Consider the following 121896-nt stretch of genomic DNA (forward strand, 5'->3'; position numbering starts at 1 on the left):
TGTCTTACATTGAGAACATCCTTGAGGTTTGCCCGTGTTTTTGGCCGCAACAATCCTTTTGGTTTCCTCCTGGTCTCCATGACGGATCTCTTGTACACCATCACAGCCATCTGTAAAACCAAAGACTGCCTGCTGACTGTGCTCATTATGGATAGGGATAAGTGAACTACCAAATTCATTGTCCACTTCTTTAAGGTCACATAAAATGGACATCATCACCTGAATGGAACAGTTTTCAGGATCACAAATGACTTATTTCAATGATTTTTTTCTAACTTTTATCAAATTATTCTATCTTTAAAAAAGCATTTTATTTAAGCAAATAAATTGTTTTTCTGACTCAATTTAATTTTTTACATGAAGAAAAGTCAGTTAGGACCAGGAGCTAAACATGATGTTTTAAATTTTGTCTATGTTTACACCACCGATAGACGAGTGGAACATTTCCCTATTTCACAACAAAAGACTGTAGGGTCTTATTGCTGCTTGACCAGCATCCTACAGGGGAGGTTGTGTCCACATGAACTTAAAATAACCTAAATATGTCCACTGGAATTCATAAAGGAATACATAAGGAATAGACATGATGAGGGCAAAGATTGACATACCTTGACTGTTGCCTCCCTGAATGCAATCTCAGACTCCGGAGTCTCCTGGGAACTACTGAGTCCCTCCAGCTTACTCAGCTCATTGATCTTGGCCAGTCCACGTCGGGCAAAGCCCTGCAACAATCACCATGCAGCCCTCAATATAAGGAACTTGACTCAACTTGACTCATGTTGACATGAAAACCTAATTGCACCAGACAAAACCAGGTTGCACCCTAGTCCCATAAATTCCAAAGTTGAAATGTGCACATAATCAGCATAATGATGCCAAGCCCCCCAAAAGCATGGCAAATTACACATAACACAGTGATTAGTGATGTAGTATGGTAAATAAAGCTTAGAGGTACTGAGTGTGTTCAAAGATCAATGTTGTGTTGAAGGGATCAAGTAAGGGTTACACAAAAAATGCATAGATTATGACATGCACTTGGTGCATGTGGACAAAAATATTAAGGTGCATTTTACAATAACCGGTTGCACTGGTGCATGTTTTATATAGCTTAATCGAGCCATGCCATGCATCTCATAGACATGCCTATTGCAGATATTCTGTGAGATATCACATTGATAACCTTCATCTATGTTGCATGTTCTGATGTAGAATTTGATAGAAATCTTATCCCTACAGGGCTACATTCACTCCAAGGAAGGACCTTTTACTTATTGCACATGAATATATTTTCATAAACAAAAACAAGGTTCCCAGGCAATTTCACTTTGACTGATTAGAACTATTGGCCACCAACCTCTGCATGTTGTCCTGCCTTGCAGTCATAGTAGCACTGACACACAGCAGTGTAGAGGGTGGTGCGCCAGGGGAGGTACTTGACAGCCAGGAGTGGTACAGAGGTTTCCATACACATGCTGGCCCACAGCAGGAACTCGAGGACCTGCACAAACACAGTACGCATCACCAAGATCAGAGATCCTATATTTTCAAATTGTTCTATTTATCACCACTGCTTGTTTACATAGTTGCATTAGGCATTTAACTACAAGATAGACACTATTTACCCATAACTCACACTTCTTATATGAATCTCGAGACAGTAGGGTGATCTAATATTATTATAATCAATGCCATATCATCATTGAACACTTATTTAGTTTTGTCTCAAGCATCACATACAGGTATACATTGTGTGAAAATCAACATGAAAAGTTTAAGAACAACCTACAAGCATTCGAATAGGTTCATCTAGACTTTCCCAGGATTATTTATGTCAATGTTTCTAGACCTAGGGTCATCTATAATAACCAAATTTGGTATTTACAATTTCCCAGTTGAATAAAGCATGTGTGTGGCAGCAAATGATTGTAGCACTGGTAAAATGTTGAGTGCTGTCGTCGGCAGCTGGTAATTTAGTGCTCTTCGTCTTTGCGTATAAATGATTCGTTGAAGAAGTACTGGATTGGGTCAGTTTCCAGAAGGATAACTGTAAGAGTGATCTTCTTGTCAAGTGTGGATTTGATACCCAGCTATACACTGATTTTCCTGCCAGCTTCCAACACTACTCTGGATTAAAAAACGACAGTAACACATATTTCTTATGCTGCTCCCACATATTTGATTTCTTGTATTGCCTATCATTGTAAACCTATTCTGTGTGTTTGATGATGGCCTCTGTGGTCTAGTGGTTGAGCGTATGTCTGGAGAACGGAAGGTCTGGTGGTTCAATCTCAAGGGTGTCATACGAAAAGATTTTAAAAGATGGTTCTTGGAAATTTCAGCCTTAATTGTATATGTATACACTTATCCTATCTCACACTATGCATATCTTCTTTCTTCTTCGATCCTATGTGGAAATGTGCTTGACCCCTGTTGTCAGTTTTTAAAACAAAAACATTGGCCCAAACACACCCCAGAATCTCTATGGTTACGACCAACAACCGGATCAATAAGGTACTTCTAAATGGAAACCTTCCATACTTTGACCATGTGCCATTCCCTTTCTTTGAGCTGTCCGGCTAAGGGAACTGAGATGCAGGGATGATCAGGTGGATATATCGCATGTGAGAAAGGATAAATAATTAAATTTAGTAAAATCTAAATATTTTTTACATTTGTATACTTATCCTGCATTACTCCGTATTGCATTTACTGCTGTCTTTGACAGAGAGACGAACTGTGTGAGATCCAGCTGCTGAAGAAAGTTGTCCCAACCAGCCCAGGAGGCAGCGCCCTCTCACAGTCGGCACGTGACCCGGAAGTCATGACGTCACACCAAAAGACATAACTGCTTTAAACAAAACATCTGAAACTTCGTGGGGAGGTAGCGTAGCGAAAGGGAGGGCACTTAGACTTCGTAATGCAGGATAACTATACAAATGTAAAAAATATTTAGATTTTACTAAATTTTTTAACTTATCCTGCATTACTCCGTATTGCATCTTTATCAGACGGCATGGCCGGTGGGCATACCTGCAGATGTGAACCATATTAAACCCTCATCAAGGTCCGATGAATCCGCACCGCATACAAGTGATGACCGGAACATCTACGACCATTCCTGTCTTCAGGAAACAAGAGTCGATGCAAAAACGAAATGCCCGAATAGGTAACCGAAATACAATTAGGCGTGTAGCCAAAATATATAACTTACCGAAGAGCGAAAGCGAAACGCAGTAGAGCCCTCTAATCTGAGGCGATAAACACCAGAGAGTTCGACGGGCCCCACTCGGAATCGAAGAATCAGCGGCGTCGGCGGCAAAATCTACGACCAATGCTAAGAGCGAATGCGAAACGCAGGAGAGCCCTCTAGGCTGGAGGCAAGGAACACCGGTGAGGTCGACGGGCACCGCTCAGGTATCAGAGAAGCAGCAGCGTTGGCGTTGGCGTTGGCGCCGGTGTCCACATCTACTACCATTCCTGTCGTCAGGAAACGAGAGTTGATGCAAAAAGTAAAACCCGGATAGGTGACAGCAATAGAATGAGTCGGGTAACCCAAAACTAAAACTGACCTAAGAGCGAATGCGGAACGCAAGAGAGCCGTCTCGTCTGGGGTGATAAACACCCGCTCAGGGTATCGGAGAATCAGTGGAGTCGGAGATAGATGACCTGTTGGGCTACAACCAGGGACCAAAACTGTGAATGCCGGCGACAACTTTCAAGGCTACATCACGGAAGTAATGGTTGGTGAAGGCGGTGTCCAATCGCCACGAACAGGCTTCCCTGAACGACTGGATGGAACAATATACCGTGAAGAAGCAGTGTAAATACGATCGCCCTGATCTCATTTTATTTCAGGTGATAGCCTTTGGGGGGAGGGTCAAATCCGGCGGCTCATAAGCTTTAAGGATGACCGCCCGGAGCCACAGGGAAAAGCATTCCGGCTGACCAACGACTGCGACGAAGGGGAGACCGGCAGAAAAAGGTGTTTCCTAGACTTGCGGCAGTCTTTAGATCGTAGAATAACCTTCAGTGCCCTTACTGGGCATAATGACGCTCATCCTCATCCTCGGCACCCACACTGGACGAGGGGGGAGGGGACAAGGAATGATCTATCAGGCTGTCCTGGGAGTTGAGTCTTTACGCTGACGTCCCAGTACGGTCCATGATGAACGGCGCCCTGGGTACCGCATTCGAACCGGGCACGGGAGACATCGAGGGCGTGCTGTATATGGACTCGAGCGGCAGTAGTCAAAACCAGTAGAAACACCCGTCTTCTACATAAGGTCGTAGAAGGAAGACGAGGGGAGTGGTTCGAAGGGCGTTGAAGACCACATTCAGATCCAACGCAGGCGGTCCGAACTTGGCCTTCAGGTCTTCAAGACTGAACGAGCGCAGCCAGGCCCGTAGGTCGGGAATTTTTCGTCTTTCTCCGATCGTCCGGGATGGCCAGAACGGAGTAGATCGCGACCAGGTATGTGGGGGTGGAAAGCCCTTCAACCGACGGGTGCTACGCAAGTACAGAAGGAACTGATCCAGGATCTGCGGTGACGCTGTCATCGGATCCTGGTGTTTGTCAGAACAAAATGCCTGGAACAAGCATCATTTATCAGCATACAGTCCCCCTGTAGATGGACGGTGGGCTGAAGCAATAGCCTCGGTCGCTCTAGCCGAATAGCCCTTGGCTTTCTGCAGGTGTGTCAGGCGTGCAGACGATAACATGCGGGTATGAGGGTGTGGCAACAGACCGTGTGGATGGAGCAGAAGGTTGGACCGCACCGGAAGTTCCAGGGGTTGTCTCTGGCTATGTTTCGGAGGTCGATAAGTGGTCGTAGATGCAGTTGACCTCGTGAGGTAAGAGCTTGCTCTGGAATCAGGATACACAGGAGCAGTTGCCATTGTCAGAGCTGGAACGGTTGTTTGAGTGCCAATGGAACATACCGTTTAATCTTCATCCAATGATCTTGAGGAACAAACATCATGGCTTGTTGATTGCTGAAGAGAGCCACGATGAATTGGAGTGATTGGGTTGGAATGACCTCATACTTGTCAACGATAATCAACCCACCAAGCTGCTGTAGAGGACGTGTGAAGTTGAGCTGTTGACAAAGGATATCGGTTCCTGTGTGCGCTTGATTGTAGGATTGTAGGTAATGACAGCCTTGGAGAATAAACAAAATGGTGGCGCTCCCGTTGGATGGGGATGTGCAGATAAGCATCTTTTAGGACGAGGCTGACCATGATATCGCCAGGATGAATGAGCATGCCAAGGAGCATGTTTTATGTCATGCGAAAGTGAGGCGGAACTTCCAAATACTTTGCATTGAAAAATTTCAAATAGAAGACCAGCAATAGCTTTTGATTGTCTTTTCTTGAAACAAAGAAAATTGGTGAATAAAACCTGGAGGTAACGGGAAGTGGGCAGAGGCATTCTATGGCATTCCAGGGCTGTCACTGTAAGAATGAACAGTTGGCGGATGACAAAGCGGGGAGTGAACATAGTCAGCATTAGATTGGTAGTCTGAAAACTCTGGAGGGTATGAGTACCCCAGTCTCTGGTAGTATGGATCCCAATGGTAAAGATAACTATTTAGCTCTGAAGGCGTTGAACTGTGGATTATCCCAAAAGTTGAAGTTCCCACATTGATGTTGGTAGTCTATCATGGGGGACCAATCCCGGTAACAGGAAGAACTTTCTGTGTGCAAGGGAGCTGAGTAGTGGTCAGCTGAAGTCAAATTGGATTGCTCTCTGCTGATCGTCTAGTGGGAGAACGAAGATCCTTAAAACTGATCCCGGGCCAAGATCACTGATCCCTATCGTTGAATACTGATCATCGGTCCTGCGTATCCTTGTGAGTATCTCGTCTGTTAGTCATGGCACGAACAACCAAACTGTCATTCCTCACACGATCTGTTACAGGAGCGGAGTGTGCTGGATCCAGCAAAGGGATCTTGAAGAAGAGTGTTCGATCGTTTGAACAGAAGTGTTGATGGGAGCAGTCGTCGAACTTGAGGGCAGAGTAGACTTGGGATCAGGGATAAGAATGGATCGAAAATCACCTTGGGGTGGAGACTGAGGAGGGGTTGAACAGTGAGGGTTGGAGATGTTGTCCCTAAGGAAACTGTCTGAGGCAATGTCGTCAGTACTTGATAAGGTAGGCTCCCCTGAACAAACTGCCAATGCGGATGTAGATTTTTTGGACAACTTCTAAGTAGAATCCTTTGCTTTAGATTGATGGTCCAACAATCGTCTACAACATCGTTGGATGTAAAGCAAAACGGCCGCCTAAGGCAGAGAATGGCATTCTGCACAGCGTGAGTCCAGCGTACACTGACCCTGGAAGTCATAACACAGACTGTGGGGATCCGATGTAGTGTATATGTTTCTACACTTGGAATACAATGGCCTTTGTTTGTCTTTTTTGCCCATGGTTGAGATAGTCTTACTCCACAAGCAAAACATGAAGACAAACAATATATTCTCTAGGTTGTCAAACATGTTCACACACAGTGAGTGAGTGAGTTTGGTTTTATGGCGCTTTTAGCAATATTCCAGCAATATCACTGCAGGGGATGCCAGAAACTGGCTTAACACATTGTACCCATGTTGGGAATCGAATCCAAGTCTTCAGTGTGACGAGCGAACGCTATAACCACGAGCCTACCCACACCCCTCCACACACAGTGATGATGAGAAAGAAAATGAGATGGGAGAGAGATGCACATGGTCAAAGCGTGGAAGGCTACCGTGCACAAGAGCACAACATTGACCCAGATGTTGGTCATAACCATGGAGATGATGGGGTGTGTTCAGGCAAATGTTTTTGTTTTAGAAGCTGGAAACAGGGTTCAAGAAAGAAGATGTACATAGTATGAGATAGGATAAGTTTGTCGTTATAATGCCTGGCGCTCTGCATTAAGAGGTTAAAACAAGGACTGGTCAGCTCGAGGTCAGTATACTGTGTCTGAGGGGTGTATTCATGTAAAACTGCGGTATGGTATCTCAGTGGGCTAGCACCTTAAATCGCCATTAGTCTGGGCTACTACAAGCAGACAGACACATACACACACAGACATAAACACATACACATGCACGTCGCTACATAAATACTCCACCTGTGTGTTTGATTATGATTTATTGATAATTCATTGATCTTGTGTTGTCATTTACTGATTTCACAATCTAGTTCTGTACAAACAGATTTCTGGGTAAATGTTTGTGTTTCAGTTTTGAAATCAATTCATAATAGTGGACATTTGAATACCTGACTTTAACAGCAAATACCTCAATTATGATGTTCTAATATGATTGCAAATACTTAATATGGTACATACTTTATAATATCAAGAAGAAAGTCCTGGATAAATCACAGTGAACATACCCTTGCTGAATGTCCCAGTGACATCAGGTGTCTTGACATGCTGTATATGTGCACTGTGCCTGAAACATTGGACAACTTTAGCACCATCTTAAACCGGTGGAGCATTGTATTACTTCCTTACACTTATCTTTCATTACTCTGAGTTCAATAAGTGACGGACACACTCTTTTGACTGAAAGACCAACATATATTTCATTATTGCTATTTGAATTTGTGTCATATTTCCGATCTCATTAAAATCAGATCCTAGCTAGTTCTTGCTACCGCTAAACAAAGATATGAGGACATCTCATTAAGGGAACCTTTCATCTGACGAATCAGAGCGTTGTTTGCCAAGTCATAAAAGTGACGGTCGGATCTAATTATGCAACCTCGAAAAAACGACAGTTATGGGCTTTATGACTGAATCCATATAATCTAGGTCATCTATTAACCATTCCAGAATGTTCTTTTGTTCTGTTTTCAAATAATTAATCGAGGAGTTGTCAAAATATGTTTTGAAGCCTAGTTTTAAACTAGTGCCATAAATCACGAGAAAGCTGCATTCTGATTGGCTAAAGTCGGCTTCTTGACATTCATTCCATTGGTCGATCAAGTTTGAGAAAGGTTGGTCTGACGTGACCTGTAGTGGGATTTCCTCAGATCTTTGTTAAGCTGTAGCAAGAACTAAGAACTGATCTAAATGAGAATGGTCATATATCATGATTTCAAATCTAAGTACCACAAACATCACTCAAATTGTTCTTGTACCTTGTTTTCCAGTGATCTATGCAATGGACAGTACGTATTAAAGCTATTGGTCTGCCTGGCAGTTATATCCCACACTTTGTACATACCATTATAAACAAGCCAACAGAGGGACTCTTTGGGAAGGACGACTTGCATGACAAGCCTGAGAAAAATTAGGATCTGCACACAGCGGTCCACAGACTGTTTGTTCTGCAGCTTTGGGTCAGATAGCTTCACTACCTGGTACATGCTGATACTTTTCCCCATCAGGGCTCGGAACTGAATACACAAAGAAAATTCTGGTTGATTTCATACATGATGACCATAAAGATTTGCAATAAAAATATCTTTTTGCGAAGAGGACAGTAATGATTTCTTTCCCAATTTCGCAATTGTCATGATGATATGATGAACACATACACAGATTGAACAGAAAACATGCCTCAACAAAACTGATGATAGTGTGATAGATACTAATACATGTATTTTCGGGAATGTTGTTCTGCACATAATTATAACAAAAACTTAGACAAAAACGGAAACGAAATACAACATGTACATATTGTTTAGTATCAATGTGCCAATGAAAAGAAAGAGAAATTAATTCATCTTGAAACTAAAAAATGCCACACTCACTGTCAGTCCAGCATTTTCTCCGTCAAAACCATTAGGGAAGAAATTGTTTCGGAACATGTCTACATTGGTGATCTCCTCCACATTGACATCCCCAAAGGCCTGTAGGTACCTTTCATAACACTGCCACAGAGCCAGCTTGTACTCCTGTACCAAAAACACCAAGGCTTGACACCAACACACGCAGTTTAACAAACCTTATCACCCTTCAAAATGACTGTATTTACCTTTTCGAAGGAAAACACAAAAAGGATTATCATGATAGGAAATTGTCCACAATTATCTTGTTATAACAGGTGACTAAAATGAAAAACATCTGGTCATAAAATTTGTGAATGAGGTATCCTGCTTGGGTGTACTATGAAATGATTTATTAAATCTCAGCTTGAATCCTCCTATCTGATCTTGAAGGTATCATCCACAAGAATATTTCTCAATTTCATTCACATTCCATGCCTAAACAAGTGTAGTAGGGCGTGGTGTCATCCCACAGATGTCATCCTTACCTTGTCAGCTTGCTGACGGGGTTAACCTCTTTGGTCATGGGGACAAGGCGTCCGACCTCAGATAAGAAGGTCCGTGGTTCGAGTCCCATCACGGGACTGGGACATTTTATGGCCGCTATATTGGCGCCCTACGGCAAGATGACAAGGTAAGGATGACTCCACACCCTGCTACACAAGTTACATATGATTTGAGAAAATGAAATATTTATACAAAATGATAATAAAAATATGTGAAAGTATTCAGATAATTTACCTTGATGGTGACTAGAAAATCTCCCATTTCAAGTAATTTCTTCTGATAGTAAACTGTGGGAAGACGGGCCTCATACTTGTTCCACAGTTCAAATAAGGTATCGGCACTGGAAAAAATGTAAATAAAAATGTATTGATCAACAAAACATTGTGTGGTGTAATGTTTTCATGTATGTTTATAATTCTCTCTTCTACAGTTTTTTTAGTAGAGCACATAGTTACATGTAGAGTTCATAGTTTACGGTAGTAGGATATCTAGAATGCATAGGTTTAGAGAAAAACAAACTGAATCTATCATAACAATGTATGGCAAATAAATTTTTGAATGACTATGAATTCTAAAGATTTTAGAACCGGAATAAAAATATGGCTGCTTGTATAGTTCATAAGCTTGTATAGTTCATAAGCTTGTCTGGAAAAAGGAATGACATGCTCATAGATCATCAGAAATAAGAAAATAGGGAACAATTGGCTATATTTTAAATTTAGATTTGTAGAATTTGAGAAATGATAACGTTGAGATGATCATACATGCATATTAAAGGGACAAATATTTAGAATCTTACGGTCTTGAATATGATTCTTCTTCCGGTTTCTTGTAGCCAGGGCCAGCTCTCTTTTTCATATATCCTGCAAACTTTTTGAATTCTTGATCAAGTGCTTGAAACACTGGATTCGGTTTATCCTTGCTGTAAAAAGAACTTGGTTGTCCTTTATTTGAGCTTGACACAGCTGCACTTTTTAGAACAGCAGCCATGATGCCCAGTTAAGTATATAATAGAACTGCAATGGTAATATCTGCCTTCTTTCTTCTTATCTATGACCACGCATGTCATCAACAACTCTCAAGCGTCGGCCATACTTCAACAACGCCGTTGCCAGTGGTTTCTACTAAGGGAAGTAACTCTCATCGAGCACCTGTCAACAGGTTCTCCCGTCAGTGAGCGCGACAATAATTTGCGCACAATCTTTATCTCGAGATTGAAACCAGACTAGTGGAATCTGTCTAACCCTGGGGTCATGACAAAATGACACAGCGAAAGCAGGGATATGGGTGGGTACGGTGTCAGACACCCAGTTTGTCCATCTTGCAATCACCCTGAATCCATTGCTCACTTGTTACTGGATTGCCAAGACCACGTCCCAGCCCGGGCTCGGTTAAAACAAGAATTGCAGTTAGATCCGCTTTGTGTCCTAGATCTCCAAAAGCCGGGAGATGCAATAGCGAAGGCCCAACTTACTCTATTTCTGAGAGATGGACAGCATCTCGAACGTATATAAACAGAGCAGCCAAAGACAAAAATGAAATTATATCAATATACGAAAATAGAAATCATATCAATACAAAAACAGAAATTCGGTGAATACCAAACTCGTAATAGATATGTGTACCCTACTCACACACATGAGTCCCAAAGAGGGACAGGTCAGCCGAAATTGCTAAGGCAGAAGGTGCGCTCTTAAACACTTAAGCAACAACAACAGCAGATTAGATACCAAACCATGGCCGGAGCTGCATTACGCAAAGTTGAGTACGCCACATCCACAAGAGGAACACAACAGGTATTGTTAGAAGGGTGGATTGGATCTTATCACAGCAAGATTACTAGTTCAACGACTACATAGTAGCCAACTGGATCGACGATGATGCCAGATTTCGGATACCGATGTGGAACCATCATGGTACCCAAGACCTAAGGACCAACAATAATCTGGAAGGGTTCCACTATCAGCTGAACAAGTCTCTTCCTCAAGGACAACCCAAAGTATATAAAGCAATAATACATCAAGAAAAAACACTGATTTGTATAAATGTTGTTTTCGTTTTTACCAGTTGTCAGACAGCTGTTGACGACAGAACTAGTCTATTCGGATTTAAGGTAATATATCACACACATGACGTGCCCTCAACCATAAAAGTTGTTGTTTGAACTTACCTCACAAATGGGGTGTCTGACACATGGGATGTCTGACACATGGGATGTCTGACACATGGGAGATGACCATTTACGGAAAAAAATGTTGCATGTCCTTCCGTCTACGGTGTTGTCAAAACAAAGTTATGCACTAGTGATTGGAGTTATGAGCTGACCCCTACATAGTAGGCCATCCCGTGTGGGGTAAAATGAAGAAGAATAAGAGAGAGTGAAGTATATGTGTTATATACAAAGACCAAATAGGACATATCATAATATAATCACCAAGTAATACTCCAAATGTCTAACATTTCAGCAAACTATTTCAGAGAAATAAATTGTTTTGTACTGCAGCAGCAGATGAACAAGCACTATGATATCAATTTATTTCTGAAAAATAACATATAAGAAACCTAACACCAAGTAATGTTCAACAGTTCAACCAAGTTTAACTAAATGTCCTGCAGCATCTAGGAATTCATCTAGGAAGGGGACTTCACGCCTCCCTCGATAAAGTGGTATTTCAGTCTCTGTAAACAGGTTTCCTTGTAAAGTCTCTTGCGAGGAGGTCTGGCAACGTGCAGAAAACGGACAAGTTTGTTCCCTTCAGCTTTTCCTATATCCTGGGTGCCGTTGTACAAAACAGCCTTAGCGCTACGATGGCGTAAGTCTATGTTAAGGTTTGGGAGTTACGATCACCTTAGCGCTAAGATTGCTTTGTACAGCAGCACCCTGTTGCATAAGGGCAAAGAGGTTGAGCCCAGAGGACTGCCTTGTTGACAGATGAGTGTCTGTCCTTGATGCTTTTGTGTTGCTGTGATTCCGTACAGCATGTGGGAAGCGGCAGTCATCATCGACCCAATTGTGGACGAGTAGTCGTTGAAGAGAATAGCCCGTTGGATGTCGGGTGTGTGGTCCGTGGCATTCATCCACCCATCTCGTACTTGGCGGAGAGCTAGGGACGTCAGGGCATCAGCACGACGGACCCATTGGTTGACTTCGGGGTTGGCATGGTAGAGGTTCACCATATCTAGTCTCTGCACCTTCCCTCAGCAATATTCCAGCTTTATGACGGCGGTCTGTAAAAAATCGAGTCTGGACCAGACAGTCCAGTTATTGACATCATGAGCATAGACCTACGCAAGTTGGATATGTTGACATGCATCAACCAAGTCAGCGAACCCGACCACCCGATCCCGTTAGTCGCTTTTACGACAAGCATGGGTTGTTGAAGACCCATTCTAACCCGGATCTTCACGGGTCACCTGCGGCTGAAGTGGACGGACGGTCTCTTACCAAAGTATTCAGTATCTCAAATAACCTCGGAGGCACGGGTGGCCTAGTCGTCTAAGGCGCCGCAAATCGCTGTAAGGTGTTGCGTCCCTTGGGCACGCCAGAAACTATACTGAACAACAAAAGTTCTTGAATAAGATTTAATGCAAAAGTATGTTTTTTACCTAATCTTAAACAATTTCTGTTTGCAACAGATAAAAGACTCCTGTAAGTGTTCAAATGGTTTGATTTGCCATACTGACTACAGAAAATGCGTGATTTCATAAAGAAAACATGAACATGCCAAAATGTCAGTTTACAAATTAATAGTGTATCCACCCCTGGTTGCGATGCAAGCAACACATCTTCGTCTCATGGAATGGACCAGTCCTGTGGGATATCTGTCCATATCTGCTGGAGCATGCTTCGAAGTTCCTTGAGAGTCTGTGGAACACGTGGTTGACGTTGAAGACGCCGAACCATCTCATTCCACATGTGCTCGATTGGTGAGAGATCAGGGGAGCGAGCCGGCCAGGGGATGACATTCACGTTGTTTCGGTGAAGAGAATCCTGGACAAGTAGAGCAATATGAGGCCGGGCGTTGTCATGTTGAAAGGTAATGCCTGGGCCATGACGACGCAAAAACGGTAGAACAACAGGGCCGATGATCTCGTCGCGGTAGCGCTGTCCATTGAGATTTCCCTCTGCCACTATCAAACGGATCCTCTGTCTTGCTGTAATCCCACCCCATACCATAACGCTGCCGCCCCCGAACCGATCTTCTTCCATGACAATGATTAACGTAACGTTCACCTCGACGTCGGTACACTCGAATCCGTCCATCGCTGTGGCTGAGGTGAAAACTAGACTCGTCAGTGAATAGAACTTGTCCCCACTGCATGGCCGTCCAGCGTAGACGCTGTCTGCATCACTGTAGACGTGCTTGACGGTGGTTTCCTGTCAAAATGGGACGTCTGGTGGGTCTTCTGGCGACAATCCCTGCACATCTGAGGCGACGACGTACGGTTTGTAAAGATATTCGTCGAAGGCCAGGGATGCTTCTTGCAGTCACTGTTGCTGGCTGGAATCGATTTCGTAGGTGTGTTGTTCGAATCCAGTTGTCTTGTCGATTATTGGTTACGCTTGGCCTGCCACTCCGAGGATGGTCTCTGACTGGTGTTTCTGTGGACGTTAAATTGTCTTGCAACATCACGTTGACTCGATCCTGCTTCAAGCATACCAATGGTTCGCCGACGCTCATTTTCGGACAGGCGTGGCATTTCGTGATGTTTATTAATTGCGTAATTTTGTTGTTTTTCTGGTTGTTGTCAGCACGATGCTGAACAATGCATATGGAATCCCGTAAACGCACATGTTTTTATACCCATTCTTGGGTAGTGAAATGCATGGGGCTTGCATAAAAGTCAACTTTTGCATGGAATGCATGCTTTTCTGTAGCAGTTGCGTTTTTGTGACTTGATTCATTACATGTACTACAATATTGAAAACCAAACTTTACTTGTTTGAAAAATACACTAAAATATTGTTGTCACAGGAACTTTTGTTGTTGAGTATATGATTGTGGGTTCGAATCACGGTTCACCCCGATCATGTTAGGTTTGTCAGCACCATACCTGTGCTCGTGGGTTTCGCCAAAGTAGTAAACGTCTAAGACCTGCATCACGCTGGGCTTTCCACTCACCTTAAGCTGAAACGCCGTGAAATAACCGGAATACTGTTCAAAGCGGTGTATAATCCAACTCACTCACTCAAACAATCTCACGTAGGTTTCACGGCATTGATTGCGAAGGGGGCAGAATGTCAACTGCGTCATCTTGCTTCCTTGCTTCCCATGAGGCCAGGCTTAGCTAGTTCTTCAGTGCATATGGCCTGGACGGCTGTTGATTCAAGAACATGGCTATGGACGGGTCTTCTGATGGCTGGCTGTGTGGAGTCAGGTTTCTAATGAAGTCGCCAACTAATACCCCGTTCACACGCACAACATTTGCTAACGTAAGTAAATTACACATGTGTAACTATACATACATGCGTATGTGTAAATGTACTATGCGTTCACATGAAAAGCATCTCAGGTGTGTAAATAAAGTATGTAAATTGTGTAAGGCACACATGTTCATCAGTCTGTTCACGACTTTCAACACAAAACAGGTTGTTTTCCAATCAAAGTTGAATGAGAAGAGAGTTACTTCACCAAAGATTTTCGCGTGAAGCAACATGTGTTTGATTTAATTTGTACACCGTCCGCTCAACTCTGTATATACGCATAAAAGTTGGCAACTGTTGACAATTTGTTTGGTGTTGGCAAAATAACAGCTATGAATTAGATCATCATCTTACGTTGACATAAACATTCACCTTGTAACATATAGGCTACACACAGTGCAAATTTACATTTGCATTTGCACCTGCTCCAGACATGATGCAAATCTGCTCCTGGTGTAAATATACACACATGAGTAAACGCGTTCACATGACCAGTATACTCACGTATGTATTTCTACACACATATGCACATATACACACATGTAGCAGGTTAGGGTGGTGCAAATCTCACAGTTAAGACCAACGCCTGCTGGGAGTGAGTCGTGACCAAGAAGCTACAAGTTTATTTTCCATACCAATATTTACCCTGTAACATGATTGAACAAATAATAAATAGTTATACTCATTAAAACATTGCACTTATCACCGTTATTGATATAATAATTAAAATGCATTCACCACATTATTATATGATGTTTTCCATATTACTTCAACTGCATCAATGCACTTTTATATACAAGATGTATATTATACATACATGAAATATAAACAATAAATAACTAAATTACTATGCCTACCGAATGTATGGCACTCAGGTGATAGTAGGCCAAATCACTTGTCACTCAGATTTATCTATAAATAACATACACATGTCATTCTAACTTAAATATAAATATCATAAAATAATATACATAGTAATCTACTGCCATATTAATTCAATCTAAACCTACTACCAACATTATCTCAAATAGAATGTCATAGATAAACCTACATAAATATACACATTACCTGTCCTGTAATTTGCTCATAATTATACACAACACACATTGCTCATGGCAAACAATATGGCGGACACAAATACTTATATCCGTCGCCTTTATCATAAAAACATATTATAGTACATTACACATCAGAGAATCATAAACATGAATGGTGTGTTTATTATCGTTACTGTACTTATGACATAAATTACATTCATACACTCAAATCACACAAGTATATCTACACTAAAATAATGTTTACATTATACATGCTGTACTAAAACAAATATTACATCCTACATAATGTTTATAATCTAGTATTAAAACTAACCTTTGGAGATGTATAGTGAAGATGAAGCTGTGAAAGTCCTTGTCACAATACGTGTCAAAATATGAGTCTCATGTCGTGACTGTCCAGAGAAAGCTGTATATAGTAGACTGACTTTGTGCTTGTATTAGTATAGAAGCTTGCCCTCTAAAAGCAAGACAAAAGAATACTCTCGCCCCTCACGATAAACAAAAGAACTTACCAGCCCAAGTTCAGCTTGGAGCAATCAGGCTGGAAACTTGTACCGTACAATGTCATACCTTGTTGCACATGTTAATCAGGTAATTAACCCCTATCATGAAAATGGACTTGTCTTATTATAGACAAAAGAAATGACTCAATATGCTTGATACCCTCTTTTACTTTATTTCATTCAACATTTTAATTTATCCATCCCTTAAATCCATTGTTTTAACATATTCGCCACTTAGAGTTCAGTTAAAGTTAATATCACAGTTCACATCACAGTTCACATCGAGGTTGTCACACTGACACAACCTTAATCCATCTTCAGAAGTTTGCCAACAGCATCCAAGAACTGGAGTGGTGTCTTGACACCCTGGGACAGCTGATCCTTCAGTCTGGAAAGTCGATTGTCAATCTCCTTGTACACACGCTTTCTTGCTGGTGGAACTGCACCTACGAGCGTAGGTCTAACTGAGATAGCTTGGTCTTCTCAGATTTCTCAATCTTCTTGATGATCTCGATGAACCTGTAGAGATTAGGATGACGATGATTCAGTGATGCATTGAGGCGACTGTGGAAACCCTCCAGGTTGTTGGTACTTGGGCCGAATGTCTGGTGATGGTTTCACAGCGAAAGAGGGAATCTGGCTTCATAATCCACCCAGTTTGTGACTATGTAGTCGTTGAATTCGTCAGCATTCGGTACATCGGGAGCCTGGTTCATGGAGTCAATCCATGTATCCTGAACCTGTTGAAGAGGCAGCAAAGGCAAGGCAGCAGCTCGTCGGATCCACTGTTCCACAAGGGGGTTATCTCTGTATCCAACAGCAAGACCAAGCTCCTGTGTCTTTTTGAGTAAGCTCCTACTAGCTCCTAACTCATTTATTTCCTGAGAATATTCAAACAGAATTACTGGCCTACTCTTATTAATTAATCCGCTAATCATGGGCTGTGACCATTGTTAAGTGGGTAGACTGGCTGTGTTTGTTTAATTAATCACACCTACTCCACTGTCTTACAATGGGTATCTCACTAATGGGATGTAACTATGTCAACTTGTGGCAGGTGTGACACTAGTTATAACATCAGGTTGCCGTTGGTCTCTGCAGTTTAAAAGGGGTAGGGAGTCCATAGACGATGACCGAAGGTCAGGCAGGCCTTCAGATGCCACCCAACCGGAAGCCATTGCTGCTAGAAAGAAGAATTTTGTCTGACCGACGAGTGAAAGTATCTGAACTTTCTAGGGAATTCCAAATATCAGTTGAAACTGTTGTAACCATTATTCATGAGCATCTTGGTATGTCCAAGGTATCTGCAAGATGCAAACCTCAGAGCTGAAGATCGCCATCAGAGAACTGAAAGTTGTCGAGACCTCCTCGATCTTTCTCTGCTGATGAAGCCGGATTTCTTTCTCGTCTAATGACAGGTGATGAAACATGAAACTAGAAACATGGGACCCAGAAACTAAGTTTGAATCCATGCAATGGAAGCGCCCCAATTCTCCGCCTCCGAGGAAGTTTCGCACCCAACCATCGGCTGGCAAGGTAATGGCCACCATATCATTGGGATGCAATAGGCATATTACTGATCGATTACATGTCACAAAAGACTACAATCAATGGACAGTATTATGCTAATGTAATGAAAGAATTGCGCAAATCTATTCGCTAGAAACGCCGTGGGATGTTGACAGGTAGTATTCTACTTTTGCATGACAACGCTCCGGTTCACAAGTCGAGAATTGCACAGGCCGCCACATGTGAATGTGGATTCGAACAGTTAAATCACCCACCCTACAGCCCAGACTTAGCCCCCAGTGACTATTTCCTGTTCCGGCAAATGAAATCTGCCCTACGTGGAGGACGCTTCCAGGATGACGAGGACATAAAGGCTGCCACAGAGGCGTGGTTAGAGGGCCAATCTGCAGATTTCTATAAATGTGGTATTAAAAGCTTGAAGGACAAATGGAATAAGTGTATTGAGGTGAATGGAGTATATATTGAAAAATAAAAGTGCAAAAGATATCCTGCGACTTGGTCTTATATTGAAGTTGCAAAACTTATTGAACGCCCCTCGTATCACAGTGACGTCATCAGCTGCGAGAGTCATCCTGTCAGTCGCTGTAATTCGCCGAGCAGTGTTGCCCCCCTGACGAGCTACAGGGACCCATGATCGTGGATTCGAAAGTCAGATTCGCCCTATGTTTCCTGGTATGTCAGCACCATACCCATGATCGCGCGGGTTTCAACGAAGCGACAAGCGTCTGTTACATACAAACGTATAAGGCCAGGTTCACACAGTGCCGATTATGGCTCCCGTTTGAGATCAGACAGCGCTACGACACGAAAAGTGAAAAAGTCGGATTTCTATCTTCAATGATCTGGAATGTCCTATCATTGTCTGAACGCAGAGTCCTACGGGTCGGGAAAGGTCCAGAGAGGTCGGCCAAGCACTCCCGGCAGTATGGTGCGTCCCGTAATATTCGGGAAACTCAGCCGGATTACAATCGTGACTATGGAAACGGCTGAATCGGGATGCCTCCTTAACAATATCTGATTGTTTGTGAATTTCACGCCACGAATCACAGGATCTTGATCAGACTTTTGACAAATTTTAATCGGGAATGGTCCTATGAAGTAATCGGGAATGGCCCTGAATGTGTACTGAGCCCTAAGACCCATGACCGGGATGCCAGCCCGTGATGTAACTAATCATAACTGCTATACTGATCAAATCTGTTCTGCTATTTCATGCAGAGAGGTATCGTATGGGTGTAACAGATTTAAGCGAAACTCACTCAGTGACTCACCCATAAACTAACACAGAATGACAATACAGAAAATATTTACAAAAAGGACACACACGGTCGTACTCACAGCATTCATATAATGTTATATCATTTTATATTGATACCACTGTATTACCTTCTTCCCGTATTCTGGGCCTCAAAGTCGCGTATCATAATTTTAAAAACCACTGTAGAGAAAACGTTTTTTTTGAATATTTCAGTTAAAGACAATTGTCATGTCAAGTTATTCTCAGCATTTGAACATTTGCCAGCTGGACGTTGAATGCGTGTGCCGGACAGGAGCAATGTTTCAGCTTGTAAAACCATCATACATTTGTTTAACACCTTCCATATCTGTATTTGGTAGTACAAATTCATTTTATCTTATCTTTACCATGTCAACTGCAAATACCCATGAAGACCCATGAAGGTCCAGGGTCGGCGCCTCATTATACCTCAATCACTTCCTGGTTATGTCGGCGTCTCACTATACCTCCATCACTCTCTGGTTGTGTCGGCGTCTCACTATACCTCAATTACTCTCTGGTTGTGTCGGCGTCTCACCATACCTCGATCACTTCCAGGTTGTGTCGGCGTCTCACTATACCTCAATTACTCTCTGGTTGTGTCGGCGTCTCACCATACCTCGATCACTTCCAGGTTGTGTCGGCGTCTCATTATACCTCAATTACTTCCTGGTTATGTCAGCGTCTCACTATACCTCAATCACTCTCTGGTTGTGTCGGCGTCTCACTATACCTCAATTACTCTCTGGTTGTGTCGGCGTCTCACTATACCTCGATCACTTCCAGGTTGTGTCGGCGTCTCATTATACCTCAATTACTTCCTGGTTATTTCAGCGTCTCACTATACCTCAATCACTCTCTGGTTGTGTCGGCGTCTCACTATACCTCAATTACTCTCTGGTTATGTCGGCGTCTCACTATACCTCAATCACTCTCTGGTTGTGTCGGCGTCTCACTATACCTCAATCACTCTCTGGTTGTGTCGGCGTCTCACCATACCTCGATCACTTCCTGGTTATGTCGGCGTCTCACTATACCTCAATCACTTCCAGGTTGTGTCGGCGTCTCACTATACCTCAATTACTTCCTGGTTATGTCGGCGTCTCACTATACCTCAATTACTCTCTGGTTGTGTCGGCGTCTCACTATACCTCAATTACTCTCTGGTTGTGTCGGCGTCTCACTATACCTCAATCACTCTCTGGTTGTGTCGGCGTCTCACTATACCTCAATCACTCTGTGGTTATGTCGGTGTTTCACTGTACCTCAATAACTTCCTGGTTATGTCGGCGTCTCACTATACCTCAAACACTCTCTGGTTGTGTCGGCGTCTCACTATACCTCAATCACTCTCTGGTTGTGTCGGCGTCTCACTATACCTCAATCACTCTCTGGTTGTGTCGGCGTCTCACCATACCTCGATCACTTCCTGGTTATGTCGGCGTCTCACTATACCTCAATCACTTCCAGGTTGTGTCGGCGTCTCACTATACCTCAATTACTTCCTGGTTATGTCGGCGTCTCACTATACCTCAATTACTCTCTGGTTGTGTCGGCGTCTCACTATACCTCAATCACTCTCTGGTTGTGTCGGCGTCTCACTATACCTCAATCACTCTCTGGTTATGTCGGTGTCTCACTATACCTCAATCACCCTCTGGTTATGTCGGTGTCTCACTATACCTCAATCACTTCCTGGTTATGTCTGCGTCTCACTATACCTCAATTACTCTCTGGGTCTGTCGGCGTCTCACTATACCTCAATCACTCTCTGGTTGTGTCGGCGTCTCACTATACCTCAATTACTCTCTGGGTCTGTCGGCGTCTCACTATACCTCAATCACTCTCTGGTTATGTCACTATACCTCAATCACTCTCTGGTTATGTCGGCATCTCACCATACCTCAATCACTCTCTGGTTATGTCGGCGTCTCACTATACCTCAATTACTCTCTGGTTATGTCGGCGTCTCACCATACCTCAATCACTCTCTGGTTATGTCGGCGTCTCACTATACCTCAATCACTTCCTGGTTATGTCGGCGTCTCACTATACCTCAATCACTCTCTGGTTATGTCGGCGTCTCACTATACCGCAATCACTTCCTGGTTATGTCGGCGTCTCACTATACCTCAATCACTCTCTGGTTGTGTCGGCGTCTCACTATACCTCAATCACTCTCTGGTTATGTCGGCGTCTCACTATACCGCAATCACTTCCTGGTTATGTCGGCGTCTCACTATACCTCAATCACCGCCTGGTTGTGTCGGCATCTCACCATACCTCAATCACTCTCTGGTTATGTCACTATACCTCAATAACTTCCTGGTTGTCGGCGTCTCACTATACCTCAATCACTTCCTGGTTAGTCGGCATCTCACTATACCTCAATCACTCTCTGGTTATGTCGGCGTCTCACTATACCTCAATCACCTCCTGGTTGTGTCGGCATCTCACCATACCTCAATCACTCTCTGGTTATGTCACTATACCTCAATAACTTCCTGGTTATGTCGGCGTCTCACTATACCTCAATAACTTCCTGGTTGTGTCGGCATCTCACTATACCTCAATCACTCTCTGGTTATGTCGGCGTCTCACTATACCTCAATCACTCTCTGGTTATGTCGGCGTCTCACTATACCTCAATCACCTCCTGGTTATGTCGGCGTCTCACTATACCTCAATAACTTCCTGGTTGTGTCGGCGTCTCACTATACCTCAATTACAGCGACCATGCTTGTTGTAAACGGGATCTGGTGGTCAGGCTCGCTTTCGTGGCTGATCAAGTCATCGTATTCCAATTGCGTGGAGCGATGCTCATAGTGTCAATCACTGGATTGTCTGGTCCAGACCTGATTGTTTACAGACCGCCGTCATATTGCTGTATGCGGTTTTAAACAACAAACAAACAAATGCCTGTTATTCACGGATGGTCGACCTAGTGTACGGCCAAAAATATTTGCGATGTCCAGTGTGTTTGAGCATGACAACACTAGCGGCAATTATGGTTGAACCGTATCGTGGACCTACATCATTGAGGACTGGAAGTTTGGCTTGTACCATGTGTCGTGATGAGATCAGGTTGTTAGATGTAACGCCCTGTCATATGTGACGACATCTTTCTGATAGACGATGGTGTATTGGACAGAGTATTCCCATGCCTGAATTGACATCATGAGCATCGATCCACGCAATTGGGATACAATGACAAGCATCAAGCCTGAACCACCCGAACCTGTTAGTTGCCTCATATGACAAGCCTAGCCACTTTTTACGGCAATCATGGGTTGCTGAAAACCTATTCTACCCTGGATTTTCACGGGTCCACCTCCGTTTATGTAAGTCTAACTTGTTTCTATGGAAATAGTGCAAAATCAAGTGTTGAAAAATCCCTAAATAGCAAACAGCACCACTTCAGCCCTAAGGTTAATATATGTACCAGGTTTGGATGAAAAGTCTTTCACAGTTTTCAAGTTGTGCTCTGGAAACGAAATCCACCCCCTTATGAGACTAAGTACCGGTACAAATTGTTTCCAGCGAAACCGAGAAAAAATATATGCCAAAACTCTGTAAATAGCAAAAGGCACCACTTCAGGATCAGTTTGATATATATGCCAAGTTTTGTCGGAAATGAAATCAACCACAAAAATGACACTGTTGCAAAGTGTTTTTCAAATTCAGACTCATAATTTTAAATAAAAAATATATATCTGGTTTTGTAACTGTAGCTGAAAAAATATCTTATCTTGATACAAAATCCCAGCACCCCAACACCATAATGGTATGGTTGGTCCCTAAGAGATGTTCCTGCAAAGCAGAAATAGTAACGGCAGGTCACACAGTTTATGTATTACCCAAGCATCTCCCACATCTCATTCTCCGTGACGGCTAGAACTACAAAACCAAATGCAACATCTTACATTTGCATATCTTGTCAAAAATTGACAGTTTCTACTTCCTGTACTGCTCATATCTGAACCCTTTGGTGGCATTGATAAGCCTCAAATTCAATACCATGTCACCCCGTTTTTTCAACTCCTACTCAAATCCTGTTGGAAGATCATGGTACATTGTATTATATTTCTAAAAATGCTTCACATGACAAAAATAGAGAAAAGAATTTAACTCATCACCAAGGATTATGAGGTTTTATTTTATTACACATCGGGTGACGGCACATAAATAGTCTAAAAATATAACATGAATATATTATCACAACCAATAGGAAGATTAGTAAACAACACATGCAAACAAAGATACATGTAAGTAGACAGACATTTCATATAATCCCTCCATTTTTGACAGCTTTTGAGACAGGAAGCACCAAACACTCTCTCCTTATTTTAACATTACCATCAGGGACTAAATCAGGAAAAAAGTCATTCAAGATTGCCACATAAATGTCATGCATGTTGTCAGCTGTATTTTTCTTTCTTGCATATTCATGTTAATCTGAAAAGTAAAAAACATCTCTGTTGAAGATAGACATGATATTGATCAGGAAGATCATATGGACAAATACATTTTATTCTTTAAGTCTATCATCTGTTTGGTTCTTTACCCTGTTAACAAGAGGGAAGGTGATGGAATGTCGGAGCAAACTCATGTCAACAGTCATTTGGAATTGTCCTATCTGAGAAAATGGTAGGCCAGGTTTTCACTTTCAGAAAAATAAGGGCAGGCAATCCAAAATAAAGTGCAAAGATATTTGGGTTCATTGTCTTTTCAGAGTTCAATAACCCATGCCCCTGCAAATCTGAAGCTCTCATTGATTAACATGATAGAATGCCTTTTACATAATTTCAATCACTCAGTTGGTACTAAGGTGAACAAATATCTGTTTGTTGTTAAATGCCGCACTCATCAATACTTCAGCTTTTTGACGGTGGTCTGTAAAACAATCGAGACTGGACCAGACAATCCAGTGATTGATATCGATGCAGCGTTAAACAACAGACAAACATGAGCATCAATCCATGCAATTGGGATACCATGACATGCATCAACCAAGTTGCATCTTATGACAAGCATAATTGCCTCTGATGACAAGCATGGATTCATAGAAGGATAAACAAGCTGGTGCAACTTTTATTATTTTCAATATGGTGCAAGGAAGATTTACCCATACTCAGTCATCGATGCTTTTTCTTGTCTTTGCCTTTCCCTCTGCGGTAGCTCTCTGTCCTTCCAGGTGCTTGTGAAGACTGATCTGTTGGGACAATGTCTTCATTCTGAAACATAAAACTAATAGTATCAATAATCATTGCTATGATCAGCTGATGATAATATAATGTGTTGTTGTTTATTCAACAATATTCCACTATAAGACAACGGGCTGTAAATAATCTGGACCAGACATTCCAATGATTGATATTATGAGCAACTATCCAAGCTGTTAGGGTATGATGCATTGCAAACAAGTCGCTGGGTCTGACCACCCGATCCTTTGTCGCCTCTTATGACCAGAATGGGTTCATTGGAACCTATACTAACCTGGAATCCCACGGAGCTAATATAATAAGTAATATCTGCTTGTCATTATATCTATATACTCATCATGCTCACTGCCAAAAGAAATGCAAACCATGTATGTTGAGAAGACATGTTTCCAATGTGTACCACTTGATGACAAAACTAACAATCAGTCAAGTGTTACCACAGAGTGTGTGTGTTCTTATCATGCTATGCTGCACGTTACTGGCTATTGTTTACAAACCAAGTTTAAAACGGTCCTGTCACTTTAAACCTTCAGTTGTCCCCTGAGGGCAGTATTACCCTACAGGCATTTATTGTATGGAATTTGTTCCCATACAAAATGTTAGTCATAAAATGCAAGTTACAGACTGTTAATTGTTTTTTAATTATTCACATGTCAAGATCGAAGGCTATTTTACACATTTATCAATGTATGACATGTTGTTATTTTCATAGGAGTAACAGAAATAGCACAAACAGTATAAGCATAATGGCTAGGAATCAGAAGACAGACAAGTGTGGCCAACAAGTCAACAGCAAAATCACAACAGACTTCTAGGTTACTTGACCTTTTAGGTTCTACTACACCAAATCAGAACCAGTTTGGACAGTGCGGTTTTTGTAGGGAGCCTTCAGTGCAGATCGAGAGATATCTGCAGGCTGTGATTGGAGGATATTCTGTAAGATTTTTATGTCTTTCAAATGTACATCCATCCAGTTATTAAAACTGACCATGTTTTTCTATATTTAGTACTGTCTTTTTCAACATGATGACTTATGCTGAATGTGACCACAGCTATTTTCAAGTAGGTGACATTTGGTGCGAAACTGGGGGTGGTGTGTTTAGCTTCCTGTACTCGGAAAAGGAGCTGGCTAAGCTAGTCATTTTTTATTTTTTTTATTGCTGCTCTAAGGCCAAACTGTGCACACACGTACAGGTAATAGCTGTTGAACATGTTGAATGCTTAGTTATTTTAATTTTTTTTTATAACATTACTATAAAGTCAATGGGAAAACATTTGGTTGTGTGTAACCTGTACCCATTTCACATATTGACTAAACTCACTCAGCATGGCCTGGGCTTTGCTGTTAGTCATGTTAGTAAGTGAAGTTATGATACTAACGGTAACATGCTTAAAGGTAGGAAACACATCCAAATGATATCTCCTGTAGTCCTGATAACATATTGGTCTAACCCCCACTGTGACCAACTTTGGGAAAAGAGGATTCAGGGATTTGGGTATAGTCTGTACTAAACATTGTTCAGCTTGTCAGAGAAAACTAAAACAAAAAGTGTAAGATATGTACAGGAAGATGAAGAAACTTATTTCATTACAGAGTACAAATACTTCAAAAACATATTTAAAACTTTGCAATGTTGTTGATTGTCACAGAAAACTGAAGCAAATCGTGTAAAATTATGTTTATTCAACATACTTAAGCATACAGTAAGCATATTAATTAGAATAGGACTTTATTTTTGCCCACCTTGAGCATTGGTGATGTGCAAGATATTAATCTGTATGCTAGCAATGGTAAAATGGTGAACGGTTCATCTGTGATGAACTCTTACATGCCTACCCATGTCAAGTCTATCAATAAGTATATGATAAATTTAGCTGATCAAAGTCCATCAATTTTCACATGATTACGATTTCAACTCATTCATAAGCATACCGCTCACCAGAAACTGACTATAACTAATCCCCCTATTGTTCTACGGCCTACTACATTTACTACTTGATGTTGTTTTATCATTGTTGGGTATGCTAGGTGGTAACCTATATATCATGAGCAGTTTGTTTGTTGTTTAACGCCACACTCAATATTCCAGCTATATGACGGTGGTCTGTAAATAATCGAATCTGGACCAGACAATCCAGTGGTCGAAATCGTACCCATCGATCCACACAATTTGGATATGATGACATGCATCATCAACCAGATTATGTAGCACAAATTGGCTCAGGCTGCAGCTCTCCCTTCTCAGAATGTATGTGCCTCTTCAAATCCTAGGGGTTAGTCGTGTTAGGGTTTGCATATACATGATATAGGTAACCCCTATTACTAACTCTATCCTTAGTGTAATGTCCTAGTTGATCGCCTGACAGCTTGTTTTGTAACCATGGTAACTGCTGGGGGCGACACACACACCTGACTCCCAACATTCAATGTTCTACCCAAATCATCACCACATGCATTAGTGTCTGTCTTGTCAGATGGTACAATTACTGCACCTGGCATCTTTGTCTCATAAGTCTGTTCTGACACCATACCACTCTTGGTCGAAAGTTTGTCACCTTCAACAATATCTGTAGCAATTCTACCTCTAAGTTGATAAATATGGCGTCGACAACTCCTGTCGCCAACATCAACTTCATAATGTCTCTCTCCATATTTTGTCAAAACTTGCCAGGGTATCCATTTGTCATGTGCACGATACTCACGCACCCACACCTCCTGGTATACTTGCAGTTGTCTAGTCTCAGCTGGATGACTCATTTGACCTGCCAACTTAGATGACATAGCAGACTGAATGTCTGGTTTCAGCAAGTCTAACTTTGTCCTTAATTCTCGACCCAGAAACAACTTTGCTGGAGTTTCACGGGTAGTGCAATGAGGAGTCGACCTGTAAGCCAGCAGAAACTGATCAACCTTTGTCAATACAGATCCACCGTCTTCCTTAGCTGCCTTCATGGCCTGTTTGAATGACTGGACTGCCCTCTCAGCTTGTAGCCGGATGATATGGAGCTGACAAAATATGTTTAGGCATCAGTGCATTTCAAAAATGCTTTGAACTCTTCTGACACAATTTGCGGTCCATTATCTGTAACCACTTGATGTGGCAAACTGAACTGTGCACACAGCTTTCGTACTTTCTTCACTGTAGCACTAGATGTTGTAGAATTTCTACAATTTCTGGCCATTTTGAGAATGCATCTACAATTGACAAAAACATGTGACCCATAAACATGATAAATGGCCCTGCAAAGTCAAGATGAATGCGGGTCCATGGACGTGACGGCCAAGCCCATGGGTGTACAGGGGCTAACTGTGGATTGTTGTGAGTGTTCTGGCATGTTGAACATGTCTTGGCAATTCCCTCTATTTCACCGTCTATCCCAGGCCACCAAATGTAACTTCTTGCTACAGGATTTCATTTTCACAACTCCAAAATGTCCTGTGTGTAATTTTTGCAACACAGTCTGTCACAGTTTAAAGGGAATTACTACTCTCATTCCCCACATCACACAGCCCATATGTACAGTGAGTTCAAACCTTCGACTGTGATATGCTTTCATCATGAAATCTTACTCATGCTCTCTTGTCCATCCATTCATCACTGCTGTGTACACTTGCGACAGTAGAGGATCACGTCTTGTTTCGCTTCTAACGTCAGCAGTAGTAACTGGTACATGCAGTTGCTCAAACTGTCGGTTGTAAAACATCTCCACGTCATCTGGTGATTCTTTCTGCTCCCTGGTAACATTGACAAGTGGAAGTCTGGATAACACATCAGCATTTGCATGCTTCTCTGATGCCTTATACTCAATCTCATAATCATATGCACTTAGGATGACCGCCGCAATTGTAGGCACTGGTCTTCCAGCTCCAAACAAAACAGTCAGTGGGTGATGATCTGTGATTAATGTGAAATGTCTGCCATAAACATGATAAATGTACTGGTGAAACCGTTTTACACCAAAAATAATCCCCAAAGCTTCTTTGTCAATTTGAGAATATCCACTCTCAGCTTTCTTAGTGTGCGGGAAGCAAATGCAATGGGCCTTTCCGAACCGTCCCTTGTAACATGTGATAGTACTGCTCCAACACCATATGACGAAGTATCACATGCAAGGCGTATGGGTAGTGAAGGATCGTAATGACATACCACATCCGAGCTGGTAATCATGCACTTGCATTTCTTGAAAGCTTCTTCACACTGGAAAGACCATGCCCACTTCTTATCTTTCCTCAGTAAGTCATTTAGTGGATGTAGTACCGTAGATAAATGCTCCAAAAAACGCCCATAATAGTTCACAGCACCCAAAAATGAACGTAGTTGCGATATATTCTCTGGTCTTGGAGCATCAGTTAAGGCCTGTACTTTATCCTTAGCCGTGTGAAGTCCTTCACTATCTATCACATGACCTAGATACTTGACTGAATCGACAAAAAACTTGCACTTTCCCCTCTTCACTCTCAAACCATATTCCTGCAACCTTTTCAACACTGCCTCTAGATTTCTGAAATGTTCTTTCTCACTTGATCCGGTTACTAAAATGTCATCTTGATGACACACTACTTTGTCCAAGCTTTGCAATATCTGGTCCATATGAAATATGGCTAGTGCAGAGGCGATGCCAAAAGCAAGACGGGTATACCTGTAAAGTCCCTTTGGTGTGTTAATTGTCAAATATTTCTGACAATCTGTATCAACTTCCATCTGTTGATATGCATGTGCTAAGTCTATTTTCGAAAATGTTCTTCCACCAGCCAGAGTAGCAAACAAATCTTCTATTTTGTGCAATGGGTACTTGTTAACATTCAACACTGAGTTCACTGTAGACTTCAAGTCACCACAAATTCTCACTGTTAGATCCCCTTTCATAACAGGTACAATCGGAGTTGCCAACTCACTGTGATCCACTTTAAACAATACCCCATTCTTCTCCATTCCTGTAATCTGTTCCTTTACCCTGTCCTGTAAAGCATAAGGTACAGGCCTTGATTTCATGAATCTGGGAGAAACTCCCTCTTTGACAGACAGGTGAGCTTTAATACCTTTTATTGTACCAATTTCTTCTGAGAAAACATCACAGTACTTCACAAGTATCTCTTCCAACTTTTCCTGACTTGAATTTGCTACACATGTGTATGTCATCACCTAGCCTTTTCCAATCAATGTCCACATATGGTAGCCAGGCTGTACCTAGCAGAGGGGGCACTTCCCCTTTTACAACATGTAAACCCAACTTGTTCACATCATTTCCATTTGCAACATCAACTTTCAGTATGCCAAAGTTTGTTACACGCTCACCTGTGTAAGTTTCAAAGGTACTGTGGCCTCGACCAAGTGACATCCGTTAAAACGATCCTTGTACACTTCTTCAGTAATGATGGAATTTCGCGAACCAGTATCCCGTTCCATTTTTAGGTCAGTACCATTTATTTTGACTGTGACCCACATAACCCCAGAACTTCCGGGCATGGCAAACATCTGATTCAAACACTCTGATATATCATCGACAATGAAATCATTATCATTGTCAGTTATGTCAATGGCATTTATGCGAGAATTTGGTTTCTTACCGCCATTGTTTACATTTCCATTTCCAGTTGACCTTGAACTTGATCCTGGGTCACGACCCAAACTCTTCACCCGACAAACTGCCTGCAGATGGCCTCGTTTGCCACAGAACGAACACACTGTATCCTTAAATCTGCAATTGTTGGCAAGGTGAAATGAGTTACCGCAACGATAACAGAACTTAGTATTTCCAATCCTAGGTTTGCTGTTGAACGAAAACACTTCGGTGGATCCGTGTCTCTTGTCGCCGCCTCGGCTAAGCTCATCACAGTCCTTGGCCGCTAATTCCATCGAATTTGCAATTGCCAATGCCTGGTCAACAGTCAGGTCATTTTCTGCTAACAATTTCCTTTGAATCGGAATAGTTCTCAAACCAAGCACAAGTTGGTCCCGAAGCCTCTCATTTAAAGTAACGCCAAACTCACAGTTTCGCGAAAGTCCCTTCAATGCAACCAAATATTGCGCAACTGTTTCACTTTCACTTTGCATCCGTTTGTGAAATCTGTATCTTTCTGCAATGACTAGTGGTCTGGGCATGAAGTGATTCTGTAGACGTGTCACTAAGTAATCCAATCGGTGGTCTTGCGGTCTCGCAGGCAAAAGTAAAGATTTTAGCACTCATATGTTCTGCCGCCGAGCATGGAAATAAATCCGGGCACTCGTCTTTCGTTTGGAATTTCGTATGCATCAAAGAACAGAATCACTCTTTCTGCATACGATGACCATTCTTCCTTATTTTCGTCAAATTGTCCAACTTCACCGATGACGCCCGCCATTGTGATGATCACGAGCAGTCCCACTATCATTTGCAAAAAAAACACAAAAAAAAACACTGCTGAATAAAAATGTGTATCAGCAAAGGCCAATTGTAAAATTCATCCTTGCACGTAATATTTCCGTAGTTTGAAGTTTTTATCCTCGTTGCCACTGTAATGTATTTGTAAAACTGCACATCATGCTCAGTTACTTGTACGACCCGCACCTAGGCTGGGAGGAACATCAAGCAACACTTAGCACTTGGATTACCTTTCCAAACAACCCTTAATGATCCTTGTGGGGCAAGGCACCACTTTATAATCAAACACCGATTCGCGATCTTTATAGGGTTTAGGCACTTCACGATCCTGACAGGGTCAGGCACCACTTGACAATCAAACACCCCTTAATGATCCTTATAAGGTTTAGGCACCATTTGACAATCAAACACCCAATAACGATCCTTATAGGGTTTAGGCACCACTTGACAATCAAACACCCCATAACGATCCTTAAAGGGTGTAGGAACCACTTGACAATCAAACACCCCATAACGATCCTTATAGGGTGTAGGCACCACTTGACAATCAAACACCCCATATCGATCCTTAAAGGGTTTAGGAACCACTTGACAATCAAACACCCCATAACGATCCTTAAAGGGTGTAGGCACCACTTGACAATCAAACATACTTTCACGATCCTGACATATTTTATCAAGTTTCGCAGAAGAAATGCCTACTGCTCACACACATAAAGGTTAACAATCAGGAGCGGATGACTTCTTAAATGGGCGGTTATTTTTTGCATCAACCAAGCCAGCGAGCCTGACCACCCGATCCCATTAGTCGCCTCTTACAACAAGCATAGTTGCCATTTACAGCAAGCATGGGTTGCTGAAGAGCTATTCTACCCCGGATCTTCACGGGTCAACATGTTCAAGCTGACTGGAGTTGGATCCTCCATGCGGCACTAATATTAAAATTCGAAAAAGTGACCCCAGTAAAGTGCACTACTCCGGGCTTTCTTACTTACAGTGAAGTCATTCCAACCTACTATCATGGCTATTAAAATCAATTCAAAGCCTGTGTACTAAATCGTTTAACATTACGTTCCCAAGCGTTCATACATAATGACACAAAACAAATTTCCCAAATTCACCACCAGACTACTTGGTAAAGGTCAATCAGTGTGCGATATTTTTAGACTCTTATAAAGTTTATACTGGCATTGCAACGTCGACATTATCGACCTTATCATTGATTGTCAAAACGCAAATACGAAAAGCAACGATACCAAAGAGCAAAACAAAAGACAAACCTCTTCTTGTTGACTCTTAGGCACTAAGACAACTGCAAAAATACAAATAAGCTGAAAAATGGCCCCAGCGAATAAACCATAATGCAGAAAGTTGTCAAACAAGGTTGGTTCATCGATAATCACCGCCATCTTGGGAGTATTTTGAGAGACGTATTCATTTACGATACTGCTGTCAGAAACATATTTATCATTTACCAGTTTATTATTAAATATATGAAGATTCAACCTAACAAAAAAGGTTTAACATTATTTAGGGGAGGAACCTGTTTAATTCTATATATCTCAGTATGTCGTAGATATAAACAGAATAACGATTGTTGGCTTGAATCCAAATTGACCAATGAAAGCTTAGAATGTTACCCATGTGACAGTTTGAACAACCGAGCGAAATATGAATGTTGAATTGGGCAAATGTAAGCATTTTTATAGATTTTAAAGCATTATCACTTTATGAGTTTAGTTTCAGTCAGTAAATCAAGCTGTGATCTTGTGTATTTTTACGATACGTCAATGCCTTACATTTGTATGATTCATCCACAGGCCTGTCATGTTGGCTGGACTGACAACAGGCGAGGTGAAACGGTCAAAATGTTCATGAATAATATAATATCTTAGCTGCATATAGATATGCTTGAAGTAATTGAGTATGTAAGGGCAGTTACAATATGATACTCGTTTGTTTTTTTTGCAGTCTGTATTATCAGTAAGGTACACATGCCAGACACCTAGCCTAGCTGAACACTAAAACATTTCTGTCACCAGACAAATAATTTATCAGTTGCATATACATGGACGCATGTCATTTATACATAGGCCTACATTACATAAATTTAGGTTAAGGGTATTTATTTTTCCCATGTAACTGCCTATCTGGCTCTTTTTGTTGTTTTCTTCATTGCCAAAGTAATAATTCAGGCTAATTGTGTTATATACCCGACCTTGGTACCTTGACTTGTACCCAGAGTTTTATGTTGATATCTTTTTCTATCCAGCTTCTCTCTTTGGGTAGCCAGTATACTTGGTTGCCACTAGTATCGTAAGAATTCCTGTTCAGTGTATATCTCATGAGCGAGTGTCTTGGACTCTGACCCTATCAGTTTAATTCAGGAGTTAGTTCAATTTAACAACCATGGAGCCAAATGAAAATCAAATAATGATTCAGATTCATGTTTTATGTAAAAACATTGTCATTAAATCAAATCATTCCAGATCTGATTTGAATGAGATATTTAACCTACCTTGAGAATTCAGTACCACAAAATTTGGAGCACCTTTAAAATACAGTACCACAACTTCTTGTGAGGACGATCTCTGCCGTGAGTCACATGTCTCAAAGACATGCAACCAGTGTTTGTGAGAATCCGTCAGACGCAAAGTCGCGAACCTCGTATTGTTAGCCCGACAGCTAACCAACTGAACTAAGTCCAAACTGTGAAACAAAGTGCAAATTTACCCGGTCTACCCGTTACGGAACTGAACGAAAAGGGTGAATAAGTGACGAACCCTTACGAAGGTTACGGGTAGGCATAGTGTCTAGTGACTTTAGCCTATGGACACTTACGAGTGATCCCGATGCCATTTGGCACACTTGTCCCATTCCGTAATCTACATGATACCGAGTGGTAAGGAAGGAGCCGATATGGCGAGAACTGAAAACAGCTCTTGGCGTCAACTCTCAGGTACACTAAATGACATGGGATTTAATAATTCTTCGGATGATTTTGTAACAGAAAAGTGTGGTAGGAAACACTGTAAGGATAATGTGGATAATTGTAAGGAACGAGGGCGGCATAAGCATGGCTAGTAACGACACAAGGGTGAGTTTGCTTATGATTCAGTACTGAATAAATGTAGCCGGTGAAAGTGGCTTGTGTGAATGTTCCAAGACAGTTTTCAACAGCCCAAATATTTGACACTAAACCATTTCATCCTTTTTTTCTCTATGTTTTTGTGTGAAGAATATTAGGAGCAGCCATAGAAATCAATAATAGCCACTAAACAGGTACCTAACCCTAATGACCATAAAGGTGTGATTGATTCTTCCACTACGCTGGAATAAACAGATTGTACCTCACAACCCGTAGCCTGTGGTTTATGTAATAACACCCTAACACCACTATATCATGGCTGCAACATAAAGGCGATCCAAGGGCTAAGGATAGAGGTCGGGGTAATTCAATAGTCACTAACACTGGCGACATTTGGATGTGTTCAGCACCAATATAATATACCTAATAAACTGCATTCATGTCCATAAGAATGAAAATTTATGAACCGAAAAAATAATATATGTATATTAGTTCCCATTTATCATCATTTTAGCCACTTGAATTAAAAAATATCTTAATAATAATGGCACATGTGTACTCTCATAAACTATATAAAATGCGCACCCGCAGGCTTTATTCAGTAAACAAATATTCAAAACTTTCAACATCACTGGGAGTATTCAAAGACATTGCATGTGGAGATGATAGATCACTGGGAGGAGCTTATGCACACTCGATGAACCCTGAAGTCACAGGGCATTGTTTTCAGGTGTGAATGGCAACAAAATACTACAAATTACGTCATAGGGTCACATGTTGGAAAAGTTTGTGGTACTGTATTCTAAAGGTACAAACATGTCACAATACCCTTTGACGTAATTTGTAGTATTTTGTTGCCAGTCACACCGGCGAAACAAATCGACCCTTTTCGTTCAGTTCTGTATAGTAGTAGGAATGACCAGGTAAACTTGCACTAAACTTCACAGTGTGGGCGTAGCTCAGTTGGTTAGCTCTCGGCTAACAATCCGAAGGTCGCGAGTTTGCACCAGACAGATTCTCACAAAAACGGTTTGCTTGTCTTTGAAACACGTGACCTACGGCAGAGATCGACCTCACGAGACGCTGTGGTACTGTATTCTAAACGTGCTCCAAATATTTGAAAGGATATTGATAACAAATTTCAGATGAAAAGGCACTACTCTATTTGGTTCAGTATACAGTAGAAATATTAATCAACAAACAAGGCTTGTTAAAGATAAACATTGTCAATGAACTGATTAAAAACCCTTCAAATGCTTAATTTCTCAACATTTTCAGTTGTAGACAGATGTGAAAAAATCGTGCCACCTGCTTGAACAGTGTTATTGTAACATGTAACATCACTGGATTGTCTGGCCCAGACTTGATTATTTGCAAACCGCTGTCATATAGCTGAAAATATTGCTAAGTGCTGCGTTGAACAACAAACAAACAAACAAACAAACATCATAGTGTCAGGGGCGCAGGGAACAAGGTCATACATTCAGCTGAGTTGCACAGCAGTAGAAATTGACCTTGAATAGTGAGGACACATGTAATCCTGAAATTTTACTCACCACAAGAATAGACTAGACATTGATGAGTGGACTTATGACAGTTTCTCTGCCTGTCACAAATTGTATCTTCATGCCAGGAGCTATTGTTCCGAGAATCTCTATATGGTGATCTGCACTGTGAGTTGCGACCCAAATATTTTTATCACAACTCTAAAATGCTGTCAAGAACCTCATTTTTAACATTTAGGACCCCCATCCCCGGATGTTTCCACATACATGTATCACTGCTGCACCATTTTGACTGCTAAATTTGAGAAACAGTGCAATTAACATCAGTTCTAAACACACCATTGTGTAAAACAAAAACAAAAATTAAAGAAAACCTACCAACCCATATCTGTTCTTTGCAACCTGAACATGCTGAAACAATATTTTTTTATATTTGGGCTTATTATATTTCAGTGCTACATATTCTATTTCTTGTCAATTGAACTGGGATAACCAATTGGTGCAATGATTTCAGAATCAGTGTACAAATGAAATATCATCTTTTGCTCCATATTAGTTTTGACATTTTACATTCCAGTTCTTAAAGTTATATGAAGCTGAAGTGGAATCAACAACAAAACAACTTGAAAACCAAGGCGTGAAACACTTGTGTGTGTTAGCTGTGAACCACATTCAAAGAATGGCAGGTACAAAGAATATAAATGTTTTTTAACTTATCCTGCATTACTCCTTGATGCATTTATTGCTTGTTCTTGACAGAGAGAAAGAGCTGTGTGGAGTCTTGCTGAAGAAGAAATTGTTTTAACTAGCTGAGTGGCAAACCCTATCACACTGTGACCACTGAAGGGGTGATGTCACAGATCAGCACAATACTGCTGTCACTCAAAGAAGGAATACCTATGTGTTGAACTCACAACGTTGTTTATAGAATCCTTTATGTGTTTTTTCTTGTCAACTATATTGTGCATACGGTTTGTGTTCTCATATGATTTACGCCATAGCATGAATATTTATCGGCTGGTGATGGCATTCACCACGGAAATCACAGGTGTTTTGTTGTTTCAAGTGACTGTAATATTGTTTTTGGTCATGTATTTTTGTGGCATTCGTTCTGTATTCATTGCCTGGTACTTTATTTGTTGACATGTCTTTGCAATAATATTGTTTATTAAAGTGGTGGTGTTTTGTGATGTATACCATGGTATACGTAAACTTGTGTATCATAAACCCACATGGCTGGGTCAAACGATTATAGCATACATAATCGGTCGGGGATGCATTTTGTTTACACTCTGCTATTATTGCAGATACATGCCAAGTTGTAGCAATTGCACTTTCATGTGCACCCAGACTTCCAAATGTAAAAAACGTCTCGCACTATTCCCCACAACTTTCGCAAAATACAACCAAGCTTCAAGGAAACAGCAGTCTCAGCAGGCCTGGAGACACCGTTGACCCAAAAGCTTCTTAGCCCGGTTCTGAGCCTGCTGCAACATTACAATGTTTACAACCACCCATGTCTCATCGTCAGGTTCAATGTCTACCGCGTCCGTTGTGGTCTCCTCACAGGCGCTAATGTGACCCCTACGACCCTGAGTTACACAGCTGCCCCTGTTACAATGTGTGGCGCCTACCAACCCGAGTGAGTCTATCCCACAAACTTACCACCTATCCACGGTGCCAATGCTGTCTTCGCTTTAGGCACCTCTGGGATTTGGAAGCCTTGCCCTCCAACAGATGCCTCCCCAGACATCCCCGTGCCTTATATGGATCCTGCATGGTCCCACTACATGCAGTTGCTGCAACAGAACATGCCAAGGTTTCCAGTGCCTATACACGCTCCTCTATCAGCAACTATACAGGCATCTCCACAGGCGCCTCTTCTTGCGTCTCTACAAGAACCTCTACAGACGCCTGTACACATGACTAGCCTGGATTTAGGTGGTGCCTCAACAATTCGGTCAACCCTATATCACGGTTCCATCTCACCAGGTGCCTCTTCCCAATCTAGACACTGTTCTCCATTTCGGCCCTCTAGGGAGTATAGATCAGATTCACCATAGAGCTCCTTTGTCCCTGCGTACAAAGGGTCTATCAGAGGTCGACTCCCACCTAGGGCTGAACCAGGTTGCAGTTGGTGGCACCTTCCACGGGGTCAGGCGTTGACAAAAAAGACACTATCGGTCAGACCCTACATCTGTCCCACCTGACCAAATGATCAAGGACATGATTGCTACCTTGGATGATGATTTTTCCTCATTCAAGGCTCCTAAGTACAGGAAGGAGGACTTTCCCATCCACTCTCAGACCTTGTGGATCATGTCCACTCTCTAGACGAGGACCTTCATCACATGACAGGTTCGAACCATTCCACCTCTATCCGTGTCCCTGACAACAAGTTGGCCAATGTGGAGACAGAACTTAGGTGCTCTTTAAAGCTATCTGTCATGGCTTCCATCTCCAGAGCTATCATACATGAATTATTGGAAGACAATCCCAACCTGGACCATCTCACCACTGTTTTGGCTTACTTACAGCGCCATATCGATCATATGTGTACCCGTATGCGCTCTGCACTCATAGAGACTACCACCAAGCACCGTCTCAGCTACTTGGCTCTCTCGGATTTGGATCTGGATTTCAAGAGGGACCTACTCTGCCAACCCTGGTCGTCCACCTCCCTCTGCCACTCACACTTGGGTATCAGGCTTTGCCAGTGACGAGACTGCCCTCATGGCCCTGGCTCACGCCTCTGCCTCCTTTGAAGCCTCCAGGTAGGGCAACTGCCAACCCAGGCGGAACTCTCTTAAGCCACGTGGACGTGACTCCTCCATTTTTTGTGGCAGGAACCAAGGAAAAGGGAAGTCTTCAAGATCTTCCTAGCGACGTGACCACTCCAAAGGACTGACAGGTGGCACCGAATACAACTCCACCTACTCTCTGCACTCCACCAATCACGCACTCTGCACCAGTGGCAGGCGCTCTTAGGTTTCTCTTAGGTTTCTCTTAGGTTTCCGACCTCCAGAGGGAGACTCCAACTGTGCCCAATACAGATTTTCCTTGCTCCCTACATCAGGCGCCAAGACCAGTCTGTATCAATTGCCATCTTGGACCGTCTCAAACTCCATCTCTGATGGTGGAAGGTGGAATCGAACGTCTTTCAGGTCCAACACATCCCGGGCTGTCGCAACATCCTTGCAGATGCCCTCTCTGGATCGGACAAGGTAGCTCCACCCAGACGCCTTCGCTCTTGTCTGTCAGCACCTTGGCCACCCCAACATAGACCTGTTTGCAAAAAGCCAGAACTACTGGGTCCGAACCTTCATATCGCTGGTACCGGACCCTCAGGCTTAGGCAGTCGACGCATCCAGCGCCTCCTGGAAAGAACTTAATGTGTACGCCTTTTCGACACAGGGCATCAATCTGACTTTGGTCTCACACTGGTGGCAGGTGAGTGGTTGGTTTGTTGATCACAGGGAAATAGCTTCCTCTTACCCATTCCAATTCCCAGACTGGCTGAATTTCCTGATCCATCCGCACAGCAAATGACCCCATCAGGCTCCAGACAGGCCTTAATGTGCCTTAGGCTACTCGGCTAGAGTGTCGAGGGCAATTACCCTAGCGCATAGACCGTCAACCAGGGGTCTGTACGCGACAAGTGGCGCTCCTTCGAAAGTTATTGCAAGGAAAAATGCCAGGACCCCACCTCTGCGTCTCCCGAATTCTTGGCAGAAATTCTTCTATTCTTGCGCGTCTGAATGGCCACACTATCACGACCTACCTTGTGGCCCTCAAATGTGTCTTGGAAGTTCCAGAAGATCGGAAAATGACACAGATCCTGGAACTCCAAACTTTACTTTGCTCTTTCCAGCTGGAAGACAGAAAGGCCAAGTTTAGGCGTGAACGTGAGCTGAACGTCGTACTAACACTACTGAGAGGCCTTTTGAACCACTCCAGCGTATTATAACCTCACTTATTAGACGGTCTTCCTACTGGCTCCAGCTACAGCAGCATGTGTAAGTGTCCGGTTTGAGCAACAAGGAGTACAGGGATCTGTTCATCGAAGACTGTGCTGGGACTTCACAGCCAAAAATCAACTCCCAGGACAGCCTGACGGATCCGTCCTAATTCTGCCCCTATGTCCAGTGAGGGCGCTGCAACGTTTTTCTGACGCTCCAAGAAACGCCGTGGATAAAGACGCTCACTGAAGAGACTCTTCCAATGTCAACTGCATCCATCTCGGAAACTTCCTGTACCACACTCTCTTTTTGACTTTGCTCCATCATACTTCGGGTGTATACATTTGCTGGGCTGCCTCCCGTGAAGATTCCGGGGTAGAATAGGTCTTCAGCAACCCATGCTTGCCGTAAAAGGTGACTATGCTTGTCGTAAAAGGCAATCGGGTAATCAGGCTCGTTGACTTGGTTGATGCATGTCATCGATCCCAATTGCGTGGATCGATGCTCATGATATTAATCACTGGATTGTCTGGTCCAGACTCGATGATTTACAGACCGCCGTCATATAGCTGGAATATTGCTGAGTGCGGCCTTAAACAACAAACCAAAACCAACCAAAGCTGGGCTGCCTCCACCTACATCGTCAAACCCTCACAAGACTCGAGTGGTTGCTGCCACAATGGCCTTACTCAGTAATTGCTCCCTCCCCATGTTCATGGAAGGTTGCTTCTGGAAGTTGGACGCAGGTTTTTAACAGTTTTTGCCTCTCACTTCCTCCACGACATCTCAGTCACTGATGTCCATGGTCTCCACAAGTTTGTCCCTTTGGTTTTGCCGCAACAACTGTCACAACCCAGCAAACTCAGATAGAGAAATACACACATGATCCTTGTCTTATGATTGTATGTACGTAATAAATCTTTAAATGTTGACTTTCGTGCCGAGTGATTTTTTTATTGTTTGGATTTTCCAGACCGAGTCCCTATTGGAAGGTGGTTTACCTTACCTCGTCTGTACTTTTTAGACTACAACTTCGAAGTCGCCGTAAGGTGCAGCTGTTCCTAAAAATAGAATGGTGTCCCGAACCTTTATTCCGCTCGCCTCTGCCTTGGGTATTTGGGATGTAGGGTTTGGGATCGAAGATCCTCTCTATGGATGTTGTCCATCGTTCCTCTTCACATCCTGGATCGGTTCATGAACTCGAATGTGTTTGATAACCTTGACGAAGTGTTAAAAGAGATGCCGGACAGTTGGGAGATCGGCATCCTCTATGAAGAATCAATACCAGTCCAGGATTGATTTAAGTCGTCAGTTGTTTCGCCTATGCATTTACAGCTTTGCGGTCGTTCTATGAATGACAACATACATGAAACACGCTCAGCATGTATTCACGATCTCATGCTGTTTTGTTCGAGTATCATTATGGGATTGTCAGCACCAGTTGATTGTGTGTTTTAACGCTCTCGAGTTGATGTCAATAGGCAGTGTTTTAAACTTATTACACTGTTTAGATCCAGCTTCCTCGTGTATATCTCATGGTTGTAGTCTATACAGGCTAGGGTATCTGCAGCCTACCATCCAACTGTGGGAAAACATGCAAAGCTTGAGAGAATAAGTTTAAAAATTTGGAAATTTTAGTATAAATTGTTTATATATATATACTCATCCTATCTCACACACGATATGCCCACCCGACCATCCCTATAGCTCTATGAAAGAGAATAAGTTGGCAGAAAAACACACGTGGTGACTGGTCAGATCGTGGAAGGTTACCGTGCAGGGGAGCACATAATCGACCCAGTTGTTGGTCATAACCAAATAGGTGCTGGGGTGTGTTCGAGTGAAAGTTTTTGATTTAGAAGCTAGAAATATGGTTCAAGCACATTTCCAGATAGGATTGAAGAAAAAGATATGCAAAGTGTGAAAGAGGATAAGTATATAAATATACAGTTTATACAAAAATTTCAAATGTCTTATTACAGGTAATTTTATCCTAGTTGCATATATAAACAAGTGTAAACACTGTTATTTTCAGATAGTGACTGTGCTGTTGGTGTGTTGGTTGACCTTTCTGTACCTGATCCATTTGAAGAATTCTTAAAAAACAAAGACATTGAAGACAAAGAAAATGTTTTTCCAAACAATGGTAACCTGCAGAATATCATACTTTTTTAAAGATTTTGAATGATATACAATTATTACTTCCCCGGTTAACTCTGACATGCTTGGTAATAGTCAAAACATTATTATGGAATACTATAAAGAAAATCGTTTTAATTGTTTCTGACATGTAATATATATTTTAACAACATTTTTTGAAACATGTATTAGTAGCTTTCTCCTCTTACATCGTCTTGAACAGATCCGATAGAGATTGCTCGCAGTGATGATAGTGAAAGACGTCTGAGTCACACTCTTCAGAAGCCTTTGGAGCTAGAGGACAGAATTCTGAAAGATGTCACAAAGACTGTTGCAGGAAATTCTGACAGAAACCTGAAAGAGAGCCCTGGTAAGAAACTGGAAATGTATGCTTATTTTAAAGTAACAGCCAAAGTAAGAATTTCTAGTTGTGATAAGGCCATTCCTGAAGAATTACAGGAACAATTCCTTTGAAGAGTTATCCTATAAACAACAACTATTGGCAGGCAACAAAAGGTCTGAAATCCATAATAATTCTTCGAAATAAGATCAAGAGTAGGGCTTTGTATATGATGTACAATGTATAATTGTATTTAATTGTGTTGGTTATGATTTAGCTTTAGAAAGTTTAAAGAATGTTTATTGAAGTTAAGATAATGATAAAGCCTTCTCTCTTTGTTTCCAGAAATCAAACTTTTGGATGAAGAAACTTTTGACTTTGATTTAGCCATGTCACCACAAGTGAGGTATGTATAGGGTTGACATTGTCTGTGTTCATTCCAGGGAGAACATCAGTCTTAAGTATCTTTATTACCCACAGCGTCAGAAGTAACCAAATTCATAAAAATTGTATGTGCACAAGTGCAAAAATCACTTCACGCGCACCAGTGTATTGTTCATAGGGGTGAAATGATACAGCAAGGCCACGATACTTATCATATCATGATACATTGGTCACAATACGATATGTGTCGCGATGTGCATAATTATTTACGTCAAATTGTGTGGAAACTTCTTGCTATGAATATTTCAGAGCAGGTTCAAAAGGAACAACTTGCTGTAGACACATGTTTGTCATGGCTATTTTAAGTTGTGAACTTGAAACGCTAATGACAACACATTTTGCGATATTTGACTGACAAAAATGCTGAGGTCATTAAACGAGTAGTAATATATTTGATCAAGTGTATCGTATGGTATCGATACAGAAAAAAAACCATGTCGTGTACTGTATAGTCACATGAACACTCACAATGCACTGATGTATCGTTTCACCCTTAATTGTTCACTTCATCCTGACAGCACTGTTCACATCATTGTTTTGCTGTAAGGTCTGAATGACGGCGCACAAGAAATGACTTTGTAGCTGAAGATTGTTGATGTCATTCGATCATAGTAGTTTTTTAAGATGACAGTCGTCATCAGTGCATTTTTCTGAAGGAGAGCTGAAAGGATTAAGAAATAATAGTCATAAAACATTTATTACACTCACATGTGTGTCGGGGCGGTTGGGTAGCCTAGTGGTTAAAGCGTTCGCTCGTCACGCCGAAGACCCGAGTTCGATTCCCAACATGGGTACAATGTGTGAAGCCCATTTCTGGTGTCCCCCGCCGTGATATTGCTGGAATATTGCTAAAAGCGGCGTAAAACCATACTCACTCACTCACTCACTCACTCACTCACGTGTGTCAGTATGTGTGTCATACTGACACACACTCATATGATAATCTATATCTATTGTTCATTATTTTGTATGAAGTTAGTAAGAGATCGTATTCAAGTTTGACACTAATGACTATGATTATGTTTGCAATAGCAGCAGCATCAGCAAAGACATTGATGAAGACGATATTGATGAGGAGGAAGTGTTTTTTGGTCCAATGGGGTTCACAGAAAGAATTGTAGCCGCAACAGTTCCAGTCAAAGACATAAAGCCTATGAGTCCCCTGAATCCCGCTCAAATTGCCCAAGTGGTTATGGAAGCACACATGGTTGCATGTAGGATTGCCAACATGAAACCTGAGCAGGAGAGTGCAGACGAGAAATCTCCAGTCAAATGCAAGCTCTTCAGTCCCAATGGTAGAGTCCACACACGGAAAGGGACCTTTGTCATTAAGGATGACGAAATGCGAAAACAGTCACCTAACATTCGCATGTCTATACCATGTATAGACTATGATAACAGTGAGAATATTCCAGTGAATAGTCAGTGTGCCCCTCAAACAGACAGGCCAGTGGAAGACACAATATCAGAAATAGTATCAGATGGTGGCAGAAAGAAGCCAAATGAAGAACAGGTTAAAGAGGAGAAAAAGCCATCACGTCTTACTAAACTGCCAAGAAATAGAAGCTACACATTACTTAAAAAGGTTATTAACAAGTTAACTTCATGAGATCTTATTTTGCATATTTGGTTACAGTTTGTTAGTTTTGCTTAATTAATCTTAGATTTTGCTTCAATATAGAATAATTCTCTTTAGTTTAATCAGATTAACAAACAGATTCACAGAACTAGGCTTGAATTTCTGGCTCGATCATAACTTCACCAGTGGCTATTATGAGTGATGTTCCTTCTATGTCCTCCTGTTGACAATCAGATTCCACCCCTCATGTCACTTGCGTTTGTTTAAAGCAAAATGGAGGTGCTCAGTCAAGATGATCTGACCGATAATCAAGATCTATATTGTAACAAAAGGGGTCTTACTTTGTCAAGTGCATCAAATCGCATCAGCACCTTGATTAAAAACATGAAAAGATTTGGAAAGTTGGCAGTACACATCATGACATGCTTTGCAAATCCTTCAATCGATTGAAATCTGCACGACAGTTTATGAACTGTTTAGACTCTTTAGTCCAGCCAAAATATAACTCCATTATTCCAGCCTAGTTCGGGAAGGGTGGAAACTGGTCTTTTATTGTCAGTTAACGTCTTTGCTTCAGAGAGATGTGAATGTATGTTCTTGAGATTGTCAATTCTGACAGTCAGTGCACAAAACTTTTTGAGAATATACTCGCCTAAACATCTTTTTCCACTATATTTTACATCTTGCATATGGACTGTCATGATCTCGACGTACTAGACTAGAATACATTTGATTTCAGACTAGTAGCAAAATGGTAAAGTAAAAGAAATATGTGTATTTAAGATGTATTTTTGTTTTTGTTTTGGTGAAGGCCCCAAGTACTGAGAGTCTAGATTTAGTAGGTCCATCAGAGAGGATGCGACACCAGAGTAGTGGCTCTGACAGAGCCTCCGAGACTGGCAGTGTTGCCTCTGACAACAGTGATGTCCCCTTCACTAAACCAGTTGGCCAGGTTAGAGGCAGTCTGCAGCAGAAACTTAAGGTATGACAAATAAACATTTATAGGAATTTACATGTGACGAGATATAATTATATATATCTTTATTTACATTGAAATAAATACAGTTAACTATAATGAACTCAAAGGGACCAATAATTTTAGTGCGCTATAACCGTTCGTGTCCGCTGTGTTATAAGCATTTCGACTAAAGTATACAAATGGCCAGGACATTTCGTTATATCAGTCAGTTCCTAATAAGTGTGTTCGTTATAAACATAGTTTACTGTAAATTGCAAGTGATTCCGTGACATTTGAATGGTTAACCAAACAATATCTTTGGCATTTATTTCTATAAACCGAAAAGGGGGCATGGGTGGTGCAGTCATCTAAGGCACCACAATTCACTGTGCAGAGTTGCATCCCTTGGACACACCAGAAACCTATGATTGTGGGTTCAAAACCTGGTTCGCCCTGATTATGTTTTTAGGTTTGTCAGCACCATACCTGTGCTCATCGGATTACCCGAAGTGGTAAACGTCAAAGACCTGCATCACTTCAGGCTTTCCTCCCACATAAAGCTGACACTCACTCACTCACTCACTCACTCACTCACTCACTCACCGAAAAAGAATTAGGCCGTGCCCACTAATAAACTACTGTTTCCTGCTTGTGTTGCATTATTGGGCTGAATAAGATCACTGATTTTGCGCTGTTGTTTTCAGTTAATGTTAACCATTAAATATGCAGTCTGTTAAGTAAATATAGTTGAAATATTTCATTCATATAATTAACTTCAATCCACTATGCAGATTTACACAGTTTGCAGACTGTTTTTTTTACATTTATACCTCCATAAAGTGCACAAAATATTCAAGTCAATTCATAAATGGTTACTGCTGATGGCACGTTGTTGGAATTAAACTAACACATCAATCACGTAGGTAGAAATATTTGGGGTACAAATTAAGGATGTAAGAAAAGTTTGATCATAAAACAATGAGCATATCCATTTGGTTTCTAGGCCCCAGTGGGTAAAGGTAGCCACAGTTCTTCTCGTATGTCAAGACTGCAAGCTCCAGGTGGGTCATCGGGTCTAAAGAAACCAAGTGGCATGGTGAAGCCAGGGAGCAGCAGTGCACTGACAGTCAAGAACTTGCAGAGAGCTTCTCAAGTTATCAGTGACCAACAGACACAACATCATAGAAGCCTCTCCAACTCCTCCAACTCCAGCTTGGGCTCTTCCATCTCAAACAAGTCTGCATCTCACCTGCCAGCTAAAACTGGTATGCCCATGAAGAGATTACAGCTCATGCAACCAAGCAAGATACAGAAGAATTCACTTGCCTTGAATAGGAGCAAGTTGTCTGAAACATCAACAAAGAAGTCATGTGGACCCATGAAGGCTGTGGCTCCATCCAGTACACCACATGAAAGCATAGGTAGGTTGAGGATCTGGAATTCTATTCAGTGTGACTTTTTAATTTATGTAAAACAATTATGAGTGATGATCTATCATTTCATTAAAATATTTAAACAGTAGAATGTTGGTTACTATCCAAGATGGAACTTTTGGCATAATGTTTTGTATAGTTTAGTGTTATCACATGGATTATAGGTAGCTGAGCTTGCTTGACCAAATACCATTTTACTGGACTCATGCTTCAAACTGTTAACAGGAAGATTTCAATAGAATATAGAATGTTTGTTAACTACACCCTCATCAATATTTGTCCATTGTTGTCATGATATGACAACACACATTCAACCAAAGTACTGAGTTATTATTAATTGTTACAAAAGGAGCTATTTGAAAATTATTATGAAACTAGCTTATCAGGTAAGAGCTATCTTGGCAGCTGCAGATGTAGATGTGTTGATTCCTGCCATCTAAGGATAGAGAGGGAAGTATCTAAACTGAATAGATACTCAAACAAGGTGATACAGAGTGCTATGTGTAGCACCTGTTTGTTTTGGGTTTGGATTGAGTCAGTCACACTTTCAATATGTCCAGCCAAGTCCCCTAGACAATCTACTGGTACATCAATGAGGACCCGAGGAACACCAGTAAAACCAGACAAGTCTGTTCAGCCCAAGAACCTCTCCAGTAGCTTCAGTACTCCAGTCAAGGCAGGGTTAGTGCATGGCAATTTACTCCTGTTCATGGATTTCATCTTGTTGATAACTAATCCTAGTTCTGTGTTATTTATATTTGTTTTGTATTTTTTGGTAGCATTTCTTAATCAATCAGAGCATGTCAATGTCAAAACTGAATCTTGGACAAGATGATTATTCATGTTGTATCCCTTATATTGTACACAATGGCAGCCATTTTGGACAACATGTTTATTTACTGTGAGACTGGGAGTTGAAACTTTGTTGGCAGCAAATAGTAATTTGGTTTTTACAATTTCAAATCTTACATTCATCACTGTATGATTGATTATGTAATATTGTTCAAATTAAATTAAATTAAACTATTTGCCATAAGAAGCACCCTGAGCACTTAGAAGATTGACAAAGGGGGTGCTTTTTAAAATTATACAAAACTTATATTTCTTTACAGAGATCAAGCGATAGTGAACAAACTTCATTCTAACTTTTTTGATAATGGTTACTTGGAAATTATATACCCAATCTGCGTTGATTTTTCAAAAATACTGGCTCTAAATTTTCAGTCTTATGCAGGGGTGCTTTTAAAGATAGTTACAGATTGGTAAAAAAGTTATTGAAGTACAATGTTTGTTTCACATATGTCTACTATTCCTCAAATGATGTAGAAGCTATTTGAATATTGATGCTGACAGCAAATGATATCACATGGCTGACATTTTTATCTCTTGAGACTATATTTCCAGGTGAGATTCGACGCTTTGAAACTTTGTTTTTGGTATTCAAATTTATACATAATCAACAGCTTTTTGAAGAATAACTTGAGAAGAAAGCAACTTGCAACTGACAGCTAGATACACTGGTGCAGGGACAAAATCCCTATGGAGGCATATTGCATATTTAGCAATGTGATCTGTTAATTAGCATGTTTGTTATTTTGAGTTATTCTAAGATAATATAAACTCATGATACTTTATTTGTATCAAGGTCTCAAAGTTCATATGGTCAGAGGACTCCCTGTTCTGAGCGGAAGGAAAAGAGGAAGTCTTTCCTCCCAACCCCCAATAAGTCCTCCACAAGCTCTGTGCCAGCTAGGTTTGTGTGACAGTCATTCTCTATCCTCACACTAAGCTTTATACCCAGTCCCTTATGCATGTCATTAGATGACATAAGTAATAAGGATTGGATGATAGTATTTGATTATTAGTAGTAAGATGCATCTTATATGCCATTATTCCCTGTTGCAAGGGAAAATGCTAAGTTAACAATGCCAATGCTCTCAGGATCACAATTCTAACATGCCTGCTGGTAATTCACTGACTTTGCTCTTAATGTTGTAATTTATCTCAATCTTTTTTTTTTCAAGTGATATGTTAATAGGAACATATTGTGATTTCATTTGTCTGTGCCTGCTGTGATATTGCTGGAATATTGCTGAAAGCGGTGTAAAGACCATACTCACAACCTAATTTGTCTGTGAAACTATTTTTTACTTCAGCATACCTGTCAACTCTGACGCATATCGCGTGAGTCTCACGCATTTATCAATTATGTCACGCTCACACGCAAGGTTGGGAAATTCTCACATGCTCTCTAAGGCCATTAAAATGGTCTTAAAATCTTTTAAAACCAATTTTGCGCCCCCACAGGACCCAGCGGGGCTTGCACCCCCTGCACCCTGGCTTCTCACTCATTTAGACATCCAGGGGTTGACAGCTATGCTTCAGTTACAATTTACAACTTGATTTTACTTTTGCTTAATAATTCCTTTTGTGCATTTTGGGGTTATGCTGTTTTTGTTTCAGTCCCTTTTCTATGCGGAGTAGTGTTAGCAGTAATAGCTCAGTGAGTTCCCACAAATCTCTGTCCTTGACGAGCGAGTCTCCTGTGTTTCTGATGGATAGGCCTGGCTCTGCCACACGGAGACGTATTCCATCAGGAAATGTAGGTTTCTTGTAGCTTATTAAGTTATTGCTAAACTACCTACAGCATTTCTTTTCTTATTGCAAAACATATTTATTGGTATAATGTATGTAATTTTTCAACTTATACTGCATAACTCCTTTATGAATCTACTGCCTACCTTATGACAGAAATGAAGCTATGCAAGGTTCAATCTCATTAAAATCAGATCTTAGTTCTCGCTACTGCTAAACAAAGTCCTGAGAACACCCCATTACGGGTCACATCAGACCGACCTTTGTGCAAACTTTGACCGACCAATGGAATGACTGACAAGAAGTCGACATTAGCAAATCAGAAGGCAGCTTTCCTGTGCTTTACGGGACTAATTTCAAATAGGCCACTACGCTTCGAAACATATTTTGACAAATTCTCCATTTAACATTTGAAACTTGAACAAAAGAACATTCTGGAATGGCTAATGGATGGTCTAGATTGTCTGGATTCAGTAATTAAACCCGTAAATATCGTCCGGAATACCCCGTGTTAAAGTTTTCGAGGTTACATGATTAGAAATCACAGTCCGACTGTCACTTTCATGATCTGGTAAGCGACGCTCTGATTGGTTGGATGAAAGGTCGTTTTGACGTGACCCCAAACGGGATATCCTCAGATCTTTGTTTAGTGGAAGCGAGAACTAAGATCTGATTTTAATTAGATTGTGCAAGGTCTGGGTTGAAGATAAAGTTGTTCCAATAAAGTCTGATGACAGACCTTTACACAGCTGCCATGAGACTAAACGGAAGTGGTTAAGTCACATATCTTCACAAACCTGCTTGTCACCAGACAGACATGTTGTTTGGTCTCAAACTTTTGGTTTAAACTTTTTTACTTCACGTGTTTGTTGTTCAAAACGCCATCTTGAATTTGATAATGTGTCTTGTTATTTTTTCTCTGAGGCAGTCATTTCTCTTTGTTTTGCTGACTTGGTAGTTAATTATATTATAATTACCTTTAGCCGCTAGTTGGCTTTGCAAATGTTTCACGATTGTTATTTGTTTCAATAAATTCCATTTTGTTTATCTCTCTGTTTTTGCAAGTCATATTCCAATACAACGTCAACCTTTTCATTTGTAATTTATGCTTGCACATGTATGAATTGCTGTGGTAAAAGTCTGCTAAAGATCCTCACCCAACGTGTCTGGATTATACTCAAGTTTGTACACCGGATTTAAAATGTAACTTTTGCTCCCCTCTCTCCCTGTCATACTTTGCTAGATACAGACAGTTTATAAAGTAAGTGTATTGCTCAGCAGTCCCTATGGCGTGCTAGAAGAATGTCTATCTCGCAGGATTCTTCCCTCCAACAGTCCTCAGTCACCACGAATCAGCCCTCTAATTCAGGTTGGACTCTACCAAGCATTCCAGGGATGGTCGACATTCCTTTCATTTGCCGCCGTCCACTCCATTGACGGTTCCAGCTACGCCTTCCCATGCTTCTACCAGGCGAGCGCATCAGGTGAGCGCATCTACCTTGCTGACGATTACGGCTGCTGCGACGATGACAGTCAATGTTGGCTGCATCATCGGGGTTACCTTCTACACCCACGCTGACCACTGCCCATGCCCAGTTAAAAACTGCGCCTCCTCGTCTCCTGTCAGTGTTTCCCATATTAGTGCACCTTATGGACACAGTGTAGATGCAAAACTTCATGAAGTCCATGTGGCAGCAATGATGACACACCTGTATCTAGCACCTGAACCTGTGTACCAGCCAACCATGCCAGTGTCTTTGGTGACTTACATACTGCCAGCGCCTCGGTCCACCCAAGCGTCTGCGACTCCTATAGCACCTGTGGTCCCACTTTACTTACACCTGCCATTCATCAGACTCCTGCGGTACAATCTACACCCTTAACGTTGACAGCTATGCCTTTAGTAGGTTTGGAAACACCATCGCTTGCTTGGATATCATCTCATGGATTTGCATCACCAGGCATCGCAAAGCTCTCATCAAGATCATCACGATCTAAGCCCCGTTCCAGAAGCCACTCACCAGTTCGTCGTGTGCAACACTATCACTGAGAGCCATCAGAAGGCCTTTGGCTTAGGGTTTTGACTCTCCTGATGAATGGGACACACATCTCGGCTTTGCCAAGATGCCGGAGTGGATGGAGACCGGTTGACTGCATTAGCACCATCCCCTGGCGCCGGAGTTGACAAAAAGTACTCCATTTGGTCCCATCCAACATCTCTGCCACCTGATCCCATGCTCAGGGATATGGTCAGGCCATTGGATGAGGATTTCTCCAGATTAACCCTTATTCCAGTGCTCAAGGCACCCAGGGTTAAGAAGGATGACTTTCCTATCCACACCTTTGAAGTAGCTGACCAGGTGGATGCCAGAGGATGACCAGGTCATCCAAGCTGACCACTCTTAAGGTACCAGATACTCGGTTTGCCTTTATCGAGTCTGAGGTCAGGTGCTCACTTAATCCCTTGACGGCTCTGGCCTCCTCATCCTGGGCCATGGAACAGGACCTTGCTGAGATCAACGTTAATCGTCCAGACCACTTACATACAGTGGTAGACTTTCAGCAGAGACAAATATACCACATGAGGAATCACCTCAGGGCAGCTCTCGTGGAGATCACTGCTACCCGCCGGCTTCACTAGTTGGCTTTGTCTAACTGGGATTGCGAATTCACATGCTGACTCCTTCGTCAACCATGGTAGGCCTCTTCATTATTTAATGATCAGGCCACCAAAACCCACGCCAAGGTCACAAGTTATGCATGAGACAGCACTCAAAGCTTTGGAGCATGTCTCGCACAGCCTCTCACAGTGATCCACCAAAATCAGGAAATTATTGTCCTAGATGCTCATCCCACAAAGAGTAGACAGGGGAGCAGCATTCTTTTTGTTGCAGAGGCAGTGTTCAGGGCTGTTCTCAGTCCCACTGTGGCAGATCTCTGGGCAGGAGCAGGGTATAAGAGGGGAAAGCAATTAACCCTTGGACAATCATGACTCTGAGCTCCCATCCCTATTCCAGTGATTTTTACTCAAAAGGCTATATATAAGTCAATGACTTGGACCCAAGAAATTTAATAATAAAATGACAAAAGTATAATTTCTAAATGTTGGAACATGTAGCAAATGTGACGCCTTTAATAATAAAAACATAAAAATGCTGCAAAATATATTTGTTCAAACATGGTTAAAGCTTAAGACAACTTCTGTGCATCTGTCAGTATGAGTTACTGCAGTAAAACTTCAAAGTTAAACCAGTACTTTTCAAAAATTGGGCATTGCTTCCGCGCACCTGGCTACCCGCTAGGTTTTGGGGCAATACTGCCTGAAACTTCAGCCCCCATCCCCGAGACACAAGGACAACTGTCACAAGCATGCAATGTCTGACCCTTTACCAATGTTGAAGCATATTGAAAACAACTTCCCGTTACTTACCTTTTGTTGAAAAAACAAGACAACATTGCCAACATAAGACATTAATACAACATATAATATCATCGTTTCATGAGCAATTATAAAGGCATGGCATCGAAAACAGGACAATATTTGTATTGTACATTCTCAGATTGACACAAAACTTCATGAGAGCCTTTCATTGGTCATAATAATTGATACTTTAAGTAGGAATAACCCTTACTACTTCTTAATCATGAAATGGGGCGGTCGGGTAGCCTAGTGGTTAAAGCGTTCGCTCGTCATGCCGAAGACCCGGGTTCGATTTCCGACATGGGTACAATGTGTGAAGCCCATTTCTGGTGTCCCCCGCCGTGATATTGCTGGAATATTGCTAAAAGCGGCGTAAAACCATACTCACTCACTCACTTAATCATGAAATTATGAAAGCTTGTGATGCCTTGCTCAGCATTTCTATCAGTCAAAAGTCTGACCACTTAAACCATCTGTCAAATTGAAAATTGAAGGCCATCTGAAACCATGAGTCATCCCAATCGTCGACATACCCATAGGTCGAAGGGTGGGCCATTTCTGACAGAACTCTTATGGCTTGGCAGACCCTTTCAAACTAAATGTACTGCATCAGGGGTACCGCCTAGACCTTGCCATGGACCCTCCGCTGATCACGGCTCTTCCACCTTGGGTCTACCCCTGAAAGCACCATCAGCCATTGGGCTCCAATAGAGATATCCTGTTGAAGAAGAGAGACTACATGCCCCCAGGCTGCTACTCTCCCATCTTCCCTGTACTCAACAAGCGCGACCTGAAGCTTATATACTTACGCCTCACAACATTAGGACTGCTCAGGACCAGTATCAACGCTCACATTTCCCTGATCAGTCTCAACCTGCAGGATGCGTACCTGCATCTACCTATCCATCCCTCAGACCGCAGGTTCCTCAGGTTTCAGTGCATTGGCACTGGCATTGGCATTGTCATTGGCATTGTCATTGGCCTTTCAGTGGCCCTGTGGCTGTTTACACGACTCACCGAGCCAATACATCTACACTGGATGGACATTCGGTTTGAGTCGTACATAGACACGGCTACCCTGGTTCTCCATCGGGTCTTTACCAGGTGCCAACTTTATCAACTGGAATGGGTGGTCAATGAAAACGATTCAATCCAGTTTATAGTCGGCCTGTTCCAGACAGACAGGCACCTCCTGACAGTGCCATGGGACAGATGGCTTAAGATATTGTGCCATCTGTCACCTGCCCTTCAACAATCCCGCATACTTCACCAGTGGCAAGTGGGATTGGTCACATCAGCCAAGGATTTGACAAGCAGAGGTTGTCTTCACCTACACCCAATACTAAAGTTCCTCTGCACCTATGCCCAATACAACAGTTCCTGGCACATTACATCAAACATCAGGACCCGTATGTAGCCATCTCACCTGAGGACACACCTCAGGTGGTGGACGATAGTTGAACGTCTTAGGAGGCATCTCCTTAGGTTCTCATTCTGGCAATATCACATTGGCAGGAGTGCCTATGGAACACTCAACACCATGGTGGTTTTGTGCCTGCGCACCCAAGGGCAAATCACTCTCACTCCCTGCTTCAACAGATGTTTCATTTCTAACATCTGGTGGATCAACAAGATATAGTCCAGCATATCCTCGGATGTAGCAACATTCTGGTGGATGCAACTCTCACAGCAAACTACCACACCCAATGCCAGGCAGATTTTGTCTGCACGCTTGGTTTGTCTTAAAAGAGCTCTGAGCACTAAGGGCCATTTGGCTCGGGCAGCTAAGGCCATAGCCTTGGCACACCGTCCATCTACCCGGGGGCTATATGATGATAAATGGCGATCATTTGAAACTTTTTGTAAGGTGAGAAATCAAGATCCCACTACAGCGTCACCTCAATTCTTGGCCGAGTACCTCCTATATTTGCATACTAAATGACACTTGAAATGCAGCACCATTACAACATACTTGGTGGCTCTCATTCAGCATTGGGCATTCCAAGAATCGTATGATGACCAGGCCCTCCTACGTCCATTCAGACTTGAGGATCAGAAGGCCAAATTTAGTCCCCCTACTTGGGATTTGAATGGGTTTTTTTGGTGGTTTTTTTGCGGGCTTCTGTCCGAAACCCCTCCACGCAACATCCTTTTTCAACCTCACCAAGAAGACAATTTTCCTCTTGGCTGTAGCTAGCCATTATCTTGAAGATGTTGAAGGTGTTCATTGCTTTGGCCCTCATGGTTATAGCCCAGCAGGTAACCAACCGCCCCCTATCTATATTAAGGATTACATCTGAAGGTATGCCCACCGCTGTATTGTCTGATACAGGTGCATTATGGAGTAATCCAGGATAAGTAAAAGATGTTTTAAATTTGTATACTTATCTTGCATTACTACATCTAAGGGCCCAACCGTCACAGACCAGCCTCCCTACTATAGCTTCAGAAAATAATTATGGGTGACAAGCAGAAATGTGGTGACCCGTGATGTCACTTCCGGCAATCACGTGACAGCTGTGCAAGTTGGTCCTCAGACATGTAGATCGGTTGGAAACAACTTTTTCTTCAGCTTAGAACCATCGCACTGCGCTGTTTCTGTCATAAGGTAAGCAGAAGATGCATTAAGGAGTAATGCAGAATAAGTATACAGATGTAAAAAATATTTAGATTTTATTATTTTTCTGAATATTTGACTTTGATACAAGACTAAGTCACTACGACTAGATATTTAACCTCGAAGCAAAGCGAAATATTATTTCCTTGCACTAAAAATTAACAATGGGAAACCCTGATGACAACAGGCTAGCTGACTTCGTTCGAAAAGTATACTTTTTTTACTATCGACGTTTTGTTCAACAACAAAAATTTACAAGATACCTTATTTGCCAGTCCACAGGGATTTGCAGTCACGTGAATTACTGGTCCAAGACTAATTTTACTGGTAAAAAAACGGTAATTACCAGTAAACAGGAACACTGACCGTGTTTCGCAACATTAAAATCAGTATTTGAAATTGCCTACGATCAGGTTTGAGAAAAAAATATGGTTTTGAGAAATAAGTGATTTCAAAGTATATTTTCCTATGCTGTGATGCAGTCATAATCTTGATCTAGAATGCAGGATTCTAAGATGTCATGGTTGAAATCATTTTCTTCCATACACAATTTTTATGACGTTGTTAGATGTCATTATGAACTCGGCTCCAAATTTGTGCATGTGTTTTGTATTGCAGACCCGTCGACCCCTAGTGCAGCACACACCTGATATTCCGAAGCAACAAGTGTCTCGCTGGTCACCAGTGAGACGAACACGTCTGCTCTCCAAGGAGGACCAAGCCATACAGTGTACAAAACGCTTTCATCAGACAGCCAAGAAGTGACTCATGAAATATCTATGTTTACAGTACAGGTCTTTTATTCATTTTTTTTTTCATATAATGACAAATAATATTGTAAATTGCAAATTTCCCTTTGTCAGAAAATATTGGTTTCTGGTTGAATTAGGCAAATCAGAATCTTGTTCTTGCTGTTTATCAGATTCTTTGTATGTGAATCTTCAACATGTATCATTGTATTGAAAATTGTACATATAATACTCAAGACAATGTAGTGCTTTTATCAAATTAACTTTCAAGTGATACCAGTCTTGTATTTAACTGATATTTTTCAAAGTCTAGGCTGTGATTGAACAAAACACAAAAATTATATGATGTATAATAAGAGTCCTATCTTATGATATGACACAGCAGTCACATACCTGTATGTTTTCAATACATTGTATATGCACTTCCTTTACATAGGCTTGATTGTGTGAGAAAATGTCATCAATTGAACATCCCATGATGGATGACTTTAAAGGTATGTCAATAATGTCACCAATCTTTCAATAAACCCTACATGTTACTTTCTTTCGTGTAGGCAAATTTGACCAATGAAACTTTGTTGTCATATTTCTGGATGTTCGCACAATAATATATTGTATTGCTTTCAGTGGGTTAGTATCTTACACTCAACTAAAATATGCAGTAATTTCATTCTTACTTTACATAAATATTTCAAAAGTTTATTCAAATGCAGTCATTACTGGGGATGCCTAAGATGATAATTGTATTAATGCATCTCATTTTCAAGGTGCAAATAATGCCTTACAGTTAACTTTTGTATAGAGGTTGAAATCTTTGTGAATCTATTACCGGTACTTATCCACGCAGTTATGTATTATAATAAAACAAATTTGTGAGTCCTTTATAGGAATAAAACTGATTATCCAAGGCAATATTGTCTATCTTGTCATTGTCATGCTAAACTGCAGAATGTTAAGTGAGCTTATGCCATGACCTGTTTGTCCATCAACCATTGTTGTCATCAACTTTACACAAGGCTCATACAGATGTGGACCATTAAAATCTAAGGCTTTTTCAAGGGTTTCAACTGTCATTTTCAAGGCTATTTTAGTTGGGTTATTAGCCCTAGTCTGTCAATAGTCAAGTTCATGATTGTCTCATTGAGGAAGCATACATTGCTACAAATGGGATTATAAAAACATGCTGGGATGTCCTGGGATTTTTTTGAAAAGAAAATTTGTTCCTGAAAATAATGTTACAACTAAAATGTTACTATATCTCCTGAAAGAAAATATCTGGCTCCACCTTCACAGAAAGGCAGTGATAGGAAGAAAAAAATCCAACAAAAATTCTATGTAATCCCTATTCATAAACTATTCACAAATCACCTGTCACCACCAATTTACCTCTGATAAAGGCAACCCAACTGCATACATTAGATATTTGTTACGCATCAACTTGGCATGTAGTGTCGATGAGTTCTCATTGCTTATGCAAAAGATATTTGAATATCAATGGTACTTATTAAAAGCATCTCTTTTTGTTGATATGGAAGCACAATAGTTGGACAGTAGTCTGAGGTACTATCATGCTGTGTTAGAATCCTCCTGTTTGTTGGTTGCAACCCCAAACTTGATTTGCCAGCACACACCAAAGCTTTTTTGTTAACTTCTAAGACCTGCATCTTCCAATATTAAGCTGACATGCTGTGATGTTACCGACTCATAGGTCAAAATAGTGTTAAGCCTAACTCATTCTTTTTTTTACATTTTGAATTGTTGATGACATATTCAGGTGAGCTACAGCTCTATTTTTAAAAATATTCATTGAAGAAATGAGATAGTCATTGACATGCTACATAGATTTGTAATATTAACTATAAATTTTGCTAGTTATTGAAACAACTGGATTTAGATCAGATTGAAAACTTTCTCTTAAACATCATGCAAATGTAATTAATCTCAAAGCAAACAAATTTCAACGACTTGGAATGGCATCGTTGTGGATAAACATTGGTTTCTACCAGTAACAGAAGCAGGCTGTAGGATAGTGTCCCCGTCAATTGCAACTAACATGAATTCATGTCTTGGGGCAAGGATTATGTGAAATGGCATCGTTGTGGATGAACATTGGTTTCTACCACTAATAGTAGCTTGTTATAGGATACTGTACCCGTCAATTGCAACTAACATGAATTCATGTCTTGGGGCAAGGTGACATGACATGACATGAAATGGCACCGCAGTGGGTGAACATGGAGAAAGACCAACAGTGCAATTGTCACCATGTTTGATACCTTCTCATAATTGTCAATGCCATATGTGTTATCAGCCTCCATGTAAGAAACTATTTTACCAATCGATAATTGATGTGCCATCTTATTTGACAGGAATTATAGAACAATGTTACCAAGGATACGTTAGATCACGGGGGTAATTTGAAAAGCATTATGACATCAGCCCATTATGACGTAACTCAAAATGTGTATTTCTGCAAAGCACTGTCAGAGCCTTTGAACTTGGAATACACCATGATGCGGCCACTTCTTGAGAACCCACATGTATTGTTGTTTAAATGTATAACCATGTATGTAATCTGAAACAAAGTGACATGTAAGAAACCATTTAATTCACTAGATAATCAGCAAAATTACTTCTGAGACATAAAGAATATTCCAAAATACATCCATATTTGCGCAGAAAAAGTGAGAAGGAGAATCTTTCAATTGCAACAACAAAACTATGGCTTTATTTATAAGAAATAACATAACAGTATGATGCATGAGGCTTTGCATACAGCACAATCATAAAAAGCATCAACAATAACAATAAAATGTCATTTAGAAAGATGTTTGTATTTAATATATATATAACTTGAAGCAGAACCTCATCAAAATCAAGATCTTTGTGCTCGCGACTGCAAGGGTGTGGATCTGAGGACATCCCATTACAGTCCGGTTTTCTGAACGACCTTTCGCAAACTATGACTGACCAATGAAATGACCAACAAGATGTCAACATTAGCCAATCAGAAAGCAGCTTTCTTCAGAGTTACGGCACTAGTTTAAAACTGGTAACTTCCATTCAAGACTACACTTTGAAAACTATTTTGACAAATTTCTTGATTCAAAATTTTATGACTCATAAAAAGAACATTCTGGAAAATCTAATAGATGACAAAGATTGTATAACAGTACTTCCCAGAAGCTATGGAAAGTCTCTTCCGTTTCAAATGTTTGTCCCATTGGAGTGAGAGATCAACGGTGATTTTGATGCAATTAGTCGTACAGCCCATAACTCATTTGGAATAGCCGTTGTAAACCTTTTCCAGGTTGAATGATTAGAAAACATATTCTGACTGTTGCTGTTTGTTGTTTAACGCCGCACTTAGCAATATTCCAGCTATATGACGGCGGTCTGTAAATGATCTCGTCTGGACCAGACAATCCAGTGATTAATATCATGAGCATCGATCCACCCAATTGGGATACGATGACATGCATTAACCAAGTAAGCAGGCCTGACCACCAAATCCTGTTAGTCACCTCTTATGACAAGCATAGTCGCCTTTTACGGCAGGCATGGGTTGCTGAAGACCTATTCTACCCCTGGTCTTCTCAATTTTGTAATTAATGTTTTGATTGGTCGGATGAAAGGTCATTCTGACGTGACCTGTAATGGACTGTACTCAGATCTTTGTTTAGTGGTAGCGAGAGCTCAGATCTGATTTTGCCCAAAGCAGATCCACCAATAGTCCCCTGAATGCCCCAAATATTGCAACAACAAAACAGTTGACAAAAATTATCAATCATCAAAGACATATGCTGGTTTTGTTTTCAGCTCCTCAATGAGAAAATGCTTGTAATCCCTTTGTTACACATGGGCAAAGTGGCCCGTGAAGATCCGGGGTAGAGTATATCTTCAGCAACCCATGTCTGCCGTAAAAGGTGACTATGCTTGTCGTAAGATGCGACAAACGGGATCGGGTGGTCATGCTCACTGACTTGGTTGAAGCATGTCATCGATCCCAATTGTGTGGATCGATGCTCACGTTGACTCGATTTCTTACAGACCGCTGTCACGTAGCTGGAATATTGCTCAGTGCGACATTGAACAACAAACAAACATCCAAATATGGGCAAAGTTATTAATACTTTGACTTATTCACAAAATGTATTTTGTAGCTCTGCAAATGCATGAGGGCAGTTTTTACTTCATGTCCAGTCTGTGACAAAAACATTTGAGTCTTCAAGCCCAAACTCAGTTTTAAGTATCATTTTCAGAAGTTTGTAATATTATTTGGAACTTATTTGGCTTTGCCTACTTGATCGAACAGAACAATACTAGAAATGTTCAGTGTATGTTAGCAGACATATTTAAGTCTGTGCTTACTCTGGCTGGAGTCTTGTATCTATAGTCACAGACTGCATATCTACCAACATCAGCATAGTTGTTTAGTTTGATTACGTAAGCACTGTATAACATTGTCATCCATCTGGGTATCACAAAGTCTTCGCTTCCCAGCTCTTCTCATGGGCGGTGCTGTTCTCTGAAAATATATAGTAGTATCTTTTCATGAAAAAAACAACACATTCTGGAAGATATATTTCACTGGATTGGATTCTTCACATCGATGCAATTTGTGAAGAAAATTGTCATGATCATCCTGGCACCATGGTTAAATATACTCCTAAAATTGTGGGTTTCACCAAAGTGGTAAACGTCTAGGACCTGCATCACTTCGGGCTTTCCTCCCACATTAAGCTGACACGCCGCAATATAACTGGAATACTGTTAAAGGCGGCGTTAAACCCAACTCACTCCTAAAATCCATAATATGAAACTAGTTGTATGTCATCGAGACTGCAGCATTGATATTTCATATTTATGTCGCACTTTCTTTTAAGCATGACCATTCTTTTGTGTCACATCTATTAATTTGGAAACAGGATTTAAACTCTATATCATACAGGTACACATATCTTGTTACTCCTCATTTCTTAATGGCTTGTTAAGTGTCAGATAAAGCATGACTCAGAGGTTGTGCTTGGTGATGTAAGACCAAAGGCGAGAATGGGGAGGAAACGCAAGACTGTCAGCATATCCCCTGATCACAGAAAATGGACAAACATGAGCAGAAAACAAATTAATAGTTGGTTTGTTCCCTTCTACAGACCCTCCGTCTAATCTGTGTGGAAATCCAAAGCTGTTCCCAATTTCAGCTTGACAGATGGACCCTTTGTGATTGGTATACACGGACTGAAGGTCATTCCATGATAGCTGCATCATACCAAAAGACATTAAAGGTGGTACATGTTGTTACCCTGCCTGGGAGCTTGGCATTACAACAGTGACAGGCCAGTCAGTAAACTGTGTAGGGTATTCATGTTATACTGTGGCATGTCATCTCCATGGACTAGCATTAGGAGAATGATGGAAGTCACAAGCAGTTACAAGCAGCCACACAGGAGCTGTAAACATCCCCAAAACTTTACTCACCAAACTGTGTTGATATGTCCAGAATGTTGGGTTGTTGTGTTTACTGTCAGCATTGATGGTTGGTGTACTCAGTATATCATAGATTGGTAGTTGTTGATTTCTTGCAAATGTCTCTAATCCGCCTATGCACAAAGTACAGGAATAAAATAAGACCATAAAGTGTAGTAAGAAGTATACTTGTGTGTTAAAGTGATAAAATAGGATGGTATTGTTAGGTAGAGTTGGATGCCTTGAAGGTTTTAGCAATACTATTATAATCAAAAGACCCTCTTATTCTTTAACATGAGGATCATTGTGAAATTAATCCTTAATTTCAATCACTGGGTAGGTGTCATGTAAGTCATAATTTGTTTACCTGAACTTTAATGTCTTAATTCACTGTCCCTCCCCTACCAAACTAACCTGTGTTAAAATGCAGGTTCATGTCAGGTGTTTGCTTGTCACATTTGATTCTCCTCCTCACTACCACTTCAGTAATAGACAATGATGGAGAAGAGTCACGGCTCTCATTTGACTGAAATAGCAAGTCATAATATCAATGCAATAGTGATATGACTGTGGGTTCGAATTCCGGTTTCGAGCTTTGTCAGCACCATACCTGTGCTCGTGGGTTTCACCAAAGTGGTAAACGTAAAGAAAACTTGTACATACGTTGTACTTATCTGGCACATTCAAATCAAATTGGTAGTATTTCAGACATATTTTGGGACCATGGACTGACCCCCAACCGTCTACCTGGGATGTAGCCACACCACATTTCCAGTGTATCCTCTGTCAAGCAGAGCTCTGCACACTCTCATCCAGATGGTGCTGAAGCCTTCTATTTTATCATTTATCATCCTCTGGGCAGCTTGGAATAATCAGTAATTGCCTGCATCTTCACTGAAGATGTGGTTCTCGGGGAAGTCATCAACCAAGTCCTCTTCTAGAAACCTGTGTCATGGTTATGCATGGTGTCCCCGACTCTGCCATCATCGTCAGCATGATCCAGCAGTTCATGCGATCAACGCAAGGCATATATCACCTTCACTCAAGGCCATGATGGATCAGTGTTTGTAAAAAAATGTCTGACAATATACGTGTATCCACCTTGCAATGATAGGTCGTGTCTTTCAACACATATATCTTTGGACCATGTCTCTCTCCCACATATGGATTGTAATCAACGTGGGTTGCTTGATCTCATCAGTATGAGCCATGCTTGTCCCTGCATAACAGGACTCCTCCTTGCCAGTTTGATGGGTAATTACCACAAGCAAACCAACAGAAGGATATCCGAAATGCAGCCGGAACTTGTGCCGCTGAGGTCAGACATGAAACAGTGCCTACCCTCAGCAAAGGCCATCCGTTACATCTTGTCTTGCATTGGATTAACAGGACTATGGCAGTCTGGCAGGGATACTTCTCCACACGACCCTGGCTCATGCATGCTTGAATAGCAACAACAGGCTACAGACATGGTGGCTATGAATCTCTACTCTGATCTTGCGCCGATTGCCAGAGGAGGAAGTGTCTGTTGGTTTACACATTTTTGAAATTGATAACGGAAATTATCATCTGCTGCCAAACTTACAGCTACCTACAGCACCTGAAACGTCACACTACAGGCCTGAATGCCCAGAGTTCACCGACACATCGCCCATTGCTCCTGCATTCAACACTCTGCCTTGGCCTTCATGTACTGACAATGTCATTTGTCATTACACACGCTAAGACGGATGAAAAATTATTGCTGCCTCTCATCAACTGGATGATAAACACTACTCAAGTAGTATAGGTAATGGTAATTCTGGACCACTTCCACTGGAGCCAGATTTATATACCTATACCACCACTACAGGGGGAATTTTTTATGTGTAAACGCTGATGCGATTTAACGATAGTCATAACTCGTATTAAAAGAAACATCAATATTAATTATTCTACCATGAATTTGGAATTTACTCGATTCTGATTGGTCAATCAGAGGCTATTAAATCACAATAAACCCCCTCTGATTGAAACAGCTGGTTTGACGGCCGCATCACCGCGGAAGCTAATATTCATAGAATAGTACTATTTTCAGTCATTGTCGGTAGGCATATTTAAATAACTATATCTACAATTACAGGTTACAGAATGCACAGATGCGGTTACTACAATATTCAAAAGATGTGTGGCAATACATTTCGTGCAGAAAAACACGACAGAAATCAACAAAGGGAATGTATTTACGTTTTGGAGACAACAGAGAGCTTGAAATTTTGGCGCTTTTCTATATAGGACTGTGACGTCATATCTTTTGCGTCACAATGAGCGATATGACGTCATAATGGTGACGCGAGAAGTAGAGCGAAAGCCTTGCAAAGCTTGCTTTGTTTTCTTTAGGGATGCCCACCTCATGTTAGTTGCCGTGCTTATATGCTTTCAATGCCTGTCATAAGTTCGAGTGAAGTTTTACGGTTTAAACAAACTGCTTGAGTATATACAGCACCATATTTGTTCGTTGATTCCGTAATTCAGATCGATAGCCCACTCAAAACACTGAACTCAACCCATGCCGCTTCACTCAGTATATTTGCTTACACCAAAGAGTTCACGTTTTATTTAGTCATGGTAGAAGGGGTGCGCGTTCGGTTCCAAATTCAATTTAGCGGGATTAAATCTACAGGTAACCTAGCTCTACATTGAAAACACAGTATGTTTATCTCCTAAATAATGAATAAAATTTACTATAGCCCACGAGGATATTGGAAAGGTATAGGAGCAATAAAAAAATTAGCCACCGCGGCTAAGGTATCTAAAGATGTGGCCAAGGATTGGTTAAAGAAACAAGCGATGTGGCAAATATACTTACCAGCACCGCGTTATATACCGAGGAAGAAGTTTGATATTTTTACAACGAATGAAGTTCATCAGGCTGACCTCTTGTTTCTTCCCCATGATAAGGTAAGACGCAAAACGTAAAAATACGCTTTAACCGTAGTGGATGTGGCTAGTCGATACAAAGAGGCTGAGCCATTAACCTCAAAAGATTCAACAGAAGTAGCTAATGCACTGAGTCGCATATATAAACGCGGACCACTAAAAAATGGCCTAAGCTATTTCAAGTAGATCCTGGTCGCGAGTTTATGGGATCGGTAACTAAACTGTTAACAAAGCACGATGTCGAAATCAGAGGTGAAAAAGAGGCCCACCGTAGTCAAGCTATCGTCAAAAGATTTAACCGGACATTAGCGGAACGTTTGTTTGGCTATCAGTATGAGATCGAAATGAAATCGGAACGATTGAGATCAACTGAATGGGTGACACGATTATCAGCTGTTGTATCAGCGCTGAATAATGAAGTAACAAGATTAATCGGGAAGAAACCATCCGATGCGATTAAAATGAAATCTGTGATTTCCGAATCTTCAGCACCAAGGAGAGGCAAAGAACGAAAACTTCCGGATAGAGTAAGCGTAAGATATTTATACCAGCCCGGTAAACTCGAAGGAGGCCTACGTCGCGCAACCGATCCGATTTGGTCCCTTAAGACATATAACATTAGTCGATTGGTTATGAAAGAAGGAGAGCCTATTCTTTATTATCTTAAAGATGGACCGGGCAGGGCATTTGTACAAGAAGAGTTGCTCATAGTTCCCGATGATACAGTATTACCACCCTAAATAACCATAAGCATAGGTAGTTACACCATCCTTATCAATCCATCTCTTTGTATCTAAGGGGGATAATGATGTCTTGTTCATTCTTAATCCATATATCCTATGATTGTAACTTCTTAAAGAGTTCATCTCGTGTTTGAATGTTTTACCCTTGAATAATGCTTCTTTATACTGTTCGTGTTTGATATGCTTTTTTACCACATTTCTTAACACCCTTAGCTTTTCTTATCTCTCCATTATCAGACTTCTTTATAGAATACATCTTAGGTCTTAATCCGACATACTCCACTATAGGAGTCCCAGCACATTCATCCTTCATCTTACCTAACACCTTTTTATTTACTACGCTGTGCAGTGGATTATCTTTTGGGTAATCGCTCGTGTCGTACATATCTATTTTTTCTGCCATATCTTTATACACATCCTCGGTTTGTATTTCCATCAACAAAGAATCTGTGTCGGTATATAACACCTCGCATCTATCGCCGTATTGCTTCTTAAGTTCGTTGTAATAAAAGTCATACATTAAGTGTTTTGACAAGTCAAGAATACTCATACCGACGTACACCGGTCTGTTGAATTTTATATTACTCTTCTGCATATGCAACGCGGCTAAGTCGTTATCGAATATCTTGCTTCTGTTAAAAGCCGGACTGGCTATAAGTTTCCTGAGTCTTTCTTCCTCATTAGATCTGACTAATTTAACATCAAAACGCTTCCTTAGATTCTCCATAGTTTTACCAAATACTGAGTAATTCATGAGCTTATATAGATTCTTTTCAAAATCGCTGGTAGCGATCTTTCTTAAATCTGTATTACCCATCAAGGAGTGTTGATATTCCGACATCCAATCTTTATTCACCATTAATCTCTCGGGAGCTAGCGGATAACTGTTATGATCTTTATGTAACGAATTTGGATATTCCAAGTCAACTTCTAGTATGTATCCTTTATCAGAATCTGAGGGGATATCATTCACTTCGATATCATCGACCCACTCAAAACCATCCTTGGGTAAAGCTTGACTCATAGCCCATCCGTACAAATTGTTGGCGTTGAGATATCATATATGCGTATCGGGTTTACTCGGATCATATCCTTCCACAAATGTATTATTAGCCTTTGAATACCTTTTCGCTACCATTGATATACCACCTCTTAATCCTTTCTCAATAAACAAGTGCATATCATAATCGGTGAGTAGTTTTAGTTCTACGCCGGTCTTCTTCAACAATGCATCCCATAATAGTCCGGGACTGGAATAGTACCATGCCGGGTCCAAGCCGTATATCTCGAATATATCGGCGAGTAACAGATCATCGGTTTTTAAGTACAGATCGTAATAATCGCCTAAATTCTTACAACCTAATTTATCCCACAGCGTCAGAGCATGTTCATAATCGGCATCTGTTATTTTAGATTCTGTTAAGTTACTATAGAATGATTCAAGGGGCGGTAATTTAGTTTCGTTTAATCTAGACCAATCATCCATATATTCGTAAGGATATACACCTTTTCTCAGCAACAAATGACGGCACCTATCGGTATATTGATTTGTTATCGCAAAGTCATCGGGATTGTTCGCATTAGCTAAATTGTCCAGGGAAGATAACAGAAACTGTACAGAGTCTATGAATCTAAGCCCATTACTTTGCTTTATTCTGGCTTTCCCATCCTTGTCCGTATAATATATAGTTTTAGTCAACGAGAACGATATATATTTTTCCATATTATTAGGAATACACGTTAAGCCGCCGTCGGTCTTTGAGATAGCTTGCATAATGAGATGTGAATCGTATCCTCTAAAGTTATGAAACACAACGGGGATTGGTATTGTTTGAGAATTCATTTTTAGTTTCAAGTTACTCTCGTTATGCGCAGCTCCCCGATAATTACCTGTGACGTGGCAATGATCTCTTACGGAATCCCCATTCAGGGGTTTATTACAAACATGACAACTCGTTGACTTCTTTTAGGCCCTCCAATCATCCCTCGTCATACATATTGGTTTCTTACGCGATAAATTTTCCCTGATTATTCTCTCTTCATTTTTGTAGATATTCTAGGAACTTTCCCGCTGCATCGCGACCTCTGTAAATCACGGGCGGGTTTGTTTTCCCATCATACCTTACAACTATATATCCAAACCCACAAGGAATATGTTCTTGAGTTTTATATGTAAAACTATCTTGATTATCTTGATTGCTACGGTTGGTATTTTCTATAGGTTTGATAAGCGCTTCGAAGTCGGCGTAAATTTCGTACGGTACTGGCATTCGATTACAATAATGTTCAAATTTTAATATATTTTCCCCCTCTTTAGGCATATCGATCCTGAAAGCAGTCTGTCCAACACCTCTACAGTCTTCTTTATGCGCTTTTAATAGATCTTGTCTGCTGTACCCATGCAGGCATCTTTCACAGAAATATTTGTTTCCTGCATGTTTTGTTTGATCGCATAATAGTCTGCTTAAACTCTTTATCCATGTATAATGATATTTACAATCTTTTTCGAGCAGAAATGAATTGATTCTGGGAATATGTTCCAGAGTGGAGCTTATCCTGTGTACAACAATTCCTTTAGAAGAATGTCCGAAAACATTTATAGCTAAATTATTTTGCTTTTCCACCTTATCAATTTGTGAGATTGGTGTAGGTTCGTCTATACCATCGAGGTTTAGTCCATCTTTTTGGGGATAGCTCGAAGGTCTATCCGGATGTTTGTCTACGGGGAACAATGCAGATCTAATCATCATTCTTAAACAGTCATCGGATTTATTTTTTACATTAATTATGGCTTTTTTCTTTTTATAATACGGGGGTAAATCTATATAAGATCCACCTTTGAAAGGCATATAATTTGCTATATCTAAATATAAACTATCGATTTTATCCACACCCCAACCCGAACCTCTATTAGTCCAGCGTTCTCAAGTTTCCTGTATCCTCTGAATTGATGTATCTAATAATGCATTTATAGTATCGGATTCGGTTATAACTTCTTGATTGCTACGGAAATATGGTTCGTTATATTCGGTGCTATCGTCTGCGCTACTTTTACTTAATGACATTTTAATCGTCAGCTGGTACTTTATACTATGTAAATCATCTAATTCCTCATTGATTTTGCTTGATATGATAGGCTTAACATCATTAACATCCATGTTGGAATTAATATCCATCTTCCAACCTCTTAGATATTTACCAACGCCGGCGGTTGTGGGTACAAATTTTAACTCATTATTTTTTTCAACATCGTCAACTGATTTATTATCAACATCATCGGGTTGATTATTATCTAGTAAAGTGATCAATTCAGCTTTTCTCATTCGAGAATAACCTCTCAGCCCACTGTTTTTTGCTTGAGCTTTGAGTTCTCTAACAGTCTGGGGTTTGTTGTATTCCAAACCGAGTAAATCGATCAATTCAGCTTTTCTCATTCGAGAATATCCAGCTCTCTGACAACATAAGTCATTGTGATATATAAATACATGTGAACTAATGTCTAATTGGTTTGAATTCTACCAAATCTATTTATCTCATTTCGGTAAGCCTTTTTCCTCTCATAAATAATTTGAAACCATTTCTTGTCAGCACCGTGACTCTTACATAAACAGTAACTACCTTTGACCCCAATCCCACATACAGAACACGAATAATTAATGTGCCCTTTTCTAATTGCAATGGAATGGATTCCACAAAAATCCGACATACAGCTCTTTCTACAAATTTGTGATTGGCCCAAGCGTATGAATTTACATCCTGATGTGCCTCTCGCCATTGTGATAAATATACACTTCTAGTATCATTTGTCTAAATGCATGTCATCAGCTTCCACTGGTGAGTCATAGCTGTCAGCGCTATTTATAGATTAGCAGTCAGGGTGACATGGCTGATAAGACTCGCCCTAACTAGGTCATGGTTTATGCGTAGTTATTGTGTAGCTATAAATAGCGATGACTGATAACCCAAACATTATGAATACTATCTCGCGGTTTTTTTGTTCCTCCGACGGTGTATAAAATGACTTATTGTTTGTCTCTGTATTGGGTCAAGGTTTTTTCCATAAACGAGGAAGTATTCGTGCATGGCAGATTCAACATCCTTAAATGTTTGAATTGAATGTCCTTGCTTACGCAGTTCTTAATTAATAAAATCTAATCTTAATATCCTCTGTCTGGTCCATTGTGACTGGGCTGCTTCGAGTTGATCTAATGCTTTATTAAGTCGTTTACGCTCCTCTTCAACTTCTTTAGCGTTTGATTCCCGCAGAGTAGAAAATAAAAAATTAACAACAGCTCCACCAACCATCATCGCAATGGGCGATCTTTTTGTTCCAAAGGGCAATAACTCTCCTTTTGAAATGATATAAGCGACGGTCCACCCTGTCGCTTCCGGTCTGGTTCCCGGATCAATGCGCGCTGCGACAACTAGTGACATGTAGAGACAGAGCCAAGCAGAAGACTTACCCTGTTGCACCGTCGTTCAAAAACGGTCGTTTATAACTGAATTTTTTTAACTAGAAGATATTTTGGAGTGATTATTAGTTTATAATATCAACATTTGTTGAGTCTTCAACTACAAGACGAATTGTCACTATGGAAGATAGCGGGGAAAACGTCATGAAAAACAGTATATTGCCATGGTATTTTCTATGTCAGAAAACAGCGAGGCATTCTGTCAGTCTGGGCTAACATATCGATGAAATAATGCAGACTCATTTTATTTATCAGCCTTTGTGTTATTTCCCACCACAATTTGAAGCATTCAAATCTCAACAAGTACCACCATGGACTTCAATTTGATAAATTAGTGATACGCCTACATTTGCAGCACACAGACATCTTTGACAGGCCTTTACCAATGATCTATAAAGTAAGCCTTAACAAATATTTTAAGAAGAAATAATGTTCAAAATAATAAAACAACTGATTTTAAATGTTACTTTTTATAGCAAAATTAAAGTTGCATATGAATATTTAAATTTATATTATTTTTTTTAGAAATATGCCAAATAAAAGTCTACCATGCATCTATTAAGCACTCAGTTACTCTGACAGTTGCAACATACATATTAGTCATCATACTTTGAAATAAGAGATTTACCCATATTATTCTGCCCCTTATAACATGTGTCCCACCATTAAGTGCTCTGAGTCATCATCATAGGTGTTAATTAATTTATTGATCCATCATTTCTTACAGAATTCTGATACTCATGCTCTTAAAATAGTAGTAAATTACAGAGATTTGTCCCAACAAACAACAAGTCATACTGACTACCCCACAAAATGTGTGTGATACATAAATAGATGTAAATCATAGTTTTATCTTCTTGTTTTAGTAACATTATATTTATTTAAATGTTGACAAATTATTTCCCATACAAACCCACACACTATCCTGCTGTAGCTATGTATCCTGATTTTCATTCAAAATGACTTCAAGATACCTGTATATAAAGTATATTTTGTAAATATTATTATCATATAGCAAATATGAATTAAGAAAGTTTATCATTAAATCTTCTGATTGTTAAATAAATTCAAATTGAACCCCACAATCATTCCATGTAGATAAATGGATTTATTTATGTTATTTGTTTTTGCATATAACAGATTATACTTACATATGTTAAAGTCAGTGTCTATAATCAGGCCCAATATGTATATTGACTGAAAATTTCAGTCAATATGTATATTGACTGATTCACTCAGGCAAGGTTTATTTTTCTTAAATTTTCATTCATTTATTATTGCCTGAAAAATAGGACTGGATTTTAGACAGACTGACTGAAATGAATTAGACTGCATAATTTAATCTCCTCGTTTTAATTTGGATCTATTTTGATCTTATGAAGTTTAAAGTAACTTATGTAAGAAATTGAAATGTTTTCACAATGACATTGATTGATTCTCCAAACATGAAAGAATACTAGAGTCCTTTTTTTATGTTACTTATCTTTATTGGCATAATATTCAGTTCAGAAACAGATGACTGCTAAAAAGTCATGCACCTGTAATCAAATACTAGTACATAAAGCACAAGTATGCCAAGATATTAAATAAAATAATAAGTTTCATTGTGCAATGCAGATATCTGTTGGTGTGAAGAGAAAAAAGAATAACATTAATAATTTGTTTATGTTGGAATTTGAAACATCAGTTTAGAACAAGGAAACATAAAAAGCAAGGCCTAATGAAGTTAAGAATGAGCTTTATCTGTGTTACAATCATATGATTATTGTCAATGCAAACTGGATGTAGACACTGCAATGTTAGTACAATCAACATTATAGAGATTGAAAATTAGTATGAATATATTGTTTTATTTCATAAAAATTGTAGTTGGTACAAATACTCTTGAATATGTATTTTAACTAATATATAGGGTCCTCAGTGTCTGAACATATTTTTTTCTTCTATTTTGTAAAATTTAAAAAAGGGAAAAATTATATATATCTTTCATTGATCATATTGAAATATAATCATTGTAGTATTTGGCAACAAACAGCCTCCATTCATACATAAAATCCTTTTATACAACATGCATCAATTAACCTTTAAATATCAGATTTTTAATGATTTCCATTTCCTTTATTTTAACATTGTATTTTGATATCGCATTGATGACATAATTTTACAGTGCCCGTTTCTCTTACAATCTCTTGAAAACATTTCTCATTGCTGTCAGTTATAGATCAGACAAATACTTACATGTGTTGCTGTCAATATTCAAAACATTGAGGCAACGGGCAACTTTACGTTTCGTAAGACCTTCACATTTCGCGTACTGCTGTACAAACTGAAATGCATGCATATGATGTAGCCTGCTTGGCGATACTACAACGTAGATATGGGAATGTATACAAAATCTGCTTAGTTTTTAAAAGTGTGATATTCATACATCAAGGGCAACACTTTCAGTACCGATTGCAAAATGTCAACAAGGCCACCTGGAATGAACGATCAGCTGATCTCACCGCATCGCATGGAACGCCTATCTAGTGGTTAACTTACAATATATTCAGTCGTCGTCATCCCTGACGTATCATTAAACTAAGGAACATTTATTTCCGGGCATGACAATAGATAAATCATTGTTTAGGCGAAAAGATATGCTGTCCACACACAAGCATGACCGTTGCTGATAGAAGTGAAGGTTATACTAGTTAACTGTCTATAGGCGTCATGGTAACATGTAGTGCTCGTATCGCGCATACCACATGCACCGTCAGTTTAAGGTTGGACTGTCCGGGTCAGCGCACCTAGCGGGTTAGTGAAGGGAAGATAAATTGAAAAAGATCGCCCATTGATGCCATGTTTATATGAATATAATATATTCAAATGTTTAATTACTTCATTATGTCTTCCGGGATAAGCCCTTGTTTGATGAGCATATCTTTTGTTGCCATAGCCAATCCAATATCGAGAATCATCATACCGATATCATAACCATTAAAATCTAGCTTTGGTGGTGTGGCTTTACCAATCATTTTAGCTATACGGGCATAGCCAATGGCCAAGCCGCTGACCACTGCTGAATGATACGTTGCGTTTACCAACATTTTACCGTCTGTAACTGGAGTAGTCATGCTTCTTATAGCATTATATGGCGGCTAACCTCTAATAGAATTTGTTGTGACAACGGGGGTGACGATTTCTCTTCTCCTGTCTTATAAAACAACCATACCACCGCTATAGCAACAACTCCTACTAGTGCCCAAGTTTTAATCGGACGACTATGTTCAATATTTGATTTATGCATTAGTTTCCCTTTCCTCGACAGCCCGCCCTTTCTATCGGCGGCGATTTTTTTGGGGTTCTTCGTCACTCTGGCTTCTGGTATTTCCTCATTCACAATCCGTTGTGCATCCTCGTTCACTTGTTCCACAATCTGTGGTGGTGTCACTTGAGTCTCCATTATTATTAAGTGGGCACGTATGTTTAAATTGACAATACCTAGCCGTTATTAAAGCTGTGGTGAGTGGAGCTAAGAACATTCCGTATCTATGATAAAACTCACAGCTAACTGAGCTTATAGCGTGTTCGATGAATGGGTCTTTCTCGAGTTTCGCATAAATACGGGCGATGTTCTGCCGGGATAGGAAGAAACGTACTAGCAACGACTGTGCATAGTTGTAACATAGCGGACCCTATTGTTTTAGTTATGGTAGCTCCCAGTCTAGACTCGTAACGCGCGTACAGATTTTTAATTTCTTCGTCGGTCATGTTATCAAATTTTTCTATGGTATAATTCCCCCCCAAATATTCAGAACATTTTCCACCGGCTGTCAAAGCGGCGAGTCTTTCTCTATGTTTATCTAAAGATTTATTTACATCTTGATCTGGTTCTTTGAGCATTTGTTCGATGAGTACGTCGCATTCCATAATGTAATACCTAAGGAGATATTTAAGTCTAACATAATATAATATGGCATATCCAATACAGCCCCTAATAATAAACTGTTGCGAAAGAATGAGGATTTCAAGCAACATTATGTCATAATAACCGCTAATGTTCAATTTATCGTATTTTTGCTATATCTGCTATATTTTTGTCATATTTTTGCTACATTTTTGCTACATTTGCTAAGCAATTGCATAAGCAGCTGGTTGATCGGTTTTTAATACGAGTTTACAATGCTTCGTTGAAGCTAACAGTTTTCTGACTTTATCTCGTTCGAGCTTGGTATAAATAACATCATTTTCACGTAAACATTCCTCAAATGAATCGCGGTCTTTGCAATGAAACAGGGCTACCAATTTGGTCTGCTCTCTGAGATCTTTCAAGACAGAGTTGTATTTTTGAGTAAGTACCCAAACGCTATGCTGAGTATGTCGACCGGAGAATGCTAAATATGAAAGCATATCTTTCTTTTTGGTTAGTTCTCTACTCGCGCTGCACTCTATTATTACGAAAAGGGTTGATTCTCCTTTGTATTTTTAGTGACATACTCGTAAACAGTCTTGTAAACGATCACCCGGATCAACTTTGTACACCCCATCATCATTCATTACCCAATCTCTCGATAGGTATGTTTTATTAACGCTTATAGTCGGGCACAGAATAATAATATGATCGAAAACGTCCCGATAATGACTTTCTAAAATATCTAGGATGATAGCGCAGTGCGGTTCTTTAGGTAAAAGATTATTAATAGATTGCTTGCACGATTCGTCCATTCTGTATATTAAGTTGCACATCCATAATCACGTACAAATATATGTTTAATTTACCAGCCGATTCCTGGAGCTTCGTTATCTGTATAGTGACACCCTCGCTGGCATTTTCTATTCTCCTCCCACTGCTGTGTAGTTGGTCATCGTCCGTGGTTCGCATGTCGAGCCATAGCGCATACTTCGTGGTGAGGTATTCACCCATCGATACACCCCCGAGAGACAGATCTTTCACAACCGCGTTAACTTCTGGGCTTCGTTTTATAGGAGGGAGTTTTTTAATCTCATCCCATTGTTGATACGCTAGTATTCCTTGACTATATAGTTGATTAGGAACGCCCTCGATAGTCAATTCTACTTTTGTAATCTTGGGATTGTAGAACTTCTCGGTATTTCTTTTAAATGCATCGGAGGGGTCCTTGAACAACATTAAAATACCCTTCAACGATCTCGTGGGGACGTTTAGATTGATATTCCACGTCATATCTTTTTTGTTTCTTGTGATCTTTCGATGTTGAAGCACGCGGTCGTACAAAATGGCTTAACTTCCGGTATACTGGTTACGAATTTGTCTGGCTAATTCAGGATCTGTTATCATATCATACTCCAGCGAGATATTGTCAATGGAATAGCTAGCATCTTCAGCAGCTCTGATTACTCTACCATAGTCATTAAAAGTGACTTCGTATTCTAACCTATCGCCCAGGGATGCTTGATAAAAGGGCATGTGGGCCGGAATCTAGTAATTCAAAGTCTAGTGGAATATAGAATCGGTTACCTTATGCGCCGGCAACAGCGAGATCTTTTACGACGGTATTCTCACCATTCTCAGCACCCACACGCAGTTTCAATGTGTTCTTATTACAAATACCTTGGTACTGTAAGTTTTCCTGCTCTTTATCCGTTCTCCAGAGATCCATGTAACAATAGTATACATCGCTATCGTCGATACTCAAAACCTCATTACCGCTTATTTTAATGGCGATTTTCTTAACGATAGCACGACCTATGTTCTGAACAGGCTCCCTGTTAACGTCGGCAGAAGTCAAACTAATCGTAAATGCTAGTTGGACAGTTCCTGGAACTAACACATCGTGTGCGCTGAGATTAGGAAAGCGAACCAGAAGCGTTTGATTCTGATCGATGGTACTCAGGTTATTAGTTATAGTTACAGACTGACGAATTGCTTTGACCCCTAATGGATCTCGAAGTCTACGTTGTGGATTTAACTTGCGTCCGTATTGCGAAGACATTGTTATATTGAAATTATGTAACCTTATGTTTAATATAAAAATGGATGATTTTAATCTAGATGATTTTGATAACCCTAGTACAATCGAAGAGGGTACTGATGAAACCAGCTTTGGTGGCATAAATCTTAACAATGAACTTTTACAATCAACTGTTAATGATTATTACGATGCCTTTAAAGATGTTAGCCCAAATGGTCGTGACTATTCAAAATTTACGATAGATAGTAAAGGAATATTGCGACTGAGTGGCGCTCCAGATATTGATCTTATGAATTCTCGTACTCGTAAGCTCCTAGCCTTGTCTACGATAGCCAGTAAACACGGCATCAACATTGTTCGTAATGAATTAGGTTTTGTAGACTACTCACGAGAAAAACTTTCTGCTAAGACTACTAAGGTTCTTCGGACTGTGCGTGCTGAACTCGGTACCATAGATAATTTGGAAGAAAGCTCGAAGCTGGCCTCGGACAGACTCAGAGAAATCTTGGATACCTACTACGATAATTCCACAGTCAGTGTACTATCCTCAGAGTTCAGTATTTGGGAATTACGAGGTCTTGACAAGGCAATGCAAACAATGCGGGGAGAACTCATCAATAATACAGCCAAGCTATCCGAACTCGACAATCATATAGCTTATGAGAAAACAAAACTTGAACAGGCGGGTGATGAATTCAGTAGACGTCGCGTTGCAGAAAGATTGCGTAACTTAGAAGACGAAAGATCGGCCCGCCTCGAGGCTGCTTCCAGTAATAGAAAGGCCCTTCATTCACAAATCAGTCGAATTCGAGAAACTATCGATCAAGTACTCAACGATGACACTACACTGGTCGATATAATTAAAACATTGTTCAGAGAACAGGGGATAACCATTGCCAGTATTTTAACCGCATTGGGATGTATTACATCGACTTTGACTCTCGCGTTAACCGGTGGTACAGGTGGTACAGGAGGTGGCACACCGAATAGTGATAGGGGTGGTATAAAAGAGTGGATAAAAAAGCATTTAAAAGCATTAGGTTCAGCACTGGGAAAGCTCGCTGGGAAAGCCGCGTCTGCACTTCCCGGTATAATAGGGAGTGTTGTTTCCTGGCTCTTGAATTTATTAGCTAAGACCACCACTTGGCTTAGTCAAAACTTGTGGGCAGTGATTGTAGCAATTGCAGGGCTGTTGTACGTATCCGCTAAAGACTATTTAACCACCTACTATAAGCATTGTTTTTTCATCAATATGTTGTTGATTTTTAGCTGCAATATGTGGTGGCACTTGTGGTTGTGCGTTAGTAGATGGTTGTGGTGTCTGTGGCTTGACTATTCCCTTTTCGCCTGTGTTTGTTTGCGTTATTAATTCGGTATTAATATCTGAATTTATACCTGGTTTTTGTTGATAAGTAGCAATAACAATTTTATTATTATAACCTATCACTTGACCGATCTTAAGTTCCATATTACTCGGAGACATGTATAGTCCCGGCGCATAAACGTAGTCTACTTTGGATTGAGCGTACTGTAATACATCTTGATAACGTTTTATAGAAGATGGTATGTCAACTGGTGAATTAATAGCATCCTCCACGTTTGCAACAAACTGTTTATGTGCATTGAGCGCCGTCCCAGAACCACCAATGATTCCCGTTCGTGTTTGCGATTGTGCACTGAGAATTGCCCATACATAAGTTCTTATTGATTCATTAACTCTTACAACTCCTGGATTAGTAAAATTATTTTCTGTTTTATCATTAAGAAATTCATTCCAAGCATTTCCAGGTGGTTGCTCAACCTTTTGGACGGTGAAAGCAACACCACCCTTAAAGTTCATACGATCATCTCTCCACTCGTTACTCGAGAGAGCAAAGCTCGGAAGAAGCCGACCCCTTTTCAGTAAATCATCGCTGACTTCTTTAACAGAGTGTGTACCAGCGTACGGAATACCTAGACCACGGTTAACTCCACTCAGACGCCAATCTTTACTCGTTGAAACATTAAATTCCTGACAAATACGTTTGAATGCTCACCTATTGTACTGATTATTTGATGCATTCCATGCTCGATCCTGCGGTAATGGGGCAATAATTTCACCACAAAAAACTCCGTAGATGTGATAGCGGTGTCTTCATCTGCTCATGCTAAAAATAGGCCAAGTTCAAAGGTTACGATCTCGTGAAACGAGAGCGAGACCTAATTACCCATAAGCCCTTCTTCATCATGGCCTCATGCTAATAACACGTACGTATATCGCTGGAGATTTTTTTTGGGTGAATATACAAAGTAATATGAGTAGTACTCAATCTAATATCCCCAAACAACCTTCCAAAGGTTCAGGGGATCATGACAAACCTCCCGAAAGTGGAGCAGTCAGTCAAGTGTCGTTAAATCTGGCCAGTACGAGCCATGATGACGACCACGTGGGTCCGAAGGTTAGATCTACTAACCGGGGTACGTCGCAGGGCGTCAGTAGCGCAGGCAAACTAGATCAGTTACCTAAAGGTTATAGGATTCCTAGAAAAAGGAGAATTAACCACAGGATTGAACATGATATCTCAGACTGGTCTAGCTCGAGCGAGTCAAGTTCGAGTGACAGTTCGACTGATAGTGACGAGTGCGATGTGGTTGATAGTTATCATCCGCCTGGCACGTTTTCGGGGCCGGGTGCGGACGACTATATCGAACCCTCACAAAAGAGAGGTCGATTTTCAAACGTTTGTATCAATAAACTTGATAAACCCCACTCTGAAAATGGTCCTGCAACTGTAGCCCGTTCAGCTGAACCAGTAGATGAATATGTCCCTTTTTCGATCACACAGGCAGAATCAGATCCTTGGTCCTTGCCAAGCCATCTGTCTAATCATCTCAATACTCAGTTCTCTACCTTCAAAAAAGATAATGTGTTGAATGAGAACATTCTTGATGATCACCCCATACCTGATGAGCATTGTTTCACTGCTCCCCAACTGGATGGGTATTTAGATGGTCTTTTTGAAGCGCAGGACAGGTCATTTGAGAAAAAACCAGATTTCTCTTTGCAGTTTATTCAAAAGAGAATGTTAAATGTCATGGGTCCTTTGTCCCATTTATGGGGTAATCTTGACAAAATCAGACGCAGGGAGGCTTCACCTGATTTGTCATTTATGAACTTCTTGACATTGTAGAAAAGTCAGTCTGCCTTGTGGGACAAGCTAACTTGTCAATCAATTTCCACAGGCGGCTTTCAATTTTATCCAAACTGGTTAAGGATCCAAAGAAAGCCAAAACGTTGCTTTACAAGTATGAGGGTACCTTTGCTGATGCTAAAGGGAAGCTCTTCGGAGACCCCTTTTACAACACGCTACTCGCCGAGGTGAAGCGTAAGCAAAAGGCCAGGGATATTCTTGGTGGGCGGCATTCGGCTCCTAAGAAAAAGATTAATTTCTTTAGAAACCAGCCTTTCTCGCAGCAGCCCTTTCATGGAGAGCCCTCAGGTAAGCCCAGTTCGTCTGAGGGCGGATTCAGAGTTCAGGCATCCTTCAATCCCAGGAGAGGAGGGAAAGACCGTGGTGGCAAAAGAGGAAGATCCTCAAGACCATATAGGTTTGTATCACTCTCTTTCAACAAATACCGATGCCGTGAAGCGCGGCATAAGTTCAAGTCCCTTGAATCTGAATGCTCAAAATCCAGAACATCCAGACAGTATGTTACCAGAAATAGAAGATCTAAAATTAGAAAGCATTCCTTTCCCGGAAAATATTTTGGGGGGCAGAATAACACATTTCTACACCAATTGGGCAAAAATTACTCTAGACCCATGGATTCTTCAGACCGTTCAGGGCTTTCAAATCGAATTCATTCAAAAGCCTATCCAGAGAAAACCACCTCCACCGTTAACTCTTTCTCAAGTGAACCAGGTTGTTCTGGACAAGGAGATTGGGAACATGATGATGAAAGGGGCGATAGAAGAGATTCTTCCGGGTGTGAATCTGGAGGATTCTCAATCTCAGTTTTTGAGTCCCATGTTCGTAGTTCCCCAAAAAGACGGGGGTCAGAGACCAATACTCAATGTGAAAAAACTGAATGCTTTCATTCCATACAATCATTTCAAGATGGAAAGCCTTTCACTCCTGAAGGATGTCATTCAGGAAAACGATTATATGTGCAAACTGGACCTGAAGGATGCATACTTCTGCATCCCAATTGCCAGGCACCAGAGGAAATTCCTCCGCTTTTAATGGAAAGGGCGATTGTTTCAGTTTCTCTGCCTTCCATTTGGCCTAGCGCCAGCTCCATGGACGTTCACCAAATTGCTGAAACCTGTGGTAAGCATTGCACGCAGAGCAGGTATTCGGTTGATCATATACCTAGACGATATGATTCTCTTTGCCCGCAGCCCAGAGAGTCTAGTTCGTTGCCGAGAGAGTCTCTTGTATCTTTTGAAGAACCTAGGTTTTGTTATCAACAAAGAGAAATCAGTTCTTGTTCCGTGTCAGAACCTCAACTTCCTGGGTTTCGAGATAGATTCTCAGTGTCTCACTCTAACACTTCCCCAGAAGAAAGTGACAGACATCCTTCAAAGATGTCACAGGATACTGAAGCTACCAGTGGTAAAGATTCGAACACTGGCCACTTTGTTGGGAAAGCTTTCAGCATCAATGAGAGCTATTGTTCCAGCCCAGTTACACTGCCGGTTCCTACAAATGCAATCATCACGGGAACTATTGGAACATCAGAGCTACGAACACAGGATCAAACTTTCCAGGAAGTGTGTGCAAGAAATTCGCTGGTGGGTAGACAATCTGTCGACCTTCAACGGCAAACCCATTTCAGCAATCCACCCAGATCTGATATTACAAACAGATGCTTCCAATCTGGGATGGGGTGCAGTTTGCAATCAAGACCGGACTGGAGGTCGGTGGAGTCTGGAGGAGAGCAAATTCCATATCAATGCTCTCGAACTGAAAGCAGTTCTACTGGCTCTTCAGTGTTTCTGCAAAAGTCAGTCAGGCATGTCCCTTCTGGTCCAGGTAGACAACCGCACAGCAGTCTCTTATGTGAATCGTCAGGGGGGGACAAAGTCTCATGTTCTAGTCACAATAGCCAAAGAAATATGGGACTTCTGTCTCCAGAGAAAAATAACTCTGGAAGCACAGTATCTACCGGGCAAGGAGAACATCATTGCAGACTGGGAGAGTCGCCATTTTGCAGATTCGAGCGAATGGCTCTTGAATCGCAAGGTGTTCAACCAGTGCAATCAGAGACTTGGCCCTCACTTGATAGATCTTTTTGCATCCCGCCTATCACATCAACTGGAGAAGTATGTCAGTTGGAGACCAGATCCCCAGGCAACTTACATAGATGCATTTCGGTTGGAATGGAAAGGGGCGAGAGGTTATGCCTTTCCCCCGTTCTCCATGATCGGGAGATGTCTGTGGAAAGTAAGGAGGGAGAGGGCAGAACTGACCTTGATAACTCCAGTGTGGCAGGGCCAGGCGTGGTACCCTGTCCTGTTGGAGATGTCAGTGGAGTGTCCAATACTTCTACCAGTGTGGGCCGACTTGCTGGAATCACCACAAGGTCAAACACACCTTCTGGTAGCAAACAGGACACTGCTATTAGCGGCCTGGAGGGTTTCAGGAATCTTGTTACTTCAGGAGGCATTTCACAAAAAACTGCCGAGCTTTTGTCACACCAGTGGAGACCAGGGACGCAAGGAGCTTATAATTCCTCCTGGAAGAGGTGGTCTTGCTGGTGTGTGGAACGGCAAATCAATCCCTTTTCAGCCTCTTTGGAACATATCCTAGAGTATCTAACCCACATGTATGAAAGTGGATCTGAATACAGAACCGTTAACACTAGCAGATCAGCTTTGTCTGCTTTTCATCCCCACATACATGGCTACCCAGTTGGTCAACATCCTTTGACCAAGAAACTTATGACAGCTATTTTCAATCAGAAACCTCCATGTCCTCGATACCACCAAACTTGGAATGTAGACGTGGTCCTGGACCATATTGGTAATATGCCTGAAAATGGTAAATTATCAGATAAGCATCTGACAGAGAAACTGGCTATTTTGTTGATGCTTACATCAGCAAGTCTCGCAGCTGAACTTACTTCCATGAACGTAAAGTTCACATCTGACAAGGGAGACAAGGTTGTCTTTCTTTTGACAAAGCCCACAAAGGTCTCTAAGCCTGGGTCAGAACCTCATAAGTTAACCATACAAGCCTATCCTAAGAATCCTTTGCTCTGTGTAGTGCAGTGTATCAGAGACTACCTTGACCGCACACTCCTGTGGAGAAAGGATGGGGATAGAGATAAGTTATTACTCAGTTATGTGAAACCCCACAAACCTGTATCCGCAGCTACAGTTGCTAGATGGGTAACTAATGTGATGAAGGATGCAGGGATCAATGTTACAGTGTATAGAGCACACTCTGTCCGGGGGGCTTCTACATCAAAAGCCTACACTAAAGGTGCTTCGATCACTGAAATTTTAGAACTGGGAAACTGGTCTAGAGCATCTACTTTCAAGCAGTTTTACTTGAGGGAGACTAAAGAATGTGGAATCCAGTTTAAAATACTTAACTAGAGCTTTAAAGCACCGCTATCACATCTACGGAGTTTTATGTGGTGAAATTGTTAATTTCATAAGCACATGTAATGTGTGAATTGAAATTATAATTTCATTAATAAAACAAAGTAGATGTGATAGCCCCACCCTTGAATTTCCCTCCCTAGCTTGTACTTGACTGAATTGTATCTCTTTACAGAGGACGCTATTAGGAGGAGACCTGGCTGAAACTCCCACATTCCAGATGTCCAGCTTGGACCAAGATTATCCGTCTGGTTGCAGTCTCAGATGAGACTGTTTTTGTAGTTCGCGTTCGCATTCGGGTTACTTGTCACCTTAATTTGGGACATCCCAAATAAATGTTTGATTGAAGCTCTTTTCTTAGTTGTTCTTTTAGCACTTCGGCATAATGAAGAAGGGCTTATGGGTAATTAGGTCTCGCTCTCGTTTCACGAGATCGTAACCTTTGAACTTGGACTATTTTTAGCATGAGCCAGATGAAGACACCGCTATCACATCTACTTCGTTTTATTAATGAAATTATAATTTCAATTCACACTTTACATGTGCTTATGAAATTAACAATTTCTTTAAGTATATGTCTAATTTGATAGTACACGTGAAATGATAAAACAGACTTATTTTGTTCAAATCCTTGGGCATAAAGAGATACACCACATCCTGTTGTGGCTCACCATATGGCAAAGTTTAACTGATTCTGCCAAAATTGCATCGGATTGTGAAACCAATCATGCACCATTTTATCACTAGTTGCCGTGACCCTGTATTTTTCAAAGATATCAGGGAATTTAACAAAAAAATTAGCACCAGAGGCACTTACTAAAATCAACTGATTAGTAATATAAGTTGATTTCATATTTAAGTTATGATATAGTATCATTGTATATTTAATATGTATGTTACACTCCCGGGAATAACAAATGGTCAGTCTATTGAAATGCTTCATACTATAGATAACTCAGATGGACAACTTGAAGTCGCCCTATGCGATGTAACGTATTACCCGCGGTGGACCAATATAAGTGCTGCGAGAGGTAATAATGAGATATTTATATAAGATGAAAACAATGTTATTGATAAATACATTATTATACCTGATGGGTATTACAGTGTATGCTCACTCAATGATGAAATTTTTAAGCCCAATGGAATTACCGGTAGTCTCACACAAAATGAGTCGAATGGGATACTGAATTTAAACGCTGGAGAAAAGGGTGTAAAGCTTTTCATGAACTTAGGAATTACACTTGGATGGAGAGGAGAAATAACAGTAATCATGACATCAGCACAGGGAGATAAATTACCTGATTTAGTTCCCTATAAGGAGTTGTGCATCCATCTTGATCAAATAAGCACGACGGATAATATTCAACTAGAAAGTCCTTCAACTCTACTTAAAGCTGTTCCAGTCAAAGATGAAAAATACAATAGCGGTAGAACGGAATATTTCTCATCATTACAATATAAAAAATTAAAGCGTGGTATTATTTCAGACCTCAAAATTTCTGTATTAGATGTAAAACATCAACCTGTACATATAGGATACTTGAGTGTAACACTCCATATCATAAATAATGGTTGATTCATCAGGCCCTGGAACGCTCAGACAATGTAATACAATTGCGCTTTCCGATCTCGGAGACACAGAAGGATTCGGTAAACCCGGTACCGATTGTAAGTTATACGCTTTACACTTACAAGATAATGTATACAAGCGGAAAGAAGTTACATTCACAGGTAATCTAGGAGATTTAACCGATGTCGACGTTAGTAGACTCCATAAAAACACTTCGTATAATCTTACTCTCAGCGATGATAATAAATGGACTATGGTCGAAGCAAACATCGAGTGGCTATTGAATATCGTCATTACCCCACCGTATGTGATGATGGTAAGGCACATAATTTAACTAAGATAAAAAATAGTGGGAACGTACTCGGGGCTTATATCCCATCAAAACGAAAAAGTGTGTTAGTTATCCCCCTGCCAGAAAACCCAGGTCATATGTTATATAGTCGTCCGGCATAAAAAAATGTTAGTTTAAATTTGGTTACTGAATTCAATGATATTAAACAGAACTTGAGTGCAATACCTAATCTTTCTACGCTTATTATTGAAGTCTTGTTCGGAGATGCACCGGAAGATGCCTTCGAAATATTACCAGGTCTATCGATTAAATGGCTAAAGAAACACCAACGTCAACGTTGCAGTATTATTGTAACATGTGGTAAATTGCTTTATTTTAATGTTGTATTTAAAAAGGGGGGCCCACAAAATCTAATAGTTTGTCACTCAGTTACTGCAGCTTTGGCATTCTTTATCGTGTCAACTGTGGTCAAAGTGGAAGCAACTCTATGTAAGCACGTCCTTATATGGTATTTCAGCTATGGGGTTCTCATCTTTGCCTTCATGAGACTCGCCATTTTTGACAGTAAAGCACCGAGTGAACATCAACTATTATCTTTGCGTTATTCTTCCCAACAGGTAATTACCACATCAATATACATACATAAACATTTATTATAAGTCCAAGGTTCTATATATGTAGGTGATAGGTTTGTACAAATTGTGAAAGCGCTAGAATTAGCTAGGCAAGTTCAGGGTCAGACTGCACCGGCCTCACGGGTAACGTGACCAGTCAAGTTGATGTAAATTGTGTATATTCTAAGCCATCAAATACTATTATTATATATGAATGTTAGATATTTTTGATGTTTCCCAGGAGTATGATTAGTAGTTAATTAGTCAATCAATCCAAGTTCCACGTTCACTGGTTTATATTAGTCGGCATGTTAAGCCAGGATGAGTTATCTTCCTTCCGCTAAGGGCCCTGAGAGTTTCAAGATGGCTGCGCCCATGTGTAAACAATTGCTCCGAGTGTTTTCATCTCTTTTAACTGTTTTTGGCATGTGTAGGAAGGAAGTTGTTCTGTATTTGGAATTATATTTAATTGACAGTAGTATACCAAGGAATAAGCTTAAATATTCATGCATCTAGCGATAATTGCAAGGAATTTCTGGAAATAGTATCTCATTGTCATGATAAACAATAACAGCCTGTGTGAAATGGGTCATCTCCTGTCAGAATCTGTTAATTGTTTTAGTTTTGAAATTTATTGTTAAGCACGAAAGTGTTGTTTAAATATTACTTTTTATACAAACAAGATAATCAATAATCAAGTTGACATTGGAATATATATTATATTAAAGTAACTGCATAAGACTGAATCAGTATTGTTACCTTGTATGTAACAACAGCAGTTAAGCATTACAAAGATGCATATTCAGTGTCTTGATGATCATTAATATGCCAGTCATTTCTGGATTATCCTGTTCTGTAATACACAGTGGTTGTTCCAATTGAATTTTAGTTACTTTGTAGTTCTTTATACTGCCATTCGGTAATTGCCATGTGCTCTTGGTGCAGAGTTGTTTGTACTTTCATTAAGTAAACACACCCCTACACAACAAGCAATGAAAGTATATAGATTGTAGTACACACTACACAATGTTATCAACATGTAACCAATTATTTGTGTAACCGTTGGGTGATACATGTGTTGAATGATCTTTGCCTTCATGAGACTCGCCATTTTTGACAGTAAAGCACCGAGTGACCATCAACTATTATCTTTGTGTTATTCTTCCACACAGGTGTCTTGGCTGCATCTCACCTTGCTTCCCGGCAAGTGTAACAATTTTGGGGGCTCATCCGGGATGCGAGATGACTATGTCCGACACTCAAGGGGTAGAAAGTTACCGAGGTCGCTGATGGTGAAACGGGACTGCAAGAGATCCATCAACTTTGGAGAAGGGGATGGAAGCCATGTTTGACGTTGTCCATGTCTAGAGTTCCTGAGTCTTGTATGCAGGATGAAATAATTGGTAACCATGGCAGATGAGGCCATATACAGAGCCAAGGGACTGCTGTATCGAGTATCAAAGGAACAACTTTGTCATCTTGCACTGACACTACAACTACAAATCAGCAAACCTGAGAAACTGACCTCACCTGACCTGTTTAACATACTTGAGAAGTTCATCGCAAATGCTGTTAAGGAGGAAGACCATGGTAGGGCTGTTGGGGACAGGATTCAAGCGGAAGCTGAGAAACTTATTGATGTAACTGGCCGCAGTTTTGTAACATCATCTGAAAGTAATGAAACACAACCACCCTCAGTCGCAGCTTGGAAAAGAGACTTCAAGGTAGTTGGGGGACAAATCTCAGACAAAGGAACAGGGATCAGTTACGCCAGTCTAGCACGGCAGATTACCACTGGGTTGGAGAAGGGGTACAGTGAGAGGGAAGTGGTGGATGGGGTTATACGGGTTGTTGGGCCTTCCAGTTCACTACGACACTATCTAGATGGTAGGGCGGACATCTCTTTAAATACACTGAAGGGAATCCTGAGATCGCACTACAAGGAGAGTAGTGTCACAGACTTGTACTCCAAGTTAGGGCGTTTAGCCCAGGGCCCCACTGAGGAATCCCAAATCTATCTACTTAGGGCCCTGGACCTTAAACAGAAGATCCTGTTTGCTAGTAAAGAAGAAAACACAAATGCGAATGAGACTCTTGTACAGAATATGTTCATACAGTCACTGAATTCTGGCTTCACAGATGAGATGCTGAGATGCGCCGTTTCACAGAAAATCGTGTTGTGTCTGATGAGGAGCTGATCGAGAGACTAGGGAAGTTGATTATTGATGGGAATGAACGAAAACAGAAAACGACTACTAAGAAAACTGGACAGAGTGGCAAGGTCAACAAAGTTGAGGGTTCCGTTGGTGAAGCAGACAAGAAAATTCCTGAGGTTGAGCAGTTGAGAGCATAAGTTGCTACTCTACGAGAGAAGCTCAAGTCACGACCATCACAAGTACAATCACCAACTTCAGCTAAACCAAGATTCAGAGTGTGTCCAAACTGTAAAGAGGGAGAGATGTGCAAACATTGCTGGAAGTGTGGAAGTGCTAATCACATCGCCATCGGTTGCAGAACCAGCAAGCAGGGAAACGGACAGAGGTCACTTCAGCAAGGGGACCTGGAGTGACCGAGCCATTAGAGGAAGAGATCCCAAGATGCATGATGTGCACACAGGTGAAACAAAAGTCAAACGTGTGTCCTGGTTGTCATACTGCTACATACTGTTCCATTGCTTGCCAAAGGAGACATTGGGCGCAACACAGAAGCATTTGTCAGGCAATCAGGAAAGTTGCTTCGGGTTGTTCAACTCAGGACTCACAGGTGCCAACCTCATCAAGGAATGACATGGAAAGGTTGAAGGGGAAGGGATGTTATCTATCGCCCAAGCAGAAGAAGACCATGGTTTCTCTTGTGGGGGAAGTATGCGAGATGGATGTTTACCTCAACGGGTCTCAAACTAAGGTGTTGTGGGACACATGTGCACAAGTCAGCCTTGCTCTAGACTCTTGGCTTATGGACCATTTCCCGAACGTTCCAGTTAAACCAATTTCAGATTTAATTAATACTGATTTACAGGTATCAGGTCTGAGCAATAGCACAATTCCATACTCTGGGTTTGTTGAATTAGATCTTAAGGTTAAGCCTACAGATGATCATGTGTTAACTGTACCTTTTCTCGTCACAGATTCAAATGATGTGACACAGCTATTAGTGGGTTACAATGTAATTAAGGTGTATGTTTCAGGTGTTAAGGACTCTGACTCTGTTAATGTTGTGAAATCCACAATCCCAGGTGTTAGTTCCACAGGGGCATCAACGGTTTTGCGTTTGCTAAAAACAGAATCCCAACCACTTTGTTCCATCAAGACAGGTAGAAAGAACATCCACGTGCCAAAGGAAAGTACTGTAATTCTGAAGTGCACAGCTAGAATGAGTGAGGTGACAGGGGAAGGTTTGTTTGTACCCTACCCTGAGTTCCCAATAGTAGATGGGTTGGAACTTAGTGAGACCTTAGTTAAGCTTCCCAGAACATCAAGGGGACATGTGAACATTGTTATTAATAATCCCACAAATAGTGATATGGTCATTCACAGGAGAACTTCCCTTGGAGAGGTACAACCAGTTCAGTCAGTAATACCACTTATGCGGAAGGAAGACAGCACAGATAAACAGCAGCAGTCTGAATCTGCAGCACCAGGAAGTGATGAAACTTGGGATCCACCTGTTGACCTGGACCATCTCGATGAGCAGCAACAGGAGAAAGTAAGATCGGTCCTTTGTGAAAACTGTCAGGTATTTTCTAAGTCTGATGATGATGTTGGGGATGCTGCTTCTCTAGAATTGGAAATCAACTTAAAGGAAGACTCACCCATTAGAAAAACCTACATATCAATTTACCACATGTTACACTATTCATATTGGAGCAGGGTCCAAATTATTAAAAGTGACAGCATTTCTCTTACTAAGATATTCATGCCGTATAATATACCTTTGATAAGGTTGATGTATACTCTCAAAACATTTAAGCAAGACCAATTAAAGACTATTATATGATATAATAATAATATTGATTTATATCCAGCGCTCGATGAAGTTGATGAATTTCGATTACATCAAATAAGCGACATAAAACATGAATAGAGAAGGAGAGGGCATTGAGACTTGGATTGTATACAAAGTATCGCAGAGTCGTGAATGCTCTCGGCGGAGTTGACACCTCGCTTGTAACGGCTAGCATTGGACTCGGTGTAGCCGGTGTTGGTTTATTATCAAATATAATCGCCGCGCCTATCGTACTTGGCATGCAAAGTCTTAGGACTGGCAGGAATAGCGATAAAATTCATTTCTCGTAAGTTGCAAAAGAAAGCATTAAAACACGATAATATTCTGATACTCGCCGAAGCAAAGTTGAACAGCATTGAGGATCATATTTCAACAGCAATGGCTGATTGTAAGATATCCGAAGAGGAGTTTCGTTTAGTGTTGTCAGAACTCACCAAATACAATGCAATGAAGCAGGAGATTCGATCAAAGACCAGTGGTATTAGTAGCGAAGACGAGGCAAAAAAGTTCATAGAACAGGGGAGACAACAATTAATCCGTGTCAAAACCAACATTTAGAAGAATGCTTACATAAATATATAATAATTGGAATTTATGCTCAGGGACAAAATTATCAAATGGAGAGAATTACCACAAGGTATATATACTAGCCACATAAAGAAACTGTGCACGGAGAAAATATATTCTGGATTGACATACAACACAGCAAGAACAAAATGATGCAGACGCTGTAGCAGCTGAATGATCGGACCATAAGAAAATGTCAACGGGACCTGACCAACATCTGTTACGATGACGTCAGAAGATCAAAATGGAGTAGGGGGTCATACGACAAAGTCACTTAGTCTATAACGGGTATGACTACCCTGTGCGTGAAACACAGCAGTGCATCTGCGACGCATGGAGTCCACCAAATGGGCATGGAAGGCCTGGGGAATGGCCTGCCATATCCTCCTCAAATTCTGTGCCAAGTCACGGACGTTATCTGGAGGATGTGGAAGACGACGCAGACGGCGCTCCATGTCATCCCACACATGCTCTATTGGGGAGAGATCTGGAGAAATTGCAGACCATGGCAGTAACATGACATTGTTATGGTGAAGGAAATCCATTGCGACGCTAGCCGTTTGAGGACGAGCGTTGTCTTGTTGAAATGTCAATCCCGGGTCATGAAGTTGCAGGAAAGGAATGACCACAGGCCCCAAGAATCTGATCTCTGTAGCCAACACCGGTGAGATTGCCCTGAACAACCACCAAAGGGGTTCGGTGCCGTGCTGTTATCCCACCCCAAATCATCACAGAGCCACCTCCAAAACGATTCCTCTCCACAATACAGTTGCGTGCATAACGTTCTCCAAAACGCCGGTAGACACGTTGGCGCCCGTCACTGTGGGAAATGTTGAACCTCGATTGATCTGTAAAGACAACATTTCTCCTCCATATTGGAGGTTGGCGAACATGATTTCGACACCATCTTAGACGGTTGACTCGATGACGGTGTGTCAGGATGGGACGTATGGCAGGGCGTCGTGGTCGAATCCCGTACTGACGTAAACGATTCCTGACAGTGTTGGGATGGATAGGGCGCAGTCCAGGAAATGTCTGGGACGTCGTTACTGCCTTTTGGAACCTGTGTCGGAGATGTGTAACTCGAATCCATCTGTCCTGTCTTGGCGTCGTTACTCGGGGACGTCCTGAACGTGGGTGGTCGGCAACGTCATTTGTGTTCTGATAACGCCTCACCAATGCCGATATCGTGTTACGATGGCATTGGAAATGTGTTGCCACCTGTTGTTGCCTCATTACGCTCGGATCATTCCAATGGCTTCATGACGCTGTGCAGCTGTCAATCTTGGCATGATTTGCTTGTGATATGCTTGTGTCTGCGCCTGAGAAGTTTTGAATTTTTGAATGACCACAGATCATGCTTTCCAAAGTGACAGCGAATTTTGAGTTGCACATGCTGTGTACAGCTGCACAGGATGCACGTGCAGTAACACATTGCACGTCCATAGGCCCCCATCAATGACGTCATATCACATGGCACGTGCATGAGCGTTTGAATGTCTCCAATAATTGCTGTGTTCAAACCTATATTTCATATATGGACGGTGTGCCCTTATATCTATATTTTCTCCATGCACAGTTTCTTAATGTGGCTAGTATATTATATCAGTGATATCAAACCAACCAAATACGGTCATCAATTGTTTCTTTCCAATTACCAAGAAGAGTATATAGTCTGGTCTCCTAGTAAAATGAACGAAGAACTTAGTAAAAATGTTGAATATCACTTCGTTAAAAATAATGGTATACGTATGAATAAAAATAATAGAGAATATTTTTCATTACAATTTAGTTTAATCTCATGACAATCGTTAAATCGCATCATCATTTACACATAAAAAATTCCCCCTGTAGTGATGGTATAGGTATATAAATCTGGCTCCAGTGGAAGTGGTCCAGAATCATCATTACCTATACTACTACTCACAAGTTGCCGTTCAATAACCAGCTATTGACGATGACTTCTTCAGTCTAGTCAAGATGCCTTCTACCACAATGAGTGTCTCTATGACATTATTCAAGGAGATGGAGAGTGTCAACTGTGTTGCAGTACTAAATCAGCCATGCCAATCTCGTCCTCTACAAGGACGCGTCCTGAGCGGGATTGGGGACTCACATGGATGGATAACAGGTGATCACAACAGGCATCTTCACATCAACTATCTGGAAATGTTGGTCATTTACCACTAATTCAACGCATGGACAGACACGTCGGTACTGGATGCTATGGACAACACCACGGTAGTATCACCTCCTACAATAAGCGGAAAAGAAATAAAAATGTTTGCTGAAAGAGAGTTTACATTTATTGGGCTCCCCAGAGTTGATCGATTTCAGATTAGAAGGCCGCCACATACCTGGCAAACTCAAAGAATCGATGGATTGTTTGTCCTGAAAGAACAATGTTAAATCGACGGAGTGGTATCTATATCACAAAGTCTTCAAGTGGATAACCACAACTCCACATCTCAACTTCTTTGTGATGTGTCTCGACAACAAGCTCCCAGTAACAGACCCACAGATGGGGAGTGCCACACATGGATGTAACTATCCCCATTGTGGCGAGATTTCTTCCCCATCTCTGACAGGAGCAGAATTTTCATCAGCTCCATGAGCATTGGCCAATCAAAATGATGGGCACCCATCCCATCCTGAATCGACTCATTTCAAATGGAGAATATCAAAATGACACATACATACTCAAAGCGGAACTTGTCAATCAAGCTGTCAGCATTAATGGACACACCTTACAAGTTTATGCATAAAGAGACTCTACTACAGGCTACAGTGTCACAGCTACATGCAACTGACTTATCTTTCCTCACTCACACACCAGATTGCGGATTTGTGAAGAATCACCTTGTAATCATGACCAGGAATTCATTGCCAACATTCAGTCTATGGCGAGAGGTCCGCAAGGACACCGGCAATACTCCATCCCTGCCCTGCATAAGAAGTTGTCAACAACACCGGATGTGACGTCAATGCAACCGGAAGTAACATCATAGAAGGAAGTGATGTCAATATCACCTATAGAAAATTTATTAGAAATGGAATCAACGTTGACACATCCGGAAGTGATGTCACAAGACCCAGAAATGAATTCACAGTCTGGAAGTGGTGTCATAAGAAAGCCAACATACTGGTATTTACAGTGCAAGTATCAGGCCCCGATAATCAGGGTATGGTGCATTTTCCCACCTTACCCTCTGGTGAGTTCTGGCTATAATGTAATAGAGGTGAGGCATTCAAAGGAATGATCAAACCACTGTTTAATATCATTGTGTAAAATTCTAAGAATACTACCTCTATTACGTCAGGAAGTAGTCCCTCCCACCTTCCAACAATATCTGCATCTAGTCGATGTAGATTTAGGAAAGAAGTGATGTTGCGTGTGCTGATTTTTTGTGTGTGATGTTAACTAATTACTAGAAAACTGGCTATGATGTAATATAGTTAGCATTTTCACAAGTCCACAAAAGTGATCTTCTACAGAGTTGCCAGATACCAAATGGAAACAGTGATACTTCACAAGGAAAAGGCACTAGTTCTTCCTGAATTTTAACAGAATTGGACAAGGGTTTTATGTGGCAGTCATGTTGAAAAAAATGTTGAACAATTTCAGGTGTCATCATTGCTTGGAACAAGCATATGAAGTATCAGTTTCATTTTTCCATGGGTTTCTAATTGGAAGTTTACAGAGCCTAGAGCGCATTTTTAGAGAATTTAGGAGCAAGATCAAAATGAAAAGGTTGAAACAAGGTCAAAACTTAAAATATTACGCAAAAATGGGACATGTGTTGAGCCTCACTACTTACTATACTTGCAATCAGCAGCTTTAGCTAGTAGTCCTAACACTAGTCTACAGATGACGCCAGTGCCGGATGACAGACAAGCAGGTCATGATAAAAGCTCACTTGACTTTCAGTAGGGTCCCACTTCTAACTATGTCAGTACTTAATTTCAATACTTCTTATAGATGGATGGCCGATTCATAGCCATTATTGAGTTTCTTAATAATGGCTGTGGTGGGCATGTTTCACATCAGATCAAAATCCTGTTTGCAACTTTAAGAGACACCATAGCTATATTCATTCATACAAAGTCTCAATTTCATAGGCCTTGTAGTTTCAGAGGAGGTGTTAAAAATGCACTAACACTAGGAAGTCAGGGCTATGTGACAGTCAAAGGTCACAGCCAGATAAAAAATCAAAATATGCCACAAAACTAGAACTGAATAGAAATAGTCCACACAACAGCTGTTGAGTTGGCATAGACAAGCTTTCAAAGGCCTGGAGTACTGATGATGTTACAATCAAATTTGCAGACTGTTATCCTGTGACTAGTACTGTAATATTTTAGTTGGACTAGTTATCATACATGTCTCCTAACCTGGAATCTGAATGACAAGCTCTCACGTATCTTGCATTTGCGTCAATCTGATTCAAAGTTCATGCAAAACAGGAAATTATGACATGTTTGTCAGTCAGAAAGTATTATGGAGCTAATTGTTCTGTTTGTACAGTTGTAGATGTCTTTATGATTTAATGTAATAAAAAACAGTTAATCTGATACAAACTGGTTTCAGTAAAACAAGTAAACGGTACAGGATTTTTAAAAACAGTGACTTCCTCAGTTGTTAGCACTTTGCACTGATCACAATACTCACATCTATGCAAGGTGATGTCAGAGGCCTTGGAAATGTGACAGTTTGGCTAAAAATAAAAAAATATATATTGCCTTCATTGAATGACTTTCATTAACAATTGCTAACAAAATCTTCAGCAAAACTTCACATTGTTAGTCTGTACTCATAAAGTTTCTTTTTCAATAAAGCAAAGTCAGAGTACCCTCACTATCCTTATAACTTAGGTATGAGGTTATTAAAATATATCAAACCTTGTGTCCATGGTCATCAGTTCATTTTTGTGAGAGGTGAACCGATAACTTTGTGTCCTACTGCCAACGAAAGGTTTCTTGGTAGCTCTAGTTCTGTCTCCAATGTCTTCATCTCTAAATTCATACACTGATACATTCTTGTTTGGAGAATTTACAGATGGTGCTGTAGGCCTATTTGATGTCAAGGTCGTGTCGTTTAATGAAATTGCTTTTGATGTTGAGGTTAGTCCTGGTGTTGTCTCTGAAACTTTTCCTCTGCATGCAAGTGTTTTTGGCATGCTTTTATTAGCTTGTTGATTAATCACTAAATTCCTCTGCCTCAGTACTCTGCCTTGAACAGGTTCAGAAGATGGTGCAAGTTCAGATGTCAGAGGTTTGGATTTCTCAGCTTTTGCAAATTTGGACCTCTTCTTCTTCCTTTTATTTGTCTTCTTTTTTTCAATATGTGTGACAGTTTCAGTTACTATTGCCTCTGTCTGTTGATTTTCAGCATGTAATAGGTTTGAAATAAGTTGAGTTTCATTTCTTAGAGGTTGAACAGTGGCAACTGGGGAGAATGTTGATTTTGAAAAGAAAGATCTGGAATTTAGCTTCTTGTAGTTTGCTGTTAGAGGGGATACAATTGCTGATTCACGTACTGGTAATGATCCATTTGCTTCACATCTTCCAAACACAACAGTGGATTTAGGAAAGCGACAGGCCTCATTTGTACTCTTTCTATCCAGACCATCATACTTGTTTGTGTTTGGTCCTTTGTCCCATCTGAACCTTCTCCCAACATCTGTTTGTACGTTCAACTCTTTATTCTTTTGTTCTCGCTGTTTTACCTGTTCTGCAGTCCTCAGTTGTTGTAACTCCTTTACATGGTTCTCATGCAAACATTCCACCTGCTTCTTAAAATCTTCATGGTATTGACCCATCTTATCCTCAAACTGGGGTAGGGACAAGAAGCTACTGAACTGATCATGCTTACACTCTGCATCTTTAATGTCTTGCACTGCACTCTCAAGCTGCTGCTCTTGTACTTTCAACTGCTTGTTAAACTGAGTTTCAACAAATCTCTCCACTGATTCCCAGTGCTTTTTGAAAAGAGCCTGTATCTCTTTCCTTTGCAGTCCTTGATCTCGGGAATGATATGAGACTTCTGTTGGCCTATCGATAAGCCTGGAGATGTGACTTTCTAGCTCTTCATTCTGTTGCTCTTGTGCCATCTTCAGCTGTTCCAAGATATCTTGCAGACAACTACTCTCCTTTTTCCTGATGTCTTTGCGTAAGTTGGAAACTTCTGTCATCAATCTGAAACATCGTGCATATACTGTTTCAGTTTCATCCATTTTCTAGAAAAGTTTCTATTTCATAACCATATTCAAGTCAAAAGACTATCTATATTATTTCAGTAAAAATTCAAAATGTTTTTTGTTTTCAATATGTAACAGCACAAATTGTAATATCATTCCTTGAGGAATATTGAGCCCCCTTATGGCAGGGAATATCAACAAAAGTCTTTTTCTTTTGATATCCGTTGCAGTCTCTAGAAAAAAAGAAGTTTTTGTATCTTCTACAACTGCACATTTTTTAAACAAATCAAGGACTAATTATGATTCTTTACATTCATCCACATATGATGTGTTCTAGTGGTTAGATCCCCTGACCGCGTCATCTAAAAGATGTTGAAAGATGGACTTGTAGTTACCCTGTCCGGTGCTTGGCATAAAGGATAAAACAAAAGACTGACTATACGCAGCCACACACACGTGTATGCCTGTTGCTGTGTCAATGCATTAATATTGAATGTGACATTAAACCCATTTGAAATACTGTTCAAAGCAACATTAAACCAACCGCAACATTAAACCTACCCACTCACTCAAACCAATTTCACCTCAACTCTATAAGCTTGCAATAATGTTTACTATAAATGCAGAATATCATAAGGGACTACACCTTTTTTCTGTGTCTTTGACCTGAGTCTGATGAGCCTTCTTGAGGTCGGAGTAGAGTTTCTGCTGTTGCTCTAGCTGTTGTTTCTGCTCATGAATCTGTTGAGTGTACTGCTCATGGTTGTCACGTGTAGTCTCCAACAGCTCTGACAGTTTCTCATCCACTTTCTGATGGGGAGGTAGTAATTCTTTTTGCAGGGCACACACAATCTTATTTGGCTTATCTTTCTCCTGGTCATCAATAATCTTCTCCAAAGATTGAATCTTGGCATCTCTCTGTAGACAAATCATGAATAGGTTTGAATCATAAATTAATGGTTCCTTGTTATCTAGTGATATGAAAGATACATTGATTGCATTATCATAACATTGTATTTTTGTAAAATTAGTGTTGAAAGATTCTGGCTAATATCTGTAATACATCTGCTACTCTGGAGGCAGCAGATATTCTATTATCAAGGTCCATTATGGTAACTACCATAGATCTTTCTCCTTCAGTATTCTTTATCAATTCGAAGTATTCAACTACATGTATTTTGTTATATATTTTGTTCAATCTGAAATGGATCAGGTACTAGCTACCACAACTTTAAATCCACTATTCAAAATAGATTAACAACAGAGAATTAGATAGAGATACAACTTTTACCATGGCTAGATCTCTTTCCAAATCATGCATCCTGCATGAATTACTGTCTTTCTCCTGAATAGCATTAAGAATCTTATCTTGGTGTTTGCACAGGTCATCTAAGACTATAAACAGAACACATAGTAATTTTATTTGTCATCAATAAGTGTATTATGAAACTGTTTCAGCCATTCACAATGACCACACAATCCAATACACTACACAGATTACATACTAGAGAACAGTGAGATTCAAACATGAAGGAAGACATGAATAGCAGACTCACTTAGCATAATGTTTTCATGAGTCACAGCCTGAAAATTCTTAGGAATTTCAACATCATAGATTTAATATTTCTGAAATATGTTACTATCTCACCACCAAAGCTCTACAACTGGTGTGGATTTTTTGGTGGTTTAGCAATTGTATCTGTTAACAAAACTACCAAGCAAAATAAATGCTTCATTGTGTTGCATACTTCAATGCAACAAAAACCTTTTGATGGTAGTGGGAGTAATTCCTTTCCCTACTGTTCATTGATAGAAGGAGGTGCAATACTCACATGACGTTATGATTTGTTGTAGATTCTGTTCAGATTGATCTGCAGTGTGTTCCAATTTTTCTCGTACAGCACATAAAGTCAGTCTTACCTGCAAATGTATATACATCTGATGACATCTTGCAATTTCAAAAAAATTTGGAACTGCTTACATATACATATTTTTCCTTGGAATAGCATAATAATTCTGCCCTCTTTCAGGATGGAAACGTTTTATCACAGGTTTGCCATATATAATCCATTAAGTCCACAATTTATTAACAGCGTTAGAAAATAAGTGGCATCCCATGGTTTTGCTGCTGTTTTTTTATGGGGTGACCTCACTTTGCTAGCAGGATTTGTCGTGAAATCAATGAGAACAAACCATTTGAATTTACGGACCCCCTAAATCTTTCAATATTAGGGCTATGACAAGAACCCCTTGGCTTGACTTTCATGCAAAATTTAGAACACTGATAAATGTATTAACTCTCAACATGCTGAGATAAACAGCACATTAACATTAAAGCAGAAACTCCAGTGTTTCTCATTAACAAAAGCTTAGACATATTTCAGAACAGCTTGTCAAACCTCTTTGGAGCTATCTTGAACAGTATTCACCACTTGTTGTAGAAAGTCCCTGCAAGTGTGCATGTGAATTGTTAGAAGACTTTAATTTCATAAAAATCATTAGTGTTGAGTCTTAATGTTTTCTATGAAATTGTTTTGAAAAAAAACCCAATGGGGGCAAAATAGACCACTTGGCATAGAAAGAGCAAATGTTGGTAAACAATAAAAACATCAACATAAACTCATAAGTTTGATTGTTCTTGCATTCATATGTTGTAAATAATCTTTTTGTGCCTATAATGATGCAAAAATAACCTGACCTTGAATTAAAATACTCATTTTCATTCACGTAAAGAAACTAACAGTTTTAGTCCACTAGTCCTTATAATGATAACATAAAACCCTTAAAAAGGGCATATTTCTACAAGTCCTTATGATACCTTAGCTGTTGGACAGTTTGGCAAGGACTATAGGACTAGTTTCTAACGCTGATAATTTGTTATGATGCCTTGAGTTTTTACAGTCATGATGATGCTTTGGACCTTCATCTAATGTAAATAACCATGTAAAGACAACAAGAGGACAAAGTCATTGATATCCCCTGCAATAGCAATGTATGTATGAAACTTCCCAAACTATCAAAAGGCACCAGTTCACCACTAGACCTATCTATGTGCCAAGTTTGCTGAAGAAATATTGTATGTTTTTCAAGATCTGCTCCAGAAACTAGCACTACCCCCATTTTCAGGTGAAGTCAAAATTGTTGCCATAGAAACTCGAAAAATAAATTTAAACAAAATCCCAAAGTATCAAAAGGCCCAGTTCACCACATGGCCCTGATTTACAGTCAAAGTCAAATTTGTTGTTGTAATGCCAACTTATATATATATTCTTTCTAAATCCTAAACTATCAAAAGGCACAAGTCCACCACCATGTGCCAGTTTGGTGAATAAATATTGCACCTTTTTCAAGATTTGATCCGGAAACAAGCACTTCCCCCTTGGAATCTTGACAAATATATCCCAAGCTATCAAAAGTCACCAGTTCAACTCAATGTACCAAGTTTGGTGAAGGCAAATTGTATAGTTTTCAAGAACTGTTTCAGAATCGAGCACACCTGCTGTTTTCAAAATCAAAGTTGTTGCTATGGAAACGCAAAAAATGTTTTTGTAAAACATCTTCAACTACAGTGTATCGCTGTTACCAAGGCAAGTATATTTAAAGTTTTTGCTTTACTGTTTTGGTCTACTGTCTTAAGTATTGATAAAATACATGGATCCAGAAAACAGCTAACTTGGTTAATTTGGGTACCCACAGGACTACCCAGAATCTTGCTTAATCATGATATATTGTTGAATGACAATAATTCACTATGACTCTATAGTTACACTACAAGTCACTTATATATGCATTTCTTTCTGACTATGCGCATATTTGATATTAACATTTCATATGAGTTTAGATGAACTTACGAATGGCTGAAAAATGTTCACAACACATCAAGTACCTTTCATCTCTCTCCTTGGCCCTTGTTTTGTTTATCTGTAGCTGCTGAATACCAAAATTAGATTTGGTCTGCAAAGGTCTGCTTGTCACAGTGCTAGTGCTGGTATTTTGTTTGCTTGCAGGCACCTGCTTGAATGCAGAAGTGGCTTTGTTTTTCCACTTATCATACAGAGTGGGTTTCCTGCTGTGGGTACCATGCATCATCTGCAAGCAAAAAGTTACAAATTCTTGCTTTGTGTATCCTAGAATGAGATTTTCCTTCTCTTGTAAAACTGTCTTTCAGTAATGTTACAGTAAGGATGTCGTGTTCGAAATTAAACAGTCTACTTGTCTGGCAATAGTTCAATACAGAAAGAAATATTTGAACTTGCAGGAAAGAATTGTTTGAACTTACAAGGAAGATTAATTTCATTTTTATTTTAATGTCCTTTGTATGCGGAAGATAAAAAGAAATACAAAAGATAAATGAAAATTGTCTACAACTGTATAGAATTGCACATAACTGATCTTAAAAGGCACCCTGTACATACTTCTTGTTAAACTGTCACTGTACTATTGGCCTCATGGCCCAAAAATACGAATTAAATGTCAGTCTGTTTGTCTGGTACTATGCATCATCTGCAAGCATAAATAAGTTACATATGCATTCTTTGTGTCCTTGTGCAGAATGATATGTTTCTTCTTATGTGAACAGTTTTTCTGTTATGTAACAGTGATGATGTCATGTTCGAAATTAAATAGTCCCCTTATCTGAGAATAGTACAATACAAAAATAACTTGTGACATTTCCTTGTGAATTACCACTTTTACCTTAAGGCAGATCTAAACTAAACAACAGATCTTTTTTTTTTAATGTAGTGTAGTAATTTGCTTTTCTAGAACTGGACAATGAACCATGCCATTTTTGGGTGTACATATCTTTTAAGGTCTGTGTCAAACGGGAGAAGAAATGCTGTGGCATATCTACATGTTGCTGAATAGACTGAGTCCATGTCACAACTTGGAATTCCAAGCTTGAAATACTGTAGTGGAAACAAAACTCAAGGACCTAAGATCACCTAAGGACCACCTGTAATCTTTTTATTTACTGCCACAAGGATCTGAAGCTCACCTTAATATTTCTGGAATATTTGCAATATATACTGCTACAAATAAAAAATACAAAAACATGAGTTAATGACAATATCACAAAATTTGTAAAAGAAGATAGAAAACATGGTTTAGAGTTCAAAACACTCCAAAATGGTTTTATAGTTTTACTTTCTCACAAACAGAGCTCTACAATGGGCGTGTACATTGTTTGTCTGTTAGCAATTGTATCTGTCAACAAAACTACCAGGTACATATAAATCTTTCATAGTGTTTTCATTGGTTGTTGTCACCAAAATGCAGGAAAAGAACCAATCTCAAAAACATCTTATTTCTCGAGTAAAGCATGAATACAGCAAGGTGTCATTAGTTCTTCATACAGATATGGGGTATAAAGTTATATTCAAAGGCAACCTGAATTATCACTGTAAACTCAGCAATGTTTGAATGTCCCCACAGTGTGAATACAAGACTGTGCCAGTGACGTACCAGAGACTGTTATGTCCAGGGCAACGTGTTTACTGTTACCACAGCCAGGGAAGGCTCAAGAACAGCAGCTACAATCTTGGGTCAACAAGAAATTAAAAGCACCTATGCTGTATGCCTTTGACTTAGTAGCATTGTATTACATGCCCCATGTCCTTATGTAGGCCTGATTATGACCAAAAGGAACCATACTGCCTGTCAAATAATGGTTGCTAAGGCACAGACATTGGTTATGTCGATGCTGGCATGGAGTTCTCTTCTCTAATAAGTCCAGATTTCTGAGACAGTATGTTGTCCTCTGTTTCTGGCAACATCAAGATATGCATACATACCAACAGGACAAATCCAGAGCACACAGCAGGTGCTTCTATGGACTTCATACCTGTTATGTCATCGCCTGCATCAACCATCGAACACTTGTGGAATTACCTGGGACAGTGCATTGCAAGTCAAACTCAAATCGGCAATGTTGGAGAGCTGAACCATGCCCAGCAACGTGAGTGGTGTAGGATACCACAGGACGTTATCCAGAGACTGATTGTTTTGTGGCATGCATTGCATGCAGAACTGTTCCTACCTGATCCTGACTTTGTCTTTTGACTTGTGTTTCATTTACTGTTCAACAGAATTGTGCACTTTGCAATACAATTTAGCAAAACTAACTTTTAGCTAAGTTATCCGAGTGATTGTATGAATTGTGCAAAAATATCATTTGGTTTCGTGTCAATTTCGCTTTTTGCCACTGGTGCATTTTCAATGCAGGTGAGCTAACATAAAATTATTAAATATCTGCATTATAATTCTCATTATGAATATTTGACACATTCCTTGTTCTCCCTATGATAACGTGCCGAGCCCATTGTATTGACATAATGTCCAATCATAAGAGATCGGTATAGACCAAAAGGAAATGATTCGAGCTCAGTCAAAAATAGATACTGTGCTGACAGACAGACAGATTATTTATTAGATTATTCATTAAAAATACACATATTTCAAACAGAAATATAATGTATAAGGCAGTCTAACAGTGTAGGCTACAGTCTACCCAGTGGACTATATAACAAAAATAAATACCTCATTCTGTGAGCCACTGGATAACTGTTGAGTAAACATATCCTGTGTGCTGACTTGTGAGAACTCTTGTTGAGAATATGGAAGTTGAGAATACTGCTGCGACCCATATGACAGTTCACAGGTATCCTGTCGTTCACTGCTGAAACATTAACCAAGGTACCTGTAACCACACATCTTCCCGAGGCAAGAAAGTTAACTGACTTTAGAAGTCCAGTTTCACCCTTGCCGAACTAGGCTGGAATTACTGGACTTGATTGTAGCGCCACCAGTGGCTATTACCAGTTATGTCCCTTCTAAGCCTCTCCTATGGACCAATCAGATTCCACCGCTCGTATCACTTGCATTTGCTTCACACAAAATAGTGGCGCCCAGTCAGGAAGATTGGATTGATAATCAAGATCTATACTGTGATAAAACAGGTCTCACATTGCAAAATGCATCAAATCACGTGAGCACCTTGATTAAAAACATGAAATGATTTGGCAAATATCTGCTGACAACAAGTTGGCAGTGCACATGCTTTGCTAATCCTGCAATCGATCAAAATCTGCACGACAGTTTACAAACTGGATTTTGATTTCGGCGCGCGATTTTAATTGGACTATGCACAGACTCGTTAGTGCAGCCAAAATGTAACTCCATAATACCAGCCTAGTTTGGCAAGGGTGGAAACTGGTCTTTTAACTGGTCAGTTAATTCTCTTGTCTCGGAAAGATGGTAACCACAGTTACAGAAGCTTACATGGCAACAATGATATAATGATGAAAAGAAAATTTTAAGGGTTTTGCTATGTTAACATCATAAGGACCAGTGGAAAACTGTTAGTTTCTAATGCTGTTGTGGGAGGAGAGCCTGAAGTGATGCTGGTTTTATCACTTGGGTAAAACCCAAGAGCACAGGTATGGTGCTGACAGATCTGAATACATAATCAGGGTGAACCTGGATTTGAACCGAAGACTATAGGTTTTTGGCGTGCCCAAGGGAAGCAAGTCTGCACAACAAAGAGCAGTTACAGTTAAAATTAAGAACACAAGAGACAGTTGAATTTCAAACACAAAATTAGGACAAATGTCCTTCCCCACTTTCTGTGAGTTGCCTCGGAGGGGTTGAGAACGCTGTGTGGGATGATCAAGGTTAGGGCATATGGAAACAGGAAAGCCATTTGCTTTCCCTTTGTGAATAAAGCTAAAAGTTGAAATGTCAGAACTTAGGATCACCTTAGGCCTAAGGTTGTTTTGTGGCCCCAGGCTTCCGTTCCACAAAGCGACTGTCGTAGGTCAATGTAAGTCTTTGTACATAGGATCGCTTTGTGGAACATGGCCCAGGAAATTGGTGCACACAACACCCATGTTCAGCCCACAGATGTTCAATTGGGTTGAGAAAAGGATCTTTAACTAATCAAGGCAGTACTCAGATGTTCTTATTCAGAAAAAATATTCAATGACACACAAGCTTTGTGTGGGCAGGTGGGCATTATCATGTTGGAATTCAAACTGATGATCAGTCCTACATGCAAAGGGTAGCAAGACTGGCATCAAAACCTCATCACCATAATGAACACCTGTGAGTCAAACACAAATGAAGTCTGTCCTATTGCTGGAGGGGTGATCCCAGCCCACGTCACCATAAAGGCCAGGTTGTGCTATGGTACACTGCTGGTAGCAAAAATGACAATCTGCAAATATCACAAAGCCGAGATGAAACCTTCATTTGTCACTGAACATGCTGCGCATCCTCTTTATCCCCAGGGCTAGCATTTCGGTAAACATACACTAACCCCTGGATCCATTTCCATGTTTCTTGCAATCTCAAATTACCTTCCCTTGATTTCCATGTGCCAGTTTATGGGTAGGCTGCTAGGTCTAACGTACCAATCAGAATGTGAGTTACAAAACCTCAATGTTGGGATGGCCAGTCTGATTGATTATGATCGAGTTTGCGAGAAATTCAACATTGAAAAACTGACTGACACTCAAAAGAAAGCCCTCAAAAGTCTTTTGATGGAAAGGATGTCTTCATGGCCATTAAAACTGGCAGTTGCTATGGTTTCTTGATAATACAAGTAACCTTCCTAATACCATATTCCTTTCCCTTATGTCAACGTTTGATTGGTCAGTAATATGTCAGTGAATTCAAGGGTGGGTCATTGAACTATTTGCATGGAACCAGGGGTTAGTGTAGGTTTACTGAAATAGAGGATGCCAATAACACAATTGCCTGCCGCTGTGCCCACTGCATCTTGGAGTGATTCACTGTGCGATGACTTTTTAATCCTGGAGCTTTCAATAGATTGCAAACAGTTCAATTATTTAATTGCTTGTGGTTGATGGCTCTAAACTCAGCGTTTTTGCATGATGACATTTCTTTAATATACTGAACTGCAAAAGAAACATCACCATGGATAGTTCTATGAGAAGCCTTATTTGTCCAAACACTGTAAACATACTTTGAGACATAATAAAAAGATGAAACTTGGCAAAACTGATCATCAAGGTTGAAATTAAAGTGTCAAATGTTCTTAAAGTGAAACACAACACTAGTCGACCCTCTGTGCAAGACCAATTCCACCCCACACCATGATGCTTGGACCACCCCACGAGTCTCTCTCAACAACACAAGCATCCGAATAACATTCCCCACAGCGTCGCCAGACTCTCTGCCATCTGCTGTTGAGATACAGTAACGGCTCTCGTCTGAGAAGAGGACTCTTCTCCACTGCTGGTGGTGCCAATGCTGTTGCTATGTTGCCCACTGAAGATGGTCCCGGCGAAGACGTGGTGTCAGAATGGGTCCTCGGTGTGGCCTGTGACAGTGGAGGTGTCTGCTCGTCAATCGTCAACACATGATGTCCTCACTAATGTGTTGCTGGTGTGTCCATGTGGTCTGTCAAGCAATTTCCGCAGCAGTAACAAAGCGATTTTGAAGATGCTGTCGCACAATCTGACGATCCTGACGTCGGGTGGTGACCCTTGGTCTTCCATGTGGTCAGTAATCTGTAGTGCTGGTGGTCTGGTACCGTTGCTGGAGCCTGTATATGGTCCTTACGTGGACTTGAAATGCACTGGCTACTTGCCGGGGGATTTGTCCAGCTTGCAATCGTCCAAGGGCTTGGTGTCGCTGATTTCTTGTCAATCTTGGCATTTGGTAGCAATTCAATAACAAATAAATGTTATCCGATCTGGATGGATTTTAATAGGGGAATAAATGGGGTAATACATGTAAATTTCAATTTGCACAGAACTCACGAGCAGCGTGTTACCATGGCAGTTGCCCGATCGGTTTTATTGTCATCTGCTTTGTTTGTTTATCATCAAATTTCATTGTTTCGGACAAGGTAATGTCAAATTTTAGAAACTTTGACAAAATTACCCAGATATTTAAATGACAACTTTTCATCCAATGTTTCTTTTGCGGTTCAGTATAGTATGAGGCCTAATTTGATAATCTTCAAGCTTTGTTGATTTTGTTTATGTCTACAATTGCCTATATATTCCATAAACTTGAAATCACAAAATGAAAAATCTTGTCTTGGATATTACCTGAAACTGTCTGACAATAACTCTCTTGTTGACACAACATTTTGAAACATTCTGATCAGCAGTAGGTCTATGTGGTGTCTGAATAGAAATGCAAGTAAGATTAATAAACAAACAAATAAACAAACAAACTGATGAACAAATCATTCAATATACATAATCTAATCGAAAGGCCATAATTAATTATTAGATTTTCAATCTTGCCTTGCCTGCTGGCATCACACATGAAATCACATTTGTACCTACAGACATGGGTGGTGGGGTAGCTTAGTGGTTTTATAATGTGTGAAGGCCATTTCTCCTGTCCCCTGCCATGATATTTCTGGAAAATTGTTAAAAGCGGTGCAAACCCATACTCACTCATTCACTCACATACAAAGAAAATCACCATGTGTTGCCTGGTTTGTTCACTTGATAAACTACACCACATATACAGTGTCACCAAATTTTTTTAAATTTCACCTTCTTACATATTTCGAAACTTTGGATGAACATTTAATAATTAACTTTGTTTGTTTGCCGCACTCACCAATATTCCAGCTATATGATGGAGTCTGTAAATAATCAAGTCTTGACCAAACAATTGCAGAGGTAGATTTAACAACAAATTCATGTATAGCCAGCTGGTCTTGCTCCTTTCAAAAGTTACTGGCCCTTCTCCAAACTAACTAGCCCAGAACTAAATGTTACAGGCAATGACTGAGTTTCCTGGTCCCTGAAAATTTAAGAACTCCTCACCCTTAAAATGTCATTTTCTGCAGCCTGAGATTAAATCATGGCTTCCAACTGCTTCATTTTGTGGCAATTTTAGGAGCAAATAAATATGTTCTTGTACAGAACATTACAAAATGGCTGCCGGTTGTGTCATTCTACTGAGATGATCTTTGAGCCAATCATCCCCCCTAAATATTTTCTCATCAAAATTATGTGATACACAAGCCGTGTCCAATCAAAAATATTAAAGATAAACAGAGAAACAGTGAAATATTGCCAGCCAGACGGGCCAACTACTTTGTTTCAGCAAGCCTTTCATAATTTTAACTGGCCACGGGCCAACAGACCAGCAGTTAAATCGACCCCTGCAACTGGGATCCGATGACATGCATCAACCAAGTCAATGAACCTGACCTCCCGATCCTGTTAGTCAGTCTCCTCTTATGACAAGCATAGTTGTCTTTTACAGTTGCTGAAGATCTATTCTAACCCAGATCTTCACAGGTTAATAATTAACTGATGTTTTTTTAACAGACACAATTTTTAAAAAATGTGCCACAGTTCTCTTGCTCTCAGATACTTTCAAAATGAGCTGAATGTTATGTTGTCAAACCTTAGTGAAGTGTCCCCGTGTAATGTGATCTGGTTGATATGAGTGGACAGAATAATCTCAGTGTGCTATTCATATTGTTTTGCTGAAACAAACCTTCGTTCAGAGTATCACCATAACATTGGTACAGAAATATCTGAGATCTATGAACATTATTAACATTAGCCCAAATGAGTGCAGATTGTGGCACATGAAAGTAACTTTACAGTCATTTTTGACTCACAAGTTCCAGCTTGATCATAATGATTAAGGCCTATTCTTAAATTTTCCTTTTATTTTCAATTCTAAGAAAAATATTTATGCTTAATCTGAATGCCATGATTTAGTTTGTTTCCAAGGTGGTGCTGAATTAATATCCTGTCATTATACCAGATTTCTGAGCCTTTATAATTTTTAGAAGATATGATATTGGATCTACAGTGGATGACACTGGAATATGACAAGAAACAAACCCAAACAAACAAAGCTTAGCCTAGGTTTCTAGATCTATAGGCTCGCCTATCAGATTCTATTTCACGTTTCAGTGTGCAGCAAACATTTTGAACTTGACATTTGTCATTTGTAATGCATGTCAAGTTCATTCACAATGATACAGTTAGCCTTAATGTCTCTGACTAATTCTAAGTGCTTCTATGATTAAAAAACGATAAAATGTCGTCACATGAAATCTGCCATGGACTTTTTCGTAAAACATTTTGTAGCTGGATCTGCTTGCTTTCGGAATGTTCCCGATTTTCGTGCCATATTCGATGCTTTGCGACAGATCAAGATTGTTTTGTTTTTTTGTTCAATGAAATTTTATCTTTTAATATAAAGATTTAACATCAGTTAACATCCCTTCACTTACCTACCAAATATATTTATGTCCATGTACAGCAGACGACACAAGTTTGACCCGGAAATACTATATTCGAGCGGAAACGTACGGAAATGGCCGAGTAAACAACGTTATGTCACGTGACAAAGAGCACCTGTTGGGATTGGCTTTGATGTGACCACATGACCAGGTAAATCGCGTGTATTTACATACGAAGGGGTTGACTAGCTACCGTAAACAACGGATTGTTTATTCCGCCATTGCTTGGTGGTACCTGGTTACCCACATGCTGGTTAATCTGGATATCTGAAAAATAAATTTTATGAAGTCGCAATGAACTGACGGATAGTAAATCAGAAATTTAAGATGGCAAGCGAAATTGCTGGAAGTTGGGTAAGAACTTTAAAACAAAAATCATATTATATTGATTAGGATCGAATTTTCAATGCAGATCGAGTGATCTACGTGAAGACGTTAAACTACGATAATGTATATATATTATTTTTACTATAGTGTACAAATGTTTTTTCATGCTGTCATTTAGTGCAGCACTTCGTTTGTTTGACATCATTATCACCACATTTGCAAGGTAAAATAACAGAAAAATATGAATATTCAAATAATGCCAAGTATAAAAAATAACAAACATCTAACATCTTAATGCTTACTTTCTAAACTGTTTCATCTCTTGATCAAAATCCTAACTGAAGCATAAATATAACAAATTATCCTCATGGCTGTAGGCCTATTTCATTTGGATGAACCCCTTTTCTTTTTCAAAGTCATTTTGTAATGGCTCTGGTTTTCATCAAGAAAGCAACTTTCATGGTGCTGTCCAATGTATTTGTGCTATATTCTTTGTACGTCAACTTTTATACTTTATGATATCTCACTGCAGATGCTGATGCACCTTTATATAGCAAGTCACAGCTGTTTTAATAAATTCATTCACAGATACTGTTGGGAAGTTTATGATTGTATCTGAGAGTATGCACATATGCACTAAAGATAAATACTCATCAATCATGTAATTAAGACATGTTATATAATTTGTAATAGTTGCAAGAGCAGATTTTCACATTTTTCGACTTGGTTGAAGGATTTCTTGAGTCAGCGGCTGTTAAAGGGCCAGTATGTCAATGGTTTATGTATGAAATAATTCTGGAGTGTGACATAACACCTTTTGTTCATGCATGTTTTAAATTCTGAAACCAAAACAACAGAGCTCTGCACAGTGAAGCTGACAACATAAGCGCTGCGCAGAATATTTGGTTTTGGTCATGTTTTTATTGGAGGCAAACTGAAGAGAAAATTGAGTGTTTTTCTTGGAGATGAGTTACAAAATAATAATTGCCAGCTCGATTTGATTAGAAGCCAGTGTTTATCAAAGCATGGATTACAATATGCTGACAGCCTGAAATGTTTATATTCGAGAGATATATTTTTTCCAGAATTTAATTTCCCATGATTAAGGATGCATATAACACACATATTATACACAAATAAATATGTCTTGTGTACATTGATCAATCGGAAGGGGTGCTAATTGGGATTGTTCACTTGCCAATATATCAGCAAATATCGCTGTGGGCGCTTATAAGAGCGGGGCGATTATTACGTCGAATACAGTATTTCCAATTGCGTATTAAGCCTTTGTTTACATTGGTTGTACGGCTCCACATGATGTCATCGAAGCCCTATGGAGAGCTAGCCATACAGCCTCTGTGATGTATAAAGATATATTGCCATGCACCTCAATGTCGCAGTTGTAATAGCATATCTATAAAATTATGCAAAACAATATGTAAAGCCAAAGAAAGGCTTACATTAGGCACATCTGTTCTCATTTGAAATAAGTGAATATGTTCACAAACAAGAGTATAGTCCGGTCACATGATCAGATATGAGAACAGCAAAACTTGTTTTTTGAGGAACATTGCCATTCGAGGGGTGTTTGGGTGTTTGAGTCCACTAAGGTAATGGGAAACAACTACAGGGAAAGAGCTTTATGATTATCCACACAGATAAACTGCAGAACTGCACAAAATCCTATGAGAAAAAATCCCATTGAGATAGATCTATATGAGTTGTATTTGGGTTAAGTGTTTCCAAGGTCCAAAGGTAGAATATTCCAGCAAATGAGAAAGATGAATACCAGTACTTTTAATCATGTTTATCAAAATCGTCTCTGCAAAAGAATATGCAGAAAGGTTTTGGGTCTCTTTATCAGAAGATGAATGTTTCAATGTGGTAGTTTGATGAATGCAACTGGTGTCAAATTATTGCCAAGAAATGTAAGGTACATGGCAGAAAGTGTAGGTTTTACATGTATGTTCAGTGACATATAGCATGTGCAAGGCCAGTACGAAAACAATGCCATACCACATGATCTATTTTTCAGTTGATGTCATCTTATTTTGATCCTATATTCTTCCAGTTTCCCTCTGGCTATTATGGGCATTACCGCAGTAAGTCAAGGAATGACTTTGTGTGTGAATATCGCCAGTTAGCCAAACCACAGCCACCTGAGAAGTTCTACAGAAGAGCAAAGGTAACAGTTTTGAGTAACTAAGGCCCCATTTTTTTCACATGCTTTACAGATTTTTTTGGGTAGGTGGGGGGAAAAAGTAATTTGATAATAGCAATTCAATTTTTCAGTTTTCTGCTCCACTTCTGGTTGGCTGGTATAAACAATGAAAGATGGTTGAATGTGGGAGGAGAGCCTGCAACACAACTGTTGCTTTTAGCAATGCAAACCTGCTGAATCAAGCTGGAATATGCTATTTTAGCTTTCTTTCAAGCTGTTTAATTGCACAAGAAGAAGATTTTTTTGTTCTGTCAGTGTCTTGCATTTTCCTCTTTTTCAGATCATGGTCCCTTAAGGAAAAAAGACTGCCTAATTTGAAAATGAAAAATATGATTTGTAATATTCAATATGCGGCGATAAGTAAATTGCAACATTCACAGGCTTTGAAATCATAGCCATCAGCCTTCAAAGTTTACTAGGAGTTAGATCTAAAATAGCTGTATCCCCAAATCCCAAAGGCTTTTGGCTGATTTCTCTCCCAAGTTTGACTGCTGCTGTGGTCTCGTGGATAGAGCGTTAGCCTAGAGAACAAAAGGCCAGTGGTTCGATCCCCGGCTGCATCTACAAGCAGACACACGTGCATCACACAGGCACACACACATCCTGCAGGAACAGATCCTGCAGTTGTTATCAAACCAGGACTACATGTATTTGCAGGTAGAACCAATTTAGAAATGGTTCGATAGCTTGGTTCTGTCTGACTTATATCATGGAATGGACATTACCACAACATATTTGTCTATCAAAGTTAACACACAGCAGTGGGAGATCATTTATGTTCATTTATGAGCAACATAGTTTGATAACATTTCCTTGGGCTCCACAAAAGTTATTTGCCAAGAAGGTGGGAAGACAGATATAGATTAATCTATCCAACATGGCAATATAATGACTGCCTTAGGCCCTTGACAACTAAGCTGTCTATTTCAGTTGACAGTCGTGTTTCCAGCATGTTAAGCAGGGAGTATGCTCTTGTGTTAAGATCTAGGAAATCCCTCAATTTGTCAAAATATTCCTTTTCACCTGACTGGTCAATACATCTTCCCTCTCACAAGCTGCTACAAGTGATCGGAATCTATATGCCAAATCAAACCATTGTGGGTGGCCCTGTAGTACTGTGGTGGAGTTTTCGACATGATCCATGGCAATCAATACATGTATTGATCTGCCTGGTTTTCTATAGTGCTGGTCCACAGCTTTCTACCGTGTTGTTCCATATGACCCCAATAGACTGATATCATGACACCTTTATCAAACAGAAGTAAATGTTTTCCTTTGTCCTGTTTTGGTTGGATTCACGGAGTGATAATAACGAGAGCTTTATGATCTTTGTACAAAGTATGTGCAGCATGTATGCAGCATGTATACAGCACACTGTTCTATAGTGTTTAGTTAGTCCAACAAATATGTATTTGTTGTGGGATCCTTTTGGAGTTTGCAGCAGGTCATTGCGTCTAGGCTGTGAATTGAGCATGGCAGCCAGTGTAATTGACTTTCACTGTGAAGGACAACTAGACACATTGTAGGCTACACAAGATGTTGTAGATGCCAAATCCTTTTGATGTCAAATCTAAAGCTTAAAGAGTTTTGGGACATACCTCACAAAACTTCTTAAACTTAATTGTAAAATGATGATATGATCACCTCTAATAGTGATGCTGTTCATTTTCAGAGTATGACAATAAGAGCTGCTATTTTTTGTCTAAAAGGGTAAATCCCCAGCAATGTTGATTTTGTCTGATGGAGAACTTGCAGACCTGTTAACCCCCAACCACCAAATAAGGAATTAATATTTCATCTGACATGAAGAATTTGAACTGCTCCCTACCCATGCTAAGAGAGTTTAAGTCGCTGTCCTCTGCGTAATGCTACAGTATTGATTAAGGACTTTCACATGGCTCAAGTGCTACCTTCTATGCAAGTGGTTGCTGTGTGAATAAGGTCGAGTCACCCAGGGAAGTATGAACGGCTGGTGCTCTGTGTCATGCCAGATATCTGCACTTACTACAGTTACCAGGCATGTTTGGGTTTGACAGTGTCTGATATGGGTCTGATAAATACAAAAAATTCATTGTTGACATACTCATGATATTGCCTGTGAAAAGGCAGGGTGATTGTGTGAACCAAAGGTAGTTTTCAGCTTTGCCCTGACTTGCATAATAAGGCCTTGACATGCAATGAATTTACAATGAATAGTTAAATCAGTACCTTTCTCACATTTGAAGTTGAAGTATGTGAAGGTCGGAAATTACTGCCACATACAATAACATGTATTGAATTAGATAAGTTACTGGCGAATTGTTTTCAATTTTGCATCATAAAACATTGCACACTTGACATAGCCTACAATATTCAATAAAAGGTACAGTGTTGGGTTTCAGTGTTTTTCACGCTTTGTATTTAATTTGATATGGGAACAGTAATAAATGGTGATTATTACCCTGCCCTGTGCAGGTTTTAAGTGGTAATCAAAAAGGAAAAATATAGGGTTGTCGACTACACTTTACCAGTCATAGTAGGTTTTCTCTCCTTTGAACTTAATGCAATGTAAAACCTACCCAGAACCAGTGTGAAGTATGTCACTCCTTCAAAGGTAAAGTGTACTATTATTCTATAGCAGACCTAGATGGCTTAAATACTGTCATGCTGAATATTGATAGTGATATATTATTCACATCAGGGGATGTGAACACAATAACTGACGAACTTACATCTCGAATTATAAAAGTTTGTGATAAACATATTCCTAATAAAATTGTTACCATACGATCAAAGGATCAACAGTGGATCAATAATGTAATACCTTCCTTAATAAGAAAACGAAATCGCCAACAAAGAAAGCTAAAAGACGTAATACTCAAGCTGATTGGGCAAATTTTAGGCTGTTAAGAAATAAGGTAATTAACTACATGTATGTCCATAAGGCGACGAAGGCACTTGCATCTAAAATTGATACTGTAATAAATAGTTCTCATGGAACTTGACTTGGTGGCGTTTAGTAAAGGAATTTCTTAAACTTAAAACTGCAAAACACAACTTTCCCCCAATTCTTTTTGGGAATAGGTTGTATGATAATTCCATGGATATTGCTAATATTCTCAATAACTTCTTTGTGGACCAATCTCGCATATGTAATCCTGATATGCACCTTCCAACCGAAGAATTAGATAAAGTAAAAAATCCATTAGTAAATATAATTTTGATGGAAGATGAAGTTAGGGATATACTTTTGTCCGTGGACACCACAAAGGCAACTGGCCCTGATGATATTGGAAATAAAGTACTTAAAAACACAGCTTACAGTTTAGCCCCAATCCTAAACTATTCAATTTCTCTCTTAAACGAGCAATATTTCCATCACTTTGGAAAGAAGCTCTTATCATTTCTATTCATAAGAAGAACAGCGTGAATGAATGTACAAATTACAGACCGGTTGCGCTCACAAGTTGTTTAGCAAAGATATTTGGAAAATGTATATTTAAACATGTGTAAAACTATTTAAGGAATAATAATGTGCTCACTAACCTACAATCTGGATTCACGCAGGGAAACTCCACCTCAAATCAGTTGACATATTTATATCACTTTATTGCAAAGGCCTTAGATGAAGGTAAGGAAGTTAGAGCTGTATTTTGTGACGTAAGTAAAGCTTTTGATAAAGTTTGGCACAAAGAAATAATTTATAAGCTACACAATTATGGTATTTGTGGAAATTTATTGAGATGGTTTGATAGTTACTTAGAAAATTGATATCAAAAAGTAGTTATAAATGGCTATAGCTCAGATCCAAAAGCTGTCTTGGCAGGTGTGCCACAGGGCTCGGTCCTAGGACCATTTTTGTTTATTATCTATATCAATGACAATGTTGAAGGAATACATAGTAATATAAGACTTTTAGCTGATGACACATCTTTGTATGTGATCATAGAAGGTCCTGATATAGCTGCTCCTGATCTCAATAATGACTTGGACAGAATTTCAGAATGGGCTGCCAGATGGCAAGTTAAATTTAGTCCCGAAAAAACTGAATCTATTCAATTTACCCGTAAAGTAAACCCTAGTCGCAAACCTAACTTATATATATGAATGGTACAGAAATCAACGATGTACAAAGTCATATGCACTTAGGTATGACTTTACAAAGTAATTGTACATTGAAAATGCACATTGATGATATTGTAAGGAAATGTTGTCCTCTGGTTAACGGTTTAAGGAGTTATAAATATCGTCTATCCCGAACTACCTTAGAAACTATGCACAAATCATTTATTTTACCAATTTTTGATTATTGTTGTCATATTTGGGACAACTGTACTAATGAACAAGCTACCGGTAACTTATTGGAAAATTACACTTAGATGCTCTTAGAACCATATGTGGCGCTGTCCGGGGTACGAGTCATCAGAAGATTTACAATGAAACAAATTGTAAGTCATTAAAAGACAAACGATACAATTTAAAACTGGTAATGTTTTACAAAATGAATAACTATTTATCCCCGGAATATCTTTGTAGGCTTATTCCTAATACAGTTTCAGAAAACACAAATTATGACTTAAGGGATAAAACTAATCTTCAAACAGTGAAGTGTAAAACAAAAGCCTATGCAGATTCATTTATACCAGCTACAACACAACTTTGGAATATGTTACCAGAAAATCTAACGGGGGCAGAGACCGTTACACAATTTAAGAATTTGCTTCACGTAAAGGGAGATAATGGTATACACTGGGATTTAAATTATGGAAGCAGATTACCGGTATGCCAAATCATTCACAGTCACCTCAGGCTTGGCTGCAGCGATCTTAACGCAGATCAGTATAATAGATATATCTTTGATACAAAAACTTGTTCCTGTGGATATCATACCGAAGATGCTCTACACTTCTTTTTTGTGTGTACAAATTACTATGCTCTTCGAAATGAAATGTATTTTTACCAACATGGTTATTCTTTACAAACAGTGCTATGCGGAAATTCGGATTTGAGTAAGGAAGAGCAAATGCTAATATTAGATTCTATTCAACACTTTATATTAAAAACTGGCAGATTTTCAGTTAAATGATTGTTTAAAATAAACTGCAAATAGATTTATTATATAAACACATCTAGCTTGGCATGTACAATTTATTTGTTACATGTAACCTTCATTGATGTATTTATTGCAATATGTCCTATGTGTAATGGAGCGGTATTACATAAGTGCTTCGCTTGTTTACCAATCCATTTTCACGCTTTTGTGAAAATAAATATGTTTAAACCAAATGTATTGGAAGTCTGAAATGTTCGCTACAATAGTGGCAGTGTTAGTTACAAGATTATTCCCTCTTTCAAGTGTGCATACCATCTTTCTAGAAAGTAGTACAATATACTTGATATCATACATACTTCTATTGTATTTGTGAGTGAGTGAAGAAATGTTTATTAGCCATAGTCAGAAAGTTTAGTTATATCACAGGGGATTGTGAATAATATCTGGACCAAATACAAGCTGTATAATGAATCTGTCATCAAAGTGTGGCTTGAAATTGTTACTTTGTGTGAAACATGTCTTGTATTTTTAAAAAAACTTCTTTTCAGCAACCTATTGCCAAGCATGTGTTCTCCCACCATGATAACCGTCACTCCTTCCTCAACAATGCTCTCTACTTCGAAGAGGTAAGGATAAATCGAAGTGCATGTGCAAATAAATGACTAAATATTACATTGAAGTTCAGTCCAAGCAAACCATATTTCCTCAATTAAACGCTGGATAAAACGCTGGGCCTCGATTAAATACTGGCTAATTTTTATGTGTGGAATTTTCCCCATTATTATTGTGGTGTGTGGTGTGGTGCGGTGCGGTGCGGTGCGGTGGAGAGTGTCTGGAAGAAATATACGCACAGGCGTTTAACCTGGGGAAATATGGTAACCTAACTTTATCATATGTACTATCTTCCAAATTACACCAGCTTCTTACAAAGGTAGCTATCAAGGCTCTCTATTGTCCAGTCTGCTAGAGGCTAAATGTACTCCAGTACTATATGAGATTGCTTTTAAGCATTTTCAAACAGTTCATTGGAATTGAACACCATGCAATATGAACATCGTTCATTACCACAATTTTGTAAAGAATTGTACATTGGCATGTGAATTGTAGATGAAAAAGAGAGAGATGGACCTAAAGTTAATAATTTCTTGTCAGAAGTGTTATCATCACCACAATATTAAATATATGGGTACGTTTGCTTTTAAGTCATATATGAGGTGCTTCTTGAAACAGGACAGTTTTAGGAGATAAAAAGGTTTGTCTATACTTTAGCTGAATTTATAACAGTTGTTAACATGTGAAATGTCTTTTTATATAATGACTTTCTTTGTGAATATAAGGGGACTATGATCTTTGGTATGTAATAACTTTAGCCATAGTATGCTTGTAGTAATTTGCAGATATTTTCATTTTTTATAAAAAATCTTTTCTTTAAAAAATCTTTATTTGGAAATATGTATATTTTTAAGAGTATACAGATATCTTTTGAAGTGTACAAAATGTCTGTGTTCTATAACTGTCTGTCCACAATCAGCCTAATGTAAACATGGTAAGTGGAAGTTATAAGTAAGATGTGTCGCCCCTGACAGTGCATAGGGTATGTTGTGGTAATTACATTCTCATCTGTCATGCTGTCACCTGGTCTAATCCAACATCGACCGACCTCCATATATAGGAGTGGTCTCAAAAGTATTTTTAATCCGGGGCCCACATTAACAGACCATTCAGCCTAGATTGGTGGGCTCTAACTCCCTATATTTTAACATAGACTTAAGTTTGATTCTCAGCTTTTTTAGATAATACACTGACAGTTTCGAAAGTGTTCAAATGAGGGTGTGTGTGTGGTGGGCAGGACATGTGTTGCCAAGTGTTCTTAGGTCCTTAGTCATGCCAGAATCCTAGGATCATAGGTTCAAAACCCTGATTTGCAATTGTAATTATGATCCTTGGATTGTCAGCACCATATCCATGCTCCCTGTTCTTCTGATTGAGCTGAAACACCTTGACTGACTGAAATACTCTTCAAAGTTGAGTAAACCCAGAATCACTTACTGAATTATGGTGTTATTTGGGAATATATCAGAATAGTTGGTTTTATCATTTTCATTTTCGCTTTATTTGTAGATGAATAAGCTTTGTAGTACAAGAATTATTTAAAAAATACACACAGTAAATATTTTTAGCTAAGTATTATGGCCCAAATGTTAAAGTACTAAAGGATTTTGTATGTGAAAGTACAGAATGAAAGCTGATAGGAATCAGAAAAGAGGAAATTATAGGAGGATTATCGTTCAGGTTGTTAGAGAAAGTCCCACTCTCCAGTTTGCTATTACATGTTTGGTCATGTGTTGACCCACACAATGCTGGCAGTATCAGCAGGTGTAGAGCGAAATCAAGCATTACTTATCTGGCACATCTGATAATGTCCTGTACAGATCTACTCATGTGCAGCTGAGTGGCACCAAGTCGATAAGCTCTTTAAGAATTAAATACCAGCAAAGTAACCTAATCTCCTTGTATTGTTTATATGTCATTGTAAGGAGCCTGTGTTGGGTTGTAGAGTAATAGCTGTTGGAATAGTCTGGCTTGATGTTAAGCTTGAATGTCTTTGTTATTAGTGGATAAACTACAATAGTGCATACTTTACACAAATTAAATTGCGCTTTGGATTTATATTTATGTTACAGCTACAACAAAGTAGACACAAGGCGTTATACAGTCAAACTTAGAGTTATAGTTACTAGAGATATTACAATTGATCCAATCTCATTAAAATCAGATCTTGTGCTCGCTCCCCTACATAAAGACCTGAGGTATTCCCTTTACAGGTCACATCATAACACCTTTTGTGAACTTAAACTGACCAATGAAACAACTAACAGGAAGTCAACACTAGCCAATAAGAAAACACCTTCTTGGGCTTATGGCACTAGTTTCAAACTGGCAACTTTCATTCCAGATTGCACTTTGATTGCACTCGATTCAAAATTTGAAAACTGAACAAAAGAAAATTCTTGGATGTCTAATAGATAGCTGAGATTGTATGGTAGTTCTTCCCATGCACCTATGGAAAATGTCTTCCGTTTCAAATATTTATCCCATTGAAGTGAGAGATAGACTATGACAGCCATAAATGTTCTTCGGAATACCCAGTGTTAAACTTTTTGAGATTGTATGATAAGAAAACACATTGGAACGTTCTTGATTTGATAAGTGACACTCTGATTGGTCGGATGAAAGGTCATTCTGACAAGACCCATAATGGGAAGTCCTCTGAACAAAGATATGATTTGAATGAGATTGCAATTTGTCTTATCCGTTTTTGCCATGTTTACCTTTTCAGTTGAATAATTGTTACATGTGTGTTATTTCAACCTTTCATCCTACAATTGTTATGTCATCCTGCATGTGTTATTACATCCTACATGTGTTATTCACCTTTCATTCTAAATGTGTAATTTCATCCTCCACCAGACCTGTCAACCCCTCATCATGACAATGAGGGAGATTTTTCTGCAAAGGGGGGGGAATTTATTTTTAAAATAGTGAAATTAATTTAATTAAAATATATAGTATTTTCTGTCTGTGATAGTCTGTTGATAGTCCGATTACAACACTTCATAAATTTCCTGGAAATGTTCATGTTATTCCATTCCTGAGAAATGTATGCTGTATTTGTAAGTATTGTTACCTTTTTCTACAGTTTATGAATGAGGTGAGCCTCGTTGCCGTTGTTAACCTTTCTGACGTTGACATGTATTAAGCTCATTGGTCGATTAGTACTGTTGTATCCACATTAGATTGCTGAACATCATCTTCCTGAGGCAAGAGAGTTAACTGACTTTAAAAGTCCAGTTTCCACCCTTGCCGAACTAGGTTGGTATTATGGAGTTACATTTTGGCTGAACTAACAAGTCTATGCATAGTCCAATCAAAACCGCGCACCGAAATCGAAATCCGGTTCGTAAACTGTCGTGCAGATTTCGGTCGATTGTAGGATTTGCAAAGCATGTGCACCGCCAACTCGTTGTCAGCAGATATGAAATTTGATACAGTTCTTTGTGTTGATATTTCCGTCAAGTTGTCAGTCAAAAGGAAGTATATGAGTTTTACTTAAACATTGACTTTGAAACCCTAGCTCTGAGGAACCCTGATCGTGTAAGTCATTGTTATTTCGACAAACGAATCAACCAATCACACAAAGTGTTGTTTTTGGAGATGGATTTTGTTGGTCATATCTGGTTTTCATACCGAGAGTTTAATGGCATAACCTCGAGGAATAGTGATGTTTCAACAAAGTTTCAGAATATCTGATAACCAATAAAATCACTTATAACTGGGCAGAGGAATAAACACGCTAAGAACATGAAGAGAACAGTTCATTTCAGGAAGTGATAAGTACTCAGCTGATTATTCAGTTTAAGTTCCACCCTTCAGGCACCTGTGAGGATTGTTCAAGTTTTCTTTACAGTTTACATTGTTAAATCGTTCACCACATGAATTTTATTACCAGTTGATTGCTAGACATAGGTCAAACGATGGGTGACCGTGATAAGAGTCGCTAATCCGGAGCCTCCCGCACAGATCAAGAGGTATCTCATACATGTATGCATACAGATTTAATCAGAAAACTTACTGGTAGATATCTGTAATCGTAAACTTCATGTTCTTTGTTTATACTCAAGGGACAAGGAATGTGATTTTTTAAGATAATGAAAAATGCTGTTTTGCAGAATGTCCCACATGTCCCGCCTCATCCTACATGTTATGCCACCTTTCAACCTACATGTTCTTCAGTCTCTTATCCTATGTGTGTAATTTCATCCTACATGTTATTCCACCTTTCAACCTACATGTTCTTCAGTCTCTTATCCTATGTGTGTAATTTCATCCTACATGTTATTCCACCTTTCAACCTACATGTTCTTCAGTCTCTTATCCTATGTGTGTAATTTCATCCTACATGTGTTATTTGTACTTTCTTCCTAAATCTGCAAGTGTTATTCCACCTTTCATCCTACATATGTTATTTCATCCTACATGTGTGTTATTTCACCTCCTTTCATCCTACATGTGTTTTATTTCACTTTTCATCCTACATGTGTTTTATTTCACTTTTCATCTTACATGTGTGTTATACTTTCAAGGGTCTTGGAAGGAAGCGTGTCACAAACAGTACCTACAACTTCAAACCAGAGTTTATATCATGGATGCCTGAACGAGAATATGTAGCTAGGATGCGGCCATTAACTTCAACATACAAGACAGACTTTATGCCGGAAAGACAAAGTCATCAGTTGATAGTTAAAAGACCTCAGACCTCTTTTGATGGCGTTGCTACAACAACTTATAGATATGCCCATGGAAAAGAGTCACCAAATAGGGACTGCATAAATGCTATGAACAATCAAGCATTAATGTTGTCAACACATTCAAAGCGTCTGAGGTCAAAGTCTGCTCGGCCACAAGTCCGAGAAACTGTAGCTTCATGTTTAAGTTGGTATGTGCCTCGCCCACCTAATAAACCTCAGGTTCCTATGGCAACTGAAGTGATGGATTGCAAAGAACCCAGGGCAGCAGAGGAGAGTACACAGGGGTTGTCTCCCCCTGAACAAACATCCCCAGAGATGGCGCCTCAATCACTGCCTGCATCATCCCCGGTGCAAGACCCAGCCATGTCAGAATAAGGCTGCATCGATGATAGTTTGTCACTATCTTAAGAGCTTGTGGTCAGAGATCTTCAAATATTACATTGACCAATATCGTCATGTTGAAAAAAGGTCCCCAAATTTCTTTCTGGCACCTATTTGGGTGGAACAAAATCAGCTGATCATATCAAAGACGTAACAGACATGTAAAACCTAGGAAGTGGTTATCAAGCCTTGTTATGCTGAATCTTATGGCAGTAAAATGTGAGGATATTCCTAGTGATAGCTGAGTGGTGATTAATGTTCCAGATACATGTAGCCTGGTATAACCTGGGTAAATACACGCATATTCTTGTTATTAGGCCAGATTAATTTATTTAATATACAATGTTTCTCGGTCACTATGCCTAGATGCAGGAGTGAAGACAAAGATTACAGATTTTGCTTGGTCTTAATTGAGGTAAATTAGAAAAAAAAAGCTTAATGGAAAGTTATAATCCTAGGATTTGATGTTCTACTATAGTCAGCTGGTTGTTCTAGTTTCCTTGATAACACTGTCTATATATTTCGTCTTTACAACTTCAAAGATGTACAAGTCGTAAGAACAAAATTGATTTGGCCTTACTCTTATGTACTGGTATATATGGTGTAATCCTTGTATATATTGTAAATGAATCCTTATGGTTGTAATGTTTACCCGGACTGCATGTTTTTAAGTCCATTGCACATTAGAGCTGTTAGAGGTTCAAATTAACAAGACACTCTGGACCCCTATTGTAGGTGATATTCTGGATGCACAGTGTGACATATTGAATGCATATGACACACATAATGGCAATATTGGTTTTGTCATTTCAATTTTGAAAGTGTTCTTGATGCATAATTTTTAAGTTGAAAAAGATAATCATGTCTTAGGTTCAAGTGTTGCTCTGTTATTCCATTTGTGAGTAGTTTCATTACACTAAAATGGATAAAATGTTACAGACAAAATCCATGATTTAGCCCAGGGCTTAAACACGTGCAGTCCCGGTGCAATGAATGATTGTATAATTACATGATAAAGATAGTAGTCACATTTTATACTTTGTGACAGTGCCTGTGATAACTGTACATTTATGGCTATATACTACTTACCTGCTCTATAACAATATATTATGCATTGTATCATGTACTACAGCATTGATTGCATGTTATCAAAAGATAAATCAAATATGAAGCTGTGAAAACTGCTCCTGCACTATCCCATGAAGCCTTAACATCTTTTACCTCAAATGTTTTAATGAAATATTTGTTTCACCTTCAGCACCACAAGTCAGCATTATTGTACTTTTACATTAACATGATTAAGAAATGAGAGAGTTTGCTCAGCGAACGAGTCACGCCCCACAAAGTATCTCTAGCTCCATCAGCAAGTCATGCGATAATTAACTAGGTGTGTACATGTTGGAGGTCAGGTAGTTATGGTGTTATTGTATTGTGTCACCTGTTCATTTTGATTTTTAGAAATACTGCTCGCTGGACAAAGACCATTTTCAAGTGAAGAAGTGGTTCAACTTCCTTAAACATGATAAACTAGAG

The 121896-nt window shown here is 39.9% G+C and overlaps 5 protein-coding genes across 15 annotated transcripts in view; 3 read left to right on the forward strand and 2 right to left on the reverse strand.

The window, feature by feature from the left end:
* The window catches only part of LOC124118554 (cilia- and flagella-associated protein 54-like), a 93432-nt gene extending 83047 nt beyond the window's left edge, over positions 1-10385 (reverse strand). For all 4 annotated transcript variants that reach the window (XM_046480727.2, XM_046480726.2, XM_046480725.2 and 1 more), the window contains exons 1-8: positions 10066-10385; positions 9501-9606; positions 8745-8888; positions 8216-8387; positions 7380-7438; positions 1355-1498; positions 609-722; positions 9-110 (exon numbers count right to left, since the gene is read on the reverse strand). In XM_046480727.2, the coding sequence (XP_046336683.2) occupies positions 9-110; positions 609-722; positions 1355-1498; positions 7380-7438; positions 8216-8387; positions 8745-8888; positions 9501-9606; positions 10066-10256 (1032 nt within the window). In that variant the 5' untranslated portion in view covers positions 10257-10385. The remainder of the gene's footprint in view (positions 1-8; positions 111-608; positions 723-1354; positions 1499-7379; positions 7439-8215; positions 8388-8744; positions 8889-9500; positions 9607-10065) is intronic.
* Positions 10386-32265: 21880 nt separating this feature from the next.
* On the forward strand, positions 32266-56382 carry LOC124118538 (flocculation protein FLO11-like). Of its 4 annotated transcripts, none has more exons than XM_046480696.1 (12): positions 32266-32336; positions 35814-35922; positions 41231-41341; positions 41558-41704; positions 42020-42080; positions 43151-43703; positions 44509-44679; positions 45659-46076; positions 46649-46769; positions 47734-47841; positions 48552-48690; positions 55340-56382. In XM_046480696.1, exons 1-12 carry the CDS (start codon positions 32319-32321, stop codon positions 55484-55486), a joined length of 2103 nt encoding a protein of 700 aa, XP_046336652.1. In that variant the 5' UTR covers positions 32266-32318; the 3' UTR covers positions 55487-56382. The 4 variants fall into 4 exon arrangements, with proteins under 4 accessions (XP_046336652.1, XP_046336653.1, XP_046336654.1 ...); XM_046480697.1 differs by having other exon boundaries at positions 43154-43703; XM_046480698.1 differs by lacking the exon at positions 47734-47841.
* A 3072-nt stretch (positions 56383-59454) lies between these two features.
* Positions 59455-107156, reverse strand: LOC124118535. 4 transcript variants are annotated; one of them, XM_046480693.2, is made up of 13 exons: positions 107089-107156; positions 104917-104994; positions 101378-101513; positions 98727-98929; positions 97240-97288; positions 96673-96760; positions 96132-96235; positions 95487-95758; positions 93543-94838; positions 93313-93358; positions 61351-61462; positions 60949-61070; positions 59455-59998 (listed from the first exon to the last, which is right to left on the reverse strand). In XM_046480693.2, exons 2-13 carry the CDS (start codon positions 104964-104966, stop codon positions 59891-59893), a joined length of 2586 nt encoding a protein of 861 aa, XP_046336649.2. In that variant the 5' UTR covers positions 104967-104994; positions 107089-107156; the 3' UTR covers positions 59455-59890. The 4 variants fall into 4 exon arrangements, 3 of the variants coding, with proteins under 3 accessions (XP_046336649.2, XP_046336648.2, XP_046336646.2); XM_046480692.2 differs by having other exon boundaries at positions 101378-101516; positions 107089-107142; XM_046480690.2 differs by having other exon boundaries at positions 101378-101516; positions 107085-107125.
* Positions 77050-81940, forward strand: LOC125383233. The gene is made up of 2 exons (XM_048401523.1): positions 77050-78591; positions 81768-81940. Exon 1 carries the CDS (start codon positions 77238-77240, stop codon positions 78171-78173), a length of 936 nt encoding a protein of 311 aa, XP_048257480.1. The 5' UTR covers positions 77050-77237; the 3' UTR covers positions 78174-78591; positions 81768-81940.
* A 116-nt stretch (positions 107157-107272) lies between the features above and the next one.
* Positions 107273-120862, forward strand: LOC124118541 (uncharacterized protein C3orf84-like). Of its 2 annotated transcripts, none has more exons than XM_046480701.2 (4): positions 107273-107447; positions 109492-109605; positions 115222-115299; positions 119818-120862. In XM_046480701.2, the coding sequence occupies exons 1-4, from the start codon at positions 107421-107423 to the stop codon at positions 120355-120357; spliced, it is 759 nt and encodes a 252-aa protein (XP_046336657.1). In that variant the 5' UTR covers positions 107273-107420; the 3' UTR covers positions 120358-120862. The 2 variants fall into 2 exon arrangements, with proteins under 2 accessions (XP_046336657.1, XP_048257482.1); XM_048401525.1 differs by lacking the exon at positions 119818-120862 and adding an exon at positions 116011-119811.
* The last annotated feature ends 1034 nt before the right edge of the window (positions 120863-121896 follow it).

Source organism: Haliotis rufescens, unplaced genomic scaffold (assembly GCF_023055435.1).
Source record: "Haliotis rufescens isolate VD_foot unplaced genomic scaffold, xgHalRufe1.0.p SCAF_22, whole genome shotgun sequence".
NCBI lineage: Eukaryota > Metazoa > Mollusca > Gastropoda > Lepetellida > Haliotidae > Haliotis > Haliotis rufescens.

Excerpts from the sequence above, each read along its gene's own strand:
- LOC124118538 (XM_046480696.1), top strand. Across the intron at positions 47,842-48,551 it reads ACAAGCTCTGTGCCAGCTAG|TCCCTTTTCTATGCGGAGTA; the intron begins GTTTGTGTGACA and ends TTTTTGTTTCAG. Across the intron at positions 48,691-55,339 it reads GACGTATTCCATCAGGAAAT|ACCCGTCGACCCCTAGTGCA; the intron begins GTAGGTTTCTTG and ends TTTGTATTGCAG.
- LOC125383233 (XM_048401523.1), top strand. The coding sequence starts at position 77,238 with ATGCTAATAACACGTACGTATATCGCTGGAGATTTTTTTTGGGTGAAT.
- LOC124118535 (XM_046480690.2), bottom strand. The coding sequence starts at position 107,107 with ATGGACATAAATATATTTGGTAG. Across the intron at positions 101,517-104,916 it reads TTATTGTCAGACAGTTTCAG|CAGTGAACGACAGGATACCT; the intron begins GTAATATCCAAG and ends TTAATGTTTCAG. Across the intron at positions 95,759-96,131 it reads TGGAAAGAGATCTAGCCATG|AGAGATGCCAAGATTCAATC; the intron begins GTAAAAGTTGTA and ends ATTTGTCTACAG.
- LOC124118541 (XM_046480701.2), top strand. The coding sequence starts at position 107,421 with ATGGCAAGCGAAATTGCTGGAAGTTGG. Across the intron at positions 107,448-109,491 it reads GCGAAATTGCTGGAAGTTGG|TTTCCCTCTGGCTATTATGG; the intron begins GTAAGAACTTTA and ends ATATTCTTCCAG. Across the intron at positions 109,606-115,221 it reads AGTTCTACAGAAGAGCAAAG|CAACCTATTGCCAAGCATGT; the intron begins GTAACAGTTTTG and ends ACTTCTTTTCAG.